This window comes from Sus scrofa, chromosome 15 (genome assembly GCF_054392235.1).
Source record: "Sus scrofa isolate SSC_HxYL_T2T_F1_AM1 chromosome 15, Sscrofa_HxYL_maternal_Yorkshire_Landrace_v2.0, whole genome shotgun sequence".
Classification (NCBI taxonomy): Eukaryota; Metazoa; Chordata; class Mammalia; order Artiodactyla; family Suidae; genus Sus; species Sus scrofa.
This window is the reverse complement of record NC_139397.1, coordinates 131,989,321-132,133,499: the sequence shown is the minus strand read 5'-3', so window position 1 is coordinate 132,133,499 and position 144,179 is coordinate 131,989,321. Positions and strand designations below refer to the sequence as shown.

At 40.0% G+C, this 144,179-nt stretch overlaps 2 protein-coding genes across 13 annotated transcripts; one reads left to right on the top strand and one right to left on the bottom strand.

Moving 5' to 3' along the window:
• The first annotated feature begins 29,028 nt into the window (after positions 1–29,028).
• On the top strand, positions 29,029–101,809 carry FN1 (fibronectin 1). 12 transcript variants are annotated; one of them, XM_084999033.1, is made up of 46 exons: positions 29,029–29,450; positions 30,351–30,479; positions 31,428–31,565; positions 32,914–33,045; positions 34,566–34,706; positions 37,156–37,314; positions 39,910–40,101; positions 40,905–41,084; positions 41,709–41,885; positions 43,241–43,393; positions 44,851–44,979; positions 46,342–46,485; positions 51,468–51,589; positions 53,890–54,070; positions 54,279–54,455; positions 55,272–55,400; positions 55,504–55,593; positions 56,393–56,587; positions 57,427–57,699; positions 59,028–59,294; positions 63,969–64,063; positions 65,767–65,935; positions 66,408–66,494; positions 69,310–69,501; positions 70,752–71,024; positions 72,144–72,326; positions 74,894–74,983; positions 77,024–77,293; positions 78,294–78,410; positions 79,085–79,249; positions 79,784–79,939; positions 80,849–80,962; positions 81,789–82,058; positions 83,258–83,445; positions 85,177–85,264; positions 86,158–86,334; positions 87,417–87,506; positions 87,746–87,925; positions 89,348–89,437; positions 90,744–90,850; positions 91,790–91,928; positions 94,438–94,602; positions 96,740–96,865; positions 97,385–97,491; positions 100,327–100,437; positions 101,053–101,809. In XM_084999033.1, exons 1-46 carry the CDS (start codon positions 29,303–29,305, stop codon positions 101,122–101,124), a joined length of 7,077 nt encoding a protein of 2,358 aa, XP_084855159.1. In that variant the 5' UTR covers positions 29,029–29,302; the 3' UTR covers positions 101,125–101,809. The 12 variants fall into 12 exon arrangements, with proteins under 12 accessions (XP_084855159.1, XP_084855153.1, XP_003133690.3 ...); XM_084999027.1 differs by having other exon boundaries at positions 90,459–90,850; XM_003133642.6 differs by having other exon boundaries at positions 90,384–90,850.
• A 9,102-nt stretch (positions 101,810–110,911) lies between these two features.
• On the bottom strand, positions 110,912–142,520 carry ATIC (5-aminoimidazole-4-carboxamide ribonucleotide formyltransferase/IMP cyclohydrolase). Its single transcript, NM_001130736.1, is given in 16 exon segments — positions 110,912–111,122; positions 111,447–111,602; positions 112,860–113,042; positions 114,173–114,265; positions 120,543–120,671; positions 124,757–124,846; positions 125,842–125,927; positions 126,730–126,837; positions 128,176–128,301; positions 132,288–132,444; positions 133,122–133,273; positions 134,062–134,150; positions 137,444–137,510; positions 138,855–138,931; positions 142,009–142,135; positions 142,446–142,520. Coding segments are annotated over 16 exon segments (1,779 nt in total). The 5' UTR covers positions 142,465–142,520; the 3' UTR covers positions 110,912–111,002.
• Positions 142,521–144,179: the final 1,659 nt, after the last annotated feature.

The window sequence follows — 144,179 nt, the reverse complement described above, 5'->3', positions numbered from 1 at the left end:
TCGTTTCCACTTTGCCACAATGGGGACTCCCTTGTTCGGTTTCTTTATTTAATAAATTAAACTGAATGTCTCTCTTGTGTAAATAAGTGCCACCTTCATTGCTACTTCCATATTATTAGAGTTTTTTCATTGTGAGCAACAGAAATCAACTTGGCTATTGTAGACAAAAAAGGAATGTATTGGAAGGTTATCAGAGTTTCCTTGAATCAGCATGAAACTGGAGAACTGGTTTTGGGGTCAGACTCTTCTCTGAGCTCCAGACCTGTAACACCTACAAGTAGATGTCTTAAAGGCATCTTAGGATCACTTTATCCCATTTCTAGACAAGCTTCTCTCCTTCCACAGCGCTCACTGTCCTTAGTATAATCAAGTATCTTCAACAAGGCTTCTGTGACCTTGGACGATCTTAAATGTGCTGCCTATTCTAACTTTTCCTACCTCCCACCCGCCACCCAGTTCTCTCCAACCTGGCCCCCGTCTCCCTTGTCAACATTCTTTCATGTCAAGTTCTCTTTTGAATGCCAGGCTAGAGTTTCCCAACTGCTTAGCCAAAGCTCAAAGCACTTCTGAAAACTGATTGCAGGTATACCAAGATACTAAGCCCATTGGGACTGTGGAGGGACAAGCTGTCATCTGTCAACTTTTTGTTTTTGATTTGAAAATTTCATCCAAAAATGTGTTAAATAGATAGGAGAAATCCTTTCACAACATATATGGATATCAAATCACCATGATGTACACTTTAAACATCTTCCAATTTTGTCAACTTCACCTCAATAAAGCTGAAATGTAAAAAAATAAATGTGATGAGGAGTGCTCCCTTGGAAAAAAAGAAAGAAGGAAAGGATGGAAGGAAAGAAAGAAGGCGGGAAAGAAGGAAGGAAGGGAGAGAGAAAGAAAGGAAGAAAAGAAAGGAAGGAAGGAAGGAAGGAAGAAAGGAAGAATACATCCAAAAAGACAGGAAAAGTTTAAAAGATGCTATACCATTGTGAAGGTATAGCTGGCTCACCATGTGGGTTTTTCTGTAATGATTCCTCACAATTTACAGAGGTAACTAGCAGAGGGGTAACGCTTCTAGAAAGAACTATAAAGAGGCAAATAGAGCAACCATGTGTGATTCTGATTTCTTTTCAATACATCATGTGACATTTCTGATTATAAACTGATCACAGACAAGCCTTGGTTTGAAAAATTTACTATTATGTAATGCAGCCATGTTATTCATAACCATGTGCCAGATGGAAAATGTGAGTGCTTTAACTGGAAAGTGAATTATTTGGTCTTTCCATTTTGTGTAAATCTTCAAAGCATAAATTAAAAGCAGAAGATGTATTGTATGGATTCAGGATCTGAAGACCTCTACTGTACCCTATAAATCCTCCAGCAGCATGGAAGACAGCATATTCCACTGGCCAGACGTACACCCTTATCTCTCCCCTAATACTGTTGTTCTACTTTGAGATGACGAGGTTAAAGAAAAATGTACCCTGACATGAGTATTTCCCACTCTGAATATTCAACATGAATCCTAAGGCCAGACAGGGTTTATTTTAGTTTCTGTTCACAGTGCCCTGTGTGCTGCATCATGTTGAAAGTTTGTTCATTCAGGAAACATTTCAAGCTTTCATGGTTTTGCAGTATCTATATGAAAGAGGACTCTACTCAGAAAAATGATCTCTTAAATCACCACTTGAAATATATTTATTTAATTTTCATATCACCTGAATAATTGATGTGATATATTTTGCTGCTTATGGACAAGAGGAAATCAAAAGGTGATGTTTTAGAGCTAAGAAAGCTGTTTTCCCCTATAAACATTAAGCTAGTACTCAGAATGTCCTTATAAGCAATATAATAAATTAAAAGATGAATATTTAATATATAAGCAGAAATAGAAAAAATTCACACTTATACTCTTGCCATATACCTTAATGGATAAAAGAACTACAGGGCATGAAACTGAAACATCAAGATGACAAAAGGGAAATAGCTCCACTGGCCAAAAGTGTATGAATTATTTCTGTCCTTAATATCAGCACAGGAAATCATACAGCATACTTTAAATTTGAAAGTAAGAAATAATTTTCATGTAGCATATGTGACAGTGACGATGGGAAATATTAAGTGTTTATGCTGCCCTGTCCCTTCCTGTCCCATCCCACAGGTAACTGTCAGAACAGCCTTTCTAAAAAGCACAGTTCTGAACATGTTGCTCCCCAGGTTAAAAAATATTCAAATAGAGAGTTCCCTGGTGGCCAAGCAGTTAAGGATTTGTCATTGCTACTGCTGTTGTTCTGATCATTGCTGTGTTTTGGGTTCAATCCCTAGCCCAGGAAATTCTGCATGCCAAAGGCATGCCCCCCCCCAAAAAATTCAAATAGTTAGAAACATTTTTATTTGAGGCATATACTGAAATCCTTCTAGATGCATTGATATTATGACCTAGATTTGCTTTAAAATAATCTGGGTGCATGGAAGGGAGGGAGGGTGTGGCAGTAATAAATGGAATAAGATTAGTCATGACTTGGTCATTACAGAAAGGTTTCAGGGGTTCATTATCAGACATTCTCTACTTTTGCTTATTTTATTAAGTAAAAAAAAAAAAAAAAAACTCTTGAAGTTCCCACCATGGCACAGTGGAATAAGACTGCAGCAGCTTGGGTCAATGCAGAGGTATGGGTTCCATCCCCGGCCAGTGGATTAAAGGCTGCAGCTGCAGCTCAGATTCAAAGTCTGGCCTGCAAACTTCCACATGCCACAGATGCGGCCGTGAAAGAAAGAAAGAAAAGAAAAGAAAAGAAAAGAAGAGAAGAGAAGAGAAGAGAAGAGAAGAGAGAAGAGAAGAGAAGAGAAGAGAAAAGAAAAGAAAAGAAAAGAAAAGAAAAGAAAAGAAAAGAAAAGAAAAGAAAAGAAAAGAAAAAGAAAGAAATGTAGGAAGGAAGGAAGGAAGGAAAGAAGGAAAGAAAGAAAGAAAGAAAGAAAGAAAGAAAGAAAGAAAGAAAGAAAGAAAGAAAGAAAGAAAGAAAGAAAGGAAAGAAAGAGAGGGAGGAAGAAAGAGAGGAAGGGGGAGAGAGAAAGAAAGAGAAACTCTTCATATTGACATTCAAATCCTCTGATAATTTGGACCTAATAACTCACCTTTCAGGTTTATAGTCAATTTCTCAAGCATCCAAGGCCCTAACAAATCATCGTTGAAATATTGTCTCTGAGCACATCTTTTCTTGAATCACTGCCTTTGTTGTTTTCTTTCCTGGAATGTTCTTCCTTCTTCACTTTACTTACTGGACTTCATTTTCTGGGCCTGAGTTCCTTCTTCTTTAATATTACTGGGTTGGACCAGATAACTTTTAAACGTCTTTTACCCTATAATTATCAAGTTAGTTTGACCACTCATTTCTACTTAAAAATAATGTCTATAGCAGTCCCACTCCTGGGCATCTATTCAGAGAAAACCATAATTTGAAAAGATTCATGCACCCAATGTGCATCACAGCACTGTTTGCAATATGGAAACAACATAAAAGTCCATCCACAGAGGAATGGATAAAGAAGATGTGGCAAATATATGCAATGGATATTACCCAGCCATAAAACAGAATGAAATAATGCCATTTGCAACAACATGGATGAACCTAGAGTTTATCATACTAAGTGAAGTTAGTCAGACAGTGACAGACATCATATATCACTTACATGTGGAGTCTAAAAAAAAGGATACAATGAACTTATTTGCAGAGTAGAAACAGACTCACAGACTTTGAAAATAAACTTATAAGTTACCTAAGAGGACAGGTAGTATGGGAAGGGAAGGACTGGAAATGTGGGATCAGCTGATGCACGCTAGTATATGGAATGAATGGCCAACAGGGGCCTGCTACATAGCACAGGGAAATCTACCCAATATTCTGTAATGGCCTATGTGGGAAAAGAATCTGAAAGAGTGGCTATGTGTATGTGTATAACTGAATCACTTTGTTGTACAGTAGAAATTATCACAACATTGTAAATCAACTACACTTCAATAAAATTTTTAAGATGAAAAAAATAGAGTCTATAAGCAGAGGACTCGACTAGACATAGTCTGTGATAAGCAAGTACAAGTAGAGCAAGATCAAGGGGTCTTGGGAATTTTGATAAAATGAGGTTCCTCCCTTTTTTGTATTTCACTTCTGCTGACCTCTTGGAAACATGATCCCAAAAGAAAACTGTTCTAAATAATCTCTAAGACCTACTTAGCAATACACTAGATGATTCCATGGAGCAAGGGTGCCCCAGAGAGAGGGACAGAGACTGAAAATACATCATAGAATTGGTTGTGGGAATTTGGCTGAAGCGTGTGAGACTATGAGGCATGGAAAAGAAGAATGACTACAGTGGTTTGGCTTTCTGTGTACTGTAGGAACACTGTTCCCCTTATTTCAAATGTCTTGGAGGGAATATTTTTGCTGCATGGATTTCCATTATTGAATATTGACTAAAATTATTTGAAGAATGAAAAACTCCTAGCAGCCACAGAAGAGCAATCTTTTTCTTTAATGTGTTCTCATTTTGATGACAAAAATTACCCATATTTTGGGGAGTTCCCGTCGTGGCGCAGTGGTTAACGAATCCGACTAGGAACCATGAGGTTGCGGGTTCGGTCCCTGCCCTTGCTCAGTGGGTTAACGATCCGGCGTTGCCGTGAGCTGTGGTGTAGGTCGCAGACGCGGCTCGGATCCCGCGTTGCTGTGCCTCTGGTGTAGGCCGGTGGCTGCAGCTCTGATTCAACCCCTAGCCTGGGAACCTCCATATGCCGCGGGAGCGGCCCAAGAAATAGCAACAACAACAACAAAAAGACAAAAGACAAAAAAAAAAAAAAAAAAAAAAAAAAAAAAAAAAAAATTACCCATATTTTAATTGTAGTTTATAATTAGAAAAAATTCCCTTAAATAATTACTCTTTTCCAAAATGCCCTTGGAAATTAAACCAAATGACTTTCTGGATGTGTTTCTGCCCCTCGTTTTTGAGAACTACTTCTTCATCCACCAAGGTAAGTTCCAACAGCAGGCATGTTTGCACACCAGGCATGTTTGAGACTGTCTGATGCTAAACACAGCTGATTGGACCTATATTGGAATCTATAACTGGTACTAAAATCAGCCAATCTGGATGGTTAATGTGGCAATATTAAATCTGTATGTTAGAATCCTTTGGGTTGATAATGACAGAAATGAAAAATTTAAGGTGCCTAAACAAAATATAAATAACTCATTGGCTCCTTAATTTAGAAGTCCAGAAGGACGATGTTACTGTACAACTGGCTATAGGTACTCAAGTGACATCTTCAGAGCTGAGTCTATCCATTTCTGAGTTCATTTTCTTTGGGTTGTCTTCATTCCCAGGCAGCCTCTTCCCCTATAGAGGACATCATGCATCAGTCAGCTCGCATATTTATATTCGACCACTTTAGCAATCCCCAAAGGAATCTCAATCATTAGTTAATTCTATAAAAATTCTCAGGAAATGTTTTCATTGGCCCAGCTTGGCCTATGAGTAATTGAACCAATAACAAAGACTAGAACATGGAGTTCCCATCGTGGTGTGGCAGAAACAAATCCAACTAGGAACCAAGATGTTGCGGGTTTGATCCCTGGCCTCGCTCAGTGGGTTAAGGATCTGGTGTTGCCATGACCTGTGACCTGTGGTGTAGATCACAGACTTGGCTTGGATCTGATGTTGCTGTGGCTGTGGTGTGGGCTGGTAGCTGCAGCTCCTATTTGACCCCTAGTCATGGGTGTGGCTCTAAAAATAAAAAATAAACAAACAAACAAACAAATAAATAAAACAAAGGCTAGAACATTCCCAGGCTCTGATTTCCCTGACCCAAGTCAAAGTCCTCCCCTTGAGGTCAGCCATGCCTGAAGATCATGGACTGAAAGTGGAAAAGGAGTGGTTCTTTAGAGGAAAATTGAAGAGCTTTATCTCATTACAGGGTCATATATTAGAAAAAGTTAACTGGTTAATTGGCTGCTGGTTAATTGATCTGGGGATTGGCCATTTGGACCAGTTTGGGATTACTCAGTTCTTGGATAGAATATATATAAATAGAAAGTTGTTAGCAGAATGAACTGACCAGTGGCTATAAACCCAAGTTTTCTGTGATCTCAATGACTAGTATGTTTTTCCATTCTTCTGACTGATGGTTGAGCCTTAATCATTTGTTGTTCCTCTTAGTCTGGATTATGTTGGAAGGGAATGACTAAGGCACTTAAGCCAATCAAATGATGATGAAAAAACATACACAGCGTTCTGCCCTATTTGAATATTTGAAGCTGTATATTCCAATTTGATTTATCAATTTTCCCAGGGTGAGCCTCCTGTATCAGGAACAATCCTGTTTCTCCATAGTAGTATGGGTGCCTATCAGTCCAGTGTGCCTTGTTGGTTTGTTTGTTTATGCTATGATCTGAAAGTTAGTGTCGCCCCTGCCCCACAAAATTCATATTTTAAAATCCTAATGCCCAATGCGATGGTATTAGGAGGTGGGGCCTTTGGGGGGGTGATTAGGTCGTTAATGCCCTTGTAAAAGAGACCTAAGAAAGCTCCCCAACCCCTTTCACCATGTAAGGATGCAATAAGATAGCAGTCTGCATTCCAGAAGGGGGCCTTCACCAGAATCCAATCATGTTGCCACCCTGATCTGAGACTTCCAGCTTCCAGAGCTCTGAAAAAGAAATTCTTTTGTTTATAAGTCATCTAGGCTGTGGTATTCTGTTATAGCAGCCTGAATGGCCTAGACCCTTGTTTGCTTCCCTTTGAAGAACATGAAATTACACAGACGTAGTACTTGCCCACAGGCAGAATGTGTGGATTGTCTAGTCCCATTCGTTGCCCATGCCCAAAGATGCAGATATAATCGGTTTCTCACGTCTACAAAAGAAACACTTTTTATTGGTAAATTTCAAATAATTTAGAATGAATGGATTTCCCTTCTTCACCAATTAAACAAATTCAACTTAATTCCATACAAGCCAAGCCTCATCTCTTTTACAAAACCTTTCCCGATCACTCTGCCCAGTTCAATTTCCTTCCACGTGCCTTTTCTTCCATATTCCTTTCTCCAGTAACAATAATAGTAATAAGTGTTACTTACTGAGCAGTTACTTCCTGACAGATGCTCTGCTAAATGTCTTTCATGAATTATTTCACTTAATCCTCTCAGCAGTGCAGGTTATTGAAGATGGTGCTTGTTTTGCAGAAGTACAGAGAGGCTAAGAAACTTTGTCCAGTGTCATATAGTGATCAAGAATGGCATTGAGCCTAGACAGTTTGATGAGCCCATACCTTTAGACATTTCATTACACACAACCCCTCACAGCCTTTTTAGTCTGTACCACTCATCCACAGCACAGTGCTCATTGGGCACATAGTAAGCACTCAACAAAGGCTTGTCATTATTATCATTATTATTACATCGCAATATTAGGTTCTCATTAAAATGTCCCGTATTTTCTTCTCCCTGCAGCCCAGTCCCCAGAACTAGTGGGGCATGCAAGACACTGTTTTTGCATCAATCAATTATACCAGAAAGTAGAAATATGCTGAATATCACTATCTCTATTAACAGGAGGAATAAACATTTTTGTCAGATTTGAAAAGCAGAGGTCTTCTGTAATTTCTTCAGTTTCATAAAGGTACCAATGCTTTTAAATCTTGGTTATTTCTTTTTAAATGGTGCCAGATCAAAATATAGAATGGCTTTTCTGGAACACATCATTAAAATCTCATCATATTTATTTTATTTTATTTCCAGTTTTATTGAGATATAATTGACAACATTGTATAAGTTTAGGTGTACAATATAAAATGCATATATTATATATTGCAAAATGAGATTAATTTTGTTTTTATCATAACATTTCCCAAATATTTTTAACACTAACTCATGAAATAATGTTATTTTATCATTTAAAATGGAACTGGAGTTCCTGTCGTGGTTAACGAATCTGACTAGGAACCATGAGGTTTCAGGTTCCATCCCTGGCCTTGCTCAGTGGGTTAAGGATCCTGCGTTGCCCTGAGCTGTGGTGTAGGTTGCAGACGCGGCTCGGATCCTGAGTTGCCGTGGCTCTGGCGTAGGCCAGCGGCTACAGCTCAGATTGGACCCCTAGCCTGGGAACCTCCATATGCTTCGGGAGCGGCCCTAGAAAAGGCAAAAAGACAAATAAATAAATAAATAAAATAAAATGGAACTAAGATTAAAATTGAAGTGTATTAAGAGAACACTAACTACATTTAATGCAAAGTAAAGTCCTTTAAGGTTTGTCAGTTTTGCAAATACACCCCATCCTTTCATGGAGGTCTTGCACCTGGAGAAAGATCCCAGGTCACAGATAACACAATTTGGCAATTGAGGCTTTTACAATAAAGACATTTGGGGTCATGTTTAATATATGTGGTAGACAAAATTCTAAAACGTCCCCTCAAGATTTCCCACTCGAGGAGTTCCCTGGTGGCCTAGAAGTCAAGGATCTGGTGTCACTGCTATGGATTGGGTTCATCCATGGCCCAGGAACTTGGCATGCTGTGGGTGTGGCCAAAAAAAAAAAAAAAAAAGATTTTCCATTCTAATACGAAGAGATATCAACATTTTTACAGATATAAGTAAGGTTATCAGCAACTGACCTTAAGTTAACCAAGAAAGATCATCTGGGTAGGCCTAATCAATCACATGAGTCCTTAAAAAAAACAGTTTTCTCAGACTGGTGGCAGAAGTCAGAGAGATTCAAAGCATAAGGATTCCACAAACCACTGCTGGCTTGAAGATGAAGGGAGTCACATCCATGGACTGGGAAGTAGCGTCTAGTTTTCTGAAAACAACCCTTGGTAACAACCACAAGGAACTGAATTTTTCCAATAACCTGCCTGGGCTTAGAAGTAGATTCTCCTCTAGAACATTCAGAAAAGATCCCCGCCCCATGCTGATTTCAGATTCTTGATACCCTTATCAGAGGATTCAGTCAAACCTACACAAACTTCTGATCTAGGGAACTGTTAGGTGAGCATAACCAAATTTGTGGCAGTTTGTGAGACAGCAATAGAAAAACAAAGGCAGATTTTTATTGGCTGACCCATATGAAATTGCCAATATTCACTGTTTTTGCTCTATAGAAATAATGATTTCATTTGGCTCAGCCTACTGTTATTTGAATGTGTACTATTTAATAATACTGGTTCTTACAGCCTTAACATCTTAGGAACTCAGCAAAAATACATGTTCACAAACTTTTCTCACTCCTTTGTTCTTTACTCCCCAAAATGCACACACCAAAATATGTGTCTATGGTGATCACTTCATGAGTCCTACACCAGAGAAACTATCTCCTACCTTTAATCATGTTGTTTCTGTTTGTGTTACCAATTATTATACCTAGCATCTGTTCTCAAATGTGACCTTAAAGTATTTGAGATGAGAAAGTATATCTTTATTACCTCTAAAATTTTTTTACATACCCTTTTAATAAATGAACAATGCAATATTCAGGTTTATAACAATGGTCTTTTGAAAGGAACAGATTATATGATTCAGTTGTGCAGAGTGATATGTGGAGCTTTGTTTTGACATGAACACTGGGGAGAAAAGAGGGTTTACAGTTTAGACCATAGATTGAGACTTTTAACCTCTTTTTCTTCAAAGTAAAAGAGCAGCTAAAGTGTGTAGACATTCCCATGCATAGAAACAGAACTCTGAGAGCTGATGATTGAACTGGGAAATGCAACATGCCATTCTTCCAAAACAGCTTAGGAAAGCATTTGAGGATAAAAATGGGCAGAGGAATCTTCATTGGCAAAAAGAATCTAGCAATCACATTTTCTTTACAAAACATCTATATTCCTTTACTATTTATATATGTAGCCCAAAAGACACAAAAGTGAACTCAATGCAAGTAAGGGCAATGTTTCAATTTCTCAGATGGTGTTGAGGCAGAGTTAAAGACAAAACAGCTCCTCCTAGTTGTCATTGAGGGTGTGGCATTTATTCTCAAATCAGGAGATCATGTTTCTAGGGAAACCTCACTCTAAGGTAGAATGAAGAAATTAGTCATGTGTCCTAACCCGTGCAGCCTCAAGGACTGTAACTCAGTGTTGCTCCATCCACCCAGGTAAAAAGAAGCTGTGGTTAATTTATAAATTATGGCCAATTCGCTAAAATCCATGCTTCCAAATCCTCAAATCCTTAGGACCATGCTTCCAAATCGAGACTGCTCATTATTCTTTGGGCAGCTTTGGTTACTGAGTTTCCCCTTATATATTTTAGAATCAGCCAAGTAGTTTTACCGAGATCATTTATAATGTCATTGAAGAAGTAATATTTTCAGAACTGTCAAAGGGACACTAATGGAATAAGGACACACCAATTACATAAGGACATTTTAAAAATCTCTTTAGAAAATAGATATAATTCTCAATAATTGAATTTGTAGAGAATTATTTCAGGTGATCCCCTACATCCTTATTTTAAATGTTTCTGGTTCTTTTCTGTGATTATAAACAAAGGCATGCTGGATTGTTTTAGTATATTTTATTAACTAATATAAAAAGAAAAAATCTGGAAAGGGTTTACATCATTACATGTTTTAAGTAGCTCTTATAGAATATTGGAACTGCAAGAGAACTTGGAAGTCAAGTTCAATGCAACCCAGTACAATACAGTCATGAATGAATCTCCTACAAGTACCATAACCAAGTGATTATACAGCCTTTATTTGATTACAGCAGCCCATTTTGGTCTTGGATAGCTCTTACTATTAGAAAGTTCATCTTTATGTTGAAATAAAACCTACCTCCCTGTAATTTCCATCTATTGCCATAAAAATCAAACTGTACTTAAGATGGTAGCTATTTTGTTCTTATCTTGCTAGTTACTATTTAATTATAAGTCTTTATCTGGTCACAGTGAAAATTCTGCTAACATACTCATTCCATCAAACTACATTCTACATTGTACATTGATATATATTTCCATAGCAGCAATTTCCACAAGTAGGATTTTAATTTCCAAGTAGTATGGTCTTAAACATTGTCTCTGAAGTCATTTCACTACTGAAATTCATTGAAAGCCATTTCTGAAATTTCTTCTAAAACACTCACATGAATTCACACTGTGACAATGAGGTAAAAATTCTTTGAGGTTGTGAGTTTTTAATCCCACCAAATAGAAATGTTAAAATTCAAAAGTCAAAGCAAGCAATAGTAATACTAACCCAGTCAATATTGAAGATAAATGTCAAACAACATGCATACATTTCTTTGCAAGGAGCATCTGCAAATGTAGAGCCAAGAGTGGTTTCATCACAGATAAATCTGCCTGAAAAGTTGTATCAAATGACTTTACATGCCATATCTTGGCATTTTCTGAGATTTAAAAAAAAATCACAAAAGTTTATTTTCAGAGAACATATCTAGGAATGATTATGATGGTATATTAAGAAAAGGAGCATCTTGGAGTTCCCTATGTGGCTCAGCAGTAACGAAACTGAACTAGCATCCAGGAGGATGAAGGCTCAATCCCTGGCCTCGCTCAGTGGGTTAAGGATCTGGCTTTGCTGTGAGTTATGGTGTAGGTGGCAGACACAGCTTAGATCTGGCATTGCTGTGGCTGTGGTGTAGGCTGGTGGCTACAGCTCTGATTTGACCCCTAGCTGGGAACTTCCATATGCCACAAGTGTAGCCCTAAAAAGACAAAAAAAGAGAAAAAATACAAAAGGGGGGGGCGAACCCACAGCATGTGGAGGTTCCCAGGCTAGGGGTCTAATCAGAGCTACAGCTGCTGGCCTGCACCACAGCCACGGCAACGCCAGATCCTTAACCCACTGAGCAAGGCCAGGGATCGAACCTGCAACCTCATGGTTCCTAGTCAGATTTGTTTCCACTGTGCCATGACGGGAACTCCAGAAGGATGATTTTTTTTTTTTTATGATAGGCAAGAAATAGATTTATTAAGATAGGATGCTTGAGAGAGATGCAAGCAGGCAGGCAAGGAGGCTCTTCCCCCCCCCCCCCCCGCCGCCCAGGCGATTGAGATCTTTATTGCTTCTCTGCTCTCCATGTAGCTGGCCTTGCTGGGGCACTTACATGCCCTGTGTGGGTCACCCCAGTCCAGTGGGACCTCCAACAGGCAGATGAGACCCTAATTGTGGACACAGTTGGAGGCCTGCCTTCTTCTCGTCCTGAATCACTTTCTTTACTGTCGCCCCCATCAGTCATCTACTTAGAACTCAGTCAGGGAAGAGATGGTTGGTTGGTTGATGAGCTCTACTTTCCACCTCCAGGGATTCCACACATGGGAAATTATGAAGTGGAGTAACAAAGATCCTTTGATCATAAAGCTTTAGTTCTTTATCTTTTCTCTTACTTAGAAACAAAAGGGAGTTTAGGATATACATTCATATCCCATGTTAAAATGTACATTCCATTATTCTGACTATGTAAAATATATGCATGGATACTTAGCAGATGTAATTCTGTCATTATTATTTTACATTCAGGAATTTTTAAAAACGAATTTTGAAAATTGTAAATTGACAAGAGCTATTTTATAATCATGAAATTTTTTAGCCCAACATTCTTTGTTTTATAAGTAAGGAAACTGAGGCACAGAAAGATATCAAGGTCACACAAATATATGACGAGAGAGAAATTACATAAAAATGCTAATTGATAAATATCATGACACTATAAGTCATAAATGCCACTCTATAAACCACTCTTATGCATCCCTGCAATATGCCAATAACATAGGCAGATACAATGTTATCCAGTTTTCATGAAAGAGGGTGATTAAATTATGAAATAAGTACTTTTCCTGCATCATAAAGCAAATCAAGAATAAAATTGAGAGTTCTTGTTGTGGTGCAGCAGAAGCGAATCCAACTAGTATCCATGAGGATGAGGTTTTGATCCCTGACCTCGCTCAGTGGGCTGGGGATCCAGCATTGCTGTGAGAGGTGGTGTAGACCACAGATGTGTCTTGGATCCCATGTTGCTATGGCTATGGTGTAGGCTGGCAACTTAGCTCAGATTGCGTCCCTAGCCTGGGAACTTCCATAGGCTGTGGGTACAGCCCTAAAAAGCCAAAAATAAATAAAAATAAAATAAAACGTTTTTAAAATTAATAAAATTAGTAAATAACCTAACTTCTATCAGTTCTTCCTGTACCAGGTTATATATATTTAGCATTTGGCAGTGATTATACATCAATATGTTTCAAAACATTGGGTTAATTTTACACAAAAGCGTATTCCTTCTAGAATAACAAGATTTTTTTTTTAAATGTCTGTACCTGCGGCATATAAAGTTCCTAACTAAAGGTTGCAGCAAATCAGAGCTGCAGCTGTGGCCTACACCACAGCCACGGCAATGCCAGATCCTTGACCCCCTGAGTAAGGGATCAAACTGGCCTCCTCACAGACACTACGTCAGGTTCTCAACCTGCTGAGCCAAAATAGGAACTCTCATAAGAAAACTTGACTAGATGACAATACTGCATATTATTAATCACATTCCTGCACAGTAAGAAATGAAAATAGTTAAAGGAATAATTCTACAAATTACGTATAATGTCCCTTCTAAGAGTTCTTTGTTGTTGTCAATATTAATGACAGCTTATAACTTATAATGTACAGTCTCCTCCTTACTCAAATGTCCCCTTGGTCAGCACAGGTTGAAATGTCTGGGGTCTAGGAACAAGGCTTTTCCTTGCCTCCCGAGGAGCTGAAATAATTCCTGTTAGTCAAAGACTGCCTGTGGGGTTTCCGTAGAGAATTCTCTCACCTATCCTGGCTTCCCCACGGTCCTTATAATGTGAAAGTTTACTGACATAGGGAAAACTAAAAGATCTCTCTTCCCTTCTAGAATGGTTAAGAGCATTCAGTTTAAGTGAAGTGTCTTGATGTGTCTTTCATCTTACTAGTTTTCTTTTTTATAAATTTTTTAACTTTTTTTTTTTTTTTTTTTGCCACCCTGCAGTATATGGAGTTTCCAGGCCAGGGATCAGATCCAAGCTGTAGTTGTGACCTAAGCTGCAGTGGCAGCAAAGCCAGATCCTTAACCCACCTTGCCAGGCTGGGAATCGAACCTGCATCTCAGAGCTCCCCAAATGCTGCCAATCCCATTGTGCCACAGTGAGAACTCCGTAATTTTATTTTGTTTTTATCAAAAGATAAAGACTCTACATGGTTTGCTATGAAAAACAGCTGTTCTAACCCATTCTTCTCAAACTTTCTTCCTACCATCACCTTACCCACTTTCTACATACTTCTCTCATCTTCCCATTTCCACCATAATTTTTATTAAGATCAATATTTAGAGTTCCTTTCCATTATCCTCTTTTTTAATTTTTGAGTCATTTCTTGCTCTCCATACCCATGCATATATAGATGACTACTCTTGTTTTATTCTTGCAGTATCTTCTTTTCTCTCTATAGTTGCTGATTTTCCAGATTGAATTTGCTTTAGCTTTTCATTTTCTTCTATTCCCTGCATTATTTCTCATTCAAAACTTTTTGTTTTGTTTTCTATAAGTCCATTTTGATCTTTCTTCATGACAGAGGCTTTCCTCAAATGCTTGGTGACTGTGGGCTGTCCATTCATATTTGGAGTCAAGGCACTGATCTAAAGGTATGACCAAAACTCTGTGTACCTGATGGAGCTTATTGACTGAGTGGCATCAGTGTAGGCACTTGGGTGTTGGGATCCAGCTATTTCGTGGCATTACAGATCATTCTTTCCGTAAGAATGAGCCCAAAAGGGAAGTCTTCAATCTGCCACATGGAAAGTAAACATGAAGATTTTCACTCAACTCTCCTGTTTGCAGCTATGCTTTACCTCTACACCTTCCTACAATATGTTTAGGATTTGTCTGATTCCATCTCTCCAGTGAGTAAAATTCCTGGCTCCCACCTGGACAAAGTGAAGGAGGGGTTGTTGACGTAAAAGCTAGGCTGCTGTCACAAAGATGATCTGGCTCAGGGGCTTAAAGATTAAAGGGGGAGTTCCCATCGTGGCTCAGTGGTTAACGAACATGACTAGTATCCATGAGGACCCAGGTTCTATCCCTGGCCTTGTTCTGTGGGTTAAGGATCCAGTGTTGCTGTGAGCTGTGGTGTGGGCTGAAGACATGGCTCAGATCCCACATTGCTGTGGTTGTGGTGTAGGCCAGCGGCTACAGCTTCGATTGGACCCCTAACCTGGGAACCTCCATATGCCGTGGGTGTGGCCCTAAAAAGACAAAAAAAAAATTTTTTTTTAATTTAATTTTTTAAAAGAATAAAGGGGTATATCTCTTTCTCTTGAAGCAGTCCCAGTGTCAAAGATCCAGGTCAGTGGAGAAGCTCTGCTCTTTATGATGTCCAGTCCTGGGCTTTTTCTAGGACATTTTCATCATTTTCTTGGTAAAAGCTGGGTGCTTTCCATGTCTGCATTTCAGCTGGTGGGAAGGAATAAAAGAATCTGGAGCAGGCACGCTGAATGAATTAAGTCCCCAACCCAGAGTGGGGACACATCACTTCTCACATTCCACTGGTGAGAACTATTTCCCCCGCGATGCCTAAGAGCAAGGGGGGCTGTAAAATGTAGTCTAGTTGTGTACAATGAGGCTGACCGTGGACGGAGACAGTGGCTCTGGGTGGACAACCGGCAGGCTCCACTATACTCCTTAAAGAACTTCAGAGGATAGAAATTAAAGTCTTTCTACTTGGCATAAACTCAGTGTCTACCATCAAAGAGTATGTAGTGCTATTGAGGAGAAAAGAATCGGTGAAACTTCTTTCAATAGGCCATACTAATAAGCCAGTCTCTACAGAAAAGAATATATGTGTAATCAAAATGAGAAGAAGAAAAATATCAGTTTGGACCAGAATAATCAGAGATCTACAATTATTACTATTTTCACTAATATCCATCATCTTCCTGTTGGTTTTCTCACTTGCCCATGGAGATAGCCATCAGCATCAGTAACAGCTTGGTAGAGAACACAGTTTATAGCACCTTATTTACGTACTGATTATACAAAATGACAACAGATCCCTGATTACCTGCCAATTAATTTAACAGCCATTTATTTCAATACCTCCAGAAATTGTGGCTATAGCATTTGTTTCCTGTGGTGTCTTTCTTCCCCCTGAGGATTCAAGCTTAAACTTTCCTCCAAATTCATTCTTTGATATCATGTTCCAAGAGAAATAAAATTTGTTCTCAAAGAATAGACTGGTATAAAAGGATAAAATAAGCTAAGAGGAAATATTAAAACAATAGCCAAAATTTATGTGATAAAAAAAACAGTCAAAAGTAATCATTTTATTGGGCACAAAGTAAGAGACACAAAACCCGACTGTCTAAAAAATCTCCACGTTATATTTGCCCTTTTTTTTTTTTTTTTTTTTTTTTTTGCTTTTTTAGGACCCACGGCATATGGAGGTTCCCAGCTAGGGGTCGAATCAGAGCTGTAGCTGTCAGCCTACAACACAGCCCTAGCAACTAGGATCCTTAACCCTCTGAGCGAGGCCAAGGATCAAACCTGCGTCATAGATCCTAGTCACATTTGTTTCCACTGTGCCACAAGTGGAACTCCCCCAAGTTATATCTGAAGGAAGATGCCAGAGGACAAAATTTTTTCGAGTTGTTGATTAGTATATTTACAATCTCTGAAAACCGAAAGGGGTTCCTACTGACAACTAAGAGTAATAGAAAGCAACCTTACTATCTCACTTGAAACAACCAAGAGAGAGGGAGAAACTTCCAGAAAAAGTATATGAAACGATGGTTCTCAAGACACTGGACATCAGGCAACAAGGGACAGTGATCTTTGAGAGACACAAAACAAAGTAAGAAAATATTGATAAGCTGTACTTATTAAAATAGTAAACACTGCACTTCAAAAGACACCATTGGGGGTGAAAAGACAGGGTACACGTTGGGGGAAATATTTTCAAAGCGGGAGTTCCCATCGTGGCGCAGTAGTTAACGAATCCGACTAGGAACCAAGAGGTTGTAGGTTCGATCCCTGCCCTTGCTCAGTGGGTTAACGATCCAGCGTTGCCGCCAGCTGTGGTGTAGGTTGCAGACGCGGCTCAGATCCCGAGTTGCTGTGGCTCTGGCGTAGGCCAGTGGCAATAGCTCTGATTCGACCCCTAGCCTGGGAGCTTCCATATGCCGCGGGAGCAGCCCAAAGAAATAGCAAAAAGACAAAAAAAAAAAAAAAAAAAAAAGATTTCAAAGCAAGTATCTGATAGAAACTTGTATATAGAATATACAAATTTTTCAGAAAATTGAATATAACAAATACCTAAATGGAAAACAAGCAAAGGATTTGAACAGCCACTTCACAGAAGAAGATACACAGATGTCAAATAAGCACATGAAAATATGCTTAACATTACTAGTCTTTAAGGAAATGCAAATTAAAACCACAAAGAGCAGTCACTACACACCTAGCAGTGTGGCTAAAATTCAAAAAGACTGCCTAGGAGTTCCCATCGTGGTTCAGTGGGTTAAGAACCCAACTAGAATCTCTGAGGACTTGGGTTTGATCCCTAGCCTTGCTCAGTGGATTAAGGATCCAGTGTTGCTGTAATCTGTGGTGTAGCTACAGCTCAGATTTGACCCCTAGTCTGGGAACTTCCATATGCCATGAGTACAGTCCTAAAAAGACCAAAAAAAAAAAAAAAAGACTGCCCAAACTAAGTGTTGACAGGATTTTTTTTTTCCATAATGATTTTTATTTTTTCCATTATAGCTGGTTTATAGTTCTTTGACAGGCTGTTAGGAAACTGGACAGGATACTATAAAACTCTAAGAGGAAAACATAGGCCAAACACTCTCTGACATAAACCACAGCAATATCTTCTCAGATCCACCTCCTAGAGGAATGACAATAAAAACAGAAATAAACAAATGGGACTTAATTAAACTCAAAAGTTTCTGCACAGCAAAGGAAACCCTAAACAAAATGAAAAGAAACCCACAGTATGGGAGAAAATATTTGCAAATGAAGCAACTAACAAGGGATTAATCTCCAAAATTTATAAACACCTCCTGCAGTTCAATACCAAAAAACAAACAACCCCATCAAAAAATGTCCAGAAGATCTAAACAGACAATTCTCCAAAGAAGACATACAGATGGCCAAAAAACACATGAAAAGATATTCAACATCACTCATTATTAGAGAAATGCAAGTCAAAACTACTATGAGGTACCACCTGACACAGGTCAGAATGGCCATCAACAAAAAGCCTACAAACAATAAATGCTGGAGAGGATGCAGAGAAAAGGGAACCCTATTACACTATTGGTGGGAATGTAAATTGGTGCAACTACTTTGGAAAACAGTATGGAGATTCCTCAAAAAACTAAAAGTAGAACTACCATTTGATCCAGTAATCCCACTCCTGGACCTCTATCCAGAGAAAATCATGACTCAAAAAGCTGCATGCACTCCAATGTTCATTGCAGCACTATATACAATAGCCATAGGCATGGAAACAACCTCAACATCCATTGACAGAAGAGTGGATAAAGAAGATGTGGTGCATACACACAATGGAATATTACTCAGCCATTAAAAGGAAAGAAATAATGGCATTTGCAGCAACATGGATGGACCCAGAAATTATCATGCTAAATGAAGTTAGACAGTGAGACACCAATGTCATAATCTTTCACATGTGGAATCTAAAAAAAGGACACAATGAACTTCTTTGCAGAAGAGAGATTGAGTCACAGACTTTGAAAAACTTATGGTTTCCAAAGGAAACAGGTTGGGGTGGGAGGTGGGTTGGGGGTTTGAGATGGAAATCCTATAAAATTGGGTCATGATGATAATTGTAAAACTATAAATGTGATGAAATTCATTGAGTTAAAAATATAAATAAATTTTTTGTTTGGAAAAAAAAAAACCTGGAATCCTCATTCATTGCTGCTGGAAAGTAAAATGGTAAAACTACTTTGGAAAACTAGTTTCTTAAAATGTTTAAAAATATATATACACCTACCATATGATCCAGCCATTCCATTCCTAGATATTTACCCAAGAGAAAAGAAAGTATAGGTCCATAGAAAGACTGTATGCAGTTTTTACTGTAGTTTTGTTTCTAGTCACCAAAACCTGGAAACTATTCAACTGTCCATCGGCATATGAATATACTGTGGTATACCAGATAACTGAATACTACTCAGTAAGAAAAAGAATGAACTATTGATACAAGCGACAGCATAGGTGAATCTCAAAATAATTATACTGAGTGAAAGTCAAGTACAAATGAATGTATATTGTATGGTTCCAATTATATAAAACCCTAGAAGTTTTCTTGTGGCTGAGTGGGTTAAGGATCTAGAGTTGTCACTGCTGCGGCATGGGTTTAATCCCTGGCCCAGGAACTTCCACAGGCTGCAGGCACCTGGGGAAGGGTGAGGAGGGAGGGACCTCTGGGAAATGCAAACTAATCCATAGTGATAGAAAACAGATTAGTGGTTGCCTGGGAGAGGCAGACAGAAGGGTGGGATTGCCAAGGGATGCAAGGAAACTTGGGGCAGGGAGGATGGATATGTTCCCTACCGTAACTTTGGTGATCATTTCTTGGGTGTATATATATAGAGAGAGATAGGTAAATGATACATCAACTTTTATCAAATGGCACATTGTACAGTTTATTATTCATTAACCATACCTCAATAAAGCTGTTTTTTAAATCTGAAAGGACACAAATACCAAATATTGGTGAGGTTGTGGAGAAAAGGAAACACTTGCACACTGTTGGTGGGAGTGTAAATTGGCGCAGCCACTGCAGCAAACAGCATAGTGGTTTCTCAAAAAGCTAAATATAGAGCCATCAAATGACTCAGCAACTCTACTCCTGAGTATATATCCAAAAAACCCAAACATATTAATTGAAAAGATACATGTACCCCAATGTCTATAGCAACATTGTTTATAATTGCCAAGGTATGTAAGAAAGCACCCTAAGTGTTCATCAACAGATGAATGGATACACACACACACACACACACACACACACACACACACACACACATACACACACAATGGAATATGACTCCGCCATAAAAAAGAAGAAAATTTTACCATTTGCAACTGTATGGAAGGACTTGGAGGGATTACGCTAAGTGCAATAAGTAAGACAAAGGCAAATACTGTATGGTATCTCTTATACGTGGAAAAATATAGCAAACTAGTAAATAGAACAAGAAAGAAGCTGACTTAACAGATTTAGAGAACAAACTAGAGGGTACCAGTGGGGGAGCAATATAACTGTGGGGAAGTGGGTGGTACAAACTATTGGGTATAATATATAGGCTCAAGGACGTATTGTACAGCACAAAGAATAACTGTAAATGGAAAGTAACCTTTAAGAACTTTATAAAAAACTTAGGAATGGATTAGCAATGAGATCCTGCTGTGTAGCACTGGGAACTATGTCTGGTCACTTATGATGGAGCATGATAATGTGAGAAGAAAGAATGTATACATGTATGTGTAACTACATCACCATGCTGTACAGTAGAAAAAAAATAATGCATTGGGGAAATTAAAAAAAAATTTATAAAAATTTTTAAAATAATTTTTAAAAAGAAAAAGAAGAAATCAGACCTTATTTTGCTAAAAAAAATATGAAGGGAACATTTTATTTATTTATTTATTTATTTATTTATTTATTTATTTAGTCTTTTTAGGGCCACACCCTAGGCATACAGAAATTCTCAGGCTAGGGGTATAATCAGAGCTGCAGCTGCCCACCTACACCACAGCCACAACAATGCTGGATCCTTAAACCATTGAACAAGGCCAGGGTTAGAACCCATGTCCTCATGGATACTAGTCAGACTCTTTACTGCTGAGCCATGGTGGGAACTCCCTAAAGGAAACATTTTAAAGGAAGTAATACATCCATGTGTTAATTTTTTTTAATTGTCTGCAATGTTTTAATTTATCGAAACAATTTTCATTAGTCTTTAATTAAATACCAAATTTTGAAAAGAACAATTAAAATACAAAGATTTTCATGAGTAAAATAAATTTTTTTTAAAGTTTATTTATCTTTTTTTTTTTTTTTTTTTTGTCTTTTTAGGGCAGCATTGTGGCATACAGAGGTTCCCAGGCTAGGGGTCCAATTGGAGCTATAGCTCCTGGCCTACACCACAGCCACAGCAACACAGGATCCAAACTGTGTCTGCCACCTACACCACAGCTCACAGTTCCCTTGTGGCACAGCAGGTTAGGGTTAAGGGTCTAGCATTGTAACTGCAGTGGGTTCGATCCCTGGCCTACAAACTTCCATGTGCCATGGGCACTGCCAAAAAAAAATTGTTAGCCTTTGCATATATGACATTTGTAGATTGATGAGGGACTTTTAGAGATAAAATGCTGTTTCTGATGGGGTAGGGCTCTTGATCTCAAATTCTTTGCATGAATTAAATTATTTAGTGGACAAATCAAATATTTCCAAGGGAGCTAAGGAGTTAAGACAAATACTACATATTTACAAATAAAATCCTGGCTTCTTTTTTTTTATCATTTTATGACCACTATTTCATTTGCTCCTATCATCAGAGGATTTTACTCTGAGAAAGATGTCATCAAGGGGCACATATCCCACAGAAAGAATGAAAGAAAGAGAAAGTGAGAAAGAAGACAGAGAGCCATTCAAGACATGGAAATGCAAAGAGAAATTATTGAGCAATGTTAGTTGCTAATTTTGGAAAATAATTCATGTGTCCATGGGTGTGGCCCTAAAAAGACTTAAAAAAAAAGATGTCCCGTTGTGGCACAGTGGTTAAGAAACCCAACTAGGAACTATGAGGTTGCAGGTTCAATCCCTGCCCTTGCTCAGTGGGTTAAGGATCCAGCACTGCCGTGAGCTGCGGTATAGCTCACAGATGCGGCTCAGATCCTGCATTGCTGTGGCTGTGGTGTATGTAGGCTGGCAGCTACAGCTCCTATTAGACCCCTAGCCTAGGAACTTCCATATGCTGTGGGTGTGGCCCTAAAAAGACAAAAATAATAATAATTCATGTGTCCAAATCTATTTTGCTACAATTTACAACTTAAATCATAGCTTATGTCAATTGTGCATGTCATGGTTACAGACTGTTAGAATCTGGATGGTCAGAGTTTCAACCGGAAACAGACTTCAACGATTTCCAAGGAAAGACTGGTGAGGCACTGTTAAAAGGGCATTGGCACAGCCAAGAGAAAGAGAAGGATGTTGCGGCTCCCAGGGACCAGCAGGGTTTTATGTGTCCAGAGCCACCACTGTGGGAGGGAGGCAGTGAGAGCTGGCATCTCAGAGAACAGTCTGGCAAGAACTTTGATCCACAACAGTGCTCCTCTCCATTCCTTTTTGGTTATTATTCCCACCCCCCAAGAAAAATTAAGGTGAATTTAAATTCCACCTGATGAGGTACATAACAGCTAAGGAATAAGATTTTATCAGGTAGGGTTTAGTTGGGTATTTTGTTTTTGTTTTTGATTTGGTTTTTCATCTTTTTAGGGCCGTGCATGTGGCATATGGAGGTTCCCAGGCTAGGGGTCAAATCAAAGCTGTAGCCACTGGCCAACACCCCAGTCACAGCAATGCCAGATCCGAGCTGCATCTGTGACCTACACCACAGATTACCGTAACACTGGATCCTTACTTAACCCACTGAGTGAGGCCAGGGATCGAACCTCATGGATACTAGTCAGATTCGTTTCCACTGAGCCACGATGGGAACTCCGAGTTGGGTTTTTTTCCTTTCTTTATTATTATTTTTTTTTCTTTTCACTCTCCCCACCCCACCCCCGGCCCCCCACCCACCAACAACCAATGTTCACCCTCTTGGGGGCAGTCTTGCTCCCAGGGAGAATGCATGTTCTGCAGAGAGGACACTGCCACCAGAACTGCAGCCCTGAAACCAGACTTCAGAAGAAACACCGTCCTGTCTTTGTCCTCCTGCCCTGCAGCAGGCAGAGGAGTCTGCCGTACAGTCCAAGGGATCAGCCCCAAGATGCAGAGCAAGGCAGTGAAGAACAGAGCATGCAGATCTGGGAGAACAAAAAAAGTAATCACCAGAGAAGTTTTCCAAATTTCTTATAACTTAAATGGGGCAAAATCTCTTGGGGGAAAGCCTTGTATGTTTTGGTGAAGAATATGAGTTTTGTGGCAAGAAGACTAAGTTCCAGCCTGTCCCTTTTTCATTGTAGAAGCATAAGGATCATCTTAAACTCTTCTAGCCACAGAGTTAAATTGGGACTATGGATATCTATTTCTGGCAGTTACTTTGAGGATAAGCTGAAATAACATATGTGGGGCACTTAGTAATGTGACTGGCTGGTTTAATAATGACTAACTGTACATTTGAGTGTTTATCATCTGCCTTTCTTTCCTTTCATTCATAAGTACCAAGACAGAGACTCTGCTCCGTCAAGCTTGTGGTCTAGTGGAGAGTCAGAGGTACCAATCCAAATGCCAAAACACAGTCAGGCTTTTGGAAAGAAACTGGTTCACAAAAGAATGGCCCTGGATACAATAGGTAAAAACTGGCAGCATATCAATCAGCAAGGTTCTGTGTGACGTCGTTTGAATGAATGAGTCTCAGGTTGAAAAAGTCATCTACAAAATCCTTTAGCCAATTGCCCACACCTTTATTCTAGAGAGAGATCATTAAGTGATACCAGAATGTCTACAAGGCTGGTGATTTAGAAAGCTTCATTCTAGTTATTTTTCTAAGTCTTGTGTCCTCATCTGTAAGAGTAAGAGGATAATGGTCCTTACCTCACAGGGTGGTTGATGGTAGAATGAAAAAAAAAAAAATCTATAAAGTACTTAGACCTGGTTCTGGCTCAGAGAAAGTGCTGAGTAGAATATAGCTGTTTAAATGTATTTCTCTTCAGATACTGAAATCCTTATGCCCTTTTTCATGTGCTTAAGATTGTCTTAGTTTTTCATATTTTTGTTTTGTTTTGTTTTTTGGCCACACTCTTAGTGTTTGGAAGTTACCCAGATAGGGACTGAACCTGCACCACAGCAGTGACCTGGGCTGCTACAGTTGTAACGCCAAATCCTTAACCTGCTGTACCACAAGAGAACTCCAGTTTTTCATGTTTAATATAGTAATGATTTTAAACACCCATTCCATCTCAGTAAAACTTTCACAGCTAATGAGAGAATATATCAAATTTATCCAGAAAATGGTTCAGCATGAATTTAGGGATAGTCATAATTATACTTTCATTGCTATAATTCAGTTGAATATATCCTTAATTTTAATAACTAATAACTAATAGAAAGTGTTTATTGACCACCTATATCAAAGTAGTCTATTGTTGGTATAAAAGTTTATTTAAGAAATAGGAGTTCCCGTCGTGGCGCAGTGGTTAACAAATCCGACTAGGAACCATGAGGTAGTGGGTTCGGTCCCTGCCCTTGCTCAGTGGGTTAACGATCCGGCGTTGCCGAGAGCTGTGGTGTAGGTTGCAGACGCGGCTCGGATCCCGCATTGCTGTGGCTCTGGCGTAGGCCGGTGGCTACAGCTCTGATTCAACCCCTAGCCTGGGAACCTCCATATGTGGCGGGAGCGGCCCAAAGAAATAGCAAAAAAGACAAAAAATAAATAAATAAATAAAATAAAATAAAGGTTCTGCTGTGTTGTCTTCTTAAAAAAAAAAGTTTAAGAAATAATGTTTATGATGGTCTTTAAGCATCTAACACAACCTTCATAATTAGCTCCCTATAAGATGCTTAAAATATGTGAATTCAAAAAAAGATGGAAAATAATTTAAATGTCAAAAACCTTTCAAGTAGAAGTCTTTTAGCCTTTCAAAACTTTTAGAGCCACCTACATAAAATAAAGGAAAATTGAGAAAAGGAGCAAGAGCACCCAAAAATAAAACTTTTCCAAGAAACTACTACCTAGTTTGGAAAGCTGAAATGTTCTATAACACAGTTTCTGGGTGAGCATTCCAGCTACACAGTAGTTCATTCCACTTTACTGGATGAACAAGACTCCTTTGCAAAGGCTGTTGGAAGATACATCCCTCTAATGAGAAAAAGAGCACTCCTGGTAAAAATCAAAGGGCACAGATTAAGGCTTTTAAAAGTGCTGATTAAATAATAAAGTAACTAAAAATATAAACAAAATGCTGATTAAGTGAAAACTGGCAAGCTTTCAAGGCATAAATTAAAATCCTCATCAAGTATTTTTTTTTCCCCTGGTTGCAGGGCCTGTCAATTCCAGACAAACTGCTCAGATATTTTACCCATGAGGGCTGCCCATGGGGCAGTTTATTTTTCCTTCTCACACCTGTGCTTAATGAGTAGCAGTTTTGCAAGCTTCGACATTTTTAAGGAAAGATGGGAAGGATTTCATGCCAAAAAAATATAATCAAGTTAAGAAACAAAACTACTGTAATTTATCTCTATTCAACCTAGGCTTAGAAGACCATGAAATAGTAAAAGACACTATAGGCTTTTAAGGCAGAGAGTTCCAAAGGTCACCTAATCAATGGCTTCCCCTCTACCAGAACTGAAAGAGATTAAGAACAGGATAAAAGCCAAAGGTTTTCAAGAAAAACAGCTCACCTTCGTTTAAATGTAACCCCTAGGGTCAAGAAGTTATTTCTTATCAGGGATAAGATTTTTTTTCAGCAGGCAAGGGATTTGGCCGGGATGGGTATTGTCCTCATGTGTGCATTATTCTTAAAGAAAAGCCATTTTTCACTTAGAAAAAAAAAAAAAAAACTGTCTTTTAAAACGTATCCCTTTAATTGTATTAATTTCAATCCTTTCCAAATGACTGGATCTGAAAAATTCATTTTGTGCTTAACCATAGTCATCAACTCAAAGTCAATTCTCTTTCAATTTCCATAATTGCGCATGCTCCTCATTTACCGTCTCCAACAAGGAAACATCCAAATACACCCTCTACACACAAATGTACATGCTCCTTTTTGTTACTGAAAATTTAAGCTGACCTAAGTTCTGAGAAAATCCTATCTCTATGGCAAGTCCAAGAAGAAACAAGGCACAATCCTAAATCAAGATTTCGCCTCTACAACACACATTCCATCACACAGATACTAGGCTTCCTAAGAGGTTACTGGTGTAGAAGAAAGAATCCACTACTGTCCTTAAGAAAAACTTCCTCTTAGAAAAATGAAGAAGTGAGGCCGCCCTGTGTATGTTGCAGCCGCTTGAGTGCAAGTCTGTGAAACAAAATAGAAGATGGTATGAGTAAAAAAAAAGAATAAAAAACTACTACACCTTAATTTTTTAAGAACAACTTTATTGTGGCATAACTTACATACCATAAAACTCACCCATGTTAAGTGTACAACTCAGTGATTTTCAGTAACTTAACCAAGTTATGTAGCCACCACCACAGTCTAGTTTTAGAACATTTATTTCCATCACTCCAATAAGATTCCTTGTGTTCGTTTACAGTTATTGCCATTCCCATCCCCAGCCCCAGGCACCTAGGAATCTACTTTCTGTCTTTTTTGTCACGTTTCCCTCTCCAAATAAAGATGAGAAAAATAAATCCAAAGAAATATCCTACAAATAGAAGGATGTTGTTTGCTTAAGAACCCATCCTGTCAGAATAGTTAGAATTCTTAAGGGAGTGAAAGGGAATCGTGGACTTGAGGCCTGCCTAGTTTGAACAGGGTCAGAGTGGAGAGATTTAACTATCTCTCCAGTTAGAGATAATTGACTTACACAATTACAAAGGACATTGATAATAAAAGAATACTGTAGCAAGTCTTGTTATCTGAACTAAAAAAATGTTTCCATCTCCAAAGTTCAAAAAATAAAAGCTGCTTTCAAGTAAAAGGGTAAACTCTCAGGCATTTCTATAAAATTCAGTCCGAATATTATATATATGTTTGCTTATGAGACATTTGAGATATATCATATCCTTAAGCAAAGTATATCTCAATGGATTGAAATACAAATTACTTCTGAAATGTAAGTCACTTAGGCTTTTTTCCCTCCAAGCTCTCTGTGTATATTATTCTAGTGTATTTTGAGTAAGTAAATATATCAAACTATCATGGTTTTGGTTGATGAAATACTTTTCTAACCACTTATTTCCTTCCCCCAGAATCCATGTATTTTAAGAAAGCATTGGCTTCAGGTTTATCTTGCTTATATCCTGATTTCCAGGTACCCTTCCCTCTGGCAGGAACACCCAGCTTCCCAGAAATTTACTGAGAATTTTACAAGGGGCCCTTTTATACTTGAAAGAGAAAACTGCTTTGTCAAGTGATGATGAGAAATTCAAAAAAACTCTAACCCAGACGGGACTCTAAATTTGGGGAAATCCGAGGCACTCTTTCAACTGGCAAAGTTGGTCACAAAGATGCCTCAAGAAGTTATTTTACACTGCTTATAGGAAACTGATATTTGCTGTGTGTGTGAGTGTGTTTCCCTTTAATTCCCTGTGTTAATAAAAGCAAATGTTAGTTTTGTGTCTTTGATGTGTTGGGCATTTTATAGACCAGAGTTCGAATAACCCCATGGCAGTTGCTAAAGGTGGAATATTTGGAGAAAACAAGTGCTTGCAGAAATAAACATATTTAGCTAACAGATTTTCTAGATTCCCAAAGCAAATAGGAGGTCCACACTACTAACCTAACTAGGAGGCAAAGCTTTTGAGTTTTGGTCCCTCAGAAGTTACTGAAGAAAGTCGAGGACTCCTTTCAAAGATCCTTCCTTAAAAAGCAAGTGTGGTTTGTGTTTGTCTGTAAAAAGGACTGATGTGATGAGTTGCTAAATGCTAGAGACTTCTCAGATTGTGCCTTTAGAGGGAAAGACAGACACATCTTAAATAGGAACTTTCCACATTCTTGGAGTAAGTAACACTTGAAATGTGAAAAATCTGGCAGCGGGGCTGGGGGAGGGGAATTCTGTGATGAAATCGATGTCCACCAAATGAAAATGCCAAATAAAAGCAAGAAAGGACTGTAGGAAGGCAAGTCTGGAAATGGTCTTTTCTCAACTTTTAGTGACTCAAAGATCTCTACTTTGCGTAAGGGGCGCGGTGAACATGGGGAAGGACACCGCGATATTTCTCTCTACAGGGTCGACCAAGTTTTCCAGGTTTTAGCGGTAACAGGTATCGAAACTCCAGGGAAAAGACTTTCTTGCATATTTGAGGGGAAAAAAAGCAAACTGCTGCTCTGTCCTTTCAAAAGCAACCTCATTCTCTAAATTTCTCCCTGATCCGTCAAGCGCCCCGCAGAACTCTTGGCACTTAGTAGAGGCTCATTGAAGGCTCTCTTTTCCCTTCTAGCCCCTCTCCCCGCCTCGACCCGCGACCCTGGCTAGCACGTCCTCAGGACCCCGCAGATACCGCGTTTGGAAGGGGAAAAGTCCTAAGAAGAAGCTACGAAGGCAAAGAAAGTTAAGTTCTCAGTGCACAGTAGACCAAAGAAAGGGAACCGGAGGAAAGCCAGCCCCGCCCTGGGACGGCAGAGGCTACATTCCTACATCTGCAAGGTGGTGGCTACTTTATGGTTTTTCCTCCCCCCGAAATACACTCCACTAAGCAGAGATATTTTCCAGAGGTGACGCAATGTCCTCAACCTCTCTCTGCATCCCCATAAAAAAAAAGGGGGGGGGAAGCGGGGGTGGCGGGGGGGACTCGCGACCCCTTCGCTACACACGACTCCAGCCCTCCCTTTCCTGCCTGTCTACCCCTTCGCAGCCGCTTCCTATCCTTCCCCTTCTGCCCCCTAAAAGTTTGACGACCGCAAAGGAAACCAAAAAAAAGTTCTCTTGCCCCAGTCCTGGCGGGCGATCAGCATCTCTTTTGTTCGCTGCGAACCCACAGTCCTCCTGACGTCACCCGGAGCCCAGGCCAATCGGCGAGCGGTCGGCGGCGGCGGCAAGAGGAGGGTGGGGGGAGTCCGACCGGTCCCTCCTCCCAGGCGCCCGAGGCCTCGCGGGGGGCGGGAGGGGACCGTCCCATATAAACCCCAGCTCTCGGGTCTCCGCTGCCCGCGCCGGCTGCGCTTTGCAGGGGGGGAGGAGAGGGAGCCCTAGGCGCGAGCGGGGGAGAGGGGACCTGCAGCCACAACTTCTTTCTTCCTCTCCTTCCCCTCTGTCCCTCTACCCTTCCCCTTCCCCATCATCCAGCCCTTACCTTCTTGGCGGCGTCGGCCCGTAGCGGGCACTGGAAGGGACTCCTCTGGCAGGTTGCGAAAAAGAAGTCAAACTTGGTGGAAAGTTGTCTCCTGGTTAGAGCGTCTATATCCCCGCACCTTCTCAAGATGCTCGGGGGTCCGGGACCCGGGCTGCTGCTGCTGGCCGTTCTGTCCCTGGGGACAACGGTGCCCTCCACTGGAGCGTCGAAGAGCAAGAGGCAGGCTCAGCAGATCGTTCAGCCCCAATCCCCGTTGGTTGACAGCCAACGCAAGCGTGAGTACTGACCGCGAACTGAGACAGGCTGTCGCAGGGGTGGGACCGTAAAGCCAACCAAAGTTGTGGCTAAAGTTTTGTGCGCGCGCGAGTGTGGAGTGAGTTCACGCTGACTGTGGACACAAAAGACTCTGGGTTTCAGCAGGCTGGTTCTGGGGGCCTAAGATTGCTACTGCCTTGGAGGACAGGGGCTCTGTGGTGTCCGGCAGGGCTCTTATCAGCTCTGCACGTCCCGGCCGTCCTCCAATGAATTCGTCGAAACTTGCCTTTAAAAAGGAAAATGATGTGTGCCTTTAAACTTTCCATTTGGGATTAGCGTGGTCTTTAGGCTTATTTTCTTTGTTACTAAAACAATTGATGGAATATTTTCAAAATGGGGGTGAGGAGAGGGTAGCTAAAAAACTGTTGTTCCTACTTTGAATGAGATGTAATTGGTTCAGATTGCTTTGGGGGCCCTCAGGATGCTTCTCCAAAAAGAGAGATGGGAATTCCTCTTCCAGTTTTTCAAAGACACACCCTCCCTTTTCTTTGGCTAAAGGAAACTGCCTGACTTATTACTCCCAAAGAGCACTGAAATTCCTTGCACTTTTTAAAATGTAATTCCCAGTTATCTGCTTTTCAAAATGTTTCCTTTGATGCAGACCCCTGGCCAGATGGAAATGACATCATTGTATAATGTTTAACTCGGTCAAAGAAAAAAAAAAAAGGAATACCTATATGTCTACGTGTACAAATTGCAGTTAACTCTTTAGATAGCTAACTCCTTTTAATTTTCCACATGCGCTGATGATTAACTTTTTTTTCATATGTTGCTTAGGCTCCTCAATTTAGTTGTACAAGAAATTTCCGTAATTTGGAAAAAGGAAGAATGTAATAACTTTTTCCTTCGATTCTTTACAGCTGGTTGTTACGACAATGGAAAACACTATCAGATAAACCAACAATGGGAGCGCACTTACCTGGGCAGTGCCTTGGTTTGTACCTGTTATGGAGGGAGCCGGGGCTTCAACTGTGAGAGCAAGCCTGAGCGTAAGTGGTGGGGACCCTGCCCAGTTCTTAGTGTCTTCTATTAATGGAGAAGTGGTGCCTGTTCCTTAAACTTAGTGTTAGTAGTAAAATTACATACACCATTTTCCCAATAGACTTGTCTGTCATTGCCTCTTTAAAAATGTTTAATAACTGCTTTTCACATGTTCCTTTTACCTTTAAAACAAAAGAACAAATATATCCCAAAATAGTCCCTAGAGCCTTCTTTTTGTTTTACTTTCCCAAAGCCTTTGATGAAAAAAAAAAAAAATGAAAGACGTTGTGTGTTCTTTCTCCCTCCAAAAAAAAAAAATGCTTATAAAATTTTGGTTTATTAGAAAGTAATTTCGAATCTTAAACCGTAAGGTTATGAGGCAGCACAACCTTTGGGCATTATACTGTAGAGCGATTTGTCGGCTGCAGTGCAACATTAAACCACTCACGCTTCAAAGTTCTCATTCCTCTGTGACCCGTGATATGTTTCTTGTAAATCATGGCAACTCATACAGAGAAGCACCGGTGAGGCTAAAACGGAAATAGTAGGATTAACAAGTGACAATGCCTGAGGGGAAGGGGGGGAGGGCTCTTCAAATTGTTTGCTTTTTCTGTGGACCTTGATTTGGCTTCCTGAGCCAGAAAGGGGACTCTAAAGCCCTGCCTTCACAATCTGAGTCCTAAGGTCGCACTTTATAAAGTTTTTTCCTAAGGTCTGAGAATCCTTTCCAATTGAAATTCATTTCCAGAAAATTAGGGAACTTGTCAAAGGTCAAACTGAGGCTTTATTAGAGCCCAGGGTAAAACCAGGATCTCCCCCACTCCATCTTTTAAAACTTTCCGTTTGTTCCTTGCTACTCATAGAATGGAAAAGTGAGTTTTCCTTTGGATCGGAGTAGTGGAATAGAAAAGCTTTTACATATGTGAGGCTCACGTGGACTTTCCTTCTCCCTTCAGCTGAAGAGACCTGCTTTGACAAGTACACTGGGAACACTTACCGGGTGGGCGACACTTATGAGCGCCCTAAAGACTCCATGATCTGGGACTGTACCTGCATTGGAGCTGGGCGAGGCAGAATAAGTTGCACCATTGCAAGTAAGAATGTCATTCTGTCACATGCTGCTAAATTATCATAATATGAATTTCCTCATCACCATCACTGTCACTTTCTGTTATCCATGACTGGATAATCCTCATTTGGGGATTTACCCTAGGTGACCAGGCACCCTTAGGTGGTCACCCAGCCGGTTCTTGTGCTTCTGGAAGATGGCTCTGAGTGCAGGTGGAGTCAGTGTTTAGTCTGTGTGGATTTATGAGTGTGTGTGTGTGTGTGTGTGTGTGTGTGTGTGTACACAGTGGAACCACGTGGATCTCTTGGATTCTATTCCAGTACAACATGCTTAGAGGAATTGCCCATTTTATGTTATCTGGGCATCTTCAGGCCGGGCTGTTTACGTGGTGATCTGCAGGCATTAGGAAGATGGTCACTAAGGACATGAGCCACTCTGTGGGCTGCTCTTCTTGATCGCAACACAGAGACCTCTTGGATCTCACGGAAACAGTCTGATTTCTTTCTGACCAGTATTTTATACCCAGGAAGCAGGTCTTTCTATTCCCAGGCATAATATGGAATGATTAGCCCAAAAGTGTTTCCAAGGGACTTTGGGATCTGGATTCACTCTCAGCAATTCTAGTTTAGCTATGGCAGTCTTTCCAGTATGACTCATTGGGTTACCAACAGATTCTATTAACATAGCATTTAGTTTTTTCAATCCATTATTTAAGTATAAGTCACCTTAATGCTCTATCTTAAAAACTAATTGGTCTGTTGCAAATAAGCCTAATTTTTCCCATATTTAATGTTAGGGTTTATCCAAATGCATTGACACATCTTAAGAGTCGGTGGTCCATAGTGGACAGCTTGGCCTTTGCATGTGCCATTGCATTTAACAGCCTAGAAAAGTAGTCAGATTTCCACACCTGATATATATACATCTATTTGCTTTCCATCAAAATGACATTTCTATCCTAGGATAAAATATAGACTCTCCACATCCTGAAAGCGGCATGTGAGGCCTGATATGGCTTTTCCATTGAATTAGTCTCCAGGCTCAACCTGCTGTGTATGTGGAGACCATGCCTGCCAGCCTTTCTTTTCTGCTTTAGAACCCAATTTCCTGTGATCTCTCTGGGGATACCGGGATTTACGACTCCTTTCTTTGCCATTCAATTTTCTCTGTGGTTTCCCATTGTGCTTAAACAAGACATTTAATTGAGTGACCCAAAGTGTTAACTTTTCCAGAGTGTCTAATGGGAAAGCTCTTCTTTGTGCCCTTACTTTGGCTAACCTAAGTGCCTATCCAGGTGGGAACATGAGACTTTTTCTGTTTTAAAACTATTTTGCATCCTACTCTCTCTGACATTTGCTTTTTATCTTGAACAGACCGCTGCCATGAAGGGGGTCAGTCCTACAAGATTGGTGACACTTGGAGGAGACCACATGAGACTGGTGGTTACATGTTAGAGTGTGTGTGTCTTGGTAATGGGAAAGGAGAATGGACCTGCAAGCCCATAGGTGTGTGACTCTCCCAGATGCATGCGGGGTGGGGATGCACAGTCAGAACGTTGGGGTGAACCCTAATTGACATGGACAAGAGATCTGAATTCCAATTAAAAATGGGAGATCCTGGAGTTCCCGTCGTGGCGCAGTGGTTAACGAATCTGACTAGGAACCATGAGGTTGCGGGTTCGGTCCCTGCCCTTGCTCAGTGGGTTAACAATCCGGCGTTGCCGTGAGCTGTGGTGTAGGTTGCAGACGCGGCTCGGATCCCGCGTTGCTGTGGCTCTGGCGTAGGCTGGTGGCTACAGCTCCGATTCAACCCCTAGCCTGGGAACCTCCATATGCCGCGGGAACGGCCCAAGAAATAGCAACAACAACAACAAAAAGACAAAAAAAAAAAAAAAAAAAATGGGAGTTCCTGTCATGGCTCAGTGGTAACAAACCCAACTAGTATCCATGAGGACGCAGGTTTGATCCCTGACTTTGCTCAGTGGGTTAAGGATGTGGCATTGCCATGAGGGGTGATGCACGTCGCAGACGTGGCTCACATCCCAAGTTGCTATGGCTGTGGTGTAGACTGGCAGCTACAGCTCCAACTAGACCCCTAGCCTGGGAACTTCCATATGCTGAAGGAACAACTCTAAAAAGACCAAAAAAAAAAAAAAGTTTAAAAAAGATAACCAACTGAGAATTTTATTTCAAATAAGGAAATGTTATATAATCTGTAGTCTTCTTAAAAGAATTAGATCCAAAAGGACCAACCATGTGTAGAAGTCTTACTTTTGTTTCCAAAACACAAAATAGAGTTGAAAGATTTAGGAAGAAATCATTTCTTTTCTCCAGGTTCTGATCTTAGATTTATTTCTCTCTGGTCAAGATGTAAGTTATTTATAAGGAAAAAAAATGACACTTTGGACATATTTCTTTATTAGAAAGCAGTGAACTAAAACATAATATGATGTGTGCTCTGTCACTCATTGGTCATTTGTGGTCAAAATAAAAATTACTGAGTTTCTTCTGGTGTCAATCTTCAGCTGAACCCTGTAGATACAGATCTAAAAGTTTTTAGCTATAAATTTTATTCGGATTGTTCTCTAATTCAGAGGCTTTTATTTTTCTTTTTGTTGTCTGTTTTTACAGAAACCCAAATTTTAAAGACCTTTCTTGTCATTTTATTTAGGCATTCATAATTGATCATTCATAGTTAAGAGTGGAATTTTGTCTACTACAGGCTGGATACATAGATCCTTTTCACTCAAAATAGTGGTGTGGAGAATAGTACTAGCTGCAGATACATAGTCTATGTTCTTAGTAGGAGAACAGAATTTCTGCCTGCTAACTTGGCTGGAGCCTTCTTTTGCTTTGGTTACTTACTATGTGCTTAGTTACAGGGCGTGCCTTTCTTTTTGAACAGAGTACCACTTAGAAAAATGTGGTTAGATTTTTGCTTACACAATATACTTTAAATTACAGGGAGACTGCACAATTCAAAATAACCCCCTTTTCTTCTGTTTTCCCTTCCAATTTCCCTACAGCTGAGAAATGTTTTGATCACGCGGCTGGAGGGACTTCCTACGTTGTCGGGGAGACCTGGGAAAAGCCTTATCAGGGCTGGATGATGGTGGATTGTACTTGTCTGGGAGAAGGCAGTGGACGTATCACCTGCACCTCTAGAAGTATGTTTTCAATCTTTATGTTAAAGATGAGGCTAGGTCTTATTTTCTGGATTCCTAGAGAGAATTGTCATGAGATATCAGTTCAAATACATCCATTCCACCAACCTGGTAGAATCTAGGTGTCAAGAAAAATTCCATAACCAACTTATTTTGCTTCTTCAAAGGAGACTAAATTAAAAAGAAAAAAAATTTGTTCAATAAGTTCTTAGGTTATCAGCTACTGAGAAGGAACCTTAATATGCATTTAAATGCCAAATGCATTGTGGACCTGAAGATTAATTGCAAATGTTTCACCTAAATTATCACTGAGATATTTCTAAGTAGCAAAGAAGTCATTAAAATAATATGCAAATTCATCTTTGGGCATGTGGGTACTCTTGACATAGAATAGAGCAAAGCTCTAAAGTTTTTGGTTTCCTTCTATATGTGAAATATAAATAAGTCATATTCACTAGTAAAACTGAAGAAAATAAAAAGTACTTACCCCATAAGTTAAAATTGCATATCTAAGGAGTTCCTATTGTGGCACAATGGAAATGAATCCAATTAGTATCCATGAGGATGTGGGTTTGATTCCTCAGTGGGTTGGGGATCCCAAGTGCCATGAGCTGAGGTGTAGGTTACAGATGCAGCTTGGATCTAGCATTGCTGTGGCTGTGTTTTAGGCCGGCAGCTGCGGCTCCTAATTAACCCCTAGCCTGGGAACGTTCGTAGGCAACAGGTATGTTCCTAAAAAGATTAAAAAAAAAAAAAAGTATCTCTTCTAGGGTTAAGGACAACATCTCTTTAGGCTTATTAGTGCTATAAAGAAGCTACCCTCTGGCATCTGCTGCTCCTTCTAACATTGCCCTGGAGCCTTACGTGTTGCCTTAGGGGTTCAAGCCTACAGTTTTGAAATTTCAGACTAATAGTGCCTGTAGAATTTGTTGAAGTAAAACAGCCATTAACTATCCATGTTATAAATAAATTTTAAATCAAATCTAAATATTTTAAACATATTTTGTTTATTTAGCTTAAAGTATTTAACCTCATCTTAACATGTTCATCATCCAAATTTGAATTCTTTGCAAACAACAAAAAAAGTCTCTCCTGGAAAGGGATAACAATTCTGACCAAATCTTTCCCAGAACACTGCCAGCTCATTAGATCTTTTGCATTTAAAATTTTCTTATAATCATCAGACTCCCAAGACCTTGGTGGCAGTATTTGGCTTAAGACAAATTAGATGTTTGACTCAAATTCTTATCTATTATTTAAAGCTCTTCTATTAGCAAGTTGGAAAAAGTTTCTCAAAGAGAAGTCATTTATTCCATGAAATTTATGTCCCTACTTTGTACAAGATGGCATAGGGATGCAAAAATGAATCGGACCTTAGCCCAGCCTTCAAAGAACACTTAGTAAGTAGGTCAGGGTGATGAGAAAGGCTTATACATATTCATCTTCTAAAAAGCACAGTATTAAGGGCTTCAAGACAAACACTGAAATAATGCTATTGTGGTTCAGGGAAGGACAATACTGGTGATTTGAGGAAAAGCTATAACCGGCAATGATCTCTTTAATCAGACTTCTGCTGTGGTGGTAGATCAATGTGAGTGTGTATTTGTGTGAACTTCTATCAACCGATTTTTTTTTTTCTCTAACCCAGTGCAGTGATATTCTAACTCACAGATAAATCCAATCCTCTCCACTCACATTGTAGCATATGGGTAAAGCTGCTTTATGATTGAAACAATCTATTTGCCAGATAATTGAACACATAGACAAATGGTAATTTAGTTACAAATTATCACTTTGCATTAGGAATTCCACTTTTCCATCAGAGGGAAGAGACTGAGCAATTCCAAAGAGCCCATTTTGTTAGTGATTCTAAATGGGATGGGGGGTGGGGTTAAGAAGGAGAGAATATTTTAGTCCAAGAAATTGGTGGTCCTCTGAATTTTTTTACACAACAAATGAAGAAAGAGATGCTGCCATCCTTTAATAGCTTCTTTGGGGCAGTTTGGGGAGACCCTTTGAGACCTGCTTGCCTCCCTATTTTTTCTAGTTTTCTAAAGTAAGTCCCCTCTGCAAAGGCAGGTCGTACATAGTAATGACTAAAAGAAAGCCTGGAGAGCCTGAGAAAGAGAGGATAGACTAGAAAGCTAGAGAATGAATTTGGCCCAAGGCACGATATGAAAACCATGAAAAAACAATTTAATGAATGAAATGTAGTCAAAAAGTATTTTGGCAAATAGAGAAGTGGAATAGGACTAAATCATCAGCTCCCTTCACACGTTCAAATGCAATCTCATCTTTCAGAAGGGTAGCACCTGTGGTACCGCAGCTGAATATAAGCAAATCACCCCAGACCAGCTGACCAAGCTCGAAACAACTATATTCTTATTTTAGGTTTGCATGGTGCACTTGCCAAACTTGATAAACACATTTAAATGCTTCCTTTCTAACACAGACAGATGCAACGATCAGGACACCAGAACATCCTATAGAATTGGGGATACCTGGAGCAAGAAGGACAATCGGGGGAACCTGCTCCAGTGCATCTGCACAGGCAACGGCCGTGGGGAGTGGAAGTGTGAGAGGCACACATCTCTGCAGACCACATCTGCTGGTGAGGCACACAGTGGGACAGGGCTGGGGGTGCTTTCAGAAAGTATTTCTGCAAATGCATCTCTTCCTTGGCAAGCCATTTAACACATGATTTGCAGTGTTCTGGCTAGTAAGTTGAGTTCATTTGCAGACTCTTTGTTGCTAAAACCTTGTTTAACGTTAAATTTAACGTTTAAATAAGTGAAATGGAAATGGATCTTAGGGGAAAAGAATAGTTTTAACCCCAAGAGATTAAACTGATGTTTAAGAAAATGCTAAAATCATAAAACCTACACCATGTATACATAAAAATATAGATAATAATGGAGTTCCCGTCATGGCTCAGCGGTTAAGGAACCCGACTAGCATCCATGAGGACTTGGGTTTGATCTCTGACCTTGCTCAGTGGGTTAAGGATCCAGCATTGCTGTCAGCTGTGGTGTGGGTGGCAGACATGGCTCGGATCTGGCGTGCTGTGGCTGTGGCATAGGCCAGCAGCTGCAGCTTCAATTGGACCCCTAGCCAGGGAACCTCCATATGCCATGAATGTGGCCCTAAAAGACAAAATAAATAAATAAATAAAAATATAGGTAATGTATAGATAGAGATATATACACACACATACATACACATGTATATGTATTCTGAATATTTAAAGTGCATTTTAATGGAAATGAGAGACTTTTGATGAGTTTACATGACTACTTACTTGATTCTTCTACTAGGAAAAAGGGAAAAAGTATATCTGTTCTTTTTCAGAATGGAATATATCTCCTTGTCCTGACATTCTGCTCTTTTTGTAGTGGAAGCAATCCTTTATGAGAGGTTTTCATGCCCCAGGAAATTTCGTTGCATTCCAAAAAATAATGCACAATTATTTTCTTCATGTATTGGCATTCACAATTTGAGAAATTCAAAGGGGGCCTAGAGACAGGAAAGAAAGACACAATATTTAAGTGTTTAAAAAAAAACAAAAAAGTTGAATTATTTCTAGTATAAGAACAAGATCATTACCATGTAGCTTTTTTTTTTTTTTTTTTTGAAGAATCTAAAGAAATAGGACAGTCAAGAGTGTGTACTTCTGGGAGTTCCCTGGTGGTGGTTAAGGATCTGGCACTGTCACTGCTGTGGCTCGGGTTCCACCCCTGACCAGGGGACTTCTGCATCTGGCAGGCACACAAAAAAATAAATAAATAAAAAGTGTGTACTTCTTTTATTATTCTTGTTATGTTTTGATCAAGTTTTCATACATAATGTGCTAGCATTGTTGCCTCGTCTTTTATCAATCGATTATTTAGCTAAAAATATTCATTGCTTGTTTGGATTTTTCTCCTTTTGATGAGTTTTCATCTTGCTGTGAGCACTGATGAAGGTGAACAAGATTCATTTGATCATATCTTTGCATTATTTGATTATTTTCAGTAAAATTGCTGCTAACCAAAAAAAGAATCAATTACAAATCTTAGTCTACTGAAATAGTTTAAGTTAAAAGGGTAATTGGGGTTAAGTGAGGTAAGCATTCAATCGTCATTATCTGCTTTTATTAATATGACTAATATTATACTGAAATGGCTCCATTGTTTTAAAAAGTTTGAGAAACTCTGGGTTAAACCAAACAGAACCATCTTCTACAGGATGTTAATATTATCTTGCATCGTGACTCTCCCAGGTGGGTTGTATGAATACAGATGCAGTGTTCCCCCAGTACGAATGAGCTTGGGGCTGTGATCTGAAGTATTAGGATTAAAGTGTTAGCAGCACTTAGGGAGATGCTGAATCCAGCCTACTGGCCATTCTAGCTTCTGTTCTTATTCTGGTCTTTCTTGGGCCCAGCCTTTGGGAGAACAGATTTCTCTAAGTTTCAAGAAAAGACTAACATATCCCTTTGTCTGACTCTGAAAGGAAAGCTGTCTTTAGAGGATTGATTGGTTTCAGAAAAAAAGAAAACAACAGAATTCCAAATAATCCTGGAGAGAAACAAAATGTGGAAGGAGGGGCTGTGTCTACAGAATCCAACATAGATACCAGGGCACCTCTGAGGAGCCCAGAGTTACATGGATGGTGGGCACTCTGCTGCAGAGTGGCGGGGACCTCTCAGAACAGTATCTGGAAAAGGGTTGCCCAGATAAATTGGACTAACAGGAGCTGCTAAGAGAGGAAGGGTGAGACAGACCACTCCAGGCCAGGGGGAAAGCATGAGGACAGCACAGGGTGCAGGGACTGGTGCCCAGTGAGATGCCAGGCATAGAACAAAGAAGGAAGTGAGCTGAAAGGAAGTTAGGAGTGGAGGCTTGTGGAGGCATGGACTGTGAGCTTGCTGGAGTGAGGCCTTGTTGTATGTATCTGCTCTCTGGAGCAGCAGAATAATGTTGGCGATTTGGAAATTTCATCTCAGTTTCTCCAGATAAACAGGAAGATAGAGATCTTTGGGTAACCTTATTCCTTCCTGAGCTGAATGCAAAAGCTAATCCAGAAAAGGGAGGGGCATTTTTTTTGCAACTACAGCTCAGTAACAATAAGGACTGCAGAGCCATCTGTATGGCACCTGGAAGATCCCAGCTCCAGAAAGCAGTTTTCTCTTAACCAGCTCTGTGACTTTCCTTTCTTGTGCCCTCAGGATCTGGCTCCTTCACAGATGTCCGAACAGCCATTTACCAGCCCCAGCCTCACCCCCAGCCTGCTCCATATGGTCACTGTGTCACAGACAGCGGTGTGGTTTATTCCGTGGGGATGCAGTGGCTGAAGACACAAGGAAATAAGCAAATGCTTTGCACTTGCCTGGGCAATGGAGTCAGCTGCCAAGAGACAGGTCTGTGTTATCTTTTCAAAAAAGGATACGGATAACTTTTTTGTTATTTAGTTTTTGAAAGGCAATACATTTATTTACCAAAAAAAAAGTAAAACAATAAAACAAACAAGGAAAGCTTGTAACCTTGCCACCCTGTGATAACAACCAGGGTTGGCATTTGATATATTTTCTTCCAATCTTTTTTATCTATGTATTTGCTTTTCTGTAGTGAGTATTAAACTGCTTTGGATTATCTTTTTTTTTTTTCTTTGTCTAAAATGTTTTTACAAGGGTTGCTTTCTAAATAGCTAAGCATCCATATTTTATATTCTAAATCTCAATGTTCTGGAGCTTTCGGATGTAAACTTCTTACAACAACCTAATGAATCTCTCCTGGGCTGTAAAAGTGGTGGTAACTATAGCAATGATTGGCACCCTTGACTTTTCCCCTAGAATGGCCTCATGCATTAATTCTTAGGGCACCAACAGAGTCATAAATATGTCCTTTCAGTGTCCCTTTTGCAGCCTCTTTAATTAACCTGTATTTATATAGCTTTGCAAATGGAGAAACTGAGGCCTGGTAGCAGAGGTGGTAGCAAGGGATGTCAGCAGAAGAACTCAGGTGTTCTATTCACAGAAGAAGTGGCTTCCTGAGTAAGGCATTTTGACAACTTGATGATCTAGTTAACACCCACAGCTGGTCATAGAGTTTTCTTTTTCTTTGAGCGCACAAGCTCAGTCTCAGTTAAGCTGTAAATAAATAAGCTCCTGGTGGGAGATACATGCAGCTCGGTTTACTGAGACCTTTTCGGTTCCTCTTCTAGCTGTCACCCAGACTTACGGTGGCAACTCCAACGGGGAGCCATGCGTCCTCCCGTTCACCTACAATGGCAGGACCTTCTACTCCTGCACCACAGAAGGGCGACAGGACGGACATCTCTGGTGCAGCACGACTTCCAATTATGAACAAGACCAGAAATATTCTTTCTGTACAGACCATACTGGTGAGTGTCCCAAGGGGGAGGGGGAATGCAACCCTGAGAAAAACTCGTTTCTCATGCCCTATTTGCCAGCAATCTAGCCATTCATTTTGAGGCTGCACTTGAGAAGTATCACTTTTGTGCAGTCTGGACCCAAGAGACCCAGAACTCACTCAGCAGCTAAAGATCCTTCCAAGTTTCCCATAATCTCGGGAAATGACACCAAAGGAAAAGCCCTCCAGAGCATTTATTTTTGACACACGGGGATTATTATGTGATTCAAGAGACTTGTATGGTAAAATCAGTAGGCAATCCCACAGGGCTGAAAAATACACAGGATGGAAGCCTTGAGTGCTTTTGCTTCTCTTTTGGTTAAAACTATGTTTTATTCAAAGCGACCATTTAATCTTTTCTTTTGGCTGGGAAAACGAGAGTGGAAATTGAATTTGGATCTGTCTTAAAGGTGAAGGTGAACACGCTCAGGCAGCTTAGAACTGTATCATCACACATGGTTTATTCCAAGATAGAGGCTCTGTGAGTTCGTTGAAAAGGGCTGGTTCTCTCAGAAGCTTTCTATAGCAGTTCCCCTCTGTACATTGGAAAGCTCAGTTGTCATTGGTTTCCTCTTATTTGTATTGTTCTGGACAGTTCTGGTTCAGACTCGAGGTGGAAATTCCAATGGTGCTTTGTGCCACTTTCCCTTCCTGTACAACAACCGAAACTACACCGACTGTACTTCCGAGGGCAGAAGGGACAACATGAAATGGTGTGGAACCACACAGAACTATGACGCTGACCAGAAGTTTGGATTCTGCCCCATGGCTGGTAAGATGAAGCCCTTGAGAACAAGCATTTATGGAGTAAGACAGAAGGATAATGTCCAGTGTACTCCTGTTTTACCTATTAAGACAATTCTGAGACAGCAGAAAACATTGTGAGATATAGATATAGATACAGAAATATCTACATATAAAATCAAGTATATAAGAATTATATAATTATATACATGATTTTAAAATCCCATTAATGAGTTCCCATTGTGGCTCACTGAGTTAGGAACCTGATGTTGTCTCTGTGAGAATCTGGATTTGATCCCTGCCCTTGCTCAGGGGGTTACAGATCTGGCATTGCCACAGCTGCCGTGTAAGTAGATGTGGCTCAGACCCAGTATTACTGTGGCTGTGGCATAGGTCTATAGCTGCAGCTCCAATTTGACCCTTGGCCTGGCAACTTCATATGCCACAAGTATCACTGTAAAAGGAAAAAAAAAAATCTCATTGATATAATTTAATGCCCCAAAATATGTAACTACAATAAAAATACTTTTTAAGAGTCTGGAAATATTTATTTTTTCACAGGTTTGTCTTTTGTAAAAAGCACACACTGAGACACTTAAAATATTTACGTGACTGTTCTAAGTCACAGACCTATAATTACATACAATTTCAATTTTTAAGCTCTTATCATTTATTAAATACCAAAACGACTCAAACTCTGTTTCCTTTTTTCCAAAGGGAGGGCTCCAGTTTGTGTGAATGGGCAAAAGGGAACCAATACCAATACCTTTTTTTTTTTTTTTTTTCAAATTTTAGGAGCCCCATAGATTGCATTTCATTTTCCAGGTGTAGAACCAAGATTCTGCACTGTCAAGTGTGACTATGAGGCAGTGAAATAGAAGAAAACTGCTTCTCTTCTGATTAAAAAAAATTTTAAAAACAACTTTTTACATTTACTTTTATTCCTCTCGTTTCATCAAAAGATAATGTTGCATTTAGAAGGAAAACACACATTCGCTTACAATTCTACACCCATACCCATAGTTTTCCTTTCATCTAGAATAAACTGGGACTAGAGAAAGTTATGGGTTGTAGTGCAATTATCTACCAGTGTGCTTCTAGGACATTGTAAACCCTTTGAATAAGTAGGCATTATTGTGGTTTACATCCCGTAACCGTCCTGTAATTACTCCCTACAACATACCTCATCTTTGGACTATGTTTTCTCTCTCCAGTACTCAAAACTCTACACCCATAGCCCAGTACTGAGATTCTGCTGAGGCACACAAAACTCTTTCCAAGTGAGGGTTGTCAGGATCACCACGCTGAATCGATAATATTGCTTACATTTAAGTCCTTGTGGTCATTTATCAAAGAATGCATTTCTCATCTGTTTCCAAACAGCCCATGAGGAAATCTGTACAACCAACGAAGGAGTCATGTATCGCATCGGAGATCAGTGGGACAAACAGCATGATATGGGTCACATGATGAGATGCACATGTGTTGGGAACGGTCGCGGGGAATGGACATGTGTTGCTTACTCACAGCTCCGAGGTAGGCTTGCTTATAAATGAAAGTAGTTGAGAATACAGAGAGGCAGACTTGTATGTGAAAACTTAGGCTTTACAAAAAGCAGAAGAAGAAATATGCAGTGCCACTGTATTAATCGACTGCTGGATACGTTTTGCATGGTAGGCAGCAGGTTAAGAAAATTGCACAGAGCAATTCTAAGATTCTGAAACATTCCCAGGGTATAAGTACTTAGGCTGAGCCAAAAAGATGACTTCAAAGGCTAGAACACAATCACTTGATCCTTTTAGCTTGTAGTTATGCCGTTGGAGTCTTGTCTAGAAAAGCCTGGGTAATTTCTGTAAAGAAAAGAGACTTTGCTATCCTAAAATCAGATTGTTGCAGATCCAAATTTAAGGAGATAAACACATAGAGACCACTCTCCTGCATTCACTTTAGTTTTTCCCCTTTGGACCCAGGTGTATAACATAAGGAAATTGATCTATTAAAAGTATTTTAGCTTTTCTATTTCTTTGATTTGAAAAATAAGATTTAGAGGAGTTCCTGCTGTGGCACAGTGATTAAGAATCCAACTGCAGTGGATTGGGTTACTGTCGAGGCATGAGTTCAATCCCTGGCCCAGTACAGTGGGTTAAGGGATCCAGCGTTTCTGCAGCTGTGGTGTAGGTTCCATATGCCATGGGTGCAGCTATTGGGAAAAAAAAAAAAAAAAAAGTAGGATTGAGGTAGAGCTCTGAGTTGATAAATAGTCCTTGTAGCCTGTGTGTTGACATTGGCCTGAACTTTTTCTCCTTCTATAGAACCTAATAGGTGACACAATCCAGGACTAATAATAATTAAATATGATGTTGCAGAGCTGAAAAAGACATTAGAAAGGCATGCAGACCAACTCCTTATTTTACAGATGAAAGAGCTGAGACTCAAAGAGGGAAAGTGATTTTTCTCAGAATCTCAGGGAGTTGGCAACAGAGTTGGCCTATTTTGGTTGTTATTGTTATTGTTACTTTCCAAATACTTTTATGATATTTTATTTCCTAAATCCAAATATCTCCTTGCCCCCTGCCATTCCAGAGATGAGACCATCACATTATGCGCTAGGTGTCCTGTAAACCCATAACTGTCTCCCTCCTATTTATCGTAACAAGCAGCAACCTAAAGGTCATTATCTACCAGACAAGAACTTTTCCAAAAGTAAGACAGGTACTTGGTGAAAATTTGACTTTCCACAGGAAGGTAATTTTTGCCACATTCTTTAGTTGTTTATACGTTGGCCTCCAGTCTTTACAAGTTTATAAGAGAGGGATGGGGGGTTTTTTTGTAAAAATTATCGTATTGCGTAAGCTTTGAAAAAAAATTTATGCCAGTAGAAAAGTTATGTTAGTGAGAGGTGTTGATAATTAAGTGAAAGACTTTGAAAAACATAGCTTCTTTTATTTCATCAGTGAAACAAAAAATTCTCTCCCCCCCCATGTCCTATACAGATCAGTGCATTGTTGACGATATCACATACAATGTGAATGACACGTTCCACAAACGTCACGAGGAGGGACACATGCTGAACTGCACCTGCTTTGGTCAGGGTCGGGGCCGATGGAAGTGCGATCCCGTTGGTAAGCAGGCTGGTATCTCCAAGCTGGATTTGGATACTGAGAATAGCTGGCCAGTTTCAGATAAGGAGAGCTCTTTGATATTTCTTGATTGCAGCCAGCTCCAGACTTTGATCATGGCTTGCAGAGAGCTTGGCAAAGCCTTTTCTCTAATCATGAACCAATATATAATCTCAATAGTGGTAGTCATCTATTTTTGCTGAATTTGAGAACAAATGGTTTATTTTAATTGAATGGAATTCACGTTTTTGTTTTGAATCATGAAGATAGTTCTTGTTTGAGAGAGAACTTTCCTTTGCTGACTGTGCAATAACCTTGGCAAATGATTATGCCAGTAAATGCCTCCCTCCAAATACTTTATTTTTCTTGGCTGCCCTTTATAATAGATCTAAGCAATCGATGAAGTTTGAGCCTTAAAAGAGCTGTGTTACCTACTTTAGGTAATCCATTAATATTCCTTTACTCAGAGAGACATGTTCTCACTAAGAAAACAGGCTGATCATGAGTTCCCGTCGTGGCACAGTGGAAATGAATCCGACTAGGAACCATGAGGTTGTGGGTTCAATCCCTGGCCTCGCTCAGTGGGTTAAGGATCCGGCATTGCCCTGAGCTGTGGTGTAGGTCGAAGACGACGTAGCTCGGATCTGACGTTGCTGGGGCTGTGGTGTAGGCCTGTGGCTACAGCTCCAATTAGACCCCTAGCCTGGGAACCTCCATAAGCCACGGGTGCGGCCCTAAAAAGACAAAAAAAAAAAAAAAGAAAAAGAAAACCAGCTGATCAGATGAGTGTGACCTGAAATTACCAAAGCTGAGAGAGAAGCCTGGGGGGTTTTCTTTCTTTCTTAGAAGCTACTCAGCAAGTATTCATTATTTGAAACCTAGCTCATTCATTTATATGTAAAATTAAGTCCTCCACATTTTAAAGATGTGTATAAAGTGATATTTTATCCTTGCTATTCAAATGGTAAATCAGTTGCATTAAAAAGGGTAAAATAGAATACCTAATTTAATTTCCTATAATTAATAATGTCAATATATACTGCAATCTAAACTTAACATTTTCCTTTAGAAATGTTTTCCTTTGAGAAAGTCAAATATTCCTCCCAAGGGGTACTTTAAAACATTTCATTGGGAAGAATAGACACTGTTTAGTAAGGTAAAAAGATATGAACAAAATATTTTTTAACTACACATTTTTTTAATATTTTAATTTTTATTATAGTTGATTTACAGTTAACTGCATATATTTGTAAGAACAGTTGCAAGTTTTTATTAAAAATAAGAATATGTGCTCCAGCACACTAGAATTAAATGTGTAGCTTTAAGTCTTCAAGGCTGCTTATCTTTTACTTGTATATATTTTAGACCAATGCCAGGATTCGGAAACCCGCACCTTTTATCAAATTGGAGACTCATGGGAGAAGTATGTGCATGGGGTCAGGTACCAGTGCTACTGCTATGGCCGAGGCATTGGAGAGTGGCACTGCCAACCCTTACAGACCTATCCAGGTAAGTAGTAGCTCTATTATTGCAAATCGAAAAGTGTTGACTGAGTTATAAAAACAGCGCAGGGAGTTCATGTTGTGGTACAGCAGAAACAAATGACTAGTATCCATGAGGATGCAGGTTCGATCCCTGGCCTCGCTCAGTGGGTTGGGGATCTGGCAGAGCCAGGAGCTGCAGATCCCGAGTTGCTCTGACTGTAGTGTAGGCCGGCAGCTGTAGCTTCGATTCAACCCTTAGCCTGGGACCTTCCATATGCCATGTGGCGGCCATAAAAAAACAATAATAATCATCATAATAAAAACAGGGCAGCATCAGTGTTTATTAATGCTCTGTGTGTGCATTGGTATCTCCTCCCTTTCCTATCCTTTTCTCATATCACTGAGAAATTACATGAAATACAGCATAAGGTAGGTGTTCGCTCAACATTTCATGCAGGCCCTCTTTGTGCTAAAATGGCCATATGTTTGATCAATAGGAGTCGGGAACAAAGTACCCTGGGTCAAGAGTTGAGTAACTTGGTCAATTCTCTGCCCACACAGTTCAAATACTCGAGAATGTTTATTGCCGGGTTTTTTTTAGGTCACGGAACATAATGTCTAGCTGGAGGTACTATTCATTTTAGAAAAAAAGTTTTTGCATTTAAGTTTGGCTGGTTAGTTACAATAAGATGGGTAGAATTATGAAACTCTAACTTTTAGGCATTAGTTATCTGAGCAATTACTGAGGTCAAAGCCTCCTGGACCTCTGAATCTGCTATGACGGAAATCAAGATTAAGTCCCTCCTTCCCTAAGTGATAAGAGATTCACTATCAAAGGGAACAAGATATGGACCAACAGGGCCCACAGCAGTGTTTATCAAGACATGAGTTCCAGTTCTGTACATGCTGCTACAGAGATTCAGGTCAAGCTTCACTAATTATTTCCTTCTCTGAAAATGGGAGATGGTAGTTGATTACCTTTAAAGTTCCTTCCAGCAGTAACAAACTAACAATCTGGCATCCTAAATACCAACTACCCAGATACCCTTTCTGAACTTTGAAGAGACCCTCCTTTCCCCAGCCCTCAGACACTGCCTGGGCCACAGAAGATGACTCTGCTTTAACAGGTTCATGGTACAGGTTGACCTGGCGCTTAAATTGTATTTCATGGTGGATTTGAGTATAAAAATCACTTAAAATAATTTTTCATTTAATAATTTTAAAAAATCTGATTGCAGAAAGTATATAGTTGAGGTTTTTTTTCTTTGAGGATGCTTCCAAAGGATAGATACCTCTAAAGAAATCCCCTCTAGCGTCTATGTTAATGGCTGTTATTGATGTAGTGTTGGTTTTAAGAGATCTCAATGAATTAGAGAGAACTTCTTTTTCTCTCTCTTTTAAGGTAAGCCTGTTCATGTAGCTGCTTGCTGGCAGCCTTTCGGTAGACATGCCAGAGATGAAATGAAATGCAGATGGGGGGGGAGTCCTTCTGTGTTGGAGTTATCTAAGTTGACCTTGTTCCTACTCCTTTAAAAGGGTAACAGTAAAGCCCTTTGAGCAGAGAGGAACTTTAGGGGAGAGGAAATTGGCCTCCATAGGCAGTCTGATACTTATCTGTAGGTTTGGTTTGCTCAATGGCTGCTGCCTAGCTTGTGAGTCTTTAAGAGTAAAAGAGTGACAAAGAACAGAATACCAATAGGTCATCTCTGAGCCTTGCCCTGTTTGTTCCTCCACCAGAGGACCTGATGGAATTGTTCAAACTAACTGAAGATAAGAGGCATTTGGTTTGTCAATAAACAACTAGGAAAGCATAGATCTCAGCAAACTAAATAAAAAAAAAAAAGGACTGAGTCACAAACTCATAAATGTTTAACTTCTCCAGGGTCACCATTACTGGAAATTAGTTATTTGGGCTTTATTTCCAATAGGTCTTAAAAATATAGACATTGTATTATATCTTTACTTAACTGTTATTGTTAGTCTCATCATTTTGAATAAGAGGAATAAAGTTTTCACAATGGTGAATCATTGCTCTCAGGTTATTTTAAAAAGTCTTACCAACTAACCAATATGAAAATGATTATTAAGATTTTGAATCTAGGTGCTCCTGTCGTGGCTCAGTGGAAATGAATCTGACTAGAATCCATGAGGACACAGGTTTGATCCCTGGCCTCGATCACTGGGTTAAGGATCCAGCATTGCCATGAGCTGTAGTGTAGGTCACAGATGTGACTCAGATCCCACGTTGCTGTGGCTATGGCACAGGCCAACAGCTGTAGCTCCAATTCAACCCCTATCCTGGGAATTTCCGTATGCTGCAGGTGCAGCCCTAAAAAGACCAAAAAAAAAAAAAAAAAGATTTTGAATCTAAATAATGTAAGTGATATCATTTCAGATTTCTTGTCTTTAAATCACATGTAGCAAAAGCAAAGTGGGATGATAGTTGAGATTTAATTGACCTTACAAATAATGGTCACAGTTTCTTTACTTTCTGGACAAAAATATGCTACATGCGCAACATCCCCACGGCTGTTTAGTGCACTTCTCTTAAAGATGAGCTAGGGCTCAAGACTACAATTGAAAACATAGGATTTCAAGCCAGCACTTGAAGTTTTAGACAGAAGAAAAGCTTCTGTAGTTTCTATTACTGAGTAAATACCGCTAAGTCACCTGTTTCTTTTCCTCTCCTCTCCTTTACTATCCTCGTCCTGTGGCCTCAATAGCAGGATTAAGCTTAACAGAAGGCAGTAAAGGTCATTTGTGCTCTCGTTCTAAAACTTATCTTAATAGACATTTAACTGTCATAATTTTTTAAAAGACTTTAGAGCAGTTGTAGCCTCACAGCAAAACTGAAAGAAGATGTAGAGATTTCAAATGTACCCCCAACCCCCACACACGCGCAGTCGCCCCTAACAGCAACATCCCTACTGGAGTGGGGCATCTGTTACAGTCGATGGACCTGTATTCACACTTTCTCCCTCAAAGTCCATGGTTTACATTAGGGATGACCCTTGATGTTGTACATTCTGTGGCATCATAAACTTTTCCCCCTAAAAATCATGGTCGCCAAAGTAAATAAAACACGTCAGGTATTTCTTTACATCAGGAATCGATGATAGGATCTCCTTAAAGGATCAATATTAAAACAACATTATGCCAATTATTGTGGATAATTTAAGGATGTGATATTCCATATACTGATGTATATGGATGTACTTTAAATAATCGCATCTCTAAAATTTTGCCTCTAAAATAAATAAATAAATAAAAGGAATTCTTGTCATGGCACAGCAGAAGTGAATCTGACTAGGAACGATGAGGCTGCAGGTTCAGTCCCTAGTCTTGCTCAGTGGGTTGAGGATCTGGCGTTGCCATGGGCTGTGGTGTAGGTCGCAGACACGACTCAGATCCCGTGATGCTGTGGAACATATGCTGCCGGGTGTGACCCTAAAAAGCAAAAAAGAAAAAAAAGTAAAAAATAAAAAATAAAATTTTGCCTCAATGGTTGTTTTTAAAAAACTTATTTATACTTGTAAAAATCTTCATAAACAGAAGGGGTGATCCAAAGAGGGACCTGGAATTGACTTCTGCCAATTGATAAAAACAAACATCCTTCCATGTTCTATGAAATATATACCACTTTAGAATTTGCAAATGAGAATTTTATATGTGAATTTTGGGTTTCTTATAGCCTACAAATATGTGCATTAAATGAAATTGAAATTCAAAGAATATTTGTTAGTCTCCAGCCAAGTTTGAATTATTCTCAGTATAGAAATGAGTAGTATATTATTCCAGAACTTTTGTGTCTAACGGATATGCAAGTCGTGTATTTGTTCTGCTAGAGAAAACTTTGTGCCACAGAGAATTTAACATAAGATAATAATTAAGTTTGAAATCAATATTTTTTTCCTAAGACCTTACAGGAAATTTAAATCTGTTAATAATCTGGTGAAGTGCCTTATGAAACATGCAAAATTTTGCTCTGTTTGATAGAGTGACAATTAGAAATCCATGGAAAGGACCATGACAAAGAACTTTATTTGTATTCCTAATAAGTTGAACTTTAATTAACATCATCAAAAAGTCAGTGTTTAGGAAAAAGATAGTGTTTGGTTCTGCATGTATAAATTTTCCATCCCTTTCATTATAATCCTAAATGGAGTCTACACTATTAAGAAATTGATTCCACCTCTCTTATTTTGCTTTTTTTCTTAAACAAAAAACCAAAACCATACTTTAAATTTTTTAAGTTACAGTTACACACATTCAGAAGTGGAAATATTGAATTTAGTATATACTTCAAAATGTCACTTCACCGATAAGCGCTTTTGAAAAAATCGTTTGACCTCTTAATAATTTGACTAGTCTTTGGAATGACTTCAGAGTAAACGTCTTAAATAAAAATAAAACTAAACCTTTTTTCCAAACTGATAGGAGGCTTAGACTGATAAGACAAGAAATGAAACTGGAGTCTTCAACTCTTACCTTTGTCTGTTTGTCTAAGGTTCTACACCACTTAGAAATGTGTTTGTTTTACATGTTGCCATATGGCCTTTGGAATGTTTTTTCCTTCTTGATGGTAGATTTGTTCTTAATGAAATCTCCACAAACTAGAATTTCCTTCAGAGAAGTTTAATATCATAAGTAAATGAAGTTTGTATTCTGTGTCACCTTACTTTTGTTAGACTAATTCCAGAATGCTTACTTGGAAAATGGAGAAGAAAGCAAACTAAGTGGCATGTTTTTAAAAGTGTATTTTGTTTGCTTATAGACAGGTTCTATTTGCATTTCTCATGTGAAGGACAATAATTTATCATGGAAAAAAGATTTGATGCATTGATTTCTTATGCCACTATGTGAAAGATCATCCCTAGATAATTTTTATTGGGTTCCCATTTACTGATAAGCAAAACTATCTTGAATGATGGCAATCCATATGCACCAAATTTTAAATTCCAGTGAGAGGCTACTCAAGGTCACCACATCTCACATTTTCCTTTTCAGGCACAACTGGTCCTGTCCAAGTGATCATCACTGAGACCCCCAGTCAGCCCAACTCGCACCCCATCCAATGGAATGCACCAGAACCATCTCACATTTCCAAGTACATTCTCAGATGGAAACCTGTGAGTATCCTATCTAGAAACCTTGGATACTGCACCTCCGGAAAGGAATAGATTCTGAAAAAATTTTTTCATCTTTCGAGCCAATAGATCTGATGAACTATTCACATGGCATTGTATTTGTTTAGTAACTAAACAGGAGTTCCCTTCATGGCACAGCAGAAACGAATCCAACTAGAGGTTGGGGGTTCAATCCCTGGCCTTGCTCAGTGGGTTGAGGATCTGGTGTTGCCGTGAGCTGTGGTGTAGGTCACAGACTCGGCTCGGATCTGGAGTTGCTGTGGCTCTGGCATAGGCCAGCAGCAACAGCTCTGATTAGACCCCTCACATGGGAACCTCCATTTGCTGCTGATTCGGCCCTAAAAAAAAAAAAAAAAGATCAAAAGACCAAAAAAAAAAAAAAACCACTAAACACACTAAACAAAATGTGGTCAATCTAAATGACATTTAGATTTAGGTTTTTTTGGTATTTAGAAGAATTTAACTCTTCATGTTAGGAGAACCTTCTTTTTGAGGAGTTAGAAATGATTTTGCTTAAAATTACTCTTCCTTAGGCTGGGAAGAGAATCTAACGTTTTTGTATGTTTTGCAACTCTCTCAAAGGGAAAAAAAATATTGGCATGATTTCCATGATTTGAAAAACAAATTAGCTAAGTTAATATTTCTTTTTTGGTTCACTTTCTAAGTGATAGTTTCTTAAAACCTTACTTCTGCTCCTTTGAAGTCATTTGGGTAGAAGGAAGAGCGATGATGATGAGAGGGAGGTATAGCTGAAGGATAGCTGGTGTATTTAATGAATGACCTTACGATTTCCTGATAATCATCTAGCAATGTCTCTAAAATGCATGACTCATAGTTTGACAAACGCTATTTTAAACACAGGGGAAAACACTCGTTTTTAATCACAGCTATTGGTTTCTAGGAATTTAAAGCAAAACAAACACTTGACCAACTCATACAGTTGTATTAAATTCTTTTGGAGAAATTCGAGCTGTTGAAATCACTCTTTTTCTTCTTTTACCCTCTTTTGTAATGTCTGCAGAGTATGGAGTAGCTCTTTGCAGAGCTTTGTATCTAATGATGTTAGTCTTATCACCAATTTTATTTAATCTTAACTCTGCATTATTATGTAAGAATACTGTAATAGGGGACAATTACAAATTGGTATAAAATGTGCATTAAATTGGAATCTTCAAAGAGTGGGGGCTATTAATTTCTTTGAAATTATTAACAACTTCAGGTTTTTCCTTAATGTTTGTTACCTGAGAGTTTATTCTTGGGTATTTTCTTCTGATAGGTAACCAAAAAAAGTTTGCATTGCATGAAAGGCTTATTACTAAGTCTAAGCTAATTATAATGACTAATTTCATTAAATTTAAAGAGTACTAGTATAACTTTCATTTACGCCAGAAATATAAATGGACACGAGTATTTGAATTATTCAAGAACTGGTAGATTGGATAATTTTTAAAAATCCCTGGACTTTGAAATGTATTTTGATTTATATGAGTTTAGAATATTTTCACTTAAAAGGATCTCAACTTGTTTGAAGTAAGGATATTTCTTTTCTGCACACTTTATTGCAATGAGTGTTATGATTCATGATATAATAATGAAGTTGGACAGGATGTGAAAATATAAACTGGAAACAAAGATTAAATAAACTGAAATCACATTTTTCTGCAGTCTTGCCCAAAGTTGGCTAACCACTTTTGAAGGGGTAGTTCATATCCAAGAATGAGTCATAAAACCAGAGCAATTAAACCTTGTATGTATGGTATGTAGGAACTGGGTCACAAAGGAATATTATGCCTTTGACTATCCTGCAAGAAACTTGAATTGTGTCCCACCGAGTGAAAGATAGAATATATAGCCTTTTCTCACTTCAGAGAAATGAAGAAATTGGGAAAGGCAAAACTTGGGTTCATCATATTATGTTGCTGTTATTAAATAATCAATATGGTTAAAAAGGAAGAGGCCTAGGGCCTCCCACTGTGTAACCTTGGGCATGTCACATAACTGTGTTTCTCCGCCTATAAAATCAGGGCCACAAACTTGGAGGAGGGGGGAATGATGATTAAGGGAGAATGCAAGTAAGACAGCATAGAACATGGCACATAGTAAGCTATCAATAAATATTAGTTTTAATAATCATTATTATTAGTATCAACAGATTTTGTTACAGGTGCATATTCTAGATTCCAATTTTCCTCTAAAATGGAGCTGCATAGACCTATCATCTCTGAATGTTCATCTTTATAAACACTTGTGTGTTTTTTTTTTTTTTAACTTAAATTTTTTAGAAAAATTCTCCAAACCGTTGGAAGGAAGCCACCATTCCAGGCCACTTGAACTCATACACCATCAAGGGCTTGCGGCCAGGTGTGGTATACGAGGGCCAGCTCATCAGCGTCCAGCACTACGGCCACAGAGAGGTGACTCGCTTCGACTTCACCACCACCAGCACAAGCTCAGCAGTGACCAGTACGTACCTGTACCTACCCCGGCTGCCCTCACATCGATGCCTGTGCTTCTCAGGGCTGGGCTCCCCTTGGGAAGAGCATTCCTTCTCGATTTTACATTCTTCCATGGATGGCACCCACACTTTTAAAAAGGTGATATCCTTCAGATGACAGCAGTAAATTTTCTCAGTGGCTGAAAGGCTCTCTCCCCGCTTTCTGTGACTCTCTAGGCAACACCGTGGTGGGAGAGACAACACCCTTTTCTCCTGTTGTGGCCACTTCCGAATCAGTGACGGAAATCACAGCCAGCAGCTTTGTGGTCTCCTGGGTCTCGGCATCGGACACTGTGTCAGGATTCCGGGTGGAGTATGAGCTGAGCGAGGAGGGCGATGAACCACAGTACCTGGGTGAGCCCGCTGGGTCGACGACCAGCGGCGGGAACCCGACTGGGGGTGGCGGTGGGGGCATCCACGCAGGTGGCCTGGGAAGCTGGGACCTCGTTGACAGCTCAGACTGCACAAATGACCCTCCAGGGTGAGGACAGAAAACAAGTGACTCTTTTTAGAACCAAGCTGGGTTTTTTCCTGAGCCACGCTCCCTTTTCCAGTCCCTGATGGCAGCTGCCTGGGGCACTTGCCTGGGCTCAGGTCCGCACAACCAAAGTGTTTTCTTCCTGGATGGAATTGCCAGCCTGAGGCCTGCAGTGGAAAAATGTTAGCTTTGGGGGAGGCTTCGTACCCCACTTCATGCTTTTAAAATTCTCAGGTTTAGAGGCCTTTGAAAAACCTTATGGTGGAATAATAGACATATTGAAAAGTTCACAGATCATAAATAGAGAGCTCGGTGAATTTTTATAGAGTGAACATGGCCATGCGACCAGGCCCCAGATCAAGAAAAAAAAAATCCCTTCGATTTCTCTCCCCATCGCCTCCCACCCATAACTATTACCGTGATTTCTAAGACTGTTTACACATTTGGAGTGGATTACAATTATACATCCTTAGAGAAAAAAAAAAAAATTGGAAAGGGAGGAAAAATAAAAATTACGTCATGGTGCATTGATAACTATTGACTATCCATTAGTACATTTCCTTCCAGTCTTTACCCCCCCACTTCCACCCCGGCCATGAATATGTGATTTTAAAAATATCCTTCTCAGAGGCTGTGGAGTCATTGGAGGGATTGGTATGCTCTGACAGTAACCTTTCCCTTTTATTTCAAAGATCTTCCCAGCACAGCCACTTCTGTGAACATCCCTGACCTGCTTCCTGGCCGAAAATACATTGTGAATGTCTATCAGATATCCGAAGAAGGAGAGCAGAGTTTGATTCTGTCCACTTCGCAGACAACAGGTACACGTGTCCTATGTGGAGTGAAAAGAATCTTTTATTCTGTAAAACGTACCTATAGCACTGTTTCCTGACTGTCTCATTTCTTCCTTTTCTGTCTCATTAGCCCCTGATGCTCCTCCTGACCCTACCGTGGACCAAGTTGATGACACCTCGATTGTCGTTCGCTGGAGCAGACCCCAGGCACCTATCACAGGTCGGCATAGCTGCCTTTTCCTTCTTCTTGGCTCCCTTCTTTGCCATAAGAGGTGAGAGTGCAGATTCTGATCTGCAGGCAGGCATATCACTTAATCTCCCATGTAATCACGGGACCAGGACAGAGATGTACGTGTGTGTCTGTGTATGTGCTATTAAGTCTTACAGTCCTACTTTCTTATGAATTCTTTCCCTTTGAATCTATGTTACCATCTTCCTTCACATAAAACACACACACACACACACACACACATGCAATCACATACATAAATCTCTAAAGCCAGCTCATTGACTTAATTAAACTAGGCATTCCCATGGTAGAAGAGGGGTAATTTTTCTGGAAACCTCACTCTCAGACTTTAAAGAGTCAGCCAAGTTGCCTTCTTTGCTCATTAGGTGACTCAGACATTCTCTGAAGTTCTTAAAAGACACAGACATGCTAGGCAACTCTCTACTCAGAATGGTTCATTAATTGCTTCCATCTTTCAGAGCTCAAAGAAAAGAAATCGGTTTAACATGAATATTTTCACCTCCTGGCTTCTCTAATAGACATTTATTAAGGATCTTGGGTCTTCAAGGATGACATTTATTATTAAAAAGTTTTGCATGACTGTCTTTATTTTATCTTTGGACTGAATAGTCCTTATTAGAAGTAGCACTATTGAAAGAGTCAAAAAGAATCACTCATTCTTAACTGATCCTGCAAGATGCTATAGGCTATTAGAAAGGGGGGATTTATGCCTTTTGAAACCTCTGTTTCATCAAATGGTGTATCTTACTTTTTTCTCCTGAATCTGCAGGCTATAGAATCGTCTATTCCCCGTCTGTAGAAGGTAGTAGCACAGAACTCAACCTTCCTGAAACTGCCAACTCTGTCACTCTCAGTGACTTGCAACCTGGTGTTCAGTATAACATCACAATCTATGCTGTGGAAGAAAATCAAGAAAGTACCCCTGTCTTCATCCAGCAAGAAACCACTGGCGTCCCACGTCCAGGTAACTTGAAGACACTTCCTGTGGTGTCTTGTCTCTTAAGCCTTAATGAAGTAACATCTTTAACCTCCCTTTTGCTGGAAGAACAAAACCAACCTTGGCTTTTGTTCATGCCCTGAGCCTGCTGGGATGACCAGGTGTGTAAGACAAACGAATAATTGTCTCCGGGGAGGGTTGTTTTGCCTCTGTCACCCATTCCTCTGTGCCCATTGCCTTATGGATTATCCATCCTTAAACTTATGAGATGTAGCTGAAATGTCTTCAGTGTAAAGTAACTTATCAAAGCTGGCCATTGTCCTTCCTGATTGAAACCAACAGCTTAAAGTCTTCATATTTTTCCCCAGAAACAAGGGTCAGTTCATCTGTGGCTCTTAAGTATTTTTAAATGATCCAGTAAAATAAAAATCACTACATTCTTTTCTGTTGACACAATAAGAATTTATTTGAGCAATTCCCTGGTGGCCTTGCAGTTAAGGACCTAGTGTCACTGTAGTGGCTTCAGTCACTGCTGTGGCAGTGGTTCGATCCCTGGCCCAGGAACTTTTTTGTTTTTTGTGTTTGGGGTTTTTTTGGTATGTTTATTGTAAACCCCTCAATAGAATATTTCATATGTTTACTTACATATTTTACATACAAGTCTTAAATATCATACATAAGCAGTTTGAAGCATGAAAATAACCCCCCCCCCAAAAAAAAGCATATTCTCCAATTAAGAGAGAAAACTTAGCATTGCTCTGGAATGAGAGGCTTTAAGCATTACCTTACATACATCTGCAAAACTGGCTTTTAAAAAATAATTCTTGGCAGGTGTAGTGAATGACCTGCTGGCTCTTGTCTGTTAGATAAAGTGCCCCCTCCCAAGGACCTGCAGTTTGTGGAAGTGACGGACGTGAAGGTCACCATCATGTGGACACCCCCCGAGAGCCCGGTGACCGGTTACCGCGTGGACGTGATCCCCGTCAACCTGCCTGGCGAGCATGGGCAGAGGCTGCCCATCAGCAGGAACACCTTTGCAGAAGTCACCGGGCTGTCCCCTGGAGTCACCTACCACTTCAAAGTCTTCGCCGTGAACCAGGGGAGGGAGAGCAAGCCTCTGACAGCACAACAGACAACCAGTAGGTCCTGCACCAGACTTTACCCCAAATGCTCCACCCTCGCTTCCAGCCGGCGAGGAGCGGGCAGCAGGCCACTCACTCCTAGGCTCACAGTTAGAAATGTACTCAGGGGCCAGGGATGTATAGCAAACATACGGCCCATCAAACTTGAAAACCAAACTTAGGAAAGCTCCATGGAGGCTAAATGGTAACCCATTTCCCAAACACACGTACCAGGGGAATGGCACTGAGAGAAGAGAACTTAGCCTCATTTTTCTGGCTAATGGAGACGTGGATTGAAAATTTGAGTACATTTTTGTGTAGCTATGTCTAGATCAAACTTTAAATGTAGTCTCTCAATCCTTTTATAGTAGAATTACTTACAAATAGTAATTGCTAAAATAGTTGGTGTGTATTAGGCACCAGGTCACCAGCACAGTTCTTTGCAGGCCTTACCCTCGTATTTAATCTTCGTTTCTAGTTAACGAAGAAGGTCTTATTATTACCAGTGTGGGAAACCTGAAGAAACTGAAGCTTGTAAAAAAGTCTGCAACCTGTAAGGTGCCAGATTTGGGAAATGATGGAGCTGGATGCACATAGACTCATGTCTTTTTGACTCCAAAGCCCGTGCTTTTAATGATTTTTACTTGATTACCTCTTAAACATTTTCTCCTTTTGAAAAGTGTTTTAAATTATTGTAGGGAAATTGCCAGTTATCACACTCAAAAAGAAAATTCACGATTTATGTGGTTCTTTCTGATAGTTTCAGACTCAACAGGCTTGCCATGAATCTGAGGTTTTGAGTGTACATTATAAGTATTGTCTAATCTGAATCATGTGAAAATAACTTTCCTTTCTCCAGTGAGGGACTAGTCATTCAATAAATGCAGAGAATATCGGTCTTGTTCTCGGCAAGACCTGCCCTCATTTTAGTGGGCGTATTTCTTCCTGCCCTCATTTTAGTGGGCGTATTTCTCTTTTCTTAACCTGTTTGGCTCAGAGCAGATCAATTTGTGGCTTCACTAGTGTTTTGGGGGCTTGTTTTTAAATGCCGTCTCTGTAATGTTAGTGTGGTGATAGGGAAGTCATGCTCGAAAATTAGAGTTGCCACAGATCAAAGTCAAGCAAAAACAGTGAGCAATTTCTCACGACTGACACAGAGTTTTGCAAAGTTCTCTATAGCACTCAATCTCTTCATGGCTCAATATTTCCAAGATTTTGTTCTTTACTTCATTTCAACTTTGAGAAGAAAGAACTTGGAAACTTCAGTCAAGCTTTAGGATCTCAGCATAAGAATTCTAAGTGCAAATATTTCTTGACGTGTTTCATCTTTTTTTTTTTTTCTCTAGAATTGGATGCTCCCACCAACCTCCAGTTTATCAACGAAACGGACTCAACCGTCATGGTGACCTGGACGCCACCTCGCGCCAGGATAGCCGGGTACCGATTGACTGTGGGCCTGACCCGGGGAGGCCAGCCCAAGCAGTACAACGTGGGGCCCTCAGCCTCGCAGTACCTACTAAGGAATCTGCAGCCTGGCTCTGAGTATGCTGTGACCCTCGTGGCCGTAAAAGGCAACCAGCAGAGCCCCAGAGCCACTGGCGTCTTCACCACTCGTAAGTCAAGATCTAAATGGCTTTTTGTAGCGAAGTCATAGGTTCTTACCTATATTTGCATTCTCTGCCCGAGATCCTTATATCCTCTCAGACCAGCACTTTGAGGAATGTGGTTTAAATAACACCCAGTGATGTGAAACTTGAAGGCTTTTGCATTAATGAATTTACCAAGTATTTGCTAAGACAAGGAAAAAAATCAGCAGCTATGTCTACGCCCTAATACTTTGGGTATCGAATGATAGCAGTAAATGCGGAACAAAAACATCTACCAGTTGAATAGAAACCAACAGGACAAGAAGCTAAGGAAGTGATTTCTTTATGAGTGTGGATGGCAGCCGTTTAAAGTATTTCTGCAGAATAGAATCTTTTTTTTTTTTAAATCTTTCTTAAATTACTCTTGAAATTCTACAGAAGGAAAAGTACTGACAGTAATTTTTGGTCCTGTCTGTCTTCTGCTCAACATTTTACCAGAATTCACCTTACGTCTCTTACATATCTACACCATAATAAAGGCTTGTATTCATAAATTGATTTCTATTAAATGCATCCTCATTTACATGACAAAGAATTATGAGACCCATAATTTCTAGAGAAGCATTTATTATTTTTAACTTGACATTTTGAATTACAGAAGGACCTCACATAACACTTTTTCAGCATATATTGCAACTATGAACTGGCTTGCAGTTTCCTAAAAGCTTTTCACAAATCTTGTCTTTTGACTAATTTTAAAAATAGATGTTAAAAAGCATTCAAAAAGTGAATATAAGCTTAGTTTGTAAATAACCATGGAATTTATTTCACAAAGAAAATTTTCTATTAAGTTTTCCCTGTAGGAATTAATAATTTACCAAAAATTTATTTCCATTTAAATTTGGAGTTATAAGTTTGGCTAATGAAGCCTTTTTCCTCAGTAACTGCTAATCATAAGCAAATGAAATCTGCTTTTTATCTGGAAGTTAACCTTTAAATTTTGCTCTTTCATGTTACATATTACATATTACTAAGATACTCTAGAATCTATTAACATGAACTTAATGTTTTTGTGTTTCTTGTAAATATCAATTTCCTATAGATGACCTTCACTGCATTAGAATGGAGATTTCCATCGATTTAGTCTTTTACTGACTGTGTATAATTCTATGTATTACCTTTTTCACTTTTTAACTTTTTAACACGAGTTTTTTTATGTAGTTTCTTTTGTTGGATAGGGTCCCTATAGTTTAATTTGTCTTTTATTTCTTTAATTTTTCATATTTATTTTTATTTCATTTTAAATGATACTAACAGTAATTAAATGGAGTGGGGTGGAGCAATACTATTTCAAGTACTTTTGGAGAGTCTGATGTATTGGACAAATTGCACAATGCATTTATAAAAATATAATTTCAGGAGTTCCCTCTGTGGCACAATGGGATTGGCAGCATCTCTGCAATGCCAAGACACAGGTTCAATCCCCAGCCCAGCATGGTGGACTAAAGGACCCAACATGCCCCAGCTGTGGTGTAGGTTGCAGCTGTGGCTTGGATCTGATCCCTGGCCTGGGAACTCCATATGCTGTGGGGCAACCCAAAAAGATAGAGAGAAAAAAATATATATGAAATATGTATATTTCATTTGAGTTAACTGATAGTGGAACTACTTTTATTAGAAAAAGGTCAAGATGGTGCTTTTAGTACACCTTCAAAAAATATTTGTTGAATAGATAATTGTGAAAACAGCTCAACCAAGCTTTGATTCAAAGAAACTTCTGTAAACAGGGAGTTCCACAACTTCACTTGAACTTCAAGTACTCTCTGAGGCTGTAAACAGGGCTTGCATATTTTTGAAACTGCTTTTAAGTTTCTGTAGCTTTTTACTGTTACCAAGCTGAATTCTGGGAAGAGTTTTTTGGGTTTTATAACTCGGGCTACATTCTTCAAAGCATATGGTAGGGGTGTGGGGAGAGCCATTTCTATGGGATATTCAGCTTTCTCTTTTATAAATAGGGCAAATTTTATTTTATTTTTTAACATCCAGGCTGTCCTTCATCTAACAAGAGCTGCCAGAATCCGTAACTCACACTTACGGTCATATTCTTTGTTTGACATCAGTTTGTGGGTTTGTGGTTTGGAGAGTTTCCTGTAATGGTCTTCCCAGGCAGAGCGCATCCTCTTAAACCTGGGAAGGTTCTAGCTGGCTGGCTCAAGCAATAGAAGACACCCAATCTTAAAGCCCAAGACAGTTGAGAAGAATGTACTTTGTGAAAAAAATTGTGACTTGACTTTCACAGATTTTCAGTGCAAGAAGCTGAGTACTCTCTGAGTGCTTTCTTGTGGTTATTAACATGATCACCCCAGAGTTCCCTTATGGTGTAGCAGTTTAAGGATCTGACATTGTCACTGCAGCGGCTTGGGTCACTGCTGTGGCACAGGTTCAATCCCCGGCCCTGAGAACTTCCATATTGCACAGGCATAGCCAAAAAAAAAAAAAAAAAAAAAAAGAAAGAAAGAAAGGAAAAAACTGGCCACCCAGGGCTAGTCATGGCATTTTGGCAGTCAGAGGCAGCCAAGTGGTGTATAATTTCAGAGACTCTGGGAAGGCATCACTGGTTATCCATCCTAATTCCTCTGAAAATGCCATCAAATAATACCATCCTTATGAAACAGCTCTCTACAGCAGAACTTCAATTCAGCCATTAGAGCAGCCATGATAAAGTGGCCCACACAGATATTTTATTGTTTCAGACAACAGTATTTTAAAAATAATTTTTAAAAATTACACATGAAAATCCAGACTGGAAAACAATGGAAGAATTTCTACTTCCGTATGACAAAGATAAAACAATTAAATGGAGCTGAGTAGTAACTACGTGGTCTTAAAGACTTTAATCTCAAATTGCCTAAGTCTGGAGGATAAGTCTTTGTCTCACTAGCCATTCACAATTTAGCATATATACATTTTAATAAACTGTTTTCCCAGTGGGCACAATTTGGTTGGGACATAAAAGACGAAGGAATTGTGAAGGCACCAAACATGTAACCAAGGCCATCCACACACATTAAAGCCTCGAATTTGACTCATTGAAACAAATGTTGTGTCATGAGGCTTTTGAGACCTCATCTTTCCCATAGAAGCCAGTTTTCAAAATGCTTATTCCCATTATTACAAGGTTTAGTTGTTTTGTCAATTGCAGTTCCCAGGCTCGGGGTTGAATCTGATCTCCAGCCACCAGCCTGCAGCACCACAGCCACAGCAGCACAAGATCTGAGCCTTGTCTCTGATCTACACCATAGGCCATGGCAACGCAGAATCCTAAACCCACTGAGCAAGGCCAGGGATTGAACCTCCATCCCCTTGGATACCTGTTGGGCTAGTTACCATTGAGCCACCATGGGAACTTCCTTGCCAACTGTATTTTAAGAGATTCTAAATTTATAATGAGATTTGTAAGACTGTTGAAAATGTCTGTCTCAACTTCGTGTTCACATATTCTTTTTCTTTCTTCCTTGTTTTTCTTTTTTTAAAGTGTTATCTTTACTAAGAAATAACAGTGATGTCAGGATGCTAGGAGATTCGAAATAAGCTTTTATTATAATTCTTAATTCCGGAGGCAGAATACTAAATCTCTGCAGTATGATTATTCTGAATGAATAATCACACATTTAAAGGAAGAATCTTTAGAATTTATAAGTGCGTCTGTGACGGCAGATTCTGTCTAACTTGAGTGTGACATCTCTTTGCAACCAAAAATAACTGGCCATCATTATGGAATGATTCAGCAAAAAGCTGTTTTTAGATAATCATCTATAATTTAACCATTATTCTCAAAATAATGATTAAGAAGCAGAGTGATGATCAGCTTGCGGTGACCAGTTTTACATTTTATTATTTATTTATGTGCTTGCTTTTTAGGGCCGCACCTACGGCATATGGAAGTTCCCAGGCTAGGGGTCCAATCAGAGCTGTGGCCACTGGCCTACATCACAGCCACAACAATGCCAGATCCAAGCCTTGTCTGCAACCTACACCACAGCTCACGGCAGCATGGATCCCTTACCCACTGAGCGAGGCCAGGGATCGAACCTGTGTCCTCATGGATACTAGTCAGATTCATTTCCACTGAGCCATGATGGGAACTCCCAGTTTTACACTTTATATATGATTCTATACTGATGATATAGGGAAAGTTAATGTCAGCTAACTCAAATCCCAAACATAATGGGAGTTCCCTGGTAGCCTAGAAATGAAGGACTTGGTGTTGTCACTGCTGTGGCTCAGATCCGATCCCTGGCCCAAGAACTTTCGCCTGCCATGTGTGGGGCCAAAAAACAAAAAACAAAACCAAAATGATGACCAAGCACAAATTATAGAATCCAAGGAGGTGAAAGGGTCCTCTGAGGTCATCGAGCTCCATGTTATTCAAATGTGACTCACGGTCCAACAGCCTTGGTGCTATAGAAATGCAAACTAGCACCATGCGGACCTACTGAATCAGAACCTACCTTTCAGCAGGCCTCACACCATGTGTGTGGCACCTGAAAGATCAAGAGGCACTGACATATTGAAGATTTTCACATATGTTAACTTTTGGATCTATTAACTGACTCTACTGAGGTTCTCAATGACAGTATTTGTACACTGCATTCTCTGTGATTCCAGAGTTTGAGCATATGCTTTGATTCCATTTCACAGTGCAGCCTGTGGGCTCCATTCCACCTTACAACACAGAGGTGACTGAGACCACCATTGTGATCACATGGACCCCTGCCCCAAGGATCGGCTTTAAGGTAAATGACAGATTCCTTATCCCTTGTGGTACAGCCCAGAGGCGCCCTCGTGTTTCTGGATGTGGTTGGAACAGGATGCTCAGGAGTCAGGAGACTTGGGTTTGGTCCTGCTTCTGCTCGTATACCTCTCTGACTGCATCGTCAGGGCATCATAGTACTTCTGCCTCCCCGAATTGCTGGAAGGAGGGACTGAGGCAGTGAATGCTTTGCAAAGAAGAAAACATTACTATGGAACTGTTAGTTGTTGTCTTGTTTTCTCTCCTCTTTCCCACAGGGAACTACATTTTAAAATATATAGGAAACTGCATTTGTTGTGTTGTTCTAAATGGTATCAACAAGTTCACAAAAACCAATTTAGAGAGACCAATTAAACTCAGAGTCACTCAAAAATCACATTTTCATCCAATCAGTTTCATCTCAACTTGTTCAAAGCCCCTTGGGAGAATCTCTTAATAGAATTTAAGATTAAGGTCTACCCTGTAGATATCTGGGTGCATACTCTTTAAAGTTAGGGAAGTGATGAATACAGATGAATGTGTTTAAAAGAATTCCTTTCTTTGGCATTTAGAGTGTGGAGAGAGAAATATTTATTATAATTGAAAATCAAGACGAAATCCCCATGATTGTTTGTTTAAAAAATACACTAAAGACTACTTTTTTTTTTGAAATATACAAATGGCATAGTGATGGTTATGCTACTTAAATATAAAGAAACCCTTTTAAAGATTGTCAGTGTACCTTTGAAATTTCCCTTAATAGTGTCATTCTGACTTTCAGAAGCTTTATAACATACTAGGAGTGTCTCTAGATTTGTACACTGTTTGATGACACGGTATTGGGTTTTTGAAATAAAATACTAAAAGGACTGAAAATCCTGGGCATACTCATTTTAATTATTCTTTTTTAACATACCACCCTGCAGTTGACGTTATGAACTCACTTCTTCAGAAAGAGTGCTTTTGGGAGTTCCCATTGTGGTTCAGCGGAAAGAAACCCAACTAGTATCCATGAGGACTCAGGTTCCATCCCTGGCCTTGCTCAGTGGCTCAAGGATCTGGCATTGTTGTGCATGTGATGTAGTGTAGGCTGCAGACACGGCTTGGATCTGGCTTTGCTGTGGCTGTGACATAGTCCAGCAGCTGCAGCGCCGATTCAGCCACTAGCCTGGGAACTTCCATATGCCGCAGGTGTGGCCCTAAAAACAAAAAAAAATTAAAAATTAAAAATAATAAAAATGTTTTAAAAAGAATCCTTTTGAAGTACAAAGTGTAACAGGGGCTGTTACCTTCAAGTTGAATGTTAATAACTCAAAGAAAGAACTAAAGGATTTCTTCCAGTGAAAAGAAAATAAGAAATGAACCGCTGTGTAGCCCCAAGCCCCTGTGTGCTTCAGGTTTGTACCAGGAGGTTATTTATCAAGCAAAACAGTATGTAATGACATTTCTCTGGAACCTTCCATTATGAACTACCTTAATGTGGTTTTGGAAAATAATGCACTTAACTTGCATCTTCCTCCAGTTCCGGGGAATTTCCAGCTAAATTACTTAATAGAACTAAAGTAAGGTCCCAACTCATTCCCATCTGCAGGTAGAGTACAGTTCCTGAGGAGTCCACATCATGCAAAGCATAACCGCAACCTCTCAGCAGTAACCCAGCTCTGAAAACATTTGTCCTTGGTGTTTATTTTGCTTTTCTTCTTCTAGCTGGGTGTACGACCAAGCCAGGGAGGGGAAGCACCACGAGAAGTGACTTCAGACTCAGGAAGCATCGTTGTGTCCGGCCTGACTCCAGGCGTGGAATACGTTTACACCATCTCAGTCCTGAGAGACGGGCAAGAGAGAGATACCCCAATTGTGAAGAAAGTGGTGACACGTAAGAGGAGTTCTTTGCCTTTTTTTCGTTTAGTTTTTTTTAAACTGTTCTGCTTTTTTAAAAAACAATGGCTGATAGTGATATTGTTTTTACTCATGATAATGACACAAAGAAAAGATTTCATCCCTACTTATATTATTAGCTATTTCCAAGTTTGGCGTAACAACTTCAACTCATGTCATATATTCCATGGCATTGGAAGTGTTCTTTCCACGTCAAAAAAATGCTATGAACTGGCAAGACAGAAAAAACTTTAGTACTGTTACAAAATTTAAAACTGTGAAAAAAGAAATGCTCTCAGAGAATTGCTCTCCAGCATGGTTTCATAGTATAACTTCTTGAGGAAGGAGGAAGGAAGGGAGGAAGTGGGGAGGAAGGAAGGAAAGAAGGAAGGAAGGAAGAGAAACATTCTACAACTCAAGTGCTTTGTGTTAGCTTTAACTTTTAATGTAATTTTTTTTTTTCTGCTTAGCACTGTCTCCACCAACAAACTTGCACCTGGAGGCAAACCCTGACACTGGAGTGCTTACTGTCTCCTGGGAGAGGAGCACCACCCCAGGTAAGCCTGGGATGTATCAGAGAGCAAGTACACACAGTGCCTTTCCAAGACAAAGTTAAGAAAACTGTGTTCCTTTCAGAGAAAGGGTCGAAATTATAAGTACCTAGCTCTCCATACAAAAATACAGGAGTACATGAATGTACATCATAGAGTGACATATGGGGCGTTTTACTGCATGTTTCTTTGTTTGTTTGTTTATTTTTGCTTTTTAGGGCCACACCCACATCATATGGAGGTTCCCAGGCTCAGGGTCCAACTGGAGCTATAGTTGCCAGCCTACATCACAGCCACAGCAACGCCAGATCCGAGTGGCGTCTGCAACTTACACCACAACTTACAGCAAGGCCAGATCCTTAACCCGCCAGGGATCAAACCCACAACCTCATGGTTCCTTTACTGCATGTTTATTTAAATCATAGCAAAGTGAACAAGGCAGACCCTTATTGAACTATGGAGAATCATGAGGGCTGAGGAAAAGCATTCTGGGAAGTGCCTTTTGCTCAGTGGCCGTTCAGAATTGCCAAACAAATGCTGAAGTTATAACACCTCTTTTTCCTTCTATGAGTTATCATAGATTCTAGGTTTATAACTCAATAAACTTAGATATTTCACCAATATTTTGTCATGAGTTGCACCACAAAAATCTAAGGGTGATGAAAAGTAGAAATGACTTCCATTTTACAGAATGAAAAATCTGAGACTTGGAAAAAATTGACTCACCTACAGTCACAAATTTTAAATGTGACAAAACTGCGATTGTAGCCTGTGTTTAGACTCATTCTCACACCCAACTTCATGCATTTGGATCTTAATTGTTACTTTGTTTTATTTATACTTGATACTGAGAAATTGGCTAAACGATATTCCATGACTATTTTTAAAGCTTTAAATAAAGCATTTGTCTAAACCCCTTGTTCACACACTATTAAAAATTATTTTTAAAATCCTAAAATGTGTAAAGATACCTATAGCAATATTCAAGAATCATGATGTACCAGGATAATGGCAGGAGAAATTTTGATATTGCTGATCTTTGCCAAGCCCACATGAACATCTCTTTAAATGAGAAATGTTAATTAAAATATAATGGTATCATTTTCATTAGTTATATTGGGGGAATCACAATCGAAATATTAAGATACTCGTCACTGAGAAAATTCTAAATTAAACAAAAACAAAAATTCCAACTAATATTGATGGCATCCATAACTGCTATACTTATTCATTAGATGGATATATTTAGTTTATTATTTCAATTTCTGTTTGTGCTCTAAAAATTTTTTAAACTTTGCTTGGGTGCACAGCGAAGGCAATTACCTCTAAGTCTGATCGGTATGTGCAGTCACACACAATAAAGCTAGCTCAAAATATCCTTTTTTAATTCCCCTGTGAAGTAAAGTGATTTTGGTGAAGTTTTCATTATCTGTGGAAACATCATTTATACCAAAACTACACTATTTCCAGCCGAATTACTCTAAATTTGAAACTTTTAGATTGGCAGATTTCATGCTTGGCAGAAGCTAGATCATTAATACTGAGTGTTAATGGATGGCCTAGCCTGTCCATCTGGATGGTCACTAACAAGTGAAATGACTGAAACATTTATTTTGCATAGTTGGATTTTCTTGTATATACCACTTTAGTGGTCACTCTGTTCCTAATGACAAAGTAGATCATCATTTTCTCATCCTTTAGTAAGTTTAACTTAAATATTTCCCTCATTTTACTTTTAGTCTGTGCCTGTGGATCTCTGGTCATCACTGTTTTAAATTAAAAACATCTCTCTCCTCCCCCTCAGCCCTCTTACTGCCAAATTTCTTTCTTTTTTTAATTCTATTGGAGTATAGTTGACTTAGAATGTTATATTAGTTTCAGGTGTACAGCAAAATGATTCACTTATATGTATACATATACATATATCTGTTCTTTTTTCCCATATAGGTTATTATAGAATATTGAGTAAATTTCCCTGTGCTATACAGTAGGTCCTTGTTAGTTATCTATTTTATATGCAGTAGTGCGTATATGTTAATCCCATACTCTTAATTTATCCCTATCCACCTTTTTCCCATTGGTGACCCTAAGTGTGATTTTGAAATTCTTGTGTTTGTTTCTGTTTGATAAATAAACTCTTTTGTATCATTTTTATTAGATTCTACATATAACTGATATCATATCTGTCTTTTTCTAACTTACTTCACTTAGTATTCATAATCTATAGGTCTAGCTATGTTGCTGCAAATAGCATTATTTCATTCTTTTTTATGGCTGAGTAATATTCCATTGTGTATGTGTACCACATCTTCTTTATCTTACTGCCCAATTTCTACAAATCTCGAAGTCTTCAGCAGTTAGCATTCCTTCTCTAGAATAAGGAGAGCCACTCTTTTTTTCACTTTGTCTCCTTTCCTGTAAATCCCATAGGTTCAGATCTTGCAAATTAGGAGAGCCCACTTTGGGGGATGTGCCTAGAGATAAGAGCCATTCCATGCTAAGCAGATAAGGCAGAATATTCTTCAACTGTTTGCAAATGATCCATCAAGGAAAAGCAGGGTAGAGTCGTAGAAGAAGCATGGAATTTGGAGAAAGAAAAGCCTTTGGTAATCATGTCCCCTTTCCAAGATTTTCTTTCAACTGAGACCATTAACACCTGCCTCAAAGTGTTGTCAGCTCTGAAGGACAGGACTCCAATACAGAAATGCTGAGTCATTTCCCTGTTTCCCTGTGAGGGTCCATCTATCACTGGAGTCTAGTTTAACAGGCTTTGGGTTGTAAATGTTCTGTGCAGTAACTTCATCCTTTCTGTTTTCTCCAGACATTACTGGCTATAGAATTACCACCACCCCTACAAATGGCCAGCAGGGATATTCTTTGGAAGAAGTGGTCCATGCAGATCAGAGTTCCTGCACCTTTGAAAACCTAAGCCCTGGCCTGGAGTACAATGTCAGTGTTTATACTGTCAAAAATGACAAGGAAAGTGTTCCTATCTCTGATACCATCATCCCAGGTAATGAAAAAATAAGCTGTTATCCTCAGACTGGCAGTTCCAATAAGAGTGGGGATTAACATCTTAATCCCCAGATGGTTGAGTGTATCAAATACGTTCGGGATTTAATTCTGACCTCCCAATAACACTCCTCAGAACGATGAAGTCAAAGCACTGTTTGGACAAATGCTTGCTGTTAACACTGCTTGACTGTCTGTGCTTCACTGGGATGCTTTTGTTGCAATGGGTATGTAATGGAGTGGCAACCATGGCATTAACTCTGTACTGTCCGCTCACGTGGAATTATTACTAAAACAATGTCATGTGTCTATACCCAGTACTTACAGGCGAAAAGTAATATGGTAAATGCATCCCATCGGTACATTTGTGCCTGATCTTACAGCCTCCATATGTAAGCACTGAAATAGCTCTTGGCTGACACATTCAATTCTTCATCTTGCCATTTGAAATCCTTCTTTTTTAAAACTGAAAAAAAAAAAATCAAAGAAAGGCCACACCTTTGGGGTGTTCTTTCTTATGAATTGAATGACAACATTAAGAAGACCTATCGAGGGATAGGTTTGCTGTTTGTCCAAAATTGAATCACGACAGAATGAAAGTATTGGACGGATTGTATTCCTCTTCGCACTATTTGGTAGAATGCTTTTACTAATGCTAATTAAATAACTTTGATTATGAGTTGAGCAAAATGTTAGCAATGGCCTTGGACTCAGGCCTGTCTTTTGCCCGAATGTGCTTTTGAATGGCACATTTCATGCCATACATTCATAATGCAGTAACATTATGGCTATAATGTTGTTATGAGTTTCTGTATGGGGAGAAAAACTCATCAATTTTTTAACCCTCTTTATGCAAGCTTTATTTTCCTACTTAAAAAAAATGGATTTTTTTAAACATTGTTGATACTACAGATATTATGTCTAAGAATGGTTTTGACATTATTTGAAAAATTATAGGACTATAATTTTTCAAACCTGAGGATTCAAACTTTACTGTTTGGGGGATTTCCAAAAAACAGACCAACAAAAATCCCTAAAGGAATGGTGTAACCTGTTTTATTCTCCCAGGGAAGCAAATTCTTCATGATGCTTAAAAAGTCTTTTCAGATAATTTGGGACAGATTGCATATTACCATCATTGCTTTTAACACCATCAATTTTACCACTAGTAACCTGATGTACACTGCTTTATTTTTTCCTCTTTTTTGCCTCTGTTTTCCTTTTGCCCTCCTTTGCTTTGTAACTCAATAGAGGTGCCCCAACTCACTGACCTAAGCTTTGTTGATATAACCGATTCAAGCATCGGCCTGAGGTGGACCCCGATTAACTCTTCCACCATTATCGGGTACCGCATCACAGTAGTTGCGGCAGGAGAAGGTATCCCTATTTTTGAAGATTTTGCGGACTCCTCAGTAGGATACTACACAGTTACAGGGCTGGAGCCTGGCATTGACTATGACATCAGCGTTATCACTCTCATTAATGGCGGAGAGAGTGCCCCTACTACACTGACACAGCAAACGGGTGAATTTTGAAAACTTCTGTGGTTTGAGACATGGATGGTGTTGCATGCTGCCACCAGTCACTCTGGTTAAATATGGATGTTTCAAGGGAAAAACCAGCAATTTGTCAAAGATTAACAGAGGGTGGGATGAGGGGGTAAGGAATGCAATGCATAGGCTAAACTGATTGGATGAAGACACGTGCAGTGGTCTCAAGTACATTTTCATTTAAACTGCAAATATGTATAAAGTTAGAGAAATGTAGCTATCTGTTCTATCAAATACAAAATGGCAAAAGCTAATTGAATTTGCAGACCTAGAATTTAAAAAAAAAAAAATTCCAACATTAATGCCAAATTGCATCACGAGCCCAGTTAACAAGAAGAAATGTACTTCCAAAATGTACCATTATGCAATTTCCTTCTACTTTTTGATAAACTCTACCATGTAACTGTTGTAACTGATTGAAATTTAGGGTAGAGCAGAAGGAGGGGTTTTGCAGTAGGAGAAAAAACCTTTGGAACATTCTAGGTTTCATTGCCGTGATGAGGTAAAGAAACTCCTCTTTAACCACAGTTTGGGGACCAGCATGCAACATTATAAAGGTTCTCTGGCCTGCATGGTAAGAAACATGCTGAGAACCAATCTGCATGAACCTTTTTCACTTGTTAGTAGAATTCACTGAATGGAATCTAGTGATGCCAGTAGCTGTAGTCACTCCTGTCAGGGGAAAATGTAGGACCCTCTTGTCTTTTTGTCTGTGTGCATGTGTTTCTTCGGAAAGTATTGCTATGTCTCTCTTTGCTGTGTGGCAACTTAAGCCTCTTCAGCCTGGGATCAAATAATCACCAGTGGTATTAATCATGTACTTAAAAATCAGTGTATTTGAAAGTGAAATTAAAATTATTCTTTAAAACATATTGATGGCAGAAAGGTTAAAGGGGCCTAACAGTACTGGGGGTAGTGTTTTTATTTTTAACAGTAGTTCACTATGATTTAGTGTAGATTTAGATTAAACTATTTGCATGAAGATGACTCATTTCCTTTATGCATGAAATACCGGTTTTACCTTTCCAGCTATTCTTCTGAGTTTTGATTGGTACATTGCATTGACTTAGTCTTCCTTCTTGTTTGAAACCAGCTGTCCCTCCTCCCACTGACCTGCGATTTACCAATGTTGGTCCTGATACGATACGTGTCACCTGGGCTCCACCTCCATCCATTGAACTGACCAACTTCCTGGTGCGCTACTCCCCTGTGAAAAATGAGGAGGATGTGGCAGAGCTGTCCATTTCTCCTTCAGACAACGCAGTGGTCCTCACAAGTAAGCAGCGGTCAAGTGTATGTGTTCTGTAACTACTAAGCTACCTCCTGAGGAAAGAATTCTGTGTGTTCAGGTGGGAGCAACAGGAATTAAAATAGCCACAAGAGAACGACAAACTCAACTCCAAATCTAACAAGCAGCTTTGCAAATTCTGAAAGATGTCGTGTTATTATTATTTTAATATATCTTTGCTATCTGTAGCTTTTCAAAAATCAGAGTGGAAAAACAATCAACAGTGAAGTTCAAAGACTTTAAACAAGTTCTGCTTCCAAATAAGCACATAAAAATAAATGTAGGCCAAGAAAAATTAGATGACGAAATCTAAATGGGTTAGAAAGACCAGAAATGAGATTGAAAACAGTGTCACCATATCTGTTTTATTTCTCCTTTTTTATTCTTAAGTGTCAGCAGGTAATCTATTTGGCATATGAAAACTTAGAAACAGTAACTGGTCACTCAGGGTAGATCGGGGTTCTATTTTGAAGAAAGAGCCAGAAGTTTAATTTGTACTTCAAAAACAAACTGTTAGCAGAATTTCTCTGAAGGCTGAAGACTTAGAAAACAACTCACACTAAAATAAACAACAATTTATGGAAATTATTTCTTTCTAGTTACTACCCTTTTGAAATTGATATCTTCTATTAAAGAAAATAAAAGCAGCCTGTGACATGGTACTGTGTTTCACATAAATGTCACTTCTCCTTATTTTCACTAGTCTAGAGTAGAGTAAAAGCACAGATATAAAAATATAAGGAAGTCCCTGGTGGAGCAACACGTTGAGTCTCCAGTGCTGTCCCCTGCTGTGGCTTGGGCCACTGCTGTGGCACAATTTCAGTCACTGGCCTGGGAACTTCCACATGCTTCAGGCATGGCTTAAAAATAAATAAGGAGTTGTCGTCGTGGCTCAGCAGTTAACAAGCCAACTAGCATCCATAAGGTTTGGGTTTGATCCCTGGCCTCACTCAGTGGGTTAAGGATCCAGCGTTGCTGTGAGCTGTGGTGTAGGTTGCAGACACAGCTCAGATCCCACGTTGTAGTGGCTCTGGCATAGGCTGGTGGTTGCAGCTCCAATTCAACCCCTAGCCTGGGAACCTCCATATGCTCCCTAAAAAGCCAAAAGGCCAAATAAACAAATAAATAAAAATTAAAAATAAATAAATAGGTAAAAAGTTTTTTTAAATATGTAAAAATTTCTATAGGGAAATTAGGGAAAATAGCCCAATTTAGTTGCATTACCAAATGATGGTCTGAAAACATCTACCTTTCAAACATGTTTAAGAGAATGAAATACAAAGAAAGGCAGCTCAGCATGACCATAGTCTTGATTTCTCATTTCATGACTAAGGGCAAGAAATCCTTATTTCTGAGTGTCATTGGGGTGGTTGTTTCTGTTCTGGAGCATTCTGGAGTCAGTAGTTACTGCATTACCCAATACATGAGGCCCTGCTTCAGCACCACTTTCTGCCCCACCTTAACCACAGATCTGTCACATGTTGTTCATATGTTCTAAGATCTTATTCTAGATTCGACTATAGATTGCAAGGTAGTCATTCCCCCCAAGAGAAGCCATTATTATCCTACTTTACAGATGAAGCCACTGAGGTCTCCAGCGGCTAAGTAAATTGCCTCTGGCCAAGCAGGAAGGAGGAAAAGGGAGTCCACGCATCTGCTCTCTTCCTCTCCTGCTTTGGCAAAACTTGCAAGGGCCCCTGCAGGAGGGGAGAAGGTATAGAGGCGAATAGGGTCTCCTGAGTAGGAGTTCAAAGGTTGGAAACCTTACCCTCTGCCTTTGATGGTACCTCAGAAAGAGAAAAGTATGTGTATTCAGTGTATACCCAGGCGTGTCTATTCGATTCTTTTAAATATTCTATTCTTACTTTAATATGGCAGAACCCATCACTTCCTATGAGTATGACTCTTTCCCAAAAAAGGCTAATTAATGGTTAAGACCACTGGTGTTGGCTCGGGTCCACTCCTGTGTGATCTTGGGCAAGTATAATCAAAGAAGACAATTTCTCTGTGCTTCAGTTTTCTCACTTGTGAAATGGGGATAATCATAAACCAAACTTTTGGAGGTAAATGGATATATTCGTTATCGTGAATGCGGTGATGGTTTCACAAGTGTATACGTTTGTCAAAAGCTCTCAAACTAAACACTTTAAATATGGGCAGTTTATTGTATGGCAGTTAAGCTGCTTTTAAAATTAGCAAACTACGTCTTAGGGCTATTGTGAGGAGTAAGTGATAATCCACAGTGCCAGAGTCATTGTCATGAGCCCTCAATAGAAGTGAACGATAGCACTCTTAATGTGCTGCAGACATTCTGTCTTATTTGAGATGTGGCTGAGTCATGCTCACAGGTAGAATAGAGGGCAGGGCTTAGAGATGCTCCAGGGCAAGGTGACCCTTCCTCAGCACCTACTTACAGGTATTGACATGCACTTAGATGTAAATAGGCTCTAGGACTAGACTCTTGGCTGTTTTATCAGTTGCAATATCCCAAGGATGCTTTGGTGCTTTCATTCTTTCAAGCATACTTTAAAAATAATTTCCTCTTGCCTCTTCAGATCTGCTGCCTGGCACAGAGTATTTAGTCAGCGTCTCCAGTGTCTATGAGCAGCATGAAAGCATACCTCTCAGAGGAAGACAGAAAACAGGTGAGTCATGTGGGCAGTGGGCTTCTTGAGCAGCTTTCACTGACCAATTTGAAGGAGCGAAATGTGGTGCTACTTCTAAAAATAGATCTCCAGGAGTTCCCGTCCAGGATCAGTGGAAATGAATCTGACTAGCATCCATGAGGTTGCAGGTTCGATCCCTGGCCTTGTTCAGTGGGTTAAGGATCTGGCGTTGCCCTGAGCTATGGTGTAGATCATAGATGTGGCTCAGATCCCGCATTGCTGTGGCTATAGGTGTAGACCAGCAGCTACAGCTCCTATTCAACCCCTAGCCTGAGAACCTCCATATGCCACGGGTGTGGTCCTAAAAAGACAAAAATAAAATAAAATAATAAAAATAGATCTCCATTTCTGTGGGACTGGTGGTACTTGTTACCTTGATCTTTGGTCTTAAAAATTAAGACACCTTATTCAACTATAATGCTGACCTCCAGTCACTAAGATTATACTCCCTGCCTCCAGGGAGGACAGAAAATAGTCCAGATACTTTATTGTCTATCTTTTTAAAACACCTCCTAAGAATAATATCTTATAATCTCTATTATTGAAAGATGGTGAACATTCTTTCTCATTAGGTGACTCTGTCTAAAGGCTGACCCAACACTGTCATTGTCATCAAAGTATTTTCCCTCCTTACTAAGCCAATGAGTTTTTCTCTTTTTTCTACTCGATGAAATATTCATTTACTATAAAAAAAGAAGTTGAATAGAATCCCATATGTCCCTTCTTAAATATGAATGCTTCTATTAATTTCTCCCTTTCAAAAAAGTGTAATTGAATACAGCCACTTATTTCTTTTTTTTTCTTTCTTTCTTTCTTTTTTTTTTTTTGTATTTTTAAGCTTTATTTTATCACCCTTATCAAACAAACACACATCAGAAAGCATATCAACAGAGCATCTTAGGGTAATTCAGTTTACAACAAAACTGAACAAGGCAATTGTGTTTACAGATAGTTTTCGGCAAAAAACTATATGCAATACAGTTAATTGAAACGCAGTGTCCATACTTTTTTAGGTTTAGAGGAAAATGAAAGTTCTTTGCTACTCAGCAAGAAAAAAACAGGTTTAAAAGACTTGAATAGAAATCAGAAATACAAGGATTTGAGAAAAGAACTATTTGGTACTGATGCACATCTACATTTATAGTCCCACTTACCAAAAACAAAAACAAAAAAACAAACAAAAGAAAACCCTCACAAACAATAAGACATCACAGAAAACGGAGAACCATAGTGCAAGAAATGCCAAGACCAATGCTACTGAAACAACCAGCCACTTATTTCTTATAGTCTACTTGCCTCCAAAAAAAAGTTGTGGTGTCTCACTTTGGTTTGACTATATTATTGAATAGAGTAAGTAAATGTTGGAATTAAAATGAAAGTTTACTGGAAGTCCCAGACAGGTTAGGTGGTTTGAATTGGAGATAAAGGCTAAATTTTTGTTACTTCTTCTGCAGCGCACTAAATTCTAATTCATGAAGAATTACCTGCGTTGTAATTTGTCCAGGATGATGTCTTATTTTAGTTTTAGAAAGTTTTTTGTTTGGCCTTCTTACCAGCCTGATGGCATATCAATTCCCCCTTGAGTGTAGAAAGCTTCTTTGAGAGCCAAACACTTATTTTGAGAGTGGGTAGATCTTGCTCTACTTAGAGAGATACACTTGTAGGATAGAAACAGAATACTTGAACACTGAAGCATTTGAAAACATCAGTTCCCAGAATATCACAAACACCTGTCTTCAGATGTGATGCAGAAATCACTTGGATCCTTAGCAAAAGAAAAAAGAAAAGAAGACTTGAGTTGGCCATTTCGAATGGAGTCAGTTTATGATTTTGAAATTTATCTGTGGCTTAGAAGCAGCGCCTCATAACCTGAGGTTATGGTGGTTCACGGTGTCAGTGGGAAAGGGTAGACATTGGGTGGATGTTACTTTCCCTTCCCCTACATTCTTCCTCAATTCCTAAATTAGTGGTGTCTTTTTTTCCCCTTTTCTCCCTTCCTACCCTGGGTGGAAAAAACAGGTCTTGATTCCCCAACTGGCATTGACTTCTCTGATATCACCGCCAACTCTTTCACTGTGTACTGGATCGCTCCTCGCGCCACCATTACTGGCTACAAGATCCGCCATCACCCTGAGCACATGGGTGGAAGACCTCGGGAAGATCGCGTGCCCCCCTCTCGGAATTCCATCACTCTCACCAACCTCATTCCAGGCGTGGAATATGTGGTCAGCATCGTCGCTGTTAATGGCAGAGAGGAAAGCCCTCCCTTGGTCGGCCAACAATCAACAGGTAACTTGTTTTCTGGTCAGAGGACTTTCTTATGCAGGCAGTAGCTTCTGTGTGACATAGCTTTGGGTTGTCTGAGTCATCATCTCTTAAAAAAAACAGGTCATGTTATGATAATATATTAAAGAAGATAACTTCTTTATCCTAAGAAATTTCTCACCTGAGTTAGGTATGTCTGCATTTCTAATAACTGAAGTTTTATTCAAATTGCAGAAAACACTGTTTCAGAGTCCCATTAAAAGTTATTTTAGGAATTCCCATTGTGGCGCATTGGAAACGAATCCAAATAATATCCATGAGGATGCAGGTTCCATCCCTCGCCTCGCTCAGTAGGTTAAGGATCCAGCGTTGCTGTGGCTGTAGTGTAGGCCAGTGGCTACAGCTCCTATTCTACCCCTAGCCTGGGTACTTCCATATGCTGCAGGCGTGGCCCTAAAAAGCAAAAAAAAAAAAAAAAAAAAAATTATTTTAATAGAATAATGTCATCATTGTTAGGAGATAGATGCTTAAGTAACTAAGGGAGAATTATCTTCATGATATCTGTACTTTAGTCTCAAATGCGATAACAAAAAGATATAGATAAAGACAGAAAAAGAGAGAGAGGGAGAGGGAGAGGGAAAAAAGTGTGGCAGATGTCACAATTAGCAAATACTAAGGGAAGGGAATAATGGGTGTTCATATATTATTTTTATAATTTTATGTTTCAAAATGAGAAATTTTAAGACAAAAGTTTAAATTGGTGTTTAAATTTAATAATTTGTTAAACAGGTTAACGTAAATTTAATGTTATGTTAAACATTAAATAATCACCTTACTATGATTTGAATTGTCTCCTTAACCTCTTATCTGCATTGTTGATAATTTTTAATTTTGCTAATTTTATATAGTATTTGTGTTATTACATGAAAGAAACATAAAGCAGTTATCTGGAAAATGATCGAAAGGTGGATCTGGACAACTTTTGAAAGTTAGAGATGTGAAAACTTTCCCATGTTTTTTCCAGTTTCTGATGTTCCAAGGGACCTGCAAGTCATTGCCACAACCCCCACTAGCCTGTTGATCAGCTGGGATGCTCCTGCTGTCACAGTGAGATATTACAGGATCACGTATGGAGAAACAGGTGCGTCAGTGCAGTGCTACTTCACACCCTGATCGAGTATTCTGTCGAGGGTAACCCGAAAGCCCAGCAGTAGATACATAATTACAGAAACTTTGGTGAGCCAGTCAGTGGAGCTTTGACTTTTTATATGGGAAATATATGGGACATAGTTGGTGGTAAAATCAAGATGAAAAGTTGTTTCTCTAGTACTAGAGGGGAACAGGAGAGCTGAGGAAGGATTGTAAATTCCCAGATATATTATCAGCGGTGAAATGATAAGTGGTTGACATTTATCTTCCTCTATTTTTGAAATTTTACTTACTAAACATGAATATGTTCCATTAAGATTTTGAAAAAGGTCAACAATATATGCAATTGAGTTAAGGACTTACCTTCTTCCCCTTCTAATCTAAATCTACCTTGTGTTGAAGCTGGCGTGTTAAAATAGCATGAGCTGCAATTTTCTCCCAGTGTTCACAGACTCTTTAAGGCTTACTACGTGCATAAATAAATATACCTAAAAAATAAGTAAATAAATAAATAAACCTTTCTGTTTAGGCCCTAATAGCACTCTTTTGAGGGGAAGAAGCAAAGGTGTGACTTACATGCTGCTCTCAGTATGTTAATTCATTTACTCATCAGTCCTTAAGTGTCTCTCAGCCCCTCACACTTTGAATTAACCCCTTTTCGAACAGGAGGAAATAGCCCTGTCCAGGAGTTCACTGTGCCTGGGAGCAAGTCTACAGCTACCATCAGTGGCCTTAAGCCTGGAGTAGACTACACCATCACCGTCTATGCTGTCACTGGCCGTGGGGATAGCCCAGCAAGCAGCAAGCCCGTTTCCATTGATTATCGAACAGGTACCGACTTCTCTGGGAAGAGACAGGCTAATTTACTCTGAGAGGTTTCACAATGTTCTCCCAAAGTATTTTCTGCATTGTGGAATTGATTTTCTTTTTTAATAAGATGAATCAATGGCTATGTCTCAAAGAGTTTTGAGACAGATACATAAGGAAACACCCGAGGTTGGGAGGTTTTGACCGTTTTGTTGATCGATGTAGGCCATGTGCCTATAATAGAGACAGGCATAGAGGATGTTCAGTAAATATTTGTTTATGAATGAATGGATGAGCTGATAAGGTAGGAAGACAAACATCTACATGAAATGTAGTTTCTTTGTGCATGGATGAGCCATCTTCAAAATAGGGAATGGTATCAAGATGCATGTACTGCCTCCCCAAAGCTGTCCCTGTTTTTGCAAAACAAACACCTGGGTGTCATTAATGGCAGTAAGAGATTATTATTCTATCTTTACCAGAGCTAGAGACAAGGACTTCTTCAGCGTATCTCCATGGACTGGGGATTCATTGGTTTCTCCTGGTTTCTATTTGTAGAAATTGATAAACCATCCCAGATGCAAGTGACTGATGTCCAGGACAACAGCATCAGTGTCAGGTGGCTGCCTTCAAGTTCCCATGTTACTGGTTACAGAGTGACCACTACTCCTAAAAATGGCTCAGGACCATCAAAAACGAAAACTGTTGGTCCAGGTAAGAATAGCATCTCACATATAGCAAGATAAGCAGAGTTAAGACCACACAACATGCCTTTTTAAATAAATGGGCACCTGGCTTTGAGTACTAAGCACTTTCATATCATGTATCAAGGTTTCCCCATTTGTGAATTTGGGCTCAAGATTGTTACCAGCTCCCTCCACAGTAGAATGTCTAGGATGAATGCATTTCTGTTTTTCCATTTGTAGTTCTATTTGATGGTGTGGACATCTTAAATTATTTGATCCGTCTTTGTGGTTTTGCTTACCGTGCACACCAAGAAGAGAGAGATGGGTGCAACTGACTTTTTAAAGATCCTTTTAGATTTTGTTTTTGTTGTCATATAAAAAATTATGGGGTGTTCCCATAGTGGCTCAGTGGAAATGAATCTGACTAGCATCCTTGAGGACAGAGGTTTGATCCCTGGCCTCGCTCAGTGGGTTAAGGATCTGGTGTTGCCTTGAGCTGTGGTGTAAGTCGCAGACGTGGCTCAGATCTGGCATTGCTGTGGCTGTGGCATAGGCCAACGACTACAGCTCTGATTCGACCCCTATCTTGGGAACCTCATATGCTGTGGGTGCAGCCCTGAGATGACAAAAAAAAAAAAAAAAGTTATGGAATTAGGGTCCTAAGACAGTATCTAAAGACCAAGTTAATTTTCATTTTTCAAGAGCAGCATCGTTCATTGTTGGCAGGATCATATTCAGTTTTAGAGCTTATCCCTTAGCATGGCTCCACTCCAGTGGTAATTTGTATTAGCAATGAGCATGTTTGTCCATGAGGAAAGCCATGTGCAATTCTTCCGTATAATTCTGCAAATTCCAGGCCACCATGCATTTACTACCAGACTCTGAAAGTCACATCTAATGACATCAATGCTGCCTTTGTTTTTCACTCCCTTTGCAGATCAAACAGAAATGACAATAGAAGGCTTGCAGCCCACAGTGGAGTATGTGGTTAGTGTCTACGCTCAGAATCAAAACGGAGAGAGTCAGCCTCTGGTTCAGACAGCGGTAACCAGTATGTAACCATTGTCTCTTTTCCACATTCAAGGTCAAATTTCATTCTTAGGCATCTGCATACCGAGTTTGTATCTTGGGCTAAGCCCTTTACAAACGTTTTTCCTTCTCATTGCCAAGCGATAAACGTATATAAACAACATAGGGAAAGAAGTTATGGAACCAACCAGAGTTAGTTGCTGTGCTTTGAATTTCTTTTGCTCCAATGGCCTCAGCAAAATCTTATTTGCCTATAGCAAAGCTACAAAATAAATATTTTGCTAGCACCTTCTTTTCTACAACTGGCGTGGTAAAGTTGATTGAACTGTGCCTCATGAAGCTATTGTGTTTGGAATACTCGTGGCTGGACCAGACTGTAGCTGGACCAGCGTTGAATGTAAATGCTTAACGAGGTTGCAGGGGGTGGGGGTGGGGGTGGGGGGGATTAAAGAAAGGTTATAACAATCTGAATGTTATGTTGAAAATCAACTTTACCACTTCCAAGGTGAAAAAATCCCGGTCTATGAGACTAACATCACATTGCAAAAACAAATCTTGGTAGAATATCTTAAAATTAATATAAATAAATCCCCATTTGGGGGACATTTTGCAGGGTGTCTATATAGCTCACATACACCCACATTTTAATTGGTGACGCAACATTAAATATTAACAGAACCAAAAAAACTCAAAGCAAGTATCAAGTAATTTTCCTTCTAATGGTGGGTTAATTGGAGTTTAATTCATCAAAGGAAAATGGTATCTACAGAACTGCTTTGCATGTTATAAAAATGCTTATTTCGCAACTTGCTTTTCACATAACTTCTTACCGTTAATTTGCCTAACAGACATTGATCGCCCCAAAGGACTGGCATTCACTGATGTGGATGTCGATTCCATCAAAATTGCTTGGGAAAGCCCACAGGGGCAAGTTTCCAGGTACAGGGTGACCTACTCGAGCCCTGAGGATGGAATCCATGAGCTATTCCCTGCACCTGATGGTGAAGAAGACACTGCAGAGCTGCAAGGCCTCAGGCCGGGTTCTGAGTACACAGTCAGTGTGGTTGCCTTGCACGATGATATGGAGAGCCAGCCCCTGATTGGAACCCAGTCCACAGGTATATCGTGAACTGCACCACTAGGTGCTCATGGGAGCAGCGGCTTTAAGCCCTGCTGAATGAAGTATACTTTATTGGGCTACTGAGTCCCATGTAAGGGGGTACCAAAAAAGCAGCCACTCTCAGGAAAGACCCTCTTTAAAGAGGAGTAGTAATAGGCGATGAAGTGTAGGTGAGTGGCATGTAGGTAAAAACTAACAAGAGGAAATTTCGGAGTAAATTGGCTTGCCAACACGGCCATAAAGCGAGACATTTGATGATGATAACACTAAAATCGTGGATAGTTTCCTGAGCCATGACTCCCTGTAGTTAGGGTCACTATGTGTAAAGGAAAGAAATTTGGCATCCTAGGGCTTACTCTAAAAAAGGAACCCAAACTGGGCCATTTCAGAGCAGCATGATTCTGAGAACACATGGGTAAGAGCTTCCTTCTCTGCTTAGAGATCATGTGCTGGGTGAATAATTTGCTTCAAGGATTGAGAATCAGACACACAGGAAATAGTTACTAGGGCAGATGCCTTCCACGATACTTTATGCTCTTGTGCTTTATTTCTGAAGCAGAGTGGAACGCTAAAGATGTGTCCTTGTGACAGCATAAACCCTGGAGGTGACAATCTGTATTATTGCTCTTTGCTTCTCTTTTCTGCTTCTGTTGTGAGCCAATTTTCTTCTTACGCTGCACCACAGAGAATACTTCAAATTTCTGATATCTGCCGTGGGGTCCAAACAAAGGGAATAAAACCATAATTCCATCTTTTGGAGAATGGAAAACTCTGCGAAATGGTTTTCCATACAAAGATAATTTATAAAAGAAAAGGGCTACTGCTTATCTTTCCAGAGAAATGGAAAATCAATCCTAATGGCCCATAAGCCAATTGGACTTTTTTTTTTTTTTTTAAGGGAAACCATAAAACAACTTCTAAAACCTAAAGTCTCTTAGAGTTCTGGCATTTGCCCAAATGTTTCCAGTGATTCTGAGCCCTTGCAGATTAAAAAAAAAAAAAAACCACGCATTTTTTTCAGCAAATGTTTTCTTCATTTTGCATCCTTTTTTGGACTTTCTGGTACTGAATCTCTGCTTGACCAGGGCACCCACCCAATCAAACAAGCAAAATCTATCTATTTCTTGGAATTCCCTTTATTTTCTCTTTTTCCCCATTTACTATGAGATAACCTCTAACTAATGACCATCCCAACAGCCATTCCTGCGCCAACCAACCTGAAGTTCACTCAGGTAACACCCACAAGCCTGACTGCCCAGTGGACAGCCCCCAACGTTCAGCTCACTGGGTATCGAGTGCGGGTGACCCCTAAGGAGAAGACCGGGCCAATGAAGGAAATCAACCTTGCTCCTGATAGCTCCTCTGTGGTCGTATCAGGACTCATGGTAAGAAGTGTCCTTTTTCGTTGGAAAGAAAGAGTAGGTCATCTCTTCCACAGTTTAAGGTAATGGACATATAATATAATAAATCTGTGTTTGGAATTCCCATTGTGGCTCAGCGGGTTAGGAACTTGACCAGTATCCATGAGAATGTGGGTTCAATCCCTGGCTTTGCTCAGTGGGTTAAGGATCTGGCGTTGCTGCAAGCTTCGGCATAGGTTGCAGATGTGGCTCAGATCTGGCGTTGCTGAGGCTGTGGCGTAGGTTGGCAGCTGCAGCTCCAATTTGACCCTTAGCCTGGGAACTTCCATATGCCGCAGGTGCGGCCCTAAAAAGAAAAAAGAAAAAAAAAATCTGTGTTCTTTACCTTTGACATCAAATTAATTTTATTGTCATTTAAAAAATTTCCTTTTTGCAGCCACATCTGCAACATATAGAAGTTCCTGGGCAAGGTGTCAAATTGGAGCTGCTGGTCTGTGCCACAGCCACAGCAACACCGATCTGAGCCATATCCGTGATGCACACCACAGCTTGCAGCAAACCGGGACCCTTAACCCACTGAGCGAGGCCACAGGTCAGACTTGCATACTCACAGACACTATGTTGGGTTCTTAACCTGCTGAGCCACAACAGAAACTCCTTGTTTTTTGTTTTTTGGGTTTCTTTTATTATAAATTTGTATCAAGTAAAATTACTTTATGTTGACTTAAGTGTTTCCAGATGATAATAACAAAATTACTTTATGGTGACAATAAGCATTTCCAGTAAATTTGGATGTTTCATAACTCCTTAAATGTATTCTGTTTACTTTAAAAGTTTTTTTGCGTGTGCATTTGTGCAGGGCAGAGCAATTTATATATCCATAAGTTGGATGCACAAATCCACCTTGGGTATGCATTTCCTGAGCTGTTACCTTTGCAAAGAATATTTCCCAGCTTTAACCAGCTGAACCTGATCCAACCTTCCTTAAATCATTTTTAATCCTTCTACCTGTACATGCAGAATGCTAGCCAGGAACCTAGGAAACTGGTGTACTTCTTAACATTCCAGAAGAAACTACAAAAAGAGGGTTCAGAGAAAGCCTAGAGCATTCCCTTTGGCTCTCTGGATCAGAAAAAAATCATGATTTTCGTGTGTGTGTGTGTGTGTGTGTGTGTGTGTGTGTGTGTTTAGGGCTGTACCTTCGGCATAAGGAGGTTCCCAGTCTAGGGCTTGAGTCAGACCTGTAGCTGCTGGCTTACACCACAGCCACAGCAATGAGGAATCTGAGCTGCATCTGTGACCTACACCACAGCTCAAGGCAACTGTGGATCCTTAACCCACTGAGCAAGGCCAGGAATCTAACCTGTGTCCTCTTGGATGCTAGTCAGATTTGTTTCCACTGAGCCATGACAGGAACTCCATAGAAAAAAATCATAATTTGTACCTGTCAGATTATAAAAGACAAAAAAAAAAAAAGGCTAATACCTGTTTTCCTTATTTTATATCAACTTATTATAAGTTATGGCTCACTTGGGCTTAACCCCAAGTGCATTTTTAAATTCATGTAATTTAAATATGTTGTCAATCACCTGCACTGTAGGAATGAAATTAATCTAGCACTTACAGTTCTGCAAGTTTTGCTGGTTTATTTTTTCTTTTCTAACCATTGCATTTTTTTTTTTTTAATTCTGGGAAGAAAATTGCCTGTGCTTTAGAAGATCACACTGCTAAAGCTTACCATGCCCTTCTTTCTAGGTGGCCACCAAGTATGAAGTGAGCATCTATGCTCTTAAGGACACTTTGACAAGCAGACCAGCTCAGGGAGTTGTCACGACCCTGGAGAGTGAGTAGTCAAACTTTTAATGTCAACAGACATTCCATAGAAACAGAAATTGAAGGTTGGCAAATGCCTTTCTAGATCACTGAGTTAACCAAGGAATGATTCCTGGGTTAGAAACTGATTTGCTTGCCCCTCTTTTTTGAGTTACAACTGTCACCTTCTATGCCTCTCCAGGAAGCTGTCTCATGGCACATAAATGGAATCACTTACAGTGTTGGTGCTGCGAACTAGGACAAGGACCTAGTTTATGTTCTACTTGTTAGACTTTGTTTCCACAGAGCTCGGTTTTAGGAAGATATGCTGGCTTCTGCTGTATCTTAATGGTGTAATAAATATTGGACAAAATTAGTCCAGATTCTAGTTTTCTGCCATATCAATAATCCAGTTTTTCTTTTTCAGAAATCACATAATGTGTCAAAGTTTTCTCAGCTGCAAAATAAGGATTGTGTTTTATCTGTTGAGAAAAAATATGACTCTCTATAAGAATGACAAAATACTAGCAATACATTATTATATGTATACTGTAGGTTATGATATATAATATATACTTCTTTATATTACAACACATATTTCATATTATAATAACTTAATAATTTTAACACTTATTGAGGTATCTGTAGATATTTAAGACAGCCTTGGGAACTACTGGCAGTATCTGTAAAGCTTTTCATTTCTTCAAAAAAAAAATAAATAAATAAGGGTACACTAAGTGAATATTTTCATTTTTCCTAATTACTGTCAGTTTTTCTGTCTGGATGCCACGGGAGAAAAATCTACACATTTGTCATGTATAGAAATTGATGTATTTGGTGTGTAGTAAAGAAACGTTCTAAAATATCAAAACCTTACCTCTCTGAGTCAGCCAGGCAATAATCTCTGGCTGTCGCCCCATGCAGATGTCAGTCCTCCAAGAAGGGCCCGGGTGACAGATGCTACTGAGACCACCATCACCATTAGCTGGAGGACCAAGACTGAGACGATCACCGGCTTCCAAGTTGATGCCGTCCCAGCCAATGGCCAGACTCCAATCCAGAGAACCATCAAGCCAGATGTCAGGAGCTACACCATCACAGGTCAGGGACTCCCTGCACTGCCCACGTTTATGAACTGCTACTCACAAAGTAGCTGACCAGTGTTTCTGCCACTGACACGGATTAAATTTATCTTCAGTGTTTGATGATAACCATCTCTATTTTTTAAAATTTTATTTTCATCTCAGGATCAAAAATATTTTGTCCTGTGAATGCCCGGTTTTGTCTAATGTTTGCCAGAGAAATGGCCTAAGTGTCATTCATCAAAGTTGATCCTTTGTCAATGAACCCTTAGGAAGAAAAAAAACTATACATAATGTATTTAAAAAATAAATTAAAATAATACTTCGGTTTTGCTTAAAAACCAAAAAAAAAAAAAAAAACTTCAATGATAGTATATAGTTCTTAACATTTATGTAGATTACAAAGCAAAATTAAATTTATTTATTTATTTATTCATTCATTTTTTTATCTTTTTTAGGGTCGAACGCATGCCATATGGAGGTTCCCAGGCTAGGGACGCAGTCGGAGCTATAGACACTGGCCAGTGCCACAGCCACAGCAATGTGGGATCCGAGCCATGTCTGCGATCTGCACCACAGCTCACTGCAACGCTGGATCCTTAACCCACTGAGCGAGGCCAGGGATCGAACCCGCAACCTCATGGTTCCTAGTCGGATTCATTAACCACTGAGCCACGATGGGAACTCCTGCAAATTTAAATTTAAAAAATCAATCAAAGAGGTCAAAGTTGATGTCAGAGAATGTTCAATATCTGGGTTAATTTAGGTCTCTGAGCTTTAAAGTTCTGATTCCATTTACTAACCAGTGACCATCTGATAAAACAGTCAATAGCTGCTTACCTCTGTCACCAAGACGGCCTGTTCTAACACAGAATTTTCATATTTTAAAATTTACTTTAGCCAATGTCTTCATATGCATCAGTGACTTTATTTTGAGATATTTTCCTCGTTAACAGTTAACACCATGCTCTAATTTATTGTTCAAATATGAACCACTTCCATGGTCTATATGGTAGAAGGAACCATGAAAATTGCAGAAGCGTTTGAAGTTTTTCCTAGTAAGTGAAGATCAGATAAAAATCATCTCTTCACAAATCCCAGGTTTACAACCCGGCACTGACTACAAGATCTACTTGTACACCCTGAATGACAATGCCCGGAGCTCCCCTGTGGTCATCGATGCCTCCACTGGTAACTACGCTTTCTACTAAGAAATGCCACTGACTTAGATGTATAAGTGATCAGTCACATGAACTTGAGAAACAAAAATGAAGTCGATATTTTTATATTACAGATCATAGTGAATCATCTTTACAGTTTATGGAATGCTCAGAGTCTCTCAAGTTCATTTTTAAGGGCTGGGAAAAGAGTGTGGGAATAATGGTCTTGGTTATTCATTTTCTTAGAGTCATAATTTTGTTTTCCCTTAGCCATCGATGCACCATCCAACTTGCGTTTCCTGGCCACCACACCCAATTCCTTGTTGGTATCATGGCAGCCACCCCGTGCCAAGATTACTGGTTACATCATCAAGTATGAGAAGCCTGGGTCCCCTCCCAGAGAAGTGGTCCCTCGGCCCCGCCCTGGTGTCACAGAAGCTACTATTACTGGTATTGCTGCTTCCATGCTGTCATTATTCCTTACTCCCTAGGGCACACAAAGTGCTTAGCAGACTCCAACTGTGTCTTTGGGGCTGTACCAGGAGAAAAAGAAGCTCTGTTTCTCATAACTTCAAAAAACATTTTCTGTGTAGGAGCTCTAGGGCTCAATGTATCTCAGAAGTCATGAATTCGTGAAAATGCAATAATTTCCATATTGTCATAATGGTATAACTAGAATCTTTCTATGTGTTGTATGTTCACCAGACACCTATCAGTTCAGTCCTAGAAAAAGACATTTTTCAAAGCAAGCGAGCAAATGGTGATGCTGTCTTTTCACTCAGCAACCTAAAGAAGTGCTAGCTTGCAGGATTGCCCAGAGGGCCACCTGCCATTGCCCTCATTATCCAGTTTAGGTCTTGAGGCAAAGTGATTCCCAACCATGCACATTGGAGAGAGTGCTTGGGATGGGGAATAAGAGATCACAGGCCTCTGGTGTCATTTTTGTCCAAGAGACTAAAATTTCAAACTGTGTATGCAGGGTATCATCTGGACTTTAAATGCTATAGAACGCACAGGTACCAGAAAGAGACGCTGCTTTTTCAGAAACTTTGGGAACAGGAAAATAGAATCAGATATGGAAGGCATTGAATTGGGTGCTTCCTACAGAGACCATGCGAGGAGCGATCACGCTCTCCTGCAGAGTGCTTTTGTGTAAATAATTTTTCATTGATCCTGACACTGAGAGCCCACTGATTGTTACGCCTAAGTAGATTCATGTATACAGTCTGCATCGACCTCTCCCAAATATGCGTTCCACTGGCAGTGTCCAATGCTGGTAGAGTTTCTTGAATTCAAAAGGGCAGATAAGACAGCATAGTAAGAGAATACCCAGGACACGCTAGAGGAAAGGTGCTTATTCGGGGGCACTCCCATGGTGGCTCAGCCATAACGAACCCTGCCAGTGACAATGAGGACTCGGGTTTGATCCCTGGCCTTGCTCAGTGGCTTAAGGATCCGACGTTGCCATGAGCTGTGGTGTGGGTAACAGAGAAGGCTCAGATCCTGCTTTGCTATGGCTGTGGTATAGGCTGGAAGCTGCAGCTTTGATTCAACCCCTAGCCTGGGAACTTCCATGTGCCAAGGATGCAGCCCCTGCTCCCCTCCCCCCAAAAAAAAGGAAAAAGGAAAAAAAAAAAAGTGCTTATTCAGGTGTCAGACTTGATAGGAAGATAATTAATTTGCTAAGTGGCCATCGTATGCAGGGTTTTCAGGTGTTTGTGGTAGTAAAACAAAGTCAGTTTTACTTTGCAAGAGGCCAAGGGCCAGCTGAAGAGGGGATGCTTGCTTGCCAGTAGCATCTTCTGGTGAGATCCACTTCTACTTGACTGGCTAAGCCCATGGATATGATGTGATGATTTGTCCTCCCATCAGGTCTGGAACCAGCAACCGAGTACACAATCCAGGTCATTGCCCTCAAGAACAATCAGAAGAGTGAGCCTCTGATCGGGAGGAAAAGGACAGGTAAAGAGCAGTCTAGGTAACAGCCAAGGCGAAACTAATTACAAATGATTCGTTTTGCAGTGAAAAGGGTGTTTTCCATGCATTTCTCCTGGAACTTTTTTGTTTTTTTAACAGCATAGCATGTATGTTGTGCTCTTTGACAGCAGGAATAGCCTAACATAATCTGCAGCGTTCAGTTCTACTTTTTCTTAGCCAGTCAATATAAAAGCCTTTTATTCACCTTTAAAAAATTCAAGTCAGATGTTACAATGTAAAAGCCAAGTTGTGGTCGTTGCTACTCTTCTATACACTCTGTTGAGGTTAAAAATGTTATATTAAAAAAAAAAAAAAGTAGGGGGAGAAAAACTTTTTTTCCCATTTGTCTTTATTTATTACTTGGTTTCTGATACTTGGAACTAAATAATGTCTGGCTTTTTTATCCAATATCAGTTGAATTTGAAGAAAATGCCTTATTTATGCTGATGGGAGAATTTGTAAAATAAGTTGTATATATGCATTTTAATCTATTGTTAGCATTTCAAACTATGAAAAATTTGTGTCAAACCTCTGGAATTCTCATACTTCAGATGACAATATAATTAATCTGGTTTCTAGTCCTTATGACAGGATTCTCAAGTGAAAAAGAGAAAAAAAGGTCACACATTTCGGTTCTGTTGGGCTTAATTTGAGCAGAGGCAGCTTCTACGGGGCTCAGTGGTTCAAAGCTTTGTATGATAAATTCATACTAACACTTTTTTCTTTCTAAACTGTAAAGAAACCTTTGAGAAAAATCAGAAAGGTTTCTTTCTGGAAAAAAAGTGTTTTGTGATCTAAGAGCTGCTCATTTTCCAGGGGCTTTGATCAGATTGATAAATAGTCGTTGTTGCCTGAATTGAGAATGATTACTGCTGCTACTTCTGGGAGCTTAACCCGCTTTGCTTTTTTGGCTCTAACCTCTCTTGGCTAGATGAGCTTCCCCAACTGGTAACCCTTCCACACCCCAATCTTCATGGACCAGAGATCTTGGATGTTCCCTCCACAGTTCAAAAGACCCCTTTCGTCACCAAACCCGGGTATGACACTGGAAACGGTATTCAGCTTCCTGGCACTTCTGGTCAGCAGCCCAGTCTTGGGCAACAAATGATCTTTGAGGAGCATGGTTTTAGGAGAACCACACCGCCCACAACGGCCACCCCCGTAAGGCATAGGCCAGGACCGTATACGCCGAATGTAAATGAGGAGATCCAAGTTGGTCATGTCCCCAGGGGAGACGTAGACCATCACCTCTACCCTCACGTTCTGGGACTCAATCCAAATGCTTCTACAGGACAAGAAGCTCTCTCTCAGACAACCATCTCATGGACCCCATTCCAGGAAAGCTCTGAATATATCATTTCATGTCATCCCGTGGGCATTGATGAAGAACCCTTGCAGGTAATTAACTTTCCTCTTCACTTCTGGGCAGGCTGGGAGAAAAGTGAGTCAGGCTACTGAAGTGACCAGAGCTCTGATGTCAAGTGGCCATACGTCGAGGCCCTCTTAGAAAGGTGGCGTGCTCAAGTCCTGATTTTTTTTTTTTTTTTTTTTAATCTCAGTATGGCTCTACTTTAGGGAATGTCCCCAAAAAGTGTCATTAGCCTTTGTTTAGTAAAGAGAAGAAAATCATTTTGACCAGTCTCAGTCATGGGAGGCAAATATATATACACCAAAAAAAAAAAAAAAATGACTGTAGAAAAGAGAGCGAGATGTCAAAGGAGAAAGAACTTGGCTGAAGCTGTCCCTGTAGGTGATCAATTCTCTAAAACCTCCATTCTTTCATTTGTCTTGCCAATATCCATTTTTATTGTTTTCTTATTTTTAGAAAGTGGCAGAATTTTAAAAACTGATGACACTGTGGAAGATTTACAAGCTTCGACACATGAGTTTGAAGATATGCCACAGTGTTTAAAGGCCCCCATGTTGGGGTCAGATGCCACACACATATGCAGGATGAATGTATCTCCCACAGGGCGGGCAGAGCGTCCACGTCTATGAGGGGGAGGCATGGCCAGGGGTCCCAGTGGGCTTGGCCAGACCTGCATCTACAGCAGGATGAAGAGGAGGCTGAGTGTAGAATTAGTTGAGGGTTCATGGCAACTAGGGAGCACCAAGGGTAAATTTTTGGCAGGAAAATCTGGCAGGCAGAAAGGAGGGCCAGTCACTCCAGCTCCGTTTCTCTCTTTGGCTGGTTGGGACCTTTACACCCTCCACCTTTGTTTGTCTCTCTTTGTTTAGTTTACACAGTTAAGGTCATTGACAAGAGAATAGGGAAAGTCATGGCGATTCCTCACCATATGCTTTTTCCCCCCACTTTGGATGTGCCAATAATTGCAGTTCCGAGTTCCTGGAACTTCTGCTAGTGCCACCTTGACGGGTCTCACCAGAGGTGCCACCTACAACATCATAGTGGAGGCACTAAAAGACCAGAAGAGGCACAAGATTCGGGAGGAGGTGGTTACCGTGGGCAATTCTGGTATGTGAATATCTGGGTTATCCAGGCACAGGCTCTGGACTACACCAGAGATGCTTCTTCAAGTGACTCTTCCTTTGTTGTTATTGTCTTTTTTTTTTTTTTTTTTTGGCCCCACCCTCAGTATGTGAAAGTTCTCAGGCCAGGGATCGAACCTATGCTATTAGCAGTGACAATTCTGGATCCTTAACCCGCTGTGCCACAAGAGAACTCCCATTGCTGTCATCTTTTGACTTTGAAAAATTAATTCCGTGAAGTAAATGAGCAACTTTAAATTCAATAATTTCCCCCTCAAAGTATCCTAGTATCTTTGCATCTCCAGCATACATATATAGAGTCTCAGTGCTGTGATGATAAGCCTGGAAGGGATTTCAAATATTATTTAGTCCAACACTCTGAGTTCCGGCTAGTGAGCACCAGGCTTGATGCTGGACACAAGTCTCCTGATGTCTTTTCCCAGGCCCTCTTTATACCGTGTTGCTGTCCTCCTGAGTAACGTTTAAGTACTGAAAGTGGTTACCCGCGAGGAAAATTCCTTACCTGCAGACATTAGCGCCATCTGGGTTTTGTTCCTGATGTAAAATGCTACCAACATAGCCCATTTCCATCCAAAAAGCTCCCTTATCCAAATATAATTTCATGATTATATAGGTCTAAGAATGCAATCGAGGTTAAATGATCATTGACTTTTTCTTAAGCACCTGGAAAGTCCTTTTAAACCAGTCATATATCACATAGCTTTTCAAACTGCAGCAACTTAAGATTCACCAAGACACATGAGATAGGGAATAATTAAAATGATGAATCTTGAATCTTCCAACTGGAGGGTTCTCTATTTCACATCAGCAGAGAATGCTAAATTCTGCCTGCCAAGCAGCAGATTTTATTCCTGGGACCAGTTCCTTAACCGCGGCCTCCTTCCTCATTGATAGGTGACTGTGTTCTTTTACAAGTATAAATGCCTATGAATCAAGCAGTTGAGTTTGTTTGCGGGGGAGGAGGAGGGATCAGTTCGTGCTTATTGTGTTATATGTTCATGGTAATGCACATCTTTTGTTTTGTGTGGTTTTGCTAATAGAATGCCACGTGGAAGGGATTTTTCAAGAGCTCAAAGGTCTTTGTGCTTTTCCACATCGTTTTTTGTTTTCTATTTTTTGTTTGAGATGCCATCTCCAAAACTTTAGTCTCATGGAACTGTAATCCTTGGCTATTTTTAGGAGGGTTATTGAAACCCCTAGTAGCAATGTAAGTTCCTTCCATTTTTCTTCCCAACTCCTTATTCCCACCCGCAGTATTCTGCATTCTAGCCAGGTTCTCTTGGCTGTAAGACATTTCCAATGTCTTAGTTTCAACAAAACTCTATTTTCTTCCAGTATGATGCCTTTCAAAAGGTTAGGCACTTCAAATATCTATTGCTTTTGAGCTTTTGATTTTTGTCCTGTGATATTCAAAGTGATATTCAAAGTTACAGAAGTTAGTTTATTTAGTTTTTACAGAATAATTTGAAGCATGCTTTGTTGGCATAGATTATTGTAAAATAAGCTTTCCTAAAACATAAAGACCAGATCATAGGCAACATGAAGAGACTCCATTATTAGTAAGTTATTGATATGCCATTGCTTGCTCTTTTATGGAACCATTGGTTTTATTGATAAAGTAGTCCAACCATTATGACAATAATGTACAAAAATCTAGGCTTTTTACACTATTATGCAAAAAAATGCCACAAAAGTGACTATCATATAAATGTGATCACATTTTAATCCTTTATTTAAAAATGCTATGACTTTTGTATTAAAAGCAAAAGATGCCCTCTAATAATTGTTCCTTATCTGGTGAGCACTTTTTAAGTGTTGTCAATAGACCAGTGCTTTGAATTCATGATCTCATGTAATCCTCACAAAGTCCCAAGCAAGTGGTGGAATTTTTTTTATCTCCACATTACAGATGAAGGAAATAAAGCAGAGAAATGTTAAATAACTAGCTTAGGGTCACTTAGATAATGATAGGAATTTCCAGCCTTTGTGTCCCATTAAAGTTCTTTTTTGGGGGACTGGAGAATGCAGCCGCTTAATGTGGCATCTCAGTTCGCAGACCAGGTATTGAACTTGGGCTGCAGCAGTGAAAGCACTGAATCCTAACCACTAGACTATCAGGGAACTCCCTCCTCTTATTGAGATTCTTAATTAGCTTAAACAGTCTCCCAATTTGTTCCGTGCTCTATAGGCTAGATTTATCAGAAATGATGATTTTTTTTTTAGAATTGATGGCAAAAATGAAAGATGGGCTCCTTTTAAGATGCTTGTGTCAATGCTGACTAGCAAAATCTAAGCATTGTCTATTAGAACATCTGATGCATTGATAGGTGAAGGCTTTTTAATACCACTGGGGCTTTTGTTTTAGAATAAGTCATTATATACAATAATTCAGTTTTCTTCTTATGGTCCAAAACCACAATAAGATGATTTTTTTTCTTTTTTTCTTTTGCTTTTTCCTCCTTTTTTTCATGTAGTTGACCAAGGCCTAAGCCAACCCACGGATGACTCGTGCTTCGACCCCTACACGGTTTCCCATTATGCCATCGGAGAAGAGTGGGAGCGATTATCTGAATCTGGCTTTAAGCTCTCGTGCCAGTGCTTAGGCTTTGGCAGTGGTCATTTCAGATGTGATTCATCTAGTGAGTAGCTTGCTTTGTCCTTCTCTTGCAGTTCCATGCATTTGCACAAGGGGCCAAGGAAGCATGTTTGGCAGACACAGGCTCTTCCAAACATGAAGCAGATGAGAGGAGACTGCTTGACTCAAAGTAACATTTTGCATCATGTAACAATGATGGGAAATTTTACTTGTTGAAAATTGCTTCATCTCAACAGTTGTATTTCAATACCACTACTAATTAAAAGTATATTTGCAATGTAATATAACTAAACAATTTTTTTGGTAATATATAAATTAACGAACTCTTTGAAGCCAGGTCTAATGAAGGGTATCAGAGACACAGAGACACCCCAAATCTCTTTTAATATTTAGTGTTGAGTGAGCTCAGGGATGAACATTTATGCTCACAAATACTCTATTTTAATGCAAACTAAGTATGTGCACACATATCGATATATACAGACTCAGACACTCTTTCACATCTCACATATACACATATCACACACTCATGTCACACACACACTCATATCACACATCAGGTAGCTTGAATCATGCCAAGTAGCCAGTACAGATAATCCATTTGTAGGTAATTAAGAATCCACTTCAACTGAAAAATATTTGATTTTCAAAGTATAAAGAGGTTTTTAATATCTCCATTTTTTTTTTAGTTAAAATAACCCTAGGAATTACTTATCATGCTTTGAGATTTAAGTATTAGTATTTGTAAATCTTTCATGTATGCTTTGTTTGTAGGAGATGTGATAATTATTAAAAATCTGTTCATTTTTATAGGTGTTAACATTATGCCTTCTAACTAGCCTCCTACGGACACAACCAGAAACTGTATTGGGGGAGATAAAACATAATAGATTTTTAAAAGATATTCAGGGTACTTTATATGAAATGGTTTAACTTGGACTGAAATATGAAAACAACTATTTTGTTCAATGCAGACTGCTGTGCTTGACCATCTGAAAGTGGAAAGAGTGAAAGAAGTGTTATGAGCTATTTAGGAGTTGAAAGTTTTAACATCAATTAGGTGGTTTTTAGTGTCTGAAATTGAATTTTTTTTTTTTTTTTTTTTTGTCTTTTTGCTATTTCTTGGGCCGCTCCCACGGCATATGGAGGTTCCCAGGCTAGGGGTCAAATCAGAGCTGTAGCCACCAGCCTAAGCCAGAGCCACAGCAACGCTGGATCCGAGCCGCATTTGCGACCTACACCACAGCTCAGGGCAATGCCGGATCGTTAACCCACTGAGCAAGGGCAGGGACCGAAACTGCAACCTCATGGTTCCTAGTTGGATTTGTTAACCCCTGCGCCACGACGGGAACTCCTGAAATTGAATTTTTAAGTCTGTACATTTATTACCTGTATAAGTACTTATGCACAATTGTGAGAGCAGAGCTGTAAGTTGATTTATGTGATTCTTAGGCTCAACTGACATATTCCTTGCTTAGGTGTCATAATTGTTGAATAACTTTTAAAGTTTAAGGAATGACTGACATATGGATAAAATGAAAGAAGTTGTGTCTGTTATACAAACTTACAAAATCTGTTTCGTTTTGGTATAAACTTGGAAGATTAACAAGTCATCTTTTATGTATAGTAAAGACATAGAACTGTGACTTTTAGATATCCCTTAGAACCAGTCCTATTTGTTGGAATGATAACCATTGATTTATCATTTTGTTTGTTTTTGTTTTGTTTTGATACACAGGTTTCTTCTTTCCCATTTCCTATTATAGAGATCAACTGATCTTTGTTTTTTTGGTGAATTGAACTATTCTATATCCAGGATCTCTGTAAATCCAAAAGTGACTTTTCATCTGTGATCTCTATTCCTAAAACTCAACTCGGTTCTGACTTTAGCTTTCCCAATTTTAAACCTTAACAGGGAGCATTCAAATGAAGGTCATTAGCTAGTCTTGTGAAATGGAATAAATTGGATTTTAAAATTCTGAGAAAATGTTAAAATGTTAAGATAATGTTTTTACATCCAACCAAAAAAGTGATTGGTCAGAGGGATCATGACCTTCAACTTGCCTTGCCACCCCTTCCAGAAACCTGGCTTTGAAAATCTGGTGACATATCCCAGTGCAGTCACTGTCTTGTCTTGAACATGCCCATAACGCCTTTTCCTCTGATTCCCCCACCCCCAGAATGGTGCCATGACAATGGTGTGAATTACAAGATTGGAGAGAAGTGGGATCGTCAGGGAGAGAATGGCCAGATGATGAGCTGCACATGTCTCGGAAATGGAAAAGGAGAATTCAAGTGTGATCCCCGTACGTTGCCACAGATCATTTTTAGGACCTTTTTAAGCACTCCCACTTCATTCCTGAGCTGTAACTCTCATCCCTGGAAATGACTGGAGACTTTAGTTCTTCTAGAGGCGTGAACAGTGGGTTTGTTAATCTTGATTTGGGAAAGCAGAGACAAGCCTGGAAAATGGCTATGATTGAATGCTATTAAAGGGCACCTGAGCACTTTTCCAACCTGAGTCATTTGACCATAATCTGCAGTGGGATGTTACGAGAAAGCTTTATGGGTCTTGAGATTCAACTTTTGAAATACAATCTCTATTTTAGCATTGAGCCTTTTCCAGTCTATGAGGTCTGATCTTTGGAAAAGTTGCCTTAAGATCTGTGTAGCAGTACGTCTCTTACAGATGATTCCCACTAACATGTGGGACGTTACAAACGTGCGATGATACAAATTTAGGAAACAGAGCCCACCCCCATAGAGGGGGCACATCTGCATTGGTCTCAGTCTTACATGTGCTTCTGACTTGTGTGTCCCTGTAGATGAAGCGACGTGTTATGATGATGGGAAGACATACCATGTGGGAGAACAGTGGCAGAAGGAATATCTCGGTGCCATTTGCTCCTGCACATGCTTTGGAGGCCAGCGGGTAAGACCAGTTAGGCCAAACTCTCTTCGATTTACTTAAGGGGGGAGGCCCCTGCACTGTGTGTGTGCTGCGCACACAGAGGTGGTAGTACCCTTTAAGAAATGATGAAATGCCCTGTTTCCTGTGGTACCCAGCTGCCAACATAAGGCTACTGGATACCCCTTTCCAGTCCTCCCCCTCTGTGTCAGCCTCAGTCACTCTCCCACATGTACTGTTCTGACTGCCTCTATTCTTCAGCAACTAGAAGTTACATGCTGGGTAGCCCGGGGCCTCTGGCTGTATTCTGATGGGCAAGTGTCCCTGCCACTGTTGTTAAATATTTTGAATAATACTTGGATCTAAGGAGATATCGCTTCTTTGTATTCTCTTTTAGTCCTAAAATCAATTCCTGCTATAGGTCTAGAGCTGGGCTCAGGAATATGGGACAGACATGGAGTGAGAAATGGTACTGGCTCTGAATGATATAGTTGAAGACATTAAATTGGCATATACTGGAAGTCAGGCTGATTAAGTAAGGTTCTGAGTGGGTCTGATGATACGGTTCCCGAGTAGGCTGATAGCAACAAATGAGGTCTTGTGGAAAAGAGAAGCATAAATTGGCTGAGGTTTAAGATGGTTAAAATTTTGTCAAGGGAGGGAGAAGCAGGGAGACCAGAGAAAGCATACCCCCTGGGATGGAAGAAGCTGGAACATATGGGCACCAGCAAAACAACCCTCTGCCTACTGCCTGTGGCAAGACATTCAGTTGGAAGGAGTGGGGGCCACTTAGGGAGGGCCTTGGAGTCCATTACTTATTCTAGTACTTCTCAGCCATTTCTCATCTACTTCAATATAATAAAAAAAAATACTGGTGTTCCCTTGCAGAGCAGCGGGTTAAAAGGATCTGGCATTGTCACTGCAGCAGTTTGGGTCACTGCTGTGACTCAGGTTCAATCTCTAGCCCAGGAACTTCCACATGCCCCAGGCATAGCCAAAAATAAAAAGCTGTGCTTTCCTCTAGTATTTGGGATTTCAAAATAAAATGACTTGTAACTCAAAAGCAACGGGAAATACTATTGCTTTGTTTTCAGTGAAAATATACCCTCCCCAACAGCTTTGCAAATTCTGGTCCATTGAAGGGCAAGCCCTCTACCCCCAGGTCAGATTTACGGATTGATGCCTTTGGCATTAGCCAGTTGCAGATGCCCAGGAAGAAAGGGAACGTGATGGAAAATGGTTTTTAGGAAGACTTAACTGGCAGCAGGGAAGGGTTTTCAGAGGTCTGGTTGAGGGCAGCCCTGGGAAGCTACTCTGATCTTATTCCATCACTAGTGATTGGGTGGAGAGGCAGTCTCTCTCTCTCTCTTCTCTCTTTCTCAGTCTCTCATTAACACGTATAAAGACTGTGATCACAGAACTCAGTCATCTCTGGTCCTGTGCTCACTGTAGAAGTGCATGATGGAAAGTGAATTTGTCGCAGTCAGTTTTAGTCTCACTTCAGCCTCTCCGCCTCATGATTTACACATGTGAACCCTTTCATGTGTGACACCTGTTCTAAGGCAACGTGCTAAATGAAATGCTTAAGACATTTTTATATGAAGGCAAGATTCATTGGTTCTGTAAGTAGGTATTTGCCCATATTGTCATAGGTATTATGGGGACTACGCTTTTTTTTTTTTTTTTTTTTTTAGGGCTGCTCCCTCAGTATATGGAAGTTTCCAGGCTAGGTGTCAAATCGGAGCTGCAGCTGCTAGCCTACACCGCAGCTCATGGCAACACCAGATCCTTAACCTAGTGATGGAGTCCAGGTATCAAACCTGCATCCTCATGGATACTAGTCAGATTCATTTCCACTGAGCCATGATAGTAACTCCTGAAATATGCTTTTAAATGGAGAAACATATCTGAAATATTTAGTTGACACTATAAAAAGAAAGTGATTGTATTATTTAGGGTTCTTTGGGTTGTAAGAGAAAAGTCCAGCTCAGGTTAATTTAGGCAAAAGAAGGCTCAAAAAGCTGGAAAGTCCCAGGAACTACCAGCTTTAGGGCCACTCTAGCAATGCATCTGGGGTTCCTGTTTCATCTGCCTCATCCCTTTGCATTGGCTTCATCCTTCAGCAGGTGAGGCTGATGGTGAGAAAGATAACGTCCAGTAGCTCCAGGTTTACCTTCTATCAGCTCAGGAGCAACAGTTGAGAGTGGACCCATTTCCTTACATTTCTAGCCAAAATCAGAGGGAGAAGCCACACTGGCCCAGCTTGGTCCCATCCCCATTGTCATCCCCTCTCCATCCAGATGGCAGGCCACCATGGAATTTTAGGAAGGAAGTAAAGCTGCGGTGCTTGTACAAAGAATGTGAGCAGGAGTCAGCCAGCTGGGTGGCAGCCCCACTCCACCCACAGACACGTGTGACTTCCCCACTTCCTCAGCCACTCACTCCTCTGGGGCTCCTTTTCCCTGCCTGTAAGATGAAGGTGTTTATTCATGTGATCTCACATCCCTTTTAAAAGTTCTAGGATTCTAGTAAACCTCTTCCCCCATCTAGTGTGGACATTAAACTGGGACTGGAAGGAGCCTTAGCAGACGGGTGGGGTTTGAATAGGAACAAAAGACATTTCAGGAGAAAGGAAAAGCATAAATAGACAGAAGCAGTTACAAACTATGAGGGATTAGCCAACATATATTTTGTGAGTGATCAATGCATGAAATCATTATCATCAAAACTCCCTTTGTGATTAACTGCATATATTCTGACAACTCGTAAGAGCGGACATTCTTCTTTGATGCAAGCACTAAATTGTGACGTTCTATGTTGTCCTAAAGTCCATCTGACTACATGTCTCTGCTCTCTCAGGGCTGGCGCTGTGACAACTGCCGCAGACCAGGGGCTGAACTCGGTCCCGAAGGCTCCACCGGGCACTCCTACAACCAGTATTCACAGAGATACCATCAGAGAACAAACACCGTAAGTGCACTTGCACCCCACATGCTTCTCCCCTAAATGCAATTAGACACAGAATAGGGAGTCTGTTTCTCTCATTCTTCTGAATGAACCAGATGTTTAAAAACTATTTTATTATTTTATTTTATCTTGTCCTTTTAGGGCTATATCCGCAGCACGTGCAAGTTCCCAGACTAGGAGTCGAATCAGAGCTGCAGCTGCCTGCCTACACCACAGCCACAGCAATGCAGGATCCGAGCCATGTCTGTGACCTACACCACAGTTCATGGCAACACCAGATCCTTAACTCACTGAGCAAAGGCAGGGATCAAACCTAAGTCCTCATGGATATTAGTCAGATTCATTACACTGAGCCACCATGGGAACGCCTAAAAACTCCTTTGAATGACGAAAGAATAGACTATTGTATCCTAACACAGTTTAAGTTGTAACGTATTAAACGCTTGACCATCTCCTATGGCCCGGTAAACTGCTAGGTTCTTAAAGCTAAAAACATTCTATTTATAAGTAATTGTCCGAGAAGCCACTCTCCACCCCCACCCCATCCCCGCTTTTTTCCCTGTTTTTCCATAGACTCTATTGTATTTGCTGTTAATTGGCTTTCTTCTATTTTAACAGAATGTCAACTGCCCAATTGAGTGCTTCATGCCTTTAGATGTACAGGCTGACATAGAAGATTCCCGAGAGTAAAATTTCCAAGCTGGAGAAACAAGCACGGATCTCTGCCAAGGTCCATCCAAACTGGAGTGATGTTAGCAGACCCCATCCCAGTTTGTTTCTTTCTTAAGCCCTTTGCTCTGGAGTAATTTCTTCAGCTTCAGCTCAACTCACAGCTTCTCCAAGCATCACCCTGGGAGTGTTTTGAGACTTTTCTCATAAATGGCAGTACATGGCCTGCTCTCCAAAGTGTTCAGTACCGCTCAATATTTTAAATGAAATGATTCTAACTTGTGATCTGAATTGGGATCAGTAGGGTTGCACATGTACCAACCAAGATGCAAAATGTCTTGAAATGATATTACCAAAAATTTTAAGTAGGAAAGTTACCCAAACACTTCTGCTTCTACTTAACTGTCTGGCCCGCAATATTGTAGGAACAGCATATCCTTGTTACTGTGATATTTAAAATATCCACAGTACTCACTTTTTCCAGATGACTTTGGTAATTGCCTAGAAATATCTTTCTCTTACCTGTTATTTATCAATTTTTCCCAGTATTTTTATATGGAATCAAATTGTATTGAAGACAGTTAGTAGGCAGTTGATAAGAGGAATTTGGTATAATTATGGTTGGTGATTATTTTTTATACTGTACGTGCCAAAGCTTTACTACTGTGGAAAGACAACTGTTTAGTAAAAGATTTACATTCCACAATTTTAATGTGGTGGTTTCTTTTTTTACATAGAGAAATGTGAAGAAAAATAAGAATCCTCATGAATTTTCTTCTCCTTTATGATTTAGCAAACATTTGAAAATCTATGATACGCACAGCTCTCTAAGTTTTGGTCATTTAAGTACAGTGTTTTCTAAATCTGTCATTCCAAAAACCCAGATTCAGTCTTTATCATTCTATCTCTTCAGTAATAGAGATAGTTTTATGTTTTCTGCTTTACCAGATTTAGGTAGATTCAAATATTACCTTGCTTAAAAAAAAGGGAGATCCCATTGTGGCACAGAGGAAATGAATCCGACTAGTAACCACGAGGTTGCGGGTTCGATCCCTGGCCTTGCTCAGTGGGTTAAGGATCTGGCATTGCTGTGAGCTGTGGTGTGGGTCGCAGACAAGGCTTGGACCCTGAGTTGCCAAGGCTGTGGGGTAGGCCGGCAGCTATAGCTCTGATTCACCCCCTAGCCTGGGAACTTCCATATGCTGTAGGTGCAGCCTTTAAAAAAAAAAAAAATTAACTTGCTAGCTTTTTGTTCTCTTCTAACCATTATAATTCTTCCCTCCCTCATATAGCATAAAGGAGTGTTATCTTAGGGAAACGCTGTCATATAGTAACCTCAATCTCAATCCAACTTGTCTTATTTCACACGAGCTGACACTGAGGGTTCCCCAGATGAACTAAGTTTGCATAGCCCTGGTCTGCAAGGGCCATTTCCTTTCAGTCTAACTTTGGGGAACAAACAAAATTTTGAGATTAAGTCTGGCTTCCAGAATAGTGAAATATCAGCACTGGGAATAGTTAATTATTAATCAGTAAAAAATTAATGATTTACAATATACAAGACATGGAAACGCTCTTATACATCATTGTGCAACATAAAATATTTCAATAAGTAACTGGCAATGAATATCAAGACCAATTACAAAAAGATTTCCTCAGGATTCATTTATTTAAAAAACAAATTCAGGAGTTTCCACTGTGAAACAGATTCAGTGGCATCTTGGGAGCACTGGGGCTCGGGTTCAATCCCTGGCCCAGCACAGTGGGTTAAGGATCCAGTGTTGCCACAGCTGTGGCATAGGTCACAAGTGCAGCTCAGATCTGATCCCTAGCCTGGGAACTCCATATGCCGATGGGCAGCCAAAAGAGAAAGAAAAAAAAAATTCACATTGGAACTGATTTACATTTACATTTTATAAAATTCCCTGACACTTAGCATCTCTTTGGGGAGAAGTTTTACAGTCTAATTTTATAGAGACTACAGCTCAGATGTGTTTTCTAGACCCAGACCCTAGACTTTCGTTCCCATCACTACCCTTTCAGCTTTGCCAACCCAGTAGTTACCAAGACAGCTGCTCTGTACATGTGAAAGAAAGGGGGAAAAAATTACAGGAAGAACAGACTATGGTGATATTAAATGACTGTTCCACATACGTGGGTCATCGCTGCCCACAGGAGAGAAAATGTGACAAAACAGCATGAGGGGAAGCCCCACTGTAGACACATGCCAAGAGAAAGTGGGCTGGTGCCTCCATCTTTAATGTGACAAGGAGGTCCAGGTACCCACTCACGAAAACGGCACCTCAGCAACATCCTGTTGAAATTAACATGAAACATAAGAACAGCTTTGGGTGGAGACTGACTGCTTCAAATCACTTATCTAATGACAATCCTAAAACTATTTCCCCAAAGTGAGTTAAAGTAAATCCAGTTGGGCTGTATTAATTAAATGGATAGTGGGCCCGTCAACAACTTACACACTGAAGTGCAAACTCTGCATTTAAGATTTTTAAAAGCACCACTTTTTCCAGATTCTCAAAAGCAATATATTAAACTTACAAAAGAGACTATTTCGACAGGGAGTATTATTTAGAAAATCAGAACAAATTAAACGAATTTCAGTGGCCTTTTATGTTTTGGTGTGTCACGATGCACAATGGTAAAACTTTCTTTTTTTTTACTATTTCTCAGCAAAATCATTTAAATGCAAGGATTTCCAAAGCCCTTTTACAGTTCTTACTGACTCATGTTACTGTTGCCTCTGAGAGTTGTCTTAAGCAGGCCAAATTAAAAACGCATAATTAAAAGACCAAGCTGGATTTAGGCAAGAAATTGCCAATTCAAGAAAAATCAGATAAAACTAATAAATATATCAGGTTTTAAAAAGAAAAATCCGGAGTTCCTGTTGTGGCACAGTGGAAACAAATCCGACGAGGAACCATGAGGTTGCGGATTCAATCCCTGGCCTCACTCAGTGGGTTGAGGATCCAGTGTTGCCGTGAGCTGTGGTGTAGGACACAGACACGGCTCGGATCTGGCGTGACTAGACCTCTAGCCTGGGAACCTCCATGTGCTACAGGTGTGGCCTTAAAAAGCAAAAAGAAAAAAATAGAAAGAAAAAATCCTAGTCTTGAAGCTACATGTTGGCTTGCTGCACTTGATTTGTTGTCACATATTTTTGTTGTTTTCAGCTCTAATGGCATAAGTGAATTATGCAATATCCCTATAAGCCTGTAAGGCACATGTTCTGCAGAAGTGAATAAAGAAATGGTCAGGTGGAAATTACAAGTATAGGAAATGACTTTTCCATTTAATTATATTTCTATTGAAAATTCTATTCCATTTCTAGTTGTATGAAACTCATTAAAGTGATTAAGAAACATCACATCAGCACATTTAAGTGCTGAAATTGCTTCCTATTCAGTAAATTCCCATTACTGCTATAGGGGAAGTGGCAGCCTCCAATTAAAAAAATCCCATTTTCAGGAGATATGTTTCAACCATTAAGAAAAAGGTCACTCTTGGGACTTGTCATGTTTAGGAACATTTAAAGATTACCACAAAGGCTGATAAAGCAGAAGCAGCACAAAGATGACTTGTCCCGCCCTGGATTTTTCAGACTAAGAAACTTATTTTTAAAGAGTGTAAATGGCAGTCATATTTTAAATGCAAGATATTATTTCCACATCATCCCATTCTATATCATTAAAACAAAAGTGACTAGGAGTTCCTTTGTGGTACAGTTCCTTTGTGGTACAGTGGGTTAAGAATCTGTTGTTACTGTAGTGGGTCACTGCTGTGGCATGGCTTTCATTCCTGGCCTAGGAACGTCCACATGCCATGGATGTGGCTAAAAAATTAAAAGAGACTTCGAATTGCAAACAAAAATCTATATACATTACAAAGGAAGAGAAGAAAATACCGTAAGTAGTAAAAGAGCAAGAGAAATGGTATTTCAGCTTGAAGTCCCAAACCGGAAATTCCTTTTGTAACATTCCTCAGTCGAGCTAGGTATAAGATATTAAAGCATGTTTTACATTTCCTTGAATTCCTCTTTACTTACTCTTTAGAGACACAGAAGTTTTAACAATCAAATTTATCCTAAAATGGCTCCTGCCTGGTGCCTCCAAAGCCTTGAAATTAGCTTGTTTGGAGGTGACCAGCATGGGGTGAGTGTCAGCCTTCTGTAATGGCTGGGGCTGGAATCACCTGTCCTGCAGGCTGCCCACCACAGTGGACTGCCCTAGTGGAAAATACATCACAGGTTAAGGATGCTCCCAGGGAGCTCTTTGCATGAGGGTACTTGGGAAATAGACATTTTGTTCCAGAAGGAAGCATTGCCTCTGCCAGGAGATTGCTGGACAGGACTTTAAAATGAACCTGCTGACCTGTATAATTCAGTATTAGTTGTAAGATGCTGAGCCAAGTGCTGAACTTAACCACTTTGGAGGGGAAATTGGAACCCTCATACACTGCTGGTGGAAAAGTAAAATAGTGCAGCTGCTGTGGAAAACTGTTGGTTCCTCAAAAGGGTAACCATAGAGTTACCATATGACCCAACAATTCTACTCCTAGGTATCTACCCCAGAGAACTGAAAACATAGGTTCACATAAAAATTTGTACATAAATGCTATAGGACCATTATTCATAACAGCCAAAAAATGGAAATGACTCAAAACCCAGACTGATGAATGAATAGACAAAATGTGATATATACACACAATGGAATATTATTTGGTCATTAAAAAGGAATGAAGTAGTCATCCACGCTACTGTGAAATGAAATTCAGATTTTATGGCAAGACAAGAAAAAAATTTAAAAATAAATTCTCTGCCCTTCGGCCTCCTCTTGCCCCACACAGTGCATTTTGTATCTGTATTATCCATCAACCAGATCTCCTCCACCAGCAGGAATAACTGCTCTACCATTAAGGGTAGCATTCTCCTAGTGTCAATGAGACAACTCTTTACAAGATAACATCCCTTTTTGATCTTGTAAGGCATGACATGATCCACCACAATAATGCTTAGATCTGGATTATGTAAACTGTCAATAATACGACATTTGATGTACAAATAACTTATACAACTGTGTAATGATTTCTAATAGGTGGAAAAATTCTCAGCTTTCTGGGACGTTCTTCCTGGATTATAACCCTCAAATTTGGCTCAAATAAAATTTTCTAATTCTTTCCTAGATCGACTGATTAATTATCCATTGACGCTACACCATGAACCTTAAAAATACGATAAGTGATAGAAGTCAGGCACAAAAGGCCACATAATGTATGGTTCCATTTATAACAATGTCCAGAATAAGCAAACCAATAGAGATAGAGACTGGATTAATGGTTACCAGCAGGGGAAAAGAATAGAGAAGAATTGCTAATCAGAATGTGGCTTCTTCGGGGGGTGATGGAAATGTTCTGGAACTAAATAGTGGTGGTGGTTCTACAACTTAAAAATCACCAACTTGCCCAATTTTAAATGATTAAAATAATAAATTTCATATGCGCACTTTACCTCAGTGAGAAAAATGCCACTTTAGTTACAGAAAACCTCCTTGATATCCTTTTGTTATTGGTAATGTTACCAAGGCTGTTGCCCCGGAGTCCATATCCCCCTGCCTCTCCTCCAAATAGAAAGCCAGGACTCTTGTCTAAGTTTCAGGAGGAAGCTTCAAAGAGAGAAAAACAAGAACTGGTTAGAACAAACTATGCCCAAGATGGCAGAAGATTTGACTTCCAATAAACCTTGAGCCTCATTAGAGGCTCACTGTCATACACTAGCACACCAGCCCACATGCCCACCAGCACCATGACAGTTGACAGTTGCCATGCCAACAAACATGGAAGTCCATAAGAGGCCTGAAAAAGACCTGCATCAGTTCCGGTCCAAACCACACCCCTTTTCTCAGCTAACTCATGAATATTCCTTCCACTCTTTCCAATTTCCCCCATTTTATCTCAACCCTTCTTTGTATTTGGTGCTTCTGCCTGAAAGGGGTTGAGAAGTTGATTTAAAAACTAGGTTCAGGAGTTCCCTTCATGGCTCAGTGGTTAACGAACCTGACTAGGATATATGAGGATGTGGGTTCAGTCCCTGGCTTCGCTCAGGGGGTTAAGGATCCGGCATTGCCATGAGCTCTGGTGTAGGTGGCAGATGAGGCTCAGTTCCCGAGTTGAGTGCACTGTGGCATAGGCCAGCAGCTATAGCTCCTACTGGACCCCTAGCCTGGGAACTTCCATATGCCATGAGTGTGGCCCTAAAAAGCAAAAAAAAAAAAAAAAAAAAAAAAAAAATTAGGTTCCAGAGTTCCTGCTGTGGCACAACTAGATCAATGGTGTCTTGGGTGCACTGGGACACAGGTTTGATCCTTGGCTTAGCACAGTGGGTTAAGGATCCAGTGTTGTAGCCAGCTGTGGCTTAGGTCACAACTGGGGCTTGGATCTGATCCCTGGCCCGGGGAATTCCATATGCTGTGGGATGGCCAAAAAGATAAATAAACAAACAAACAAATAAATAAATAAATAAAAACTAGGTTCCTGCTTCTCCATTCTTTGGCCATTGGGTAAAGCTTGTGCTGTAGTCACAGCATCAGTTTTGTTTTTGGCTGTGCAAATCCCATTGGAAAGAACCGCCCCCTTGCTGAGATGAGGGTACCTGGCCCAGGCTAGGACCCTGGTGTGTGCCCAGTAGACCAATTTAGTAGCAGTAAGAAGTGATGTGCGGGGGGAAAAGAGTAGACGAAAGGTTGAAGGAACTTGGAAACTCTCTGGCTACCTATTCAAAAAATGAGACAAAATCTTCAACGTATATATATATGCTGACTTCTGGTTATAGTAATTTCCACACATTAATATCATCTTCCACTATATTCCATGCCCCATATACACCAAAGCACAATGAAAATAATAACTAGTGGAGTTCCCACAGTGGCTCAGTGGAAACAAATCCGACTAGTAACCATGAGGTTGTGGGTCTGATCCCGGGCCTTGCTCAGTAGGTTAAAAATCCGGTGTTGCCGTGAGTTGTGGTGTAGGCTGCAGATGTGGCTTGGATCTGGTGTTGCTGTGGCTGTGGCGTAGTCTGGCAGCTACAGCCCAGGAACTTCCACATGCCACAGGTGTTGCCCTAAAAAGCAAAATAAACAAATAAATGAATAAATAAATAAATAAATAAAATGAAAATAACTAGCATTTTTTTTTGCCACACCCATGGCATGTGGAAGTTCCCAGGCCAGGGATCAAACCTATGCCATAGCAGCAACCCGAGTCATTGCAGTGACAATGCCAGATCCTCAACTTGCTGCACCACAAGGGAACTCCAGGTAACTAGCATTTTTTTCTTTTAGAAACAGTGTTTATTATATCTGAGGTAGTATTCTAATTAGCTCTTACATATTTTGTTTCATTTACTCCTCAGTGCAACCCTAAGAGGTGGATGCTATTAGCAACATCAGTTTACAAGTAGAAAGTGAGGGAAAGACTAAATCACCACCTAACGTCACACAGCTTGTTAGCAGCCTAGCTGAGACTTGAAAACTACTTCTGGGGGCATGTGCTTTTTATCAGGAGCTATCTGACCTCTTCAGGAGTGAATCCATCTCCATTTTATAGATGAGAAAACACACTCCAAGAGGTTAAAGCAGGTGCCCAAGATCACCAAACCGGTGAGCAGTAAAACAAGGTAGTGATAATCAGAAATAGCCCAGAAGTAAAATTTGTGCCCAGCATAGTGTTTAGCAACAACAAGGTTTGAGATTATTTAAGAATGGAAGGCACCAGGAGCTTCAAGACCTGCAGGGACTTGTGCTGTCAGAGGCAAGAGGCTGGGCTCCATGAAGAAGCTGTCCCTGGAGGCATCAGGATGGATACAGGGTGTCCTCAGTGGACTGTTCACAAATGACTGAGGGCCGAGGCTTTGCTACCTGGGCCTAGATGCTCCTCCAATTTAAATACCCTCTTTACTGATCCAGATGTTTTATGTTATGGGGGTTTTGCCCATTCTGTATCAGTGATAGCAAGTATCAGATCAGTGTGTGTACCATTTAAATATCAGTGAAACACTCAGTTCCAGTTGTGAGTCAGAAGGTTAAGAACCTGACTAGTATGAGGATGTGGGTTAAGCATCCTGAGTTGCCTTAAGCTGCAGTGTAGGTTGCAGATGCTGCTCAGATCTGGTGTTGCTGTGGCTGTGACATAGGCCTGCAGCTGCAGCTCTAATTATATCCCTAGCTGGGGAACTTCCATATGCTGCAAGTGTGGACATTGAAAAAAAAGAAAGAAAGAAATTAGAGTAAATTTAAGACAAAAGTATTTCTATCTGGTTGAGATATTTTATAGTACCATTCTTAAAATTATCTTATGTAAGCAAATTTAGACAATATAGTGTTAAATAGAGCAAGAAGTGTTCCAGAATTATACCCTTAGTGTTAATCTTTGGTCAAGGAAAGAACAAATTAGAAGCTAAAATATGTTTTAGCTGTTTATTGCCACCTAACAAAGCACCGCCGAAACTTTGTGACTTAAGGCAATACTTGCCTATTTCTGTGTATTGGGACCACATGAGAAGCTCCTCTAGGCAGGTCTCTCAAGAGTTTGCAGCCAGAGGCCACCTGGGGCTGGAGCTGCACTTCCAAGGCAGCTCACCCACACGGCTGGCAGTGTTGGCAGGATAGTTTCTCTTTGGGCAAGGCTGCTTCCATGTGCCTGTAAGCGTGGCATTGGCTAACCCCAGAGCAAGCAATCCAAGAACCTGAGGCTGAAGTTGCAATGCCTTTTATGACCTAGCCTTAGCAGTCCACACATTTCTCCTCCAGTATTTTATTGGTAAACTAGTCAGCCTTGTTTCAGCAAAGGCTGGAAGATTAGGATAGATTAATAGATTACGATTGAGGATAACTGTAAAACTTCAGAAATCTCTTAATTTAGGAAGGAAGCTGAGACACAGGGATAGGGAAGAGGATAGGGCTCATCTATTAAGGTGAAAGATGACAAAGGTGTTAGTTGGCCTTAAGTGTAATATAGGAACAGGACCATACGTGCACAGCACGTAAATGCACAATTATGTCCTAATGCAAGGAGGCACTGCCCTCCACGGTGCCTTACTTCCTGTGGTAAGCCCACTAGGGGGACTGGGTCCATTTCTGGGCAAACACTGACTATATCTTTATGGAGCCCCAGAGCGGACCTCAAGGACTTGCTGAAAACGTGGAGAACATTTCACTTAGCAGGGAAAGTAAGCACTGGCAGCATCCTTATGTCAGGTCAACAGAAGATTTACTCTCCCATATGGTTTTAGTCAACGGGTTAAAATCTGCTGTTTGTTTAGAAGGTAGTCAACCAAGCTTTTTAGCTTTTATTTTTGGCCATGCCCTCGCCATATGGAAATTCCTCACCCAGGGATCGAACCTGTGCCATAGCAGTGACAATGCTGGATCCTTAACCCGCTGAGCCACCAGGGAACTCCTTAACCAAGCTTTTTAGAACCATGATTAGAGGAAACTCTCAGGAGCAAAATCCCCTATGAGGAAACTAGTGAGACCTAAAGATTCCTGTGTCACCTATCATGGTGTCTGCTCAGTTTCTTTGGCTTAGTGATGAACCTTAGATATTTGCACAGGTAGTAAAGTTTTAGGATGAGCTGAGCTCCAGGAGGCAGGGCTGCTCCTATATTTCTCACAAATAATCATGTGTAATGTTTGTCAAACTACGAGCCTATAACTAAGACAAATTAAATATAACACTGAACACCATGGATCCAAGATTATTAAAATTTAATGCTTTATTTTTTTAAAAAGGTTTTTTCAGAATCCCATACATGACTTTTCACCTACACATAAGCAGGGTATAAAATAAAGTGTGATGAAGTCAGTGATGGAAGAGTCAAAGGTTCATCAGTGATGGAAGAGCCGAAGGTTCGTGTGAGCAAGGACTATTCCTAGCTCATCACAAGCAGCAATCACAACTTTGTCAGCAGCGGAACCGGAGGGAGCAGCGATGTAGGCAACACCACTCTGAGGGGGAGACAGAGACTGACTCTCAAACACAACCTTATGCAAAACATGCCAGGATTCAAACTCCCCTATAAAAAGCATAAACTAACGAGTCACAGTGCAGACCGATTCACTCAGTCAACAAGGCAAAATAACAGGATTTGGGTTACCCATACATCAAATGGAGATGTCACAATAATTCACTAGATATTACTGATATGCCACATCACCATAATTTGGATATATAATATAACCCCTAGGACTGAAAAGTCAGAAGCAATATTTCTGAAATAGTTTCTGCATCATGACCAAAGCTATGCAAATGCACACCGGTTCCATACTTACCCTTTTAGCTCTGTCTACATTATCCCGGAAAGGAAAGAAGGCGTCAGAGCTGATGCAAACGTCCCTAAGTTTGTCAATCCATTCCTTCTTCTCTGCCTCAGTTAATAACTCAGGGACCTCCTCAAATAGTGCCTTCCACTTTGCCAAATCTTCACCCTATGAGTTGGGGGGAGGTGAGGGGAAAGACAAGGTTTACGCCATCTTTAGTACTATCTGATGGAAAGAGAATTGCAGAAAACACTTCCTAGGACTTCTCAATTACAAATAACCACTCTTATTTACATCCAAGTCCATATTTCTAGAACCTTTTTTTGATGCTGTTTACCATTTCATTAAGGAAGAGTGTTAAGTACCAAATAAAGCTTTTATCATTTATAAGTCAGTTTATTACAAATGTATTTTGTTCTTTAATCTCTGCCTAAGTTAAGTCTACTGCTTTATACCCCTGTATCAAAGGAAGCAAGGAAACCAATGGTGGACGCTCCAGAATGACATTTCTACAGTAATTAGTCTCAAGTATACAGCCAATCTCATAGACAAATTAGAACGTGATTCATATTTTTTAAAAGTGCTTTTATTTTGAGTGATTTTTTTTTTTTTTAGCTTAAACAAAATATTTTTATTCTTATGGGACTTATGTCAGAATTTATTACGTAATATCAAACAGAAAAAGGAAGTAAAAAAGTTTTAAAAAAAAAAAAAAAGGCTGTTTTAAGCACTTCATGGCTGCAAGTACCGCTGATCCTGTTGAGTACAACCTGGATCCCTGTCCCTGACTGGACAGAGATGGGCTGGACAGAGGTCACTGGCCCCCCAGAAGATTACCAGTTTTTGATTACCAGGCTTCTCTTTTTGTTTTGCATCCAGTCCTTGTTGAGCACTTCTATTTCCAGAAACTGCAGTAAATCCTATTCTTTTGGCAGGCTAGCTGCAATTTTAATGCCCCCATATACGTATCTTCTTCAAAGCAGAAGATACTAAAGAACTTAAAATGTGACAAAAGTATATTGTGCTGTTAACGGAGCTTGTAGAAAATTTGAGGGAAGACAATGGTTACATGCTACTAGGCAATCTGTGTGCAATGCTGAATACACACCTACCATGCAGCAAGCAACACATCTGGCACTATTGCAGGTACCCCAAATGGATGAAAAACAGCCCCTGTCATCAAAACGTCAACAGGAAAGGTACAAACACACAAAACTAAACCAATGGCTATAATCTAAAAAGACAGATGATTTGTGCATCAAAAAAGGATAAAGAACTACAAAGAAAGGTAAATGAGACAGAAGAAGTCTAAATTAGTAATTTTAGACAATATAGAACTTTAAGAGCTTTTCTCTTTGTAGTGATGAAGGTAAAGTCTGTTACACAGAAAATACACTCCACTCAGACCCAAGGACAGTCCTTTACCTCGCCGATGGTTCCAGTAACATACTGATCGATGGCATTGGAGATTTCTGCTCTCTTTACTCCAGTTTTAAACTTCATGGAAAGCACCTGTGGGTGATGTCTAAGCCACCAATAGTTTGCCTTGTCCCCTGCAAGGCGAGTGCAGTGTATCCGAGACTGCTGTCCTGCTCCAATGCCAATGATCTGAAGAACACGGACATTAGAATGAGTATCTCTTCCAACAACACATTTTTCTCAATGGGTCTTCTGTACATATTCCCAAATCTATCAATTTTGTGGAGAAAAAAAATCAGGCTGAAAAATGGAAATGCAAATAATTTTTAAGTCATTAAAAAGGTTAAATGTAACATTTATAACTATTTACATGTTTTACCACTTCAGTGACATGTAAGGTATAGTTAATATCTGGAGGTTTCCAGAACTCCTAGACATCAGTGGTGAAGTGTGGTCTTACTGGAACTTACTAGACAGTAAGACACAATCTCCCGGGTTTTTGTTACCACAGATGCGCAATTACTAAAATTCTGAATTTGAAAGGTCGTCTAGGTCACATGCCAATTCATATCCACCCTCCCCTCCCACTTATGGGCCAAATAATTTAACAAATGCCTAGAGAGGAGCTTAAGAGACACTAAGAAGAAAAGGTCCTGAAGCTATGGCAAAACCAGTCTGCCCTAAAGCTAGGCGGGCCTGGTGATGAGCCAGGTCCGTTCTGAGCTCCATAGCTGGTGCACCAGGAAAGAAGCTAAACACTTAGCTTCACGTCAGATAGTGAGAGATGTTCAATGTCTTGATTGTGGCAGTCGTCAAGCAACAATATAATCTGTGCAAACTGGGCAAACGCTACACTTCAGGGTGAATTTTACTGTGTAAATTATGCCTCAGTAAACCTAAAACTAATTTTTAAAAGATCATGTTAACTCCTAGTCTGTGGGTTCTCGGTAAAATAACCTGAGAAGTAAAAATACCCTTCAACTGGGCTGGTGAGTGGCACTACTGTTGTGCTCCCTCTTCACTGGAAATACTACTGATAGGGAGGAGGGGAGGGAATAAACTAGTTTCACAGCAGCTTTTAGAGTCCCACTAGTCCAAAATGTACCAACTCATGCCAGGAGAGAGGCAATATGACCAATTTGAATACTTGGTTCCAAAGATAACTCCATAATCACTGAGTAAATACTGATAAACCCAGAAGAGAGAAAATTGGTAAGTTTTCCTTTTTGAGCTGTCTAATACCTGAGGCAGAAGGATTTTTGAGTATCATTTTGTAAAACAACAGTCCCCCCCAAGATGAGCTGGACACCTTGGGTTACCTGCCCATTCTTGGCATAGCACACGGAGTTAGACTGAGTATACTTGACAGCAATGGTGGCTACAATAAGGTCTCTGAGTGCAGATTCCGGCAACTGAAACACACAGAATGGATAAATTGCATCAGGCTTTTTTTAAAACTTCATTTAAGTATCTCATGTGTCATTTATTGTAAAAGATCCACAACACAGTTCTCTCTCTCAAACGACAGAGTGAAATCAAATGTTCATAGGAGACACTATCATGTTTTACTGAAAGAATCATATTCAATATATTTGTCATGGAACTCTGCACGATGCCTAATGCATCAGACTCAAACTGATGCCACTTTGCAGTAACTTTGGCTAAATCGGTTTACATATCAGGCTAGATATGAAACGCCATATCCACTCCAAAGCTAACAAATAGCATCTTCTCCACCACCGTACCAACATATAACTGGAGATGTGATAAAACTTATGTTCAGAAAAAAAAAACAGAATAGTTTTCACAAACATTACAAACAATTCTGATGCACACACAGCCAAGGCTGTTCAGGGAAAAATCAAATTAAGATCATTTTCTGGTTTACCTGGGATATTCTAAGTAGAAAGGATTCTAAAATATATTATGAACTATCAGTTCAAACAGAATGAAATGGCTATTATAACTAAAAATGTCACTACCTTAAATATAAAAAGCAAATACAAACTAAAAAGGATAAGATCTATGTCACTATACAAAGTGGATAAAGACATAAGCAACAAGTAGTTAATAAATTTGCTAACTGAAAAACTGCTAAGTCAGACTTCATCAAAATTAAACTTCGGTTTGAAAGATCCTAGATTAAGAGGATAAATAGACAAACTATAGACTGTGAGAAAAGATTTGCAAGTCTTAGATCCAAGAACTAGTATCTAAAATAGGTAAAGACTTTTTACAGCTCAATAAGAAAACAAATCTAATTAGAAAATAGGCAAAGACATGAAGAGACATTTTAAGAAAAAGGATATACACATGAAAAAAAAAGTCCATCACTAAGGCACTGGGAAATGCAAATCAAAACCATGAGATATAGCTTACACACATCTCTAAAAAGAAAGTGACTATACTGATAAGCTGGTAAGGATGCAGAGAAACTGGATCATTCATACATTGCTGGTGTAAAATAAAAAGTGATGCAGCCTCTTTGGAAAACAATATGGAAGTTTTCTTAAAAAACTAAATATACAACCATAATACTACCCAGCACCCAGCAAATACACTCCCCTGTCTAAAACAGAGAAATGAGACATCAGGTTCACACAAAAGCCTGTCCACGAATGTACTATGAATGAAAGTTACAGAAAGGGGAACAGATTAGTGGTTGCCCAAGGTTACAGACGGAGTGGAGGAGAGACGCGTGTGTGTAAAAGGGAAAAGGGGCCTCCTTGCAGTGACTGTAGAAGTGTTCTGTGCCTTGACTTTATTGATGTCGATATCAAGGGTGCGATACTGAATTACAGTTTTGCAAGACATTTCTAATAGGGAAAGAAATGGGGTGAAGCGTAAATGGGAAATATCAAAGCTGCATGTGTATCTATAATTTTTATTTTTTAACTAGAAAATTAGAAGCTTAATTAACAACCACTGTTAAAACGTTTTAAGAACTTACCATTCTAAGGTACTACTGATGTAGTATACCCTTTCCTATCTACAACTGCTCTTTAGAGTCACCAACTATATATTTTAGTCCTCTGATTTTAAGAAAGATTAATAAGAAAAGCCAGCCTTCTTACCTGTCTACCTTAAAATATAACTCTGGTATACGGAGTTAAGATCAAGGAATATGGTTTTTGTTTGTTTTTGTCTTTTTTTTTTTTTTTTTTTTTTTTTTGCTATTTCTTGAGCCGCTCCCAAAGCATATGGAGGTTCCCAGGCTAGTGGTTGAATCGGAGCTGCAACCACCGGCCTACGCCAGAGCCACAGCAACGCTGGATCTGGGCCGCGTCTGCAACCTACACCACAGCTCACGGCAACGCAGGATCGTTAACCCACTGAGCAAGGGCAGGGACTGAACCGCAACCTCATGGTTCCTAGTCGGATTCGTTAACCACTGCGCCACGACGGGAACTCCCATGCTTTTTGGGTTTTTTTGGTTTTTTGTCTTTTTTTTTTTTTAAGATCAAGGAATATGAAACACATTAAGGGGGATTGGGAGTGAGGGAACCCAGTATAAAAAGTTCAAACAAATTAAAGTATTAAGAAATGAGAAGGAGTTCCCGTCGTGGCGCAGTGGTTAACGAATCCGACTAGAAACCATGAGGTTGCGGGTTCGGTCCCTGCCCTTGCTCAGTGGGTTAATGATCCGGCGTTGCCGTGAGCCGTGGTGTAGGTTGCAGACGCAGCTCGGATCCAGCGTTGCTGTGGCTCTGGCGTAGGCCGGTGGCTACAGCTCCAATTCGACCCCTAGCCTGGGAACCTCCATATGCCGTGGGAGTGGCCCAAGAAATAGCAAGAAGCCAAAAAGCCAAAAAAAAAAAAAAAAAAGAAATGAGAAAAGAGGAAAAAATTTAAGCATGTTCATTAATACTTAATACATACTCCTTATGCTTCTCCTCCTTTCTTAGGACTGAAACTGTTCTAGACCTAATAATAAGAGCTGTTAATTTTGAGGCTGGAATGTTAACAGAAATCTGCTTTAAAAGCAGAGAGGGGACTATAAAGGAGGAGAAAACCATCATTCTCATCTTTAGGTTTCCAAATTTCCATTAAAAAATATATGAACAAGTAGAGAAGAATTTAGATAAAAGATTAAAAGCATACTCTTGTAAAACAACAAACAAAAAAACACACCCAAGTGAGCACAGCCAGATGCACAAAACCTTCTAAGGTCTAATAAATTATTAATCAGTCTAATACCTATAAATCAACAAACTATAAACCTATAAACTTACAGAAGAGTCTCAAAAGGTAGACATGGTTGCCAACCTGGGCACCAAGGAATCTTAATCAATATCCTTTCAGTATTTTTAAAAATATATCAATTAACCAACCAGGTTAATAAAGTTTAAAAAAGGGGGGGGGGTCATTTTACTGTGAGCTGCCTAAAGTAATACTGCTACCACAGCAACGCAGGGCCTTGATGAAAGCAGTGGATTCCCAAGAACTGAAAGAGATTTCTACCTGATTCTGACATGTTCCTTTACTTCAGGGCACCATTAAGTTGCAAAGATAAAAATTACAGAACACCCAGTAAGTCACCAAAGGTCAAGTCCTAATCATTATGTGCTTATTAACGGAACTATGCCGGTAAAAATTTTAGAGCTCATTTTCAGCATTCTACTTAAAGCCTCAGGACTAAGACCTCGAAACAACAGTCAACTCATTTTCCACTTTTGTTGCAAGAAATAACTTAAGAGACTGATCCTTTCCTAAGAATACACAGAAAAACTGAACACAGAGCAAATAAAATATCAAGTACTGGGAGGCAGGAGGCAAAGACCCCAGAGATAAAGAAGCAGGAGAGATGCGGGTGACCACGCCTTCCCCTCAAGACATCCTCCAAGTTGCAGGGCAGTAACCAAGGGGTAAATGAGTCAGGCTCCACTTTGGCAGTCTTGTGGATGAAGGGGGAAAACTGGAGTTGAGTGTGTTCACCAGGGAGAAACCCTGGCAGACAGCTGGTGCTTTCAGCAGAGCAGGGTGAACCAAAAACAGACCAGCCCTCACAGAGACTGAAGCTCAATTCAAATCAGCCCAGTTTCTGCCACGATGAAGATGCTCTGTCTGCCAAAGATGTAGGTCAACTCTACGGGGGGAAAAAACACCATTCGGATCCTTAAATGTAAACAGACCCCGTGGAGTTTCGGCCAAAAAACAAACAAACAAACAAACAAACAAAAACAACCTGATCTATAGTCACCCTACGACAGAAATGAAAAATTTTACTGTGGCAACCTGAGGATTCTAACCCAGGAGACAGGACCTCAGAAAGCTTCGAGAACTGTTCCAAATAGATAATGGGGGAGTCAATATATGTGTGATTAATGAAGGGGTACATGTGATCAAGCATACAAATTGGTAGAAGGTTACTGCTATTCCCAAGGAACAGATATCTTGCAGTTAATGGTTTTACTGCTTTTCTAAGTAAGGGACGATGCAAGAAACTGGGTTCACAAAACCTGAAAATATCCAACAATCTGAGAACAAGCTCTGCCAATTTTCCCAGCACACAAAGTGCCTCATCCTGATCCTCACCCTGAATTCCTTTCAGTGAATGCAGTGGCTAATGACTTGATTCTTGCAGAACTGGATGGTGGGTGATATTTTTTATTTTATTATCCCTTCCGTTCTGGCCTTAATTTCAATCAAGGTTTGGGAAGCATTCTGTGACTAACTTGTCCCATAATGCTAGGAATGCTCATTCAGTTTAGGTAAGGATTTCTTTGACAGGCCACTCGATGTGCTATACTGGACTATTAAAAGTAACCAAAAGCATCTGGACCGCCTATCTTACTAGTCTGTCATGATCCATGAAATGGATCCTTCTTGTTGCTTCTTCCCGTATCTAGAGTTACCCTATTATAATCACTGATCTTAAAGAAGGGTATATTTGACCAATCATTTTAAGTCGCCTAGTCATCCTTATTTTTATCAGAGGTTCAGCCACACATGGAGTAATGCGAAAAACAATAATCTTGTGAAACAGTAATAATACAAGCACCATTAATAAGGTCATAAGTAAGGATTTAAGTGAAGAACTTTCATTAGCTGTGTCCCAGTATCACCCCAGGTTGGCTGATGCATTTTTTTCTGAACCAGTTGCTATCTTTTATTTATTTATTTATTTATTTATTTTTAAATTTAGGGCTGCACCCGCGGCATATGGAGGTTCCCAGGCTAGGAGTCAAATCAGAGCTGTAGCCACTGGCCGATGCTACACCCACAACTACACTGGATCTGAGTGAAGCCTGTGACCTACACCACTGCTCACAGCAACACCGGATCCTTAACCCACTGAGCAAGGCCAGGGATCGAACCTGTGTCCTCACGGATGCTAGTCAGATTCGTTAACCACTGAGCCATGAAGGGAACTCCCAGTTGCTATCTTTAAGGGAAGTGAAATATTGGCATTATACATAAAGTTCACCCAAGATATCTGCACATACAAGGCGAGTGGTGGGTCACTGTGACCCCTCACGGGATTGAAAATGGAATGTTATCTTCTAAGCAGTTACATGGTTGGCACCGGAAGAAGAAAAATTGATCTTTAAGGCTGAGCAGGCATTTCTGCCATTGGGGAAGTCTGGTTAATGCATAATGCAGGTCCACAATGTACACTAAAGGGGAGGGAGAAGCCCAAGGGCAGAGGATAAGTTTCGTCTTTAAATTTTTCTTGTCTTGGCTTAAAATATGAATTTTTATTTCATCAACAGCCGATGCCAAGCATTCAATCAAAAATACCAGGCATATCAGCAGGCAAAACCAAAAAACAATGGAGTCAGTTACATATCTGAATTATTGAAGGAAAAAAAGGATAAGAAACATTAGACCCAGCAAAAACATCCTTTAAAACTGAAGGCCCAACTAAGAGATTTCAATAAAACAAGTACCACTCATTCATATCCTTACTGTAACACTGGGCAAATTTCTTAAGTCTCCTCTCTGTCACAATTTTGTGATCTTTACAATAGAGACGATAGTAATCAGGTCCCACCCAGAGGGAGCTATGCATATTAAACCATACAATAGCTGGAAACACAAAGAGAAATCACTATTATGCCAGGACTATGTCCCTCAAAACAATGCCAGAGCAAAGTCGTGACTGAAAACGGAAACAACCTAAATATCCATCATAGCACATGGACTGCCATGTGGCCTTTCGGAGGAAGATGTGGATCTACCTTTATTGATACAGAAACACACTTGCAGCTTAGTGCATGGGAAAAAGTCAAGTTACAGAAGAGACATGATCCCAGTTATGCAGAATTGAAAATATCTTTATACATATGCACAGAAATTTCTAATATGGTCTTCTATTCATTTTTGAAGCTCTCAAATTTATCTGACAACTCAGAGGGAGCTAGCTTTTCCCTACCAACTGGTTTTAAATATGGGCCTTAATAAATGCATAAGCTTATAAATATTAAAAGCAATCTTCTGAGGGAGTTCCCACCATGGCAGAGTGGGTTAAGAATCCAACTGTAGTGGCTCGGGTTGCAGCAGAAGTGTGGGTTCCATCCTCGGCCTGGCACAGTGGGTTAAAAAATCCAGTGTTGCCTCAGTTGCAGTGGAGTAGGCCCAAGAACTTCCATATGCCACAGGTACAACCATAAAAATTAAAAAACAAAACAAAAAACCCCCCAGATTTACTGAATTGCTAGTATCCAGTTCATATATTTTCAAACTTACATCTTTATTCTTGGTAACAATGTTGCTAAATAATGATCTGTCGATGACACCATTATTTCTCTTCTGGCTTAAACGAAGACCAAAGAGAGTTCGAACTTCATTTTCATCTGGATTGTAAGAATGATCCATCTAAAGAAAATAAAAATTTAAAGAGTTACAAAGTAAAAAATATGTCTACAACCCTTAAAATTTTTTTTACTTAACTTATGTACAAAATATATCATTTTAGGAGTTCTCTTGAGGCACAGTGGGTTAAGGATCCAATGTTATTGCAGTGGCTTGGGTTGCTGCTGTGACTAGGTTTGATCCCTGGCCTGGGAATTTCCACGTGCCAAGGGCACAGCCAAAAAAAATTTGTTTCATTTTAATCAAATGCATTTTTTGTAACTTAAGCTTGTGTAAGATCATTTAATGATGTGTGTAGTAGAATGGTCAGGCATCAATGTTTTGCTCCAAGAAATTTTATAGGTTTTATAACCTTATGGGGTTTTATAACTTAAATGAAACATATAAAAACCAGTGATTCCAATAGACCTTTTTGGTTTCAATAACTGAAAGCAATATCTGTATAGTTTTGTGGGGTTTTTTGTCTTTTTTTTTGTCTTTTTGTCTTTTGAGGGTCGTACCGGTGGCATATGGAGTTTCCCAGGCTAGGGGTCTAATCTGAGCTGTTACTGCTGGCCTATGCCACAGCCACAGCAACACCAGATCCTTAACCCACTGAGCGAGGCCAGGGATCAAACCCACAACTTCATGGTTCCTAGTCTGATTTGTTTCTGCTGCGCCATGATGGGAACTCCCAGGTTTTTTTTTTTTAAAAAAAAGAATAGCAGGAGTTCCCGTCGTGGCGCAGTGGTTAACCAATCTGACTAGGAACCATGAGGTTGCGGGTTCGGTCCCTGCCCTTGCTCAGTGGGTTAACGATCCGGCGTTGCCGTGAGCTGTGGTGTAGGTTGCAGACGCAGCTCGGATCCCGCGTTGCTGTGGCTCTGGCGTAGGCCGGTGGCTACAGCTCCGATTGGACCCCTAGCCTGAGAACCTCCATATGCCATGGGAGCGGCCCAAGAAATAGCAAAAAGACAAAAAAAAAAAAAAAAAGGAATAGCATATAAAACAGATTTGCTAAAAAACATGCAGTGTCACAAAAATTAACCTCTTAATTTTCCCTTTTCTTCCTAAAAATCTATTACTAAGACTTAAAATAAAAAGTTACAGCATTTGAAGTTTATGTTTTGTTTTTTTTGTCATGTCCACAGCACATGAAAGTTCCCGGGCCAGGGACTAAACCTGGGCCACAGCACAACCCAAACCACTGCAATGGCAGTGCCAGGTCCTTAACCCACTGCACCACAAAAGAACTCCTACTTGTTATTTGAAAAGGAGTATGTCATTTTTTGCAATCTTCCTCTCCCAAATGTTGAACTGAAAAGACAGTAAAGACATGGGATTAATCTGCATAAGACCACTCTCTCCCTAGGTATTTTTCTAAACTTGACAATTTTCTTCATTTATTCTTTGAATGATCTTTGACTTAGAAAGCACTAATACCTATATCTTACAAGCAAACTCTCAGGTAGGCTTAATTTACATTTTCCTGCACGCTAAAATGGTCTCTTTCTCTTTGCATCATAAAATTTCTGAAATGGGAGTTCCTGTCATGGTTCAGTGGTTAATGAACACGACGAGGAACCATGAGGTTGCGGGTTGGATCCCTGGCCTCACTCAGCGGGTTAAGGCTCTAGCGTTGCCGTGAGCTGTGGTGTAGGTCGCAGACACGGCTCGGATCCTGCATTGCTGTGGCTCTGCCGTAGGCTGGCGGCTACAGCTCCAACTGGACCCCTAGCCTGGGGACCTCCATATGCCACAGGTGCGGCCCTAGAAAAAGACCAAGAAAGGCAAAAGAAAAAAAAAAAAAAAAATTCTAAAATTGAGATATGTCTTCCTATTGATGTCCAAAAAAAACAACTCCACAAAACTTGTCAATAACCAGGCAGATAAATACACTGTTTCATTGTTGTAATTTTATGTACATGTATGTAAACTCAGCCAAACTCTCAAAGTACCATTCTTTTGACACCTGAAACACAATACTGTCTGGTGCTGAAAGTCACGATCAGGGTCAGGCTCAGGGCTTGGAAAACATTCTCCATCATGCAACAAGTAACTGCTAATAGCCGTAAGTACTACTCTTGACAACAACCAAATGGTTGATTAGGAGTGAAGAATGCAGTGGCAGCTAAGTGGTTAAACTTTCTGTCAAGTAGCTTCTTAAAAAGTATTATATTTAATGTGGCTTTTTTTTCCCTTCTTTCCTTGAAAAGCTGACACAGAATCTATGGTGAACCATACAATTATTGGGGTGGGTGGGTGTGTGGGTGTGTGTGTGTGTGTGTGTGTGTGTGTGTGTGTGTGTGTGTGTGCGTGTGTGTCTTTTTAGGGCCATTCCTGCAGCATATGGAGGTTCCCAGGCTAGGGGTTGAATCAGAGCTGCAGCCACTGGCCTACGCCACAGCAACAGCAACACCAGATTTAAGCCACATCCGTAACCTACACCACAGCTCACAGCAACGAAGGATCCTTAACCTATGGAGCAAGGCCAAGGATCAAATATGGGTCCTCATGGTTGCTAGTCAGATTCATTTCCGCTGAGCCACGATGAGAACTCCCAATCACTGGTGTCTTAAAATGAAGAATAACAACTTCTTATACAGGATTTGGATTCCACAGATCTTTTATATTAATACCTTATGAAAAACAGTATTACAGATTTCTACTTTCAAATCAAATAACTTTTTGCTTGGAGTTCCCGTTGTGGCTCAGCAGGTTAAGAACTGACTAGTATCCATGAGGATGTGAGTTGATCCCTGGCCTTGCTCAGGGGGTTAAGGATCCAACTTTGCTGTAAGCTGAGGCATAGGTCGAAGATGTGGCTTGGATCTGATGTGGCGTAGGCCAACAGCTACAGCTCTGATTCAACCCCTAGCTTGGGAACCGCCACAGGCCACAGATGCAGCCCTAAAAAAAAAAAAAAAAAAAAAAAAAGAAAAAAAAAAACTTTTTGCTTTTATCCACGCACAATCTTAAACTATGGGCTAGTTTCTCTAACATATAAGAGCTTGTAAAAATCAGTAAGAAAAAACTCAACAATCTATTAGAAAAACTGGCAAAGAATATTGGCAGACGGTTCATAAAAGGGCAGTAAACATACTTTTAACCATGAAAAGGTGTTCACTCCTTGCACAATGAGAAATTAAAACTGCAGTGAGATGTCATTTTCATCAAACTATTAATATGAAAAAGGTAAAATACTTGATGCTAGCAAAGGCGTTGGGAAAGAGGCACCCTTACACATTCTCATTAAGACATAAAATTGTTTGTACAACATTAAGAGGAGCAGCATCTATCATTCAAAGTTACCAATACACACAGCCTGTGCCCCAGTCCTAATTTCACTCTTAGGACTCTCCCCTTAGCTTATTCACTGCAAGGTGTGTGTAGTAGCTGAAGACTGGCTAGATAACATACACAGATAGGGGGATAAACCTCCAAAATGATGGAGCAAGGTACATGCGTCTCACTGGGAAGGGGAAAAAAAAGGAAAAGAAATGCAAATGCAAATATTTTCTAAATATGTATAGGCTATGCATGTCAGGAAAGATGAGCAATAAATTAAAAATATCAGTTATTTTAAAAAAGGTAACTTGGACTTCCCATTGTGGCTCAGTGAGTTAAGAACCCAATATAAGTCTCCATGAAGATGAAGTTTCTATCTCTGGCCTCACTCAGTGGACTAAGGATGAAGCATTGGCACAAGCTGTGGCACAGATGGCAGATGCAGCTTGGATCCAGTGTTGCTGTAGCTGTGGCCTCAGGTGCAGCTCAAATCAGACCCTTAGCTTGGGAACTTCCATATGCTGCAGGTGCGGCAAGGTAGGAGAAATAAGAAAGTGGCAGCAAGCAGAAGGGAAAGATGAGGAGACGTCGTCAAATAACTTTTAATGCCTTCTGAATAGAAAACCTCCATGTACATACATTACTTTTTTAAAAATTAAAATTAAGGGTAAGAAAGCTATCTTGATCTTAATCCTCCAAAACTAAAAATTTGCAGGATTAAGGATAAAAAAATTGTAGTAAATAAGGATAAATTAGAAGGGTGTCAGCATAAAAGACAAAATACAAGAGCAAATCACTGTTTCAACATGAAGTGCACTAACCTGAAGAACACAGTAGTTCCCATTTTTCTTTTTAGAAAGTATTTTCAAAGCTTCATCGTCATATCCCGGGGCAACAATACCATCAGATACCTATATACATATTAAATATGAATTTCTATCTTTAAAGATTAGAGAATGATTCTTAACCAATCTATAGACAATTTTCTGTCATAAATAATGCAGTAGCAGTTTCTGGTTTCTACCTCCACTAGATAATATGAACCCAATACTTGGAAAAGATAAGTCTATGCTAGCATATAGCTGTCTACAGCTGATCTTATCTCATTGGCTGTGCTTTTGGTTGTTTGTTTCAATTTTAACTAGAGAATATACGAATGATACACTGTAATACACGTTCCTTAGGAAGAAAAATGATTTTTGCTATTCTGCTCATGGGGTGGTTTTATACTAGAAAAAGTATTCTAGTCCCAGAACGTGGTCAAATGATCTGAGGCAAGGCAGGCAAGCAAATGAGTCAATGGAAACCAGAGAGTTAACATATTATAGCTAAAGATAAAAAGTCATAGCTCATACCCCAAAGCCTTGTGCTATAAAACCTAGAATGCAGCATTCCAGCTCCACTGCACCTGGAGTTGGCAGGGGTGATGGTAAGAATCCTAAAGCAACTAAATATTGTCAAGCCTGAGGCCCTATTAGCCTTAATTGCTGACTATTTGTTTCCCTCCAAGCTATCTGAGCTACCTTCATTTTTTCTATCTCCCCACCCCCAACAGTACCACCTCTACATCTTGGAGAGCTTGTTTGGTACTCAATTGATAGTGGTTAGTTCTTCCGAGTAGTTAGTAATTTTCCCCATCGTATGTAGTCTCTTTCACTACAGACCTAATATTTACAGTAAGGTTCATTATTCTATCACCATATAAGCTGGCATCCTCTGATTTTATCTTAATGCCAAAGCAATAACTTTGGCATTAAGATAAAGGCTACTAGAAAATTTAAAAGAATATATAAAACTTTATTAATAGCCATATACAAATACTACAGGTTACGGTTTCAATGGACACCATGAACAAATAAACCTCGACTTGGTTATGTATGGATCAAGATACAGAATGTCCACTAACCTCTCTGGAGATAATTTTGGCAGTGGGGACATCGCAAACATCAGATAATGCAACAAAGTCACCAAAGGAAGACATCCTATCAGCTCCTGAAAATAAAAATTAAAACGTGGTATTTATCACAGATTATCCTTCCACAGGTAAAGAGAATGTTCAAAAAAACCCAACATGATCATATAAAATCTAACTTTAATTTTAGATTAACAAGTCACGTAAGTGAAATCATCAGTAAGCAATCAATACTCTTTAATGTTACCCTCTAGAGCAGTAGTCAGTAAGCTTTCTGTACAGGGCCTGATAGCAAATATTTTTTAAGCTTTGCAGCCGCATGGTCCCTATTTCCACTCTGAAGTTGTGGTTAGAAATCAGCCAGTGACAAAACAAAGGGACAAGGCCCTGTTCTAATCGAACTATATTTATAAAGATAGGCGATGAGCTGGATTTAGCCCATGAGCCATAGTTTGCTAACCTTTGTTGTAAAAGGTAAAGTTCCTCAATAATCTCCCATTAATGTTACAATAATATTCACAGGTTATTAAACTCAGGATCAGATATTTCCAGTTATATAACTTTAACCAAATCCAATGTACTTAAATAACCATACAATTTAAATTAAGCAATGCAAATGCATTCAATAGCCTAAACTGAAATTTATGCAACAAATTCCAATTGGGCTCCCCTTCATCACATTAAAATACTAATATACACTTTTATAAACAAATTTATTCCAAGGTTCTCACATAGTCATTTTTAAGGATTAATGAAAAACAAATTAAAATAATTTGAGATCTAACAATGAAACGAAGGACATTACTACTTTAAGATAAAATATTGTTTTTTGCTCAAAAAAAAAAAACAAAAACAAAAACAAGTAACAATTATTTTTCTGACCTCTTGCTCGTGCATATGCAGTGGATACGGGTGTGAGGGTTTTATACAGATCATGGACCATGCAGACTTTGGCTTCATCTTCACTGAGTGGAATTCCAACAGCAGCGCCTGGTAGAGAAAACCATAAATAAACCAAAAAATCTCAAGTTACTACTTGTCAATTTCTAAATCAAGACAGCATTTTTCTAAACATCTAGTTTATGCAGCATAATTTCTAGTGCCTGTGCCCAGAAAATCCGCTTGGTTAGGTAATTAAACACCAAAAACAGAGCTGTAGGGGAGGGTGATAACAGAGCTGCCCATTGCTGGCACCAGGGGTATGAAGAAGCTACCTCAATACCGACACTCTGTCCTGTTGATATCACACACCTGTTTATTTCCCTGCTGCTCCCATTGTTTTAACATCCAAAAAATATCTGAGAACTAATTACGTGTTGAACTATCAGCAGATGAAATACATAAATAGCTATGTTGTAAAGTTGACTTAAATTTAGTAGCAAAAAGGTCTCTCATGCAATGGCCATGAAAAGTTAAAGTTAAAATGTCATAAAAACAACCTCATGTCTACTCAGCTACATTTCAACCATGTAGAAAAACATTTATTTTTAGTCAATGCAGTAAACAATATCATTTTTACATTCTAAACACGTTTCCACTATAAAAAATAGAAAAACAAAAAAGCCAATTACCTGACCTTCCTATCTCAAAGTTATACATTATATATGTGTAAATATATGTGCATATATTATTGTCAGCAGAGTTTATCCAGTTACCACACTGATATTATTAACAGAGTGATTTCAGACTTCATAAAATGCTTGTATTTGCTTTGCTATTTTTTATTTTTATTTTTTTGGGGGGGGGGCTGTATGTGTGGATAGGCAAGTTCCCAGGTTAGGGGTTGAATCGGAGCTATAGCTGCCGGCCTACGACATAGCCACAGCAATGCAAGATCTGCCAGATCCAAGCCACACCTGTGACCTACACCACAGCTTATGGCAATGCCAGATCCTTAGCCCACTGAGTGGGCCAGGGATGAATCAAACCCACATCTTCATGGATACTAGTCAGGTTCAGGTTCCTTACCACTAAGCCACGATGGGAACTCCCCATATTTGTTTTAGATTCTTGTCAGAATTCAAAAAAGTTTAAAAAGTGCATTTTGGAATTCCTTTCGTGGCTCAGAGGTTAACGAACCCATGAGAATGTGGGTTCGGTCCCTGGCCTCGCTCAATGGTTAAGGATCTGGCGCTGCCGTGAGCTGTTGCGTAGGTCACAGATGCAGCTCGGATCCCAGGTTGCTGTGGCTGTGGTATAGGTCAGCAGCTACAGCTCCAATTCGACTCCTAGTCTGGGAACCTCAATATTCCACAGGTAGGATCCTAAAGACACACAAAAAATTTTATTTTGAGCAGTTTTGGAGAATCCCAGGGTACAATGCTTTACCTGCTGGGCTGACATGTTTGAAAGAGGCAGCAGCTGCAATGCCTAAAGCTTCTTTGAGTTCCTTCACCAGCTGCCAGGCATTTAAAGCATCACACAAGTTTATAAATCCAGGAGCTCCATTCAGCACTATATATAATAAAAACATATACACACATTAACAAGCAAGGTTAATAAGGTCAGATTCAGATATGTATATTTCTAGGAAAAAAAATCAAGTCCACACAAATATGTTTCAAGTATAATCAGGAGGCAAACGGGTATATACAAACATATAAGAACTTGATAGACAAGTGAATAAAGCACCCAAGCCTGAGCCCATCTTACCAAAACAAACATGTGCACACACAGCACTGGTGGATCAAATCCAGCCAATTTATAAATCAACAGAGAATTCAGGAATGGGGAAACAGTATGACTAGTGACCATAAGTGATCCACTTCAGTAGGGAACAAAGATCAAACAACTGTAGCAATTTTAGTGTAAAACTTATAGTATAAAAAATTTAAGTTGTAAATCTTGTCAATTTAAGGAACATTACAAACTTTAGTAAGAGTTTAGTGGGTGAGACAAGTAGGGAAAAAACTTCTGCGTTGGGTTTTTCTTCTTTTATTTATTTTTGTCTTTGGTCTTTTGAGGGCCACACCTGTGGCATATGGAGGTTCCCAGGCTAGGTGTCTAATCAGAGCTGTTGCTGCCAGCCTACACCAGAACCACGGCAACCTGGGATCCGAGCTGTGTCTGTGACCTACACCACAGCTAATGGCAATACCAGATCCTTAACCCACTGAGCGAGGCCAGGGATTGAATCCACAACCTCAAGGTTCCTAGTTGGATTCATTTCCACTGCGCCACGACGGGAACTCCTTTTTCTTCTTTTATGCTCGACTCAGGAGCTTAGCCTAAAGTTGAAATGCAGTTAAAAAGGAGACTACGACCTTTCAATGTCTATTTTCCCAACAAGGGCAGGAGTTTTCAGAAGCCCAAGACCTTTTGTAAATTAAACATTTATCTATAAGTATATAAAGTATACTTTAAATATACTATACTACATATGCTTTAAGGATACTATAAGTATACAAAAAAAAAAAAATAGTGGGCACTAACAAAAAACAACTTTATAACTTCATTTCTTTTGTGTTATCTTGGATAGCAGACACTTTTAAAATCAAAACCTTGCCAAATATATGCTGAGTGCCCACTCTAATGCTAGGCACTATTCTAGGAACTTTGGATATTATCAGTGAATAAAACAGTCCCTCCCCAAATTACTCTCATCATGGAGCTTATGAGAGGAGTTAGAAAGGAAACAAAATGGAGTTCCCATAGTGGCTCAGCAGTAAAGAACACAACTAGTGTCCATGAGGATGTGGGTTTGATCCCTGGCCTTGCTCAGTGGGTTAAGGATCCAGCATTGCCGTGAGCTGCAATGGAGGTCGCAGCCTCGGCTCAGATCTGGTGCTGCTGTGGCACAGGACAGCACCTACAGCTCCGATTCGACCCCTAGCCTGGGAACTTCCACATACAGTGGATAAGGTCCTAAAAAGAAGAAGAAATGAAACAAAATAGGCAATAAAACTATACAATAGAAAACATTATGTATTTTACCCAAATGAGTTGAAAATCTGTGTCCACACAAAAACATGTACACAAATGTTTATAAAAGCTTTATTCACAAACTGCCAAAAATCGACCTTCTATTTTTGATGCTCTTCAATAGGTGAGTGGATAAGCAAACTGTGATACATCCACACACAATGAAATACTACTCAGCAATAAGAAGTGAGTGACCAAAAGACACAGAGGAACCTTAAATGCATGCTGCTAAGGAAAGAAGTCAGTCCCAGTTTGAAAAGACTACTTACTAAATTTAGTTTTCAACTATATGACATTTGAAAAAAGACCAGTGGTTGCCAAGGGTGTGGGGAGCTGGAAGGGAGGGAATTTTTTTTTTTTTTTTTTTTAAGGCTGTGCCTGTGGTATATGGAAGTTCCCAGGCTAGGAGCTGAATTAGAGCTGTAGCTGCCAGCCTATGCCACAGGCACAGCAACACCAGATCTGAGCCATGGCTCATAACAATGCCAGATCCTTAACCCACTGAGCGAGGCCAGTGATTGAACCCAAGTCCTCATGAATACTAGTCAGATCTGTTTGCACTGAGCCACAAAAGGAACTCCTTGTGCAGGATATTATCACAGGGAGTACATCATATACATTTGCCCAGACCTGTAGAATGTAAAACACGAAGAGTGAATGTAAACCTAAATGATGGACTTTAGGTAATAATAATGAACTAATATTGGTTCATCAGTTGTAACAAATGTATAATGCAGGCTGTTAAGAGGGAAAATAGGGGTGGAGGGAACATGAGAATTCTCTGTGTGTTTGTGAAAATTTTTGGTAAATCTAAAACTGCTCTAAAAATAAATGTCTTTTAATAAAATTACCTGGAGAAAAAAATTCCCTCATTCAACAAAAATCACTGTTCTAATGGAGCTTATGGGAGAGGCAAAGAAGAAACAATTAGGCAATATATAATAACAACAAAAGTAAAATACTCTATAGGACATACATCATGCAATTTTTTTTTTTTTTTTTTTTAATTTTAAGGGCCAAACCTGAGGCATATGGAGATTCCCAGGCTAAGGGTCGAATCGGGGCAGTAGCCACCGGCCTATGCCAAAGCAATGCCAGATCCACGTCATGTCTTCAACCTACACCACAGCTCACAGCAACACCAGATCCTTAACCCACTGAGAGAGGCCAGGGATCAAACCTGCGTCCTCACGGATGCTAGTTAGATTGTTTCTGCTGAGCCACGAAGTGTACTCCCGTTATGCAAAATTTAAATGAGACACCTTAGGTAAAACTCCATCTCCCGTTCTTTAGACGGTTTAGGCTAATTATGATAAGTGAGAGAAAACTTGGCTCTGAAACATCTCAGAGTTACAGTAACTCCTTTAAATTACCAAAGATACTAACAACTCTATAGACATAAGAGAAAGCACTACAGAGAAATGTTTAAAGTTGTTTAATCCACTAAATATTTGAAACAAATAGGACTCTTGTTTCCAATTACAAGAAAACCAGTCATTAAGACTGCATGTGCGAGTGCATGCACACGCGCGCGCACACACACACACACACACACTCTCTCTCTCTCTCCCTCCCTCCCTCCCTCCCTCCCTCCCTCCCTCCCTCCCTCTCTCTCTCTCTCTCTCTCTCTCTCTCTCTCTCTCTCTCTCTCTCTCTCTCTCTCTCTCGGGTTGGGTATGGGGCCTCGGTAGTATTAGAAAAGATTCAAAATACATCTGAGATAAAATAGCAATAGAACTTGCTGCTCCACTGAATGTGAAGGGAAGGGAAAGAGTATTTTAAATATTCCTCAAACCTCCGACACTGTTCCCACCCCTCCTCTCCCATGGTTGGTGACAGGTAGCAGACAGGACCACCCACATATTCCCACCACCAAAGGCACCATCGTGGGTGCGCTGCGCTCTCGCCCAGGGCCACCCTGCCTCCCCCACCAAACCTCACCTTCATGGCCTTCACACACTCCCCCTTCTATCGCTTTAACAACAAAATAGAACAAAAACCTGGGAAACCTTCTCATAACTCTAAAAACCTCTAAGTCCTGATTAATTTCTCTGTTCAAATCTTATCAGTTATATTTCCTAATCTCATATTCCTATTCTGGCTATTTCAACTGGGCTTCCAGAGCCACCATTCCAAGGAAACTGCTTCTGGTTAACATTCCCAAATCAAACAGCCACTGCTCTCGGCACTCGGCAGCATTCCAACCGGTTGAAACTCTTCAGGTTTTCCCCTGCGGGTTCCTTCATTGCTACCTTAAGGCTTGGTCCTGACCCTCTCCTACGAAATCCAGGCCATCCCATCCTGACCTACATCTTCAAAATCACCCACATGCCAAAGACATTCCAATCTGTATCTCCAACTTGGCCTCACTTGACCCCAGATTACTTCAGTATTTTTGGTTCCCAAGTCCCCCGGGCATCTCAATCTTCAGACAGCTATTAAGAGCTATTATGTAATTTACTTTATCTTCTAAAAGTGAATCACAATACACCTCCAGACACATAACACTCTGCCTTTACCTGTGATGGGAAGCTTGGGCTTCAGGGTATATAACTGGGCAGGAGTTTGATGAGGGTTCATTCCATACCTCAAGGGCATCTGAGATATTCCTTTACCATACTCTTTCCTGAAGTAATCTGAAATTGCTTCGTCATATTGTGCCGTATGAGTGAAAGCCTAGAAAGAGAGTTTAGTTGTGTGATATACCCGCCATATTCCCCAAAGTGAGGTAAATTGGTTTCAAGCAGTATATGCAAACCACACCCTCCACTCTGCACACGCCAGTGCAGGAATGACACCAAATAATACTGACCAGAATCAGGACTGAAAAGAATTCCTTTCTATTTCTCTTTAATTCTTTTTCGTTTTTCTTTTCTGGCTGTCCTGCGGCATGTGAAATTCCTGGGCCAGGGATCAGATCCGAGCTGTAGTTGAGACCTACTTATTTATTATTTTTGGCCCATAACGCATGGTGTATGGAAGTTCCTGGGCCAGGAATCAAACCCATGCAATAGCAGCAACCCAAGCCACTGCAATGACAACAGTGGATCCTTAAACCATGCTCCACAAGAGAATCCAGTCTCTGCATTTATAACAAAAGCATAGCAGTTTCTAGCAGAGCCCTGGTGGGTGATGCAATTTGGTGAGAACTGAGTACTTTTTGGTTTTTGCAAATACTGTACTAGATAAAAGTGTGTCCCAGGGTTTCCTTGTGGCTCAGGAGGTTAAGGATCTGGCACTGTCACTGCTTTGGCATGGCTATGATCCTGACCTAGGAACTACCACATGCTGTGGGAGTGGCCAGGGCCGGGGTGGGGGGGGAAATCAAGGAAAAAAAAGAGTGTGTCCCTCACCTTCAAGGCTAACTGACGTCTTGTCTCCAGAGATGTGTCTTTGTTGTCAGAGCCTTGCATCTCCGAGGACACAGCCGCGTAGTCCTCTGGTTCACACACTACTGTCACTCGAGCGTGATTTTTGGCTGCCGCTCTCAACAAGGTTACCCCACCTTTGAAGAACAAGAGAATTTGCATTTTCAGATCAGTTTAACATTCTTCAAATAAAGTCACTGTACACATACTTCTACCATAATTCTTGCTTTTAAAAAAATATAAAAGAAATGGGAATTCCCATTGCAGCTCAGTGCCAAGGAACCCGACTAGTATCCTTGAGGATGTGGGTTCGAACCCTGGCCTCGATCAGTGGGTTAAGGATCCAGCGTTGCTGTGAGCTGTGGTGTGGGTCGAAGATGAGGCTCAGATCCCATTTTGCTGTGGTGTAGGCTGGCAGCTCTGCTTCTATTTGACCCCTAGCCCAAGAACTTTCATATGCCTGGATGTGGCCCTAAAAAAGCAAAAAAATAAAAAATAAAAATGAAAGAAAAATTAGCCAGATGAATCTCTACATAGAGAAACAGTTTAGGAAGTCAAAATGAATTACAGTCATCCTACAACTATCTGGGAGGAGTATCTCTTTTCTCTTCCAACAGTGAACATCAAAACATAATCTCATGTGAACTACTACATTTAGACTGAATAAGCAACAAGTTCCTGCTGTACAGCACAGGGAACTATATCCAATCTCCTGGGATAGACCATGAATGGGAAATAATATAAAAAAAGATGTATATATATATTTATATATATATGTATGTATGTATGACTGAGTCACTTTGCTGTACAACAGAAATTGGTACCACACCGTAAAACAACTATACTTTAAAAAAAAAGTAATCTCATTTAAAATGTAAATGGTTTTCTCCTCTGGCAGTCTTCAAATACAACTTTTCTAACTTACCAATATCAATCTGTTCAACAGCCTCTTCAAGAGTGACATCTGGAGAAGCCACTGTCTTCACAAAGGGATACAGATTACAAACGACAACTCTAAAACAAGGAGGAATTTAGCTGTCACTAAAAACTCAAATTTACATGGTTCACACATGTCAGTAGCTATTAACAAGACCCAAACCCCTAACGACTGAAAATATAAACTGTGAGCTTGACATTTTAAAGTTCTAAAGGGTTTCGTTGAAACCTCAGGACCTCCCAATGTTTCAAGAGGGGTAAACAGAAGTGGCTGCAGTCAGCAAATGTTCTCAATACACATTCCCTCTGAATCACACGGCAATGCTGCTGCTTGGGAAACCTTAGCTATCCATGATACTATAAAACCATCAAAATTAAAAAAAAAAAAGTTTTCAATATAAATACATTATAAAATATAAAATAAATAATAAATATAGAACATATAATACATACATAAATACATAATAAAATACAAAATATAAGGCAGAGTTCCCATCGTGGATCACCGGAAATGAATCTGACTAGTACCCATGAGGACGAGGTTTGATCCCTGGCCTTGATCAGTGGGTTAAGGATCTAGTGTTGCCGTGAGCTGTGGTGTAGGTCACAGACGTGGCTCAGATCTGGCATTGCCGGGGCTGTGGCATGGGCCAGTGGCTACAGCTCTGATCTGACCCCTAGCCTGGGAACCTCTATATGCCACAGGTGTGGCCCTAAAAAGACAATAAATAAGTAAATAAATACATAAATACATAAATAAAATACAAGGCTACCAGAGTTCCCACTGTGGTGCAGTGAAAATGAATCTGACTAGTATCCATGAGGATGTGGGTTCGATCCCTGGCCTTGTTCAATGTGTCGGGGATCCAGTGTTGCCGTGAGCCGTAGTGTAGGTTGCAGAAGTGGCTCAGATCCCATGTTGCTGTGGCTGTGGTGTAGGCCAGCAGCTGTGGCTCTGATTCTACCCCTAGTCTCAGAACCTCCATATGCCACAGATGCAGCCCTAAAAAAAAAAAAAAAAAAAAAAAAAAAGCAAAAAACAAAAACAAGGCTACACATAACATCCTCATTTTGGAATGTGATCACTGCTATCTAAAAAACTAGATTTTATATTGTATTTCCAATAGATTGTTTACAATGATGAAGTATTGTGAGGGTGAAGTATTTGCTGTGTCTTAGGAGAGATCATACACAAAAATGGTAATAGGAAGACCAAAAACAATTTTAATGATAGCCCTGATCTAAAATTCACAACCAGTGAAACAGATAGGGCTAGGGCTGCAATGTAAGGGGCTATTTGAGCAGATTCCCCAGGGAAAGAAGTACAACTGATAAAAACTAATTAAAAAAAAAAAAAAAACAAAAAACGAAGAAGGGGGGACACTTCCAAATACTTATAACTCTGATACTAAAACCAGACAAAATGTCACAAGAAAAATACTGACCAGTATCTTTTGAATACAGACCACAAAGTCCTCAATAAAATGCTGCCAAATTAAATCCAGTAAAATATAAAAGATACACACCGCAGCCAAATATGGTTCATCCCAGGAATGTAAGGCTGAGTTAACATATATAAATCGGTTAATATAATAGCACATGTCAATAAAATACAGGACAAAAACAATCGAATTATCTCAATATATGCACAGAAAGCATCTGACAAAACTGAATAACCCACCATTCAGGATAGAAACACTCAAAAATTAAGAATAGGAGAGAATTTGCTCAAATGATAAATGGTATCTTTTAAAAACCCACACCTACCATCATACTTAAAGGTGAAAGACTGAAAACTTTCCCCTAAGATCAGGACCAAGACAAGGATATCCACTCTCACCACTTCTATTCAATACTGTACTGGAGGTTCTAGTCAGGTCAATTAGCAAAGAAAAAGAAATAGAAGACTCCAAGATTGGAAAGGAAGAAGTGATGCTATCTCTATTAGCAGGTGACGTGATCTTGTATACAGTAAATCCTAAAAATACACCAGAAACACCACAAAAAAACTACAAGTACTAATCAGTAAATGAGTTCAGCAAGGTTTTAGGATATAAAATCAACTGAACTTACACACACTAGCAACAATCTGAAAGTAAAATTAAGTAAATTTACACTTTGGAAAGTAGTCTGATAGCTCCTCAAAAGATTGAGCAATTATCAGATGACCAAGGAATTCCATTCCCAGGTGAATTCCCAGGTATATACCCAAGAGAAATGAAAATACATATCCACACAAAAACCTGTACATGAATGTTCATAGTTGCATTATTCATAACATCCAAAACTGGAAACAATCCAAATATCCATCAACTGATGAACTGATAAATGGGTGCATATCCATACAACAGATTTTTTTTGGCAATAAAGAAATGAATTACTGATATATGCTATAATATGGATGAACCCTGAATACATGCTAAGAAACTAGTCACAAAGCACCATATACTATATGATTTCCCTAATGTGCAATGTTCAGTGTAAATCCACAGAGACAGAAAATAGACTGGTGGTTGCCTAGGATATTGGGGGAAATGAAGAATGAAAGATAATGGGTAGGGTTTTTTGGGGGGGTGGGGATTTAAGGTAGGGGTGATGAATATATTCTAATATTAACTCATAACTGCACAATTCTAAATATACTAAAAACTACTGAATTATCTATTTTAAATTGGGGAAATAGATGGTATGCGAATTATATCTGATTAAGCTGCTATACATATATATTAAGAACTTTAAATATCATTATGTAAATGACTAAGTTATTTATATATACTACCATTTAGAACACAGCCTCCTAATTATGCATTCTGGTAATATAAACTTGGCAAAATCAAAATGCTTACCCTTGTACAACATCACAAAGATCTTCAATAAATGTTTATAGTAAGTGATCAGGAAACTAAACCTAATGCTAACTTGATCTTTATTTATTTACTTATTTTTTTTTTTTAAAAGGGCCGCGCAGGTGGCATATAGAAGTTCCCAGGCTAGGGGTCAAACTGGAGCTGTAGCTGCTGGCCTACACCATAGCAACACCAGATCCGAGCCGTGTCTGTGACCTACACCACAGCTCATGGCAACCCCAGATCCTTAACTCACTGAGTGAGGCCAGGGATCAAACCCACGTCCTCATGGATACTAGTAGGGTTCGTTACTGCTGAGCCAAGACGGGAACTCCCTAACTCGATCTTTAAAAAGCTCCAGTGCTGCTACAGTTACAGCGTTGGTCACTGTGGCGGCTAGGAAGCAACCTGGCCCAGGAACTTCCACATACCCAGGGTATAGCCATTAAAAAAGAGAGAGACACCAAGTTTGGCTTCTTTGCCTTTGATCCTTAAGGTATTAAAAGTTCAGCTTTGAATTTTTACCTTATAAGACTGAAATCAAGTCTGGCCATGTCAGCACTGTCTTCTGGGATATTACGAGCCAAGATTCCTAATTAAACAAAGTTGAAGTCTTAGGTTCAAAAAACAAGTTAAAATAAGGCATTTCTTTCCAATATGACTCCATCAATCAAGTTAAAAGCCTCTAGCACTGCCTAATAAAGAATACCAAACATAATACAAAATGAAGATTAGTGGGTATACTTAAAAATCAGTTCCTGATAACTTTTCTTGAGGAGAAAAATGTAAAAGGAATTTTCACTTAACTGTTGTCAGTTCCATTACTCCATGCTCTCATAAGTAAATGGCTAGTAAGATAATTCTTAGCCTTAGAACCCTCATTATGCCAACTTTACTGTAGTTGGGAAGCTAGCAATCAATACACCTGTTTCTCACAATTTTGGTTATGAAATTCACTGTCACAGCAATTCACTGTCTCAGATGAATGAACACAAGTAAAGCATTGTGAAAAAATTCCTTTGAAAGTCAGTTACACTATGATGTTTTATTCTTTTTTTTTTTGTCTTTTTCTAGGGCCACACACAAGGCATATGGAGGTTCCCAAGCTAGGGGCTAACCGGAGCTGTAGCCGCCACCCTACGAAAGAGCTACAGCAACGCAGGATCTGAGCTGCATCTGCAACCTACACCACAGCTCATGGCAACGCTGGATCCTTAACCCACTGAGCAAGGCCAGGGATCGAACCCAAAACCTCATGGTTCCTAGTCAGATTTGTTAACCACTGAGCCACAACGAGAACTCCTAAGATGTTTTATTCTTCTTTTTTTGTGTGTGTGTGTGGTTTTTTCTGCCTTATCTTGAGCTGCTCCCTCGGCATATGGAGGTTCCCAGGCTAGGGGTCAAATCGGAGCTGTAGCCATCGGCCTACGCCAGAGCCACAGCAACGCTGGATCCGAGCCTCGTCTGCGACCTACACCACAGCTCATGGCAACGCCGGATCCTCAACCCACTAAGCAAGGCCAGGGATTGAACCCTCAACCTCACGGTTCCTAGTCGGATTTGTTAACCACTGCGCCACAACGGGAACTCCAATGATATTTTATTCTTAATTTGAGTCATCATAAAAGTTTAACAACTCTAAAATCTAAGTATTTTTATTAGGTCCAGCAGGAAATACCACACTCTAAATTAGTTATTAGGCCAGGACTAATTAATAGCAGGAGAGGAATCCATCAGGTAATGAAGCAAACCTGACTTTAAACATGTTCTAATCTATTATGAACTTTAGCAGCACATGTGACAAAACCACTATAACCTCACTATAAGATCATTTTTTTTGAGCTTATGACCTGTCATTTTTCCTTATTCCTGTTTATTCTTCAAAGCAACTGAAAACTACTTTGTGTTTTAAAAATTGAATGTATCAACCACTTACCAGCATGGACTGCAGGATGCAAGGTTTTCACACGCCCTCCTAACATTTCAGGAAATCCAGTTAGCTCAGACACATCTCTGGAAAAAGATAAACCGGATATTGCTATTGCTTCTGCTGAGCTGTCATTTTACACTTTACACTATTCCAAAGCATCGTCTAATGTTTTTTGGGAGCCTGGATTTTCAGAATTCAGAAAACAAATTATAAGCCATACTAATGAACTATTATGAAATAAATTCAGGAGTTCCCGTTGTGGCTCAGCAGGTTAAGAAACTGACTAGCATGCATGAGGATGTGAGTTCAATCTCTGGCCTCGCTCACTGGGTTCGGATTTGGCATTGCTGCAAGCTGTGGCCTAGGTCGCAGATGCGGCTTGGATCCCAGGTTGCTATGGCACAGGCTGGCAGCTGAAGCTCTGATTCCATCCCTAGCCTCCACAGATTTCACAGCCTCACAGATACGTTAGAGCAAGACTTCTGGCTGCTGTAATGACAAAGCTGGGTTTTTAACCCACTCTGCCACAAGAGAAATCCAAAAGATGGTATTAAAATATTGATCCAGGAGTTCTTATTGTGGCTCAGCAGGTTGAGAACCCAACAGTGTCAGTGAGGATCTGGGTTCAATCCCTGGCCTCGCTCAATATATTAAGAATCTGGCATAGCTGCAAGGATGTGGCAGAGGTCACAGGCACAGCCCTAAAAAGAAAAAAAAATTAAATCAATCTATATTACTACACTAACCTGAACCCTCTCTCCAGCAGAATTTACAAGCAAAATTTTAAAAACTCACGACATGTTAAATGAAAAAAGGCAAGAAGCAAAACTATCTTATGTATGAATTACACAATAAAGAATATGTGTATAAAAATACTAGAAGGAAACACATCAACATGGTGAACAGAATTTTAAGCCATTTTTACTACCTTCCCTATAATTTTTCACATTTTCCAGGTTTTCTACAATCAACATATATTGCCTTTATAGAAAAAAATAATAACAAACATTTAAAGCAGCCAATTCACCAAGAGGATATAGAATTTCCTGAGTAGGTTCTCTTCAGCAAAGTCATTTGCAAATGACTGGTGTTTGACCAAGGGCACATAGTTCCAACATAAACTGAGAAACAGGTGGCATAGTGTCTAACTCAAAATTCCCTTTCCTGGAACTCAGGAAATAAAACCCAGTTGCTTCAACTGAGGGTAACTGCTAATAGGAGAGGAGGGAAACCTCTCAGAAATAACAACCATTTGCGGTAACTAAGAAGCTTGCTACTACTTTATATTTAAGAATTTGTATATAACAGCTGCCATCTTTGGGATAATTCTCTGAGTGCCCACTACTGTATACTAACCAGATTACCTTCTCATCAGTTTACCTCACACCTCAGCTTCCCTAGGGTAAAATCCTGGCTGTTCCACCTTTTGATAACTTTGTTAGCGGTGTGATCTTGGGTAAGCTACTTCTTTGTGCCTCAGTTTTCATATCTATTAAGTGGGGATAATATTACCTTGGGGATAATATTACCTAACACCAAAACCTTGTAAGGAGAGTTAATACATGTAATACACACACACATGTAAACAGCCTCACTTCAATAGAAAAAGTTACATCCTTCCCATCCATTTTTTAAAAAAAGAGCTATAACAGGGGTTAGCAAGGAGGGGGCAGAGGTACAGATCGAACAAGACTAGAGAGCAGATAAATATTTAACTGGAGGATGGATTTCCAACATGAGGGCTCGTTATACTTTTCTCTCTAGATTATGTCTGAAATATTTTCATAATACAAAATTTGGTAGGGAAAAAAAGACTAGAAAACAGGACCTCGCTTAATTTGAAGGGTCAACTATGACAGGACTCAACATGGTCCAATGGAAAGAATGGTCTGGATTTTGGATCCTCACCTCATGGCTGTTCAGTAAGAATACCCTGCCTCTAGTGGTTCTTAGAGAGTTCCTATGAGAACTACCTCAGAGAAAAGATGCAAGACTTTCAAAACTAGAAAGCGTTTATTTAATAAGTAAGGTAAGGCATTCATTCTTGCCATGTGAACTTGTTCGATTTAGGGAAGCTGTATATTGCCCACAAAGGGGGAAAAATTACAAAAGGAAAAAAGTTTAGAATCTAACTCTACATGAATGCAGGGGACAAGGAGTAGAATTTTCCACTGGGCAAAAGACAGAACTTATATTCCTTTTTAAAAATGTATTTTAGGAGTTCCCGTCATGATACAGTGGAAATAAATCTGACTAGTGTCCATGAGGATGCAGGTTCGATCCCAGGCCTTGCTCAATGGGTTAAGGATCAGGCCTTGCTATATGACCTGTGGTGTAGGTCATAGATGGAGCTCGGATCCTGCGTTGCTGTGGCTGTGGCACAGGCAGGCGGCTGCAGCTCTGATTCAATCCCTAGCCTGGGAACCTCCATATGCTGCGGGTGCAGGCCTGAAAAAAGACTATATACATATATTTTAAAAAAGAAAAAAAAAGTATAATTCAGGGGTGGGGTTGTCCTCCCTCTGAACTTTCAGTGCAATTTATAGCTGTCCTATGGCCTTCTTCATTTCCTGCCTTTGAGTATTTTCTCCCTCTCCCATCAGAATGCCAACTCCAAGAGGCGGAGATGGCCTCCAGATCTACTTTTGCACATTCCCTCTTTCCACCACACAGCCAGGAAGTAGCTTGTGAATGAGGGGATAAATGCAGATGTATTACCTTCATAAAGGTACCAGAGAATGATAAGGGAAGAGAGACTAAATCTTAAGAGTTTTAATGATGTCAACAGTTTCACTTTAAGAGCCAGTAAAAACAGATCTTGTGCATCATGCAAATCATGACTTTCTCCTTGCACGACAAACAGCACACCTAATTTAGTCCCTTACAGGTAGTGGCTAAGGAGCAGGGCTCTGAAAGAGGACTCTGGAGCTCCCAACTCTTAGTTCTAATCCTACTTAACTTTGTAAACTTGAAGTTATTCATTTCTCTGAGCCTCACTTTCCTCTTCTACTAAATGGTTAGTTACGTAGCAGTAGGAACCTCACAGCATTGTAGGGAGAAGTAACATATTTTATTCAGCGCCTGGAATATATTACTTTCTGATTAATGTCGTTACACTGGTTCTGACCGGACTTGACTTAAAAAGTAAGTTATGCCTTACCTGACTGCCAGACCAGCATCTCTGAGAGCTTTTGCGGTCCCTCCAGAAGCGATCAGATTCAAACCAACAGAAGCTAGGTTCCTGGCAAATTCCACAAGGCCAGTTTTGTCAGAGACACTAAATAAGGCTGAAACATAAGACATTTTCCGTCACTCGCAATACACCACCACATTATGTTTTTTAAGTCCCAGGGGGAGGAGGTGGGCAGTCTGGGGAGGGCAGTCACGAAGCTCAAGGCCCACACTATCCAACCCAGACTTTGGCCTGGGGCTGGCCGGGTCTGCAGCCAGCGCGCCGCACTACCGCGGGCCGGGGCCTGGCAGGCCGCAGCGCCGCCCCCAACCCAGCTCCCGCCAGGGCGCCGCCATGGCGGGGTGAGGGCGCCGCGGTGCACGGGCGCCAAAGACGCGGCTCCAGCAGGGCGCCGAGGGGCTCACCGAGCTGCCCAGGCGCCATGGCTGCAGACGGCGGGACTCAGGGACGCGCGGGGGACAAAAGCGGCGACTCCACGTGCAGAGGGAGGCGGTGCGGCCAGAACTGACCGGAGAAGTCAGAGGGGCGGGCCGGGTGGGCACCTGACCTATCACGTGACTCGTCCCCGCCCTCGCACCGCCCCCGTTCAATTTCAGACGCGAAATTGGAACCTCTGGGCTGCAAGGGAAGGCGGGATCCGCTGCCGCTGGCTTCCTACGCCCAAAGCTTGAAGGGATCACTGCTCCTTGTCTCACACCCCAAACGTGATTTGTCCCTTCCCTGAAAACGCGGCCGCCCCGGGCCTCCAGAGCAAACGCCTCTTGCCTGGGGCAGCCTGTCTCCTGACGCTGAAATGTACATAAAAGTGTCGAAAGCCCTGGCAGAGAAAACAAAGAGAAATACTAGGAAAAGTTCATAAGGCGGCCAGGGGAGAAAGCATCTTGGCAATCATCTTCCTCCCATTTTAGTATATTTTTAAAAATAAAATGAAGGCCTAAATATTAAGTGGTTGACTCCACAGTTGTTTCAGAGGCAAAACGAAGTGAAATTAACATTCACCTGAGTTTTGGATTCCACCTTATGAAATATCCTGAAATCTGCTTGAAAATGATGTCTTCTGGAGTTACCGCTGCGCTGCAGCGGGTTAGGAGTCCGACTACAGCCACACTCTGGGGTCCTGGTCGCTGTGGAGGTATGGGTTGGATCACCTGCCTGGCACAGTGGGTTAAAGGATCTGGCCTCTCAGATTCAATCCCAGGGAACTCCCATATGCCGTAGGTGCAGCCATTTAAAAAAAAGGGGATGGAGGGAGAGATGGTGTCTTCTTGCAAATCAGTAAACATTTCTTGACTCAAGCCTGGATGAAAGGAATGATAATGGTTAAAAAGAAGGTGAGGGAGGGCGGGGTGGATAACTTTCTTAATCTGTTAAAAAGGGAAAGCAAAATTGAACACGTTAATTTATTTTGGAAAATAACACATTTGTCACGAAATGTATACATGTTGCTGTCTACAATAATCTTTTAAATGTTCCTCATTAGAATTATATTATAAAATAATAGTGCTGCCAATCTACTGTTCTTGTCTAGAGCTCACAGCTGCAGAATGTCTTCTCTTATCCGCATGCTATTTATTTCTGTTTCTCCTCTTCCCTCTCTAATTTTTCCAGTCTCTTCTTTATGCCTCAAAGTGAATATCTATTGGCTGAGTATCAAGGGCTCTATTTTACAACCTTGGAATATATAAACACTTTGATCTGAATATTTCTCACATTTCTAAGAGAAATATATTAAGTTTATCACAGTGTCTTCAGAGCATGTTTGCCAAATTTGAGTTTAAAAAGACAAGGTTCAGGGAGTTCCCTTTGTGGCTCATGGAAACAAACCCAACTAGTATCCATGAGGATGTGAGTTCCATCCCTGGCCTTATTCAGTGGGTTAAAGGATTTGGCATTGCCACGAGCTGTGGTGTAGTCACAGACACGCCTGGGATCCAGTATTGCTGTGGCTGTGGCATAGGCCAGCAGCTGCAGCTCCAATGCCATCCCTAGCTTGGAAATTTCCATATGCTGCAGGTGTGGCCTTAAAAAAAAAAAAAAAAAAAAAAAAGCAAAACAATAAAAATCTAAAAAAAAATAAGCTTCGTAATTCTTCTGAAGGACATTTCCCTGGCTGTCATCGTTAGATTTTTATAGGAAAT

Bases quoted from the DNA above. Each gene is read 5' to 3' on its own strand.
- FN1 (XM_003133642.6), top strand. From the start codon at position 29,303: ATGCTCGGGGGTCCGGGACCCGGGCTGCTGCTGCTGGCCGTTCTGTCC. The intron at 40,102-40,904 runs GTCTGTGTTATC...TTCCTCTTCTAG, and splicing joins AGTCAGCTGCCAAGAGACAG to CTGTCACCCAGACTTACGGT. The intron at 71,025-72,143 runs GTGAATTTTGAA...GTTTGAAACCAG, and splicing joins TACACTGACACAGCAAACGG to CTGTCCCTCCTCCCACTGAC.